We start from the raw sequence: 144,179 nt of genomic DNA, 5'->3' as shown, positions 1-144,179 counted from the left end.
TTTTTTTCATATTCATCTTCACTGATATTGAGATTTGTTTTCCCAAGAAAATTCCCTTGTGTCATTATCCAAGTAATTTAGTAAACTTTTAGTGGTTTCTCTGTGTCCCAGGGATAAAGCCCAAGCTCCTTTCTCAACCACCCCATACTTTTCCAGGTTCATTCCTTACACTGTCTTCTAATAATCTTCTTTTACTTTTTTTAAACCTTTTTTTTTACTTCAGATTTATACAGGTTTTGACTTTTTCTGAGGCCACATATATCCATTTGCTTAGTATCAATAAAAGGGATGACACATGCTAATGAACCAAGATATATTTGCAGAACAAAATCATAAACATGATTTGAAAAATAACATTAAAACAGGCTTTATGAGAGAAAGTAATATCAACAATGGAGTTACAATGCATGCTATTTTGCCATTTTCATAGATGTGTACCTAATTATTGATACGAAGTACTATATTACAGAGGAGGGGTGTTGCTTCAGAAAACAAATTAAAAGTTATTGCTGTATCATAAATGAGCAGACTAGATATGAGCAGACTTTATGTGAACCAGGAAATTTAAGATGAGTACAATTTTCTCCTATAAAAGAAATTTAAGACAAGTTCTATATTATAGAGAAAGCAAAAAAAAAAAAACAGATGAGGGAGATTCATAGCAGGATGGAGAAAGGGGGAAAGAAATAAGAGGAAAGGAAGGAAAGATGAGATGAAGAAAAAGAGCCAGCGATGAAGGAAAGAAAGTAGAAATGAAGGACGGAATTAAGAAAACCCAGTATTGATGGTATAATGCCAGTACTTCTGAGGCTGAGATAGGATGATAGAAGGTTGGAAGCTAGTCTTGGCAGTTTAGAAAGTCTTTCAGCAATTTAGTAAGACTCTTTCACAAATAAAAAAATAAATAAAAGGGCTAATGTGTAGTTCAGAGGTAAAATGCCCCTGAGTTCAGTCCCTAGTACCACAAAAACAATAATGGGTTAGGAGACCTGGTTATGGTGCTACACACTTTTAATCCAAGTACATGAAAGGCTAAGATAGGATGATTCAAGGTTCAAGACTAGTTTCAGCAACTAAACCAGACTGTTTCCAAATAAAAAGTAAAATAGAGCTAACTGTAGCTAAGTGGTAGAATGCCCCTGCATTCCAACCCCAGTACCACAAACCAAAAAGCAAAGAAAAAGATTAGGAGAGGAAGGGGAAAACAAGAGTGCTGTGATATAAAATAAATGCAGGCATATTTTAGAATTCACATGACATCCTGAAAAAATAATAACGATTTTACAGCAGAAACTAATCGATGTACTTTTTAAAATAATGGGCATTGAAAAAAATTCAACACTAGAACATCTCTCCCTATCTAAAAGACAGTGCAAGTGATTCATTGAACCACCTAATACTTTTAAGTACCTTCTCTACCATACAGGAAACACTAAGCAAGGATATAATCTCTCCCTTAATTGTATTTATAGTTCAGCCAGGGAGTGAGAGATATGAATTATTTATAATGTTCCAGGCATCGTGCTATGTTTTTTACATGCATTTTCTTCTCTAGATTCTTAAAATAACTCTACAGTGATGGTCTTATTATTTAAAGCCAGTGCCATTTTAAAGATAAAACAGAGGCTTAAAGACAGAAGTCCTCAACTGTTTCTTCATGTTAAAGCCACCAAAGGGAGCTCTGTGAGGTCAGGGTCTGAGACACATGATTTAGTTGATCTGGAACAAGGACAAGACTGAAACATTTTTTTTTTTTAACTCAGAGGTAATTCTGATATAAAGACAATTTTGAAAACCTCTGTCTGTACTGAGTTTATAATTTTCTCAAAGTTTCGGCACTAGTAAATGATAAGCCCAAACTCAAGACCCCAGTCTTCAAATGCCACAGACAGCTTGCTTAATCCCTGGCTGTGCTTTCATACTAATATCAAAAGAAATTAATAATGAACAGTATCAGTTGTTCATTGAATTTATGCCTACCATTGATGTAAAGTTTTGTAATGATGTGGTATATTTGTTTAAAAAATGTACGAGGAGCAGGGCGTGGTGGGCACACGCTTGTAATCCCCGCACTTGGGAGGCAGAGACAGGAGGATGGCGCAGGTTCGAAGCCAGCCGCGCGCGCTGGCTTAGGAGACCCTGTTTCCAAATAAAAATTTAAAAATAGGTCTGGGAGTGTAGCCCGGAGGTAGAAGGGCTTCCAGGAACCCCAGTACCACCAAAAATAAATAAATAAATAAATAAATAAATAATGTACGAGGAGATTAGCATTGGAAGAAGGATATGTTACACAAAAGAATAATGTATTTTTTATGATTTCTATGAAGAATTGGAAGCAAGTTACAGCTAGGGTTGTCAGCTAACAATTAGCTTTGTCCTGGTCAAAGGAAGCTGACACAGAGGACTCAACTCATGTATAGAATTGTATTATATTCACCCCAACCCCTTTTTATCTGACAAGATAGTATAATTTTATGCTTTGAATGACTGCTTCAATTCCTGAAATATTAAGCAAACAAGTTACAAGTGATTTTGAGCTATTCCTTGATTTAAATACATGACAACAATCGAAATGGAAACAGTAAAAATTCCAAGGCAGATATTTTTAAAAGAATAATTTCCTTCTTCATATGAATATATTTTAAAATTTCAGGACATAATGCTATTTCATGCTACATAAAAGAGAGAAGTTAAGTTTGGTGATATATTAACTACCAATAAAGAAGAGTGTCCATTATATTTTTCAAATTATTATTATTAGTTTTGCATGTGTGTTTGTGTGTGTGTGTGTGTGTGTGTGTGTGTGTGTGTGTGTGTGTGTTTTACTGTGCATTGAACCCAGAGGAGTTCTATCTCTGAGCTATATTCCCAGCCCTATTTTATTTCTTATCTTTGAAATACAGTCTCATTAAGTTCCTGAGGTTTGTCACAAAACCTATAATGCTTCTGTCTCAGTATTCCAAGTACTAGGATTACAACTGTGTGCCACCATGCACACTGATAGTGTTCATTTCAGATGCCATTTTTCCTGATTTTTATTCTCACCCATGCCCAAATTTGGTTACAATTTTGGTTACACTTCATTTGAGGATCACATCAGTTAGCTGGAGAACTTCTAAAGGGATAAATATTAAAGGCAAAATATTCATAGTATTCTTGGCTTAAAGGTTCCCAGAATGAAGATGTAAAATGCAAGGCCAAAATGGATGTGAGGGTTAAAAGCTGTATGCAGAGAGAATACAGGCCATGGTGCCAGCCCCTTGCCACTCCATAGAAAACACTTTCAAGTTATATAGTCTACATTCTGTGGGAAAAAAAATCACAGAGGAATTTCAGAAAGGAAGAAAAAAAGTACAACATTAGAAAGTAGTAGCCGGGCGTGGTGGTGCACGCTTGTAATCCCCGCACTTGGGAGGTGGAGACAGGAGGATCGCACTGGTTCGGAGCCAGCCTCGCTGGCTTAAGAGACCCTGTTTCCACATAAAAAAGTTAAAAAATAGGTCTGGGAGTGTAGCCCGTGGGAGTGTATCCCAGAGGTAGAAGGGCTTCCAGGAACCCCAGTACCACCAAAAAAAAAAAAAAAAAAAAAAGAAAAAAAAAAAGAAAAAAGAAAGTAGGCATAAAATTCAGGCTTGAAAAATGAGGAATTAATTGAAAATATAAAAAGGTAAAATATATTCACTATAGAGGAGAGCAATTCCTAGACATTGGTGTCAGGTAAATATCTAATACAGGTAAGTCTAGCTTCTCAGGTTTTTAATCTATGCAGCCTCATTGGTCACAGGTTCAGAAGGATCATATTCTTAATTAATGCTGTGCTTTTTCTGCTTTGAGAATCTTAGCAAAATCGCATTAATTTTTTAACACAGGGTCCTACATTTCCAATTTGCATAGAGTCTTTTATATTATATAACGCCAATAAGACACATATTTTCTAGATTTTAAAAAAATGACCTAAGGAGAAAAGATCTCCCAAATATTAGCAAGATTGACTTTGAACCTTGAGCATCTAATAAGCTTATTCTTATGCCTCATTCTTAGATATATTAAATATAAATATCATAGTCATTTAAGAAAGCTTAATTCATGAAAGAAGTAAGGGAGGGAATAAAACATAAAAATGAAGCCAACGAAAAAGCAATGTAGAAAAAAAGAGATGAGACCCTTATGCAAAATCTGTAAATAAATCCAGGGCATATTGCCACATGCTTATAAATTCAATAAATGGGAAACTGAAATAGGAGGATCACAGGTTTGCTGCCAGCCTCTGCCACTTAGTGTATCCCTCTGAAGTTTACACAGACCATGTTCAAAATAAAAATAAATAGGTCTGAGGTGTAGCTCAGAGGTAGAATGACCCTGAGGTCAATCCTCAGCACTACATAGACAAAAAAATCAATTAATAAGTAAAAGCTATGATATTGCACAAAGAATCAAGACCATGAGAGTATATAAAATATTCAGCAAAAAGTTCTTATTAACTACAATATTATAGGTGGCACTATAAATTCATTAAAGTATTGAATATAAAAGTGGAGAAATATTTAAGAAGTTAAAATAGAATAACAATAGAAAAATGGATAAAGATAAAAATTAGAATATTGTGGCAATAAATTAGATAATGATCACAGATGATAACTAATAGGAAAAGAATATATAAGCAAGAAGACAATTTTTAAAGTATAATACAAGAAAATATCCCAAAATTACATTTATGTGTCTATAAGCATAAAGACATTGACTTTAGAGTAAAAAGAAAAACATTATATAAAATAAAGTATAAAGAAAAAATTGTTAAATATCTCAGAGAGAAAAAAAACCCACACATATTAAGGCTGATAATAAAATTAGCATCTACTAAAAAATGACAGAACTGAATATTAGTAAATGCAGAAATTACTTCCCAATTCTTAGAACAAATAATTTTCCACCTGAAGTTTGCTTTATTTTTCATACTGTGGATAAAGACCAAAGTCATTCCACCTTTGGTTTATATCCCCAGAATTTTTTATTATTTTTATTTTAAAATGAGGTTTCTTCAAGTTCCTGAGTACCTGGATAAGTAGATGAGCATCCTGTTCTTCAACTTGTGATCTTTCCCTCTCAGCTTCCCAAATACTGTGATTACAGGCATGCACCACCATTCCTGACCCCGCATACAGATTTTAAAACAGATCGGACTAATAAGAAATTCATTTTAGGAAAATTTTAAAAAATTATGTGTTATATGCCATTAAAATAGAAACACTTGAAGAAAGGGACTTAGCAGAATAAAATTTTGTTTTGAAAAAGGAAAAATACTTGGGATACTGCATATGTTGCATACATATGAAGCTCGGGTTGATATTTACCTGACTTCAAATCCTTGAGAAGGACAAAAAAAGTGAATTTCCATCATGATAATTCTAATTTAGAGAGCAAGCTTTCATTCTGAGAGTAAGAGAAGTGAGACCCTACTTGAAAGGCTGAGACAGGAGGATCACAGGTTCAAGGCAAGTCCAGCAATTTAGCAAGACCCTCAGGAACTTAGATCCTGTTTCAAAATGAAAAAAGAAAATAAATAAAGGTTGGGGTATAGCTCAGAGGTAGAATGCCCTTGGGCTCAATTCCCAGCAACACACACACACACACACACACACACACACACACACACCCAAGACTCTGAGATGAGGCATTAAATTAATATACTATTTGACAGATTTCAGAATATTAAAATTAAACTGCTAATATTTTAAAAATACATTAGAGCATTTGGACATATAAAGCATAATTTTTATAAGATTAAGTAAATGAAGATGTCAACCATTAACCATTTAATACCATTTATTTTAGCAGTGAATAATGTCTATAAAATCCTACTAATTTCAATGGAGTAATAAGTCAATCAAAATTTGTGAGAATAATAATGGAAATAGGGAACTAGAATGCTATTAAAAGAAAGGTAATTATTCATGTATAATGGCATGGAAATCATTGATAGCACCTAAAACAATAATGACAAAAACCCAATAGTGTTAGAAAATATATATGAAGAATCAGAGGAGTATGCCTCTATCATCTTGTACCCCATTAAGATGTATGACTACAATAAAAACTTAAAAATACCAATAAAAACTTAAAAATAAATAAAATAAAATATATGAAGGAAAAATAATGAAAGATGAAAAATCATTAAATCTTTAATGAAAACAATTTATATATTGTTGAATGACAAAGTACATATAGAATTTTCATCTAAATATTTTATATTTTAACTTTTAAATTTTTGTGACTAGGTTCTAATGTATAAAAATTTATTGTAAATCATTAGTGATACACGTGTATTTATGATTATAGCAGCATAATTCATAAGATCCAAATTATGTATTATTAAATTGTGGTGCTTATACACAGAGGAATATTGGTAAGCCATAAGAAAGAACAAAATTATGTCATTTGCAGTAAAACTAACTGAAATTTTATTCAATTCATTAAGAAAATTAAAATAAATATAAGTGAGCAGAGGTAATGGTCGAATGGTGGGAGGGGATTTGGGGAGGGGCTGGGAAGGGGATAAAAGAAATGCCCGTTTTTGTAGCAGTACATGCTTGTAATCCCAGAATTTGGGAGGCAGAGACCAGAGAATCACAGTTTGTGGACAGCTTCAGCTCCTTAATGAGGCACTTTGCAACTCAGTGAGACCCTGTTTCAAAAATATAAATAAATAAATAAATAAATAAATAAATAAATAAATAAATAAATAAATAAAAATTAGGGTTGGGGATGTAGCTCGGAGGTACAATGCTACGGGGTTCCATCCCTGATACCGCAAAAGAAAAGAAAAGAAAAGAAAAGAAAAGAAAAGAAAAGAAAAGAAAAGAAAAGAAAAGAAACCTGACAAAGAAAACAATTCAAATAATGCTTTATACATACAAGAGATTATCAATACCAATCTGAAAAAATAGGCATAGGACGGGGGAGGAAGTAGGGTGAGATTTAGAAGAAAACACATCAAGGGCTCTGTGCTTGCATATTTCTATCACTCTGTACCTCATTGTGATGTGTAATTACAATGTATCAAAAAGTATATATTAAAATTAAAAAATAAAAATATAAATTATTTAAAATAAATACACTGCATCGCAGCCTTTAAAGTAAAAGTCAGCCAAATTTTAGATCAATTTATACACATCTTTGCATAAAATAATGGCCTTTATTTTTTTTTATTTATTTTTATTTTTTATTTATTTATTTATTTTTTGGTGGTACTGGGGTTCCTGGAAGCCCTTCTACCTCCGGGCTACACTCCCAGACCTACTTTTACATTTTTGTTTGGAAACAGGGTCTCCTAAGCCAGCGCGCGCGGCTGGCTTCGAACCTGCGCGATCCTCCTGTCTCTGCCTCCGAAGCGCGGGGATTACAAGCGTGCGCCACCACGCCCGGCAAAATAATGGCCTTTAGAAATAATATTTCAAAAATTACATTAGAGAGATTAAAAATATCACAAACAAATAAAAGGGAAATTCTAAGAAAAGTAGTAACTGAATTGAACAGTCAATAATGTTCATGACCAAAATCTATATTGTCACGAAAAAACCTGACTATATATATTGGTCACGAACATCAATATATATATAAAAACATGTTCATGAATGTTGAATTTACGTAAGGGTAGAATAGCAATTCCAAGGATAGCAACTCAAGCTGTACAAATTTCACAGTTTTCATAACACAGCCACATCTGTCACTTCACAGTTTAAAATTCAATGAAAGTCCAAAGTGAAAGGGGACTTGGTAGAATGTCAGTATTTAAATGAAGAAAGCCACAGTCTTTTTCTGTTACAATTTCCTAATTGTATTAAACCAAAGAGATTTTATAAGCTAAATTATTTGAATACGTTTTTTATGAACTGGGGAGGTACTGATGATTTAACCTAGAGGCATTTTAACTCCAAGTTATGGCCTCAGCCTTATTTTGTTTTTATTTTGAAACTGGATCTCACTAAGCTACAGAGGATAGCCTCAAATCTGTGATCCTCCTGTCTCATCCTACCAAGTACTGGTATCACAGTCACACAACACCAGTCTCAACCTTAAATAAGTTTCTTGTATGTACACAGTTATGTGTCAAGAAAACATAAAGTCATTAGCTCCTTTTTCCAACTTGGGATAAAACAAAAATGAATTTAGAAAAACTGAATGCCTTATTATATTTTGCTAAATTATTTGCTTTTCTCTCAAATTGAATCTCAACTTGCTGACCTCACCCAAATCTGCCAGAGTTTTTAATGAAATCTTCAACCACTTCTTAAACAGTAATCTGTGTCATCCTCTGCAAGCCTGGAACAAACCAGCTCTACTCTCAATGGCAGCATCTGGAAAAGTCTTTGCCTTCTGAATTCTGCCACATTCTATGGACTTCACTTGCCAACATTGAACTGAGTGAGGCATGTATTATTTCTCAAAGTGAACTTTAACCAAATAACTGGGGTAGAATGAGTTACTTCCTTCTTTTCAACTTACCATTTCAGTCTCTACTGTGAAAAATCAAGTGGCTTGTTGTGCACTGTACTGTATTTATTTGAGGACATCAAGCTGTTCTGCAACATGCAAATGAAACCTCCATCAAGTCAATGTCTTCTTAAACTTGGTTTAAGGAAAATGGCCGTCAAGATTTAGGGTTGTGGCCTTGCCACTGCAACTCCAGGGCCGTTTATATTTTTCTCACACATTTTTTTCTGTTTTGAAACCAATGTGAATTTAACTTACAAGAAAATTTGTAAATATTCCATCTATAATATGGAAAGAGTAAAAAAAAGCTTGAATTCACTTAAAAGTCTAAAGTGAATTTCACATATATTTTTCTAAAATTTATCTAAATTAGATTGTTCTGAGTTATTAAAACTCTTCCTCACTGGCCACTCACTACACGATTCAACAAAGAATTTAAAAATAAATTTAGCCGGGCGTGGTGGCGCACGCTTGTAATCCCCGCGCTTGGGAGGCAGAGACAGGAGGATCACGCAGGTTCGAAGCCAGCCGGACGCGCTGGCTTAGGAGACCCTGTTTCCAAATAAAAATGTAAAAATAGGTCTGGGAGTGTAGTCCGGAGATAGAAGGGCTTCCAGGAACCTCAGTACCACCAAAAATAAAAAATAAAAAAAAATAAATTTAAAGTTCCAGTGGAAGAACTCACTGTTTTCATAGAACCTAAAATGACTTTGCATTCGTGTCTTTTTTTTTTTTTAATTTCTGAAGGCTTGGTCAAATTGATTGCAGTGGTGCACATCTATAATCCCAGCATTTGGGAGGCTGATACTAGAGGGTTGCAGTTTACAGGCCAACCTCAGCAACTTGTTGATGCTGTCAGCAAGTTAGTAAAGCCTTTTTTCAAAGTAAAAAATAAAATAGGGGTAGAGCTCAGAGGTAGAATTCCCCTGGGTCCAACCCCCAGTAATGACAACAACAATAAAGATTTGGTCAAATTTCAAGATAAGAACAAATTTGAAGACAGACCAGCTTCTTTCCAATTCCCTTAATCATCCTACCAGCCTACTAAATTCCCAAAGATATGAAATTGTCACAACAGAAGCCATCTATAAACTAATCCAAATCTGAAGACTACGTAAATTTCACAAAGGTCTCTGAATAAACAAATTAGGAAGAGTGGCAAGTTGTATCTAAGGAGATATACTGTGTCTGATACCAGAGCATGCCCAGAGATTTTAGAGGAAAGACAGAGGTTTCAGGCCATGATGGGGGTGGGCTCATAAATATGATATGGGCCAACAACATGCACAGTAGCATACTCCATATATCAGCAGACATCAACAATATTGATGAGCTGTTGATACTTATCAACCTCTAGCAGCATTGCTTTAAGCTGATATGAAAAGCCATGGTCCAACACTCACACATTAGGCAAGTGTACAATCATACAGAAAGTATAACAAGAAGATATTTTTATATTTTAATTTTTCTGGAAACATTTAAGGCAGAGATATAAAATTGATAATACTCTGTATAATATTAAAAGATCAACAATATATAAAAATTATATGAAATTATTGTTTTATTTCTAATCTAAAATTTGGCAGGTAATTGAGAAAAGAATATGCCCCCAAACCTTTCTATCACACATTCAAAGACTAAATATAGTGCATTTTAATAACACATATAGCTATTTTTATTTAAACTACAATTGTTATTATCAAAGAAAATAAAGATAGAAATATACTAAAATAGAACAAATGATATAAATGTTCACAATTCCAGATCCCTCTGAAAGTTATAAACATTGAGAAACTAAATAAATATTAGATAAAGTTTTTATTCCTAAAAACTATTAAGTAGATTGCCTAGCTTCAGTTAGTCTGTTTTTGTTAAGTATTATTCCATCTAATAATGAGGAACATAGAGTTTTTAAGAAAAAACAGATAGCATAAAATCATTTAAGATAATGGAATCCTATAGCTGGATCCTGAATTAGGAGAAATCTAATGGATCTACCTCTGTAATATTTTACTATATATTAATATATTGCCATCTCATTCCAATATAGCATCTCAATAAATGAGGAAATTAATTCTAGTAAAATTATCCACATAATTTCAAACAGATCATTTAAACTTCCTTAATTCTTGATAAATGGGAATACCATAATTTATACTCTTATTGAGGACAGAATTAAATATAACTGATAAAAGCATTTTGCATAAATCCTAGCCTAATGTGTGGAATAAAAAATTCACTGAGCTTAATCCTGGAGTCTCTTTTTATGGAATCCAAAAATAAAATGAGAAGGTAGCATTGAAACATTGGCTAGGCATCAAAGGAGATAATATTATGAGGTATCCACATGTAGTCTTCACTATTATGTTTGCTAAATTTTGAAAGTTTTGATAACTATCTTCAATGAATGAAGAATAGTAAATATTCATAGTTGGAAAATTAATGAAAATTGATAGCTAACATGATAACATTTGAAACTACAAATGGTATAGAAATTCAAAGGATAAAACTATTCTAGACTTTACAATTGGACTGATTAAAGAATGATTAAAGCAGGCTTCAGAAGGATTTATCATTCAGGTGTAATAACTGTCAATTTCACAGTATTTCCTGTCTTCCAAATGTAGGTTTTGTTACTAAACATAAACATTCAGACTAAAATTCTGAACTTTAGAAGGACTCTTCCATAGAAATAATTTATATCTGAATTTCTATAAATTAGCAATTGTTAAGTGTTTTCTAGGCATCTTTACAAGTGATATTTCTCAGAAGTTTTAAATGCATTATTCATTTTATGTTACTTCATAAGTGACATAAAATCCAAAGCTGAGTACAGACAGATGGTCTAAGTGCAGAGAAGCAAGTAGACAGATAATGTTCTTGAATTAATCAATTTCTATCAGAAAATATATTTTTTTCATTTATTTCTAATTACTAGTGTATTATTTGAGGATACTGACCCTAAAGTGACTCTTAAATTTACCTCGTTCTAAACTTTAATATTAGTTGTTATTATTTCACATATGAGATGTGTTAAATTGGAAATGGCATCATATTAAAATTGTTGACTGCTATTCTATCAATACTTCCTTCACAAAATATGTATTACTTTTGATACCTGTCAAACTTCAATGTGTGACAATTCATGTTCTCTAATTAAAAAAAAATACAAAATATCTCAAACTTTTGAACTCACAGTGTCTATATAAAATTATTAGGCAAAAAGTGCTGGTTATATTTTATGTAAATGTTTTCAGGAGTTGATGTACTATTAAATCTTAATTTGAGGATATAATAAAAAATTTTAACTACTCTCAGGTATAAGAATCCCTGAACGTAAAAGAAAAATTGTGCCGGGCGTGGTGGCGCACGTTTGTAATCCCTGCTATTGGGAGGCGGAGACAGGAGGATCGCGCTGGTTCGGAGCCAGCCTCGCTGGCTTAAGAGACCCTGTTTCCACATAAAAAATTTAAAAAATAGGTCTGGGAGTGTAGCCCATGGGAGTGTATCCTGGAGGTAGAAGGGCTTCCAGGAACCTCAGTACCACAAAAAAAGAAAAGAAAAGAAAAGAAAAGAAAAGAAAAGAAAAGAAAAGAAAAGAAAAGAAAAGAAAAGAAAAGAAAAGAAAAAAGAAAAATTGTGGTCTAACTCTAGCAATCCATTCCTAGTACATAGACATTCATCGGCAATGGGAAGTTTCAACAGTCAGGGAGATTTAATGATGGAAACAGTTCAAATGGTCCTATGTTCATAAATGAAGCTATCAATACTAATTTTAATATTATGTATGGGAAGAATATGGGACACAGAAGAAAACACACAACAATGACAAAATGCATGAATGTTTCTATTGCTCTGAATCTCACTTTTTGATCCTCTTGTCTCAGCCTTCCAAGAAACCATTGCTCTTTGTAGCAAGAAAATATGTCCTGATATATAATCAAGTCCTTCTTGTGCTAGAGAGACACCTGGACTGCTAACCTGTGCAGTCTCTATCTTGAGAGAAAGTCTCTTTGGTCGAGATTGAGGGAAAGCTGAACTCTACAAAAGGCCTGCTTTTATACAGATACATGTTTCTACCTGCCCTCTTTATACTACAGCTATCCAGTGGTGGGAAGGTGTGTCCTGGGTCATGCACCAAAGAAAATAATTGTGGCCACTGAGTCCACTAAACTCCACAGTCCCATTATATCCCTAACCAGGGAAAGCTGATTTTCTAGAATCACCATAGGAGAGCTGTCAAATTTTAGGATAATATGATTTCAGTACCAGCAGGAGAGAGTCAACAAGGCTAATAAATCAAATGGCCCCCAACTGTTCTCTCTGGAAAAGCAGAGGCATGTGAGAAAGCTAACTCACACTCTCTCTCTCTCTCTCTCTCTCTCTCTCTCTCTCTCTCTCTCTCTCTCTCTCTCTCTCATCTAGTGTACAGAAAGGATGACACTTTCCAGCATTCCTATCTGTTCCACACTCTTGTATACTGGAAGAATTACAGAATGGAATGACATACAACTCATCACATCAATCAGAATAGCTATTATTGTAAAGACAAAAGATTACTGTTGTTGCCTAGAACATGTACACCACTGGAGAGAATGCAACATAATGGAACCACTGTAGAAAAGAATATGGCGGTTCCTCAAAAATCTGAAAGTAGGATTGCCCTAGGATCTTGTCATCCTACTCCTGAAGTGCATATCCCAGTATGTCAGAAACCTGCCTTCATGTTTTCATTGCAGTACTATCCACAATAGCCAATATATATAATAAAACCTAAGTGATTCTCTACATGAAAAAAAACACGTGCCACGGACATATACATACACACACAGGCACATGCACACACAATGTAGACTGCTTTGCATTTAGCCTCTAAAAGAAAGAAAATTCTGTATGAACCTGAACACATCATGTAGAGTAAAACACAAACCAGAAAAACAAATAAGGCATGTTCTCTTTTATTAAAAAAAAAAAAAAAGAGTTGAACTCAGAAACAGAGAGTAGAAAGGAAGTACATGATGATAATTATGGACTGTCAAGTAGGGAGGAGGATTTTAGAGATATTCATTAGAGAATACAAAATTTAAATTAAACAAGGATGAATTCAATAAACCTATTACATAACATGTTTCAGTGGTTTATACATAGAATGCTCCCTCCAGATCTCATGGAAACAAGGTAGCAATAATGAAAGCGGGGATCTGTTGTAGTCTCATTAGTGAGTAAATAAACTTATTGGATTTATTTGGGTGGTATCCAGGGCTGGTAGGGTGTGGCCAGAGAACCAGAGTCACTGGCAGCAGTAGGGATTTGGAGATTATACTTGGTCCCTTCTTCCCTTGAACTATCTTTGTTGCTTCTTCTATTGCCTCTATGATGTGAGGAACAGAGCTCCTGTGCTTCTCATCCCCTCCCTTTCTATCACCATGCACAGAGATTCTGCTCCATACCCTGGCATAACATAGACTAAACTCTGAGATTTAAAAACTAAAACAAGCACCGGGCATGGTGGCGCACGCTTGTAATCCCCGCGCTTGGGAGGCGGAGACAGGAGGATCACGCAGGTTCGAAGCCAGCTGTGCTGGCGTAGGAGACCCTGTTTCAAAAATATAAAATAGGTCTGGGAGTGTAGCCCGGAGGAAGAAGGGCTTCCAGGAACCCCAGTACCACCAAAAAAAAAAAAAATAATAATAAAAACTAAAACAATGTGATACAGGCCTCATAGAAGGAATTTAAGAGACTTTCATCTCTTTCAATTTCCCAGAACAATTTGTGAAGTTTTGAGATAAGCTCTTCACTGAAGATTTTGTAGAATTCAGCTGGAAACCCATCTGGGCCTGGGGTTTTCTTTGATGGCAGAATTTCTATTTTTTTGCTTGCTATTGGTTGGTTTATGTTTGCTATGTCCTCTTGGTTCAGTTTAAGTAGGTTATATGTGTTTAGAAATCTGTCAATTTCTTCCATGTTTTTCAGTCTATTGGAGTATAAATTTTCAAAATAGTTTCTGATAATAATTTGAATTTTCTCACTGTCTGTGGTGATGTCTCCTTTTTCATTTCTGTAATAATTTGAGTTGATTCTTTTTTTTTTTTGGTTAGGTTGGCCAGGGGTTTGTAAATTTATTAATCTTTTCAAAGAACCAGCTTTTTGTTTTGTCAGTTCTTTGAATTGTTTGTTCTCTATTTCATTTATTTCTGCTCTTATTTTAATAATTTTCTGCCTTCTTCTGGCTTTCTAGGTCCTGTTGTAGCCTTCTAGGTCCCTCAGATGTGTCATTAGGTTGTTTACCTAATGACACATCTGTTCTTCTTATGTGGGCAATCAATGCTATAAACTTTTCTCTAAAAACTGCCTTCAAAGTGTCCCATAAATTTTGGTAAGTTGTTTCTCTATTTTATTTAATTCCAGAATTTTTTTTATTTCTCCCCTAATTTCTGATGTTATCCACTTATCGTTCAATAATGTATCATTCCATTATCCATGCATTTAAATAGTTTATTTTGGGTTTAATGTTGTTGATTTCTACTTTCATTTCATTACAGTCTGAAAAGTTGTAGGGAATTATATTACATCTTTTGAATTATTTGGTGCTTGCTTTGTGGCCCAGGATGTGATATATCCTTATGAACATAGATGCAAAAATTCTAAACAAAGAAGGCAAGGAAAGATGCTGGAGGCCGATCTTGCAGTGGGGACCACAGCCACCAAAAAGGACATGCATTCCTTGGAGAAGCCCTCGACACCAGATTTTGATTTAATATCTGATTGGGACAACTTAAGGAGACATTTCTAGCTGTGACTTCCTATCTAGAATACAGGAGACAGAGTGGAGAGTGGCAGAATTAGAAGCAAGATGACAAGGAGGCACCTGCCATGCAAGAAAAATGATTTTTGCAAGAACATCCCAGAAGAGACTAGAGAAAAGACTGCTTCAGTTGTGCATGCTGGGGAACTCTTAACAACATACCTTATAAGAAAAATGATCAGGGCATGGTGGAGGGAACCCAGCAATGCCGGGCTGGAAACCCAGCCGAGCATCCCAGGGAACTCAGCTTGCCTGGCCGCTGCACTTCTCTGTGCTGTGCTGGGGGTCATGGTGCTCTCGGAACAGCAGATCCTGCTCTATGTGGTGAGGCTGTGGCCTCTGCTCTTGGAGAGGAGATAAAATTTATTGCTGCTGAGTGACCGATCTCACATCCTCTTCAAAACACACATACTGTTTTCTTTTATTAAAAAAATATTGGATAAGGGGTCAAGATGGCAGCAGCAGCAGCCCAGATTCAGGAGATGCAGACCAATTCTACCCTGTCCACCTTGAACTTTTGGAAAAAGATCTCCATGAAGGGGGTCTGCTCCTGCTGCAGATGCTTAAGAATTCTGGACATCATACCATGTAAAGAAGGTTCTCAGCAGAGAACCAGGAGGAAGGTGGTGGCAGCAGGGGCAGCCGCAGCCAGAATTTGGGACAGACAGAGATCCGATCCAATCCACCTTGAATTTTCAAAGAAATTGCCCCAAACATAGGCTGCTATGGATGTGCATGCTTGGGAGGCAGAGACAGGAGGATCGCACAGGTTTGAAGCCAGCCTCGCTGGCTTAAGAGATCCTGCAGGCATAGGCTTAGCATTCCAACATATAGGCACAGGCAGTAACTTTCTCAACAAAACCTCCAAAGTGCAGGAAATTAAAGCAAGAGTTAACAAGTTGGATGACATCAAGCTAAAAAGTTTCTTCTCATCAGAGGAAACCACACACCTATAGTCAAGAGGAAGCCTACAGAATGGGAGAAGATCTTTACCACCCACCACTCTGATAGAGGACTAACATCCAGAATATACAAAGAGCTCAAAAGACTACACATGCAAAACAAATAACCCAATCAAGAAATGGGGGAACTGAACTGAATAGATACTTCACCAATGAAGAGACACAAATGGCCAATAGATAGATATATTGAAAGATGTTCAACATCATTAGCCATCAGAGATGCAAATCAAAACTACACTGAGATTCGATCTAATCCCAAACAAGTGGTAAGCACAAATAAATCAAATAACAACAAATGCTGATGAGGATGTGGGGAAAGAGAAACTCTTTTACACTGTTGGTGGGAGTGGAAACTAATTCAGCCGTTATGGAGATCAGTGTGGAGATGCCTTAGAAAACTGGGAATGGATCCACCATATGATCCGGCTCTACCACTCCTGGGTATTTTTCCAAAGTGGTTGAAATCAGAGAACTACAGTAACATATGCATACCCATGTTAGTAGCAGCACAATTTGTGATAGCCAAAATATGGAACTGACCTAGGTCTCCATCAACAAATGAATGGATTGCAAAATTATGGGAAATACACACAATGGAATTCTACTCAGCTGCAAAAAAGAACAAAATCATGACATTTGCAAGAAGATGGAAAGACCTGAAGAACATTATGTTAATTGAGATCAGCCAAACACAGAAAAAGAAGGGACTTATGTTTTCTCTAATATGCTCAAACTAGGGAGTATTAGGGACACCAGATGGAGTCCAGACAATGGAGGTGAAACCTCATCAAAGCTAGAATGGAAGGATAGAAGAGCAAGAAGGCTGAGGTTGATTAATGAAGGAACTATATCGGAATCTGTAAAAATATAAATATAGCATGGTTAACCTGGACACTCATTGTTGGGGGGAAAGGTGAAGGGGGAAGGGTACCAAGCATATTCTGAATGTGTGCCATTTTCAATATGTTCCACATAAAAATAAAAGAAATAAAAATAAAAACTATAAGCAAATAAATCTCCTTTCTCAAAGTTTTATGGTCAGTTATAATGGATTATAGTAGTAAGAATGTAAGACACATGCTGACTATAGTTAATAACAACACATTGTTTAATTAAAAATTGCTAATATACTCGATTTTAAGTGTTTTACCATAAAATACTTAAAAGTTAATGTATATGATAATAAGATAGATTTAAATATTATGCAATATATTATACAATAAATATCTATAAATTTTAATTTCCAATTAAAAGATACTTACTACAAAGCTACCATATTAAAGGCACTCTCGTATGGCATAAAGATAGATACAGGTATTGATGAAGCATACTTGGGAATCAGAAATAAACCTTTTCATTAATAGTACATTTTTCACAAAGGTGCCAATTCAATTCAATGTGGCAAGAACCACTTTTAAACAAATGATTTTGAGGCAAATAGATACTTAAAATTTAAATGATAATGTGGATTTGGACTTATATTTTCCATTGAATAAATATTTTTTTAATTATTATTATTATTATTTTTTTGGTTGTACTCGGGTTCCTGGAAGCCCTTCTACCTCCGGGCTACATTCCAAGACCTATTTTTATATTTTTATTTGGAAACAGGTTCTCTTAAATCAGTGCAGCTGGCTTTGAAACAGTGCAATCCTCCTGCCTCCGCCTTCCAAGTGTGGGGATTACAAGTGTGTGCCACCACACCCGCTGAATAAAAAATTTAAGCAAAATAAAACGGTACAGATACATAACTGAAAATGATAGAAGTAAGAAATTCTCAGAAAAATAAAGCATACAGGTAAATCAGCACTATCTTGAACTAGACAATGGTTTCTTAGATATGATTTCAAAATCATAAGTGAGAAAAGAAAAATCAGATAAATTGGATTTTATCAACAGTGAATCATTTGACCTATACATTCCATCATATAGAAAGTGAAAAGAGGCTGACAGAATCGAGAAATTATTTGCAAATTTTTTTGTGACAGAAAACTTGTGTTTGCATTTCTGGTCTTGTCAATGTCAAGTTACCTGATGATTAGCAATTCCATTTCCAGGTATAGATCAAAGAGATAAGAAAGCATTTGTCAACACAAAGCCTCATACATAGATGTTAATAGCAGCTTTACTCATAATTGCTAAGAAATGAAAACAAGCCCAAATGCCCATCAACTGATGAATGAATAAAACAAATGTGGTTCATGTATATATACAATGTGACATTAATTAGTCATAAAGTACTTAGCTGTGCTACCATTTGGATAAACTTCCAAAGAACGGTGTTAAGTGAATAAATTCAGTGACAAACAGCTACATACCACATAATCCCATTTATATGAAATAAAATAAATATAATACAGTTTTGGCAACTTTACAGAGAAAAGAAATAGATTAGTGATTATGCTAAAGTGGTGAGGACAGAAAAGAATATAAGTGAATCTGTGTGTGTGTGTGTGTGTGTGTGTGTGTGTGTGTGTGTATTTTAACCAAGGGATATTTTAGTAAAGCTATAATCCCAGCCTTATTTATTTATTTATTTATTTATTTATTTATTATTTTTGAAACAGGATTTCAAAAGCTACTGTGCTCTCATCCAAAACTGGTCTTCCTGTCTCAGCCAGGCAAGTCCTGGGAATACAGGTGTGTGTCACAGAACTTGGCTTATTGTTTTTTTTTTAATATGGGGATAAAAACATCCTAAAGTTAAATTATGAAGATAGTCACACAGTGATGTAAATTTACTAAAAATATACTCATTTTATGATATGCAAAAATATGTCATGACATCTGTTTCTCTCTCTCCCTCTCTCTCTCTCTCTCTCTCTCTCTCTCTCTCTCTCTCTCTCACTCTCTCTCTCTTTCTCTCTCTCCTCTCTTTTTCTCCCAGATCAACACTACAGTTTAGAATAGTGCATATGTGTTCTCATTTTAAAATGATAAAAAATAGGATAAGTTAGATTGTCAGATTGTCAGTTTACTTTTAATGATTATTTCATGTAATCATTTAATTATTATGTTTCAGTTTTTTGATTCATAAAGTGAATACAATGATAAAATGTATCTCATATGCTTATTATGAAGATTAAAAGATAAAGATACATATATTTCTTAGTGCAGCATATGACACATAGTCAATACTCAATAACTCTACTTTTTATCAATATATTTATTAAATATTTTCATACCCACAGTTGTGCATATGACAATTCTGTTCAAAATCTTTGCACACACACAACACACACACACACACACACACACACACACACACACACACCACTCCTCTGTCTTTTAAAAAAGTTTTATTTTATTTGGTGTCATAATCTCTCCCCCACTAATTTATGTCACAGGAAATTTACTTAATAGAGTCCATACATGAAGAAATTTTTTTCAGCTATAAATTTAAGAAAATTTATTTTTTCAGGCTATTTTCCCTTGGCAGTCATGAAGTGCAAATTGGATTCTGGCATAAAAGATGTTATAGAAATAAGATCCAAAACAGTATGACTAGACAGATAGAAAAGGAAACAGGGTACCTAATATAAAAATTGTTTTAAATGATAAAAAAGGAAAGAAGTGAACGTGTTAGAATATGTCATTGTTCTCAATGTAATGATAGTTAATAAATATGATTTGAGATTTTAAAATATAGGCATGTGTACAATAAAATTAAACATCAGTCAAGAAAATATAACAAAATTAACATATGTATTTATTTGTTTTAACTTGATATTTTAAATTTTCAATAGGTTTTACTTTGTCTCTCTTTTGCTGTAATGGAAGGTTTACCAAAGATTCCATTTAACATGTAAGTTTCTCTAACAATAATATTGCTCATTTTTATTAATTCTATTATTACAACTGTAAATTGTTTAGAAAAAAGATAGTGCTCATAATTTAAAAATGTTTATTTCTAAAGAAACTTTTAAAAAGTATCTGAAATATAGCTAAAATATTGTCATGGAGGATGAACATGGACTTAGAAATATATGTATTTACAAATATTTATCACTAAAAATTTTGACAAGATATTGTTTTTATAAAGGTCAATGATAATAAAAATTATTTCAATCATATAAAAATGTACATATGTAAGTAAAAATTAATAAAGTAATCACATTTGATTTTACTATTTAAGGATGTAGAAATATATATGTACATATGTTAATGTTTATTTACTTATTTATTTTAGAAATTTTTTTGTGGGTCTGGAGATGGAACCCAATGGCATTTGACCTCCGATCTATAACCCCTGCCAAGATTTTTACACTTTATTTTAAAACAGGGTCTCACTGAGTTGCAAAGAGCCTCACTAATTAGCTGAGGTTGTCCGGGAACCCTCCGGTCTCAGCCTCCTGAATGCTGAGATTACAAGTGTGCACCACCACACCCAGCTCATATGTTAATATTTAGATATGTATATTTGAGGTCTTTTCAATTGTATCAATATTCCCATATTAGAAAAATAAAAACTGAGATTATCACTATATATATATACTATATATAAATTATATACTTAGTATATAATTTGTATATATATTTATATATTATATGCTTATATTGATCTTTCTGTATTATAGTTCTTATTAAGTGACCAAATACTAGTGAATAAGAGTAAAAATTCTGAGGACAATTTGTAAGTTGCTAATGGCATATTAAATGAATCTTTTAAATTCTCTTATTTTCAGTAATAACATTTTAAAAATACGCATTTTCTCTTTAAGTAATATATAGTTTGGCACACTACCTAAAACACAATGGGTGTTCAAAGATGCCATCATGCATAACTGTCCTCACAGTAAGTCCTTGAAAGAAAAGCATGGTGTCTCTTTAAGCACCATAATTAACTCAAAAAGCATTAGTTAGATAAAAATGAAGAAATCTCCAGTTTGTTTCTTATTAAAGATTAATGTTTCATTCTGTGTTAATTTCCATGAATTTTTTCATTTTGAGCTCTATATTGGTGCTATGGTAATTTGTCATGGAGCTTGATGTGCAGAGTTTGTAGCATACTAATGACATATTTTCATCAAAAATCTTGTTACGAAAGTAACTCATTTAGTTTGGGAGCTTTCTTCTAATACAACATAAGTAATTACAGGTTACTAATTGTATTTTAATTTCTTACCATGTTTATTTTCTAGGCTTCCAATTACAAAGCACCACAGAGTGGTGGCTTAAACAAGATTATTTTTATTTCTTTTAAAATAAAGAAAATTTATTTTATATGATTCTAGGATCTAGAAGCACAAGATCATAATGTCATTAGGGTTAGTTTCTTCTAAGGTCTCAGTGCTTCCCTTTCTATCTCTCTCTCTATATATATATCATTCAACTGCTTTTACTGGTCTAATTCTCTCTGTGTCTCACATGATATTTTTTTCTCTGTACTTGTTTGTGTCCCAATATCCTGATTTTGTAAAGATACCAGTTGTGGGGAGCCATTAAGTACTTCCCCATTTCCTTGACCATTGTGGGGAACCGTTAAGGTCTTCCCCTTATCTTTACTAAAAGAGTACTTCTGACTGTCCTTCACCCAGTGTCAACAAGGTTTGGAGTCATGGGGGTTTCAAAGTAATTAAGACTCTCTCAAAACAATTGATGCCATTACTCTGTCTGCTGGATAAGATTAGGTTTGTTTTGGACAAGAGTATTGTTTGACTTGCCTGTGATGTATGTACTTGGGACTTGTCTTTCTTGTATTCCTGTTTAACCCAAAGCTAGAAACTATATAAAAGAGCCATGAGAGAATAAACTTGGCACCAGTAGTGACTGGTAGCTCTCCCATGCTTGAATTCTTTAATCCTCACTTCTCTCTTTGGAACCCATACGTTTGACGACTGGCTCCAGTAATCAGTTATACTAAATTATGATCCACTCTAAGGACCTTAATTTCCTTTGTAAACACCCTATTTCTAAATAATGTCTTATCTGATGTACTAGAGATTGAGAATAAAAATTATCATCATCATCATCATCATCATCATCATCATCATCATCATCATTGCTAGTGATTGAACTCGGAGGCATTTTACTAACAAGCAACATCCCTATACCTTTTTATTTTTTTTAATTCTGAAATGGTCTCCCTAAGTTGCAGAGGCTGGCCTAGAATCTGCCTTCTTCCTTTTTCAGTCTCCTATTGATATTTTAAGCATGCACCACCATGTCCAGCTCAACATACCAATTTGAGGGGATGTAACTCATCTATTAACAAATATATAATTAGTGAAAATGATAGTTTAATTCCTTACAGTTATGATACATTCTATATTTTACATTTTTAAAACTTTCTATCATTTAATCTTGGCTTTAATTTTTCATCACAATCACATATCCACATGATCATAATCTCTCTTGGATCATAGCAAATTATTCTGAGACTAGTCATTTCTTTATAATTTAAAATTTTTATTCATTTTGTTTATGCTACTAGGTGAGGCGCTGAGCTCAAGAGCATTCTGTTTCTGAGCTACACACTTCAGTATCACTTTATTATTTTTTTTAATTTTTTAACAGGGTCTCACTAAGTTGCTGAGTCTGGCCATGAACATGGAATCTTCCTTTATCAGCTTCCCAAGTACTAGGATTACAGACATAAACCACCATGCCTGGCTAGCTTTATTTTTAAGTGACACATAAAAACAAACATTGCACAGATTTATGGAGCTATGTGATATTTTGATACATGAGCACATTGAATAATGTATAAGGAAGGATAAAATATCTATTTACTCAAACATTTACTACTTCTTAAATTAAATCCTTTCCTCTAGACTTTTGAAAGATATAGCATATTATTTTCTAAAATATATCTATCTGATAGAAATGGAATTTAATTTTTATTGTGCTCCTACTATTAGAAATAAACTAAAAATAAGCCCATTTTTCTATATAATAGAATCTAGTACCACCCTAAAAATAATAAACAAAACATTCCGCACCTTAGATAACTTAGAGTTTTAAAATAATTGGAAAAGTTTTAATCTTTTGTGCTACAATATGATGAATTTTAGTTTTGTTTCAGTAGAGTGGTTTTTACCCTAATCATTAGTGTGCTAATCAAAAGCATATAACCTAGCTGCATGTGGTGGTGCACGCTTGTAATCCCAGTACTTGGGAGGCTGAGACAGGAGCATATACAGGTTTAAAGCCAGCCTCAGCTACTTAGTGAGGCTCTCAGCAACTTAGTGAGACTCTGTTTCCAAATAAAATATAAAATAGGTCTGAGAGTATAGCCCAGAGGTAAAAGACCCCTGGATTTCATCCCCAGCACCACACACACAAGAAAAAAAAGCATGTAAGCAACCAGGCGCGGTGGCACACACTTGTAATCTCAGCATTTGGGAGGCTGAGACAAAAGGCTCCAGGCTTGCTACCAGACTCAGCTACTTAGTGAGGCCTTCTGCAACTTAGACCCTGTTTTAAAAATAAAGAATAAAAATAATGGACTGGGGCTGTAGTTCAGAGGTAAAATGCCCCTGGGTTCAATACCCAGTACCAAAAGAAAAAAAAAAAAAAGAACCTAACCCTTAGTTTTATTTGTGTATATGCTTAGTAAGAACAATTTCAAGAAAAAAATTGTTCTTGCTGTGAATCTGTTTTAGAAATTAAATGACCAACAGATATTGAAAATGCATTATAAGCATATTTATTATACTAAGTTGAGTCACTACAACATATGAGATAAGCTATTCTTTATTGTCAGGAAGAGACTTATCAAAATATATTAAGTGATAGGTAGGACTGATTAAGGAGAAAATGAACAGTAGTTGTATAAAGTCTAAATTTCCCTAAAGAAGTACAATTTAAATTCTTAATATTATGTATGAACAAGATTACAATACAATGTTGTCCTACTATTTTCTAAGCATTATTTATAATATGTAAACATCCATAATTTTATGACAATTCAATACATTTAATTTATCAAGCACTTCAAAAATTAAAAATGATACATTAGTTTTTCAATTTCTGTGAGGCACTATTGTCAAAAGTGTGTAGGCTGTAATGCTAAAAGGGCATCAACATCAAAAAGGTTCATAACATCACTCTGGGTTTCAAAACTTCCACGAATATAATGAGCAGCCAATCTCAAAAGAAATGCAGACAAATAATATAGGAATTTTGGTTTTGTGTGATTATTTTTCCTCAGGGAAATAATAGGCTTTGTGGTATTTAAAGATTTATGGTGAAAAAGTATTTTTTATTTAAGAGTCATTAGCCTGGCATGGTGGCACATTCTTGTAATCCCAGTACTTGAGAGGACAAGACAGGAGGATTGCAGTTTTGCAGCTAGCCTCAGCTACTTAGCGAGGCCCTCCAGAGTTTAGTGAGACCCTGTTTCAAAATAAAGAATAAAAAATAGAGCTTGGGGTGTATTTCAAATGTCGAATGGCCCTGGGTTTCATTCCAATACTGCACAAAAAAAAAGAAGAATAGAAGAATAAGGAAGAGGTAAAGGAAAAAAAAAGAGGAGAAGAAGGAGCATGAAGAGGAGGAGAAGGAAGAGAAAAATAAAGAGAAGAAAAAGAGCTGAAGATAGTTTCTCAGTGGTATAGTTCTTGCCTAAAATAGGCAAGGTCTTGTGTTCAACCCTCAGCACTGCAAAAAATTAAAAAGAAAAAAATAAAATAAAAAAGAGGAAGAAACCACTGAAGAATTTAGAATTTGAAATATTCATAAAAGAAAACTTCCCATCCATTTATTGTCTCAAAGAACATTTTCATTGCTGTAATCCAAAAAAAACTGACCACACTACTAAGAGGAAGGAAGATTATTTGTTCATAGTTTTTAGAGACTTCAGAGCTTCAATCCATGTTAAGGCAGATCTACAGAGCTCAAAGCATGGCAGCAGGAAGCAGAGAGCAGGAGATAGCATGGCCCTGCTCTCACATCATGGAGGCTGGTAGCAGACAAAGCAAGGCGATTGGGAAAGGTGAGATTTCATATAATCCTCAAGGCCAACCCCAGGAACTCCTCCTTAGCAACCAACATAGACATACTTCTGACATTGCTACTTTGTTTCTGTGAAGATTAGGGGCATATTATAAATCCAATCCATTAAATTTAGAGACTTTTTTGTGGTGTTGGGGAATGTAACCCAGGGGCATTCTACTTCCAAGCAACAACCCGAGACCTATATCTTTTGATTTTTTTTAAATTTTTATTTATTTTATTTATTATTTATTTATTTATTCATTTTTAATTTTTAATTTTTATTTTTTGGTGATACTGGGGTTCCTGGAAACTCTTCTACCTCCAGGCTACACTCCCAGACCTATTTTTATACTTCTCTTATTGGAAAACAGGGTCTCTTAAGCCAGGACGGCTGGCTTCAAACCTGTGCTATCCTCCTGTCTCAGCCTTCCAAGCGCAAGGATTACAAGCATGCCCCACCACGCCCGGCATTTTCTTTATTTTGAAACAGGGTCTCACTGAGTTGTAAAGGGTGTCACTAAGTATCTGAGGCTGTCAGTAAATTGCAAAACTGGTGTCACAGCCTCCCAAATGCTGGGATTTCAAGCGTGCTCCACCATGCCCATTTAGATTTTTTTTTTCTTTTTTTTTGCGGGTCTGGAGATGGAACCCAGGGGCATTCGACCTCTGAGCTACACCCCCTGCCCTATTTTTTATTCTTTATTTTGAAACCGGGTCTCACTGAGTTGCAGAGGACCTCACTAAGTAGCTCAGGCTGTCCACGAACCGCGATCCTCCAGTCTCAGCCTCCCAATGGCTGGGATTACAAGTGTGCGCAACCACGCCCAGCTCATTTAGATTTTTTTAATGACCCTTATTTTATAGGTGAAAGTTCTGTGACATAAGTAAGAAAAGAATGTGACCTATGAAGTTCTATCTTATCTCTGTGCATTTGAAGACTATTAATCACTTCTGCTGATGCTATGCACTCTTTTCCCATCCTCATTAGTTCCCACTCCATCTGTCAATTATTAGGCTACAAACTATTCTTTAAGACTCAGTTTTGCACAATCCTTAGAAAACCCACTTTCTAGTAGGAGGAAACCATAATTAATAATAATCATCATCATTATAAAAAATGTAGAAAATTAATCATGTAAGAGAAATTATATATCTCATAATTTAAAACAGAATATGCTTTTTAGCAAAATTTATCTTTAGTAAAATATTTAAATAGTATTGACTTACTTTCCCCTATAGTACTTTAGTTTTCTATCTAAATTCACTAAGCAAATAAGCCTTTCCTTTCCCATATACCCTCTTCACAGAAAAGAATAAACTATTTTAAATAACTTAAAGATCACAATTTCTAACCAAATTATCTCTGGTATGCACTTAGACATTAATCACCTAGGATACATAGAGGAAGTGACAAATTGATCAAATTATATATTTCATGGAAAGTATTGAACTTTTAGAATTTTGATATTGAATGACAAGAGCTAAAGGAAAAAAGGTCATCATTAAAAAAAATTTCTAGATTGACATTTCCAGTGCTAATAGCATAACTTGGAAAAAAGCAACACTATAACTTTATTCTGAAATTATGATTATAAAATATTAAATGCATAGTCTATGCAAAATGATTTATGGTGTAATTACTATTATTTAAGTTGTTTAATTATTTTATTACTAGGTAAACAAAAATACAAACTATTTAAAAAGAAGAACATGTAGCAAGTGTTTATGTGCTATGATTTTTCTCTGGAAAATTCTCAAATAATATCCACAGTTATTTTGTTTCATTAATATTAAATGCTCATGAATTAATACCAAAATATTAATGCTTACTTACTTATTCATTAAAAAATATTTATTGGACAACAACTGTCTGCCAATTGATAAAAGTTCTACATAATTTACTGACAAAATAGATCTTTCTCAATTCAAAAGTCTATTGATGGATGATAATTGACAGATATTATCTGATCTCCTAATAGGAGAGATTTTTCTAGTCAAGAAACAAAAAATAATTTATTCTATAAGGACAGGTACATAGAGATTATAAAATAAAAATTTAACTTGATACAGTAATTAGAAAACGCTTACCTCAGCAAGTAGTTTTTACTGCTACCATTGTGAAGGGCTACACCATCTTTGCCCATCTTCTTGAGCCTGAAATGTTGCCAGCACTGCGACCTCAAGAAATTCCCAACAAAGAAGGCAAAAACTTGAGGTGAAGCAAGCGGCTGCAGATCTTCAGCATTTTACTGCTCTGGGAAGAAAAACTTCAGTATTTTAGGATTATCAGCACCTCACTTTAGGTAGGACAAAGAACTGATTGTCTGTATGCTTGGACAGAAACTGTAACCAGTAGCTGTGTACTGCCCTCTTGCATCCCAGAACCAGAGACACTGACAGTCTGAGATTTGGTGTTTCACCCATGAGAAGGTCAGGTTAGAAACGCAGAAGCACAGGAGAGGACTATACTGCCCAGAACACAGTACCCACACAGGGACACTGGGGATTGCCCTGAGATTGCACTGGACACCCTCCATCAGTGTGTGTAGAGAAAAGTGCAGGTCAGGGCCAGAAAGCACTTAGCCCCTGGATTACACAGAACCCATTTACAGTGACACCTGCCTTCTGCAAAACAAAGTGGGTAATTTTGAGAGGCACCAGCAGGTTGCAAACACCTCGATTTCAGCTCTGACAGAGAGACAGCAGTTCAAGGTCACAATTATCACAGGAGACCCAAAAGTGGGGCTGCAAACTGACATCACTACTGTAGGTTACTGTGCAAATAGAAGCTTGATGGGGTGTGTCTATACAGCGCCTAAGAAGATTCGGCCTGAGCGGCCTACGGCCTAAGGCAAAACTTTAAGTAAAGTGATGCAGCAAAAAACAGTCAAGATGGCACCTGGAGGAAGCTAGGAAGGCGTGGTTTCCCCATTCACTATGGGTGGGGAGACTGAGCGGTTTTTCCCTTTCTACCTTTAAAGGAGCTTTCCGCACACATGAATGGCTCATGTACTGGCCTGGGATTGGCTGCAAACTACGTGCTAGTGATCTTTATCCCGGATAGGCTAGGCTATTCCTCATGGAAATTCCCCTCGTGGCTTGGTACTATATAAAGAACTGCTTGGAGAGAAATAAGGGAGATCCTGCTTGACTTGACTCCCGGCTCGTGGGTTTGTGTTCGAGTCGTCGGTACTCATCATCTCGCCAAGCCCTGTCAGCTGTTGGGCAGGATTCCCAACAGAAGCTCTTGGAACATGCTCAAGAACCTACTATAGCAAGTAGACATTAAATGTTTGAAAGTATCTATGAAGATCCAAAAGGACTGCAGAGGCCAAGTTGGCTTTATACTTTAATATTTGCAAAATAATTTTATTTGTTGCTGATATTGTTGTTTTTGTTTAGTTGGATTTTTTTTCTGAAATTTTGTTTGCTCTTTTCCCCATTGCTTTTTACAAGATTTCTCTCCCATTCCTAGCTGTTCTCTTCCCTCCAAACATTTTTCTTTGTCTTATATTCAATTCATTTCATATCACTATACCTAAATAATCTACAGTGACTACTAGAATGCTCTTATATTTTCACTATCTCTCATCTTTACCATATATTATCTTACTACACTTAAACTTATTCAACTTGATCATACACTCTATGCTATTTCTACACCAATCATTCCAGCTCCTCATCCCTCACCCAACCTTCACCATTGAATGCAACACAACTTTCCCTTTAAAAACCTGCTGACATCTCTAAATTCATACAGCTAAGAGACGTGCTAAAGGAAAGGACTGAGAGATACTAAAGATAACTAATCACAGCTGATAGATGAAACTGACTAATAGCCTACATATTGAGTATTTAAAAAGGCATAGGTCACAAATCATATTGCTCACACTTTTGAGTCACTCTGCAAAGTTTGTAACACATAGAATACCTGACCTTAACACCTGAAATTCATCAACACCAACATAACACCAGACAGAATCAATCCCAGAGCAACTCAGTATAGACTTCTATAAAAAGAACAACAGTGGGCAATAGTTGACACAATCTTCAAGGATAATTCAAAGTGTGAGTGGCAGCTGGAACCATTTTTTTCAGAAAAACTTATTTTCAGAGAATTCTAAAAATGTTAGAGTGAAGAACAGTGAGGAAACAATAAATTTCCAACCTCAACAACAAGTGAAATCACCAATAATGATCTATGAGAAATACAAGAATTCCAAATCCTCATCTACAATATGATGAAAGGCTCAGAGTAAGTATACAGAAAATGAAGGAGGAAATTGAGACTTTAAGAAGAAATCAGAAAGAAGCCTTGAATGAAAGGAGTCAATAAATAAATTGAAGACAGCAATAGAACACAATTAAGGCAGGCTAGATGAAATGGAAAATAGGATATCACTCTTAGATGACAGTTAATTTAAAACTAAAAGTACAATCAACAGTATACAGAAGACAGTAGAACAACAGAACCTAAATATCCAAAAATTATGGAACAATAAGAGAAGTCTTAATTTATGGATAAAAGGCATTGAAGAAGAGATAGAGGCACAGAGCAAGGGTATCAATACTTGCTTCAGAGAAAAATTTTCAGAGGATTTTCTTTAACATGAAAAAAGACTTGGACATCTACATATAAGAGACATACAAAACACCATTATAATAATATCAAAGAAGGAATTCCTTATGCCATATAATAATCAAAATGAGTAACATAAAGGCCAAGGAAAGAGTCATAAAAGCAATGAGTACAAAAGAATGGGTGATACTCAGGGACAAAACAATAATATCAGTTAGGACTTCACAACACAAGCCATGCATACCAGGAGAGACTGGTATAAAGTACTACAGATCCTGAAAGAAAGCAACTTCCAACCAAGACTGATATATCCAGCAAAGATGTTATTCCAAATTGATGGAAAAATAAAGTGTATCAAGATAAGCAGAATCTTAAAATAATTCTAACTACCAAGGCAGCAATAAAGAAAATATTAAAATAAATAAACAAATAAATAAATCATAAAGAAAGGTGAAGCAAATTCCAGAACCAAAGAAAAAGAAAATTCCATCATATGGGTAACCAAAGAAAAAGAAAATTCCATCATATGGGTAACTAAGTAAAGAAGAAATGACACTACATCAAAAAATAATATAGAACACAAAATGATGAGAAACAAAAATCATGTTTCAAAAATAACATTGAATATCAAAGGGCTTAACTCCCAATTTAAAACACCTAGACTGGCAATGTAGATTAAAAAACATAATCCAACTATGTGCCACTTACAAGAAAATCACCTCACACCCAAAGGTTGATATCTATAGGCTAAATGTAATAGGATGTAAAAAGATATACCATGTAAATGGAGACTCAAAATAAGCAAGGAAAGCAACACTGGTATCTAATAAAAGGAACTTTAAGCTAAAACACAATGGAAGAGACCAAGCAGGGCATTTATTAAGAAAAGAAACAATCTAGCAGGAAGATATATCTATAGTAAACATTTACTTCCCAAATGTAGGTGCACCCACATTTGTTGTTTTACTTCAGATTCCAAATTTACACAAATACAATAATACAAAATTTCCAGACAGAATTTATGCCACTATACCAATCCTAAAATAAAAAAATGAGGAAAGACTCTTCAGAATTAAGTAAAACTATAAATCAAATGACCTAATAGACATCTACAGAATATTTTAACCAGGAAGAGCTGAGTACACATTCTTCTAAGCTGCTCATGGATACTTTTCCAAAAATTGATCACATCCTGGTACACAAAGTAAACAGGAGCAAATTCAAAAGATGTAATATAATTACATGCATATTTTGAGATCACAAGGAAAAAATGTAGAATTCAACAATAGGAAGACCAAAAGAAACTATTTAAATATATGGAGATTGAATGATACACTATTGGATGAGGAGTAGATCAGAATAGAAATGAGGAGATGAATAAAATTTTTCTTGAATTAAATGAAAATAGAGATATGATATACCAAAATCTATGTGACACTTTGAAGGCAGTGATAAGAGGAAAATTTATGGCATTGAGTGGCCACATAAGAACAGAAATCATCAAATAAGCAACCTAAAGACACATTTCAAGTACCTAAGGAAAACCACTGTAATCCCAAAGCCAACAGAAGACAGAAAATAATTAAATTAGTGAAAAAATACATGAAACAGAAGATAAAATACCAAATATTAACAAAAAGTTGTTTCTTTGAAAAGATTAAAAAGATCAATAAACTTCTTGATAATCTAAACAAAAGAAAGAATCAACCCAAATTATTGTAATCAGAAAGAGAAAAGGAGACGTCATCACAGATGGTGGAGAAACTTGGAGAATCTGACTATTTTAAAAATATATACTCCAATAAACTGGAAAACATAAAACAAATCAGAAATTTCTAAGCACATATAACCTAGCTAAATTGAAACAAGAGGACATAGAAAAATTAAACCAGCCAATAGCAAGTAAAATATATATATATATATATATATATAAAATTTCTGCCATCAGAGTAAAGCCTAAGTTTAGACAAGTTTCCAGCTGAATTCTACAAAACTTTTAGAAAAGAAATAAACCCGATATTCTACAAGTTGCTCCATAAAATCTAAAAATATGGAATTCTTCCCAACTCTTTCTATGAGGTCAGTATCACATTAATACAAACACAAAAAACCCCACAAATATGTAAAATTACAGACCAGTATCACTGATGAATATAGATGCAAAATTTCTAAACAAAATACTAGCTGTACACCTTTAAAACCATAACAAGAAAATTGTACACCATAGCCAAGTTGGTTTCATTCCAGGAAAGCAAGGATCGTTCAGCATAACCAAATGAACACATGCTATTCACCATATAATTAGAACTAAAAACAAAAATCACATGATCATCTCAATATTTGCTGAAAAAGAATTTGACAAAATTCAATACAAATTTTTAATTAAAAAACACTACATAAAATCAGAATAGAAAAACATATCTCAAGATCATTAGTGTAATATACAATAAACTCAAATCCAACATCATATCAAATGGGGAAAAACTATAAGAATTCCCTCTAAAATCAGGAATGAAACAAGGATGCTCACTATTACTACTCTTTTTAAAAATAGTCCTAGAGACTTCTGCCCAACCAATAAGACAAGAGAATAGTAGCAAAATTATTCAAATAGTAAAAGAACAATTAAAATTAATTTTGTTTGCAGATGACATGTTTCTATATCTAGAAGGCCTAAAAGACTAAACAAAAAGAATACTGAAGCTGATTAATAAAGTCAGCAAAGTAGTAGGACACACAAAATTGACCTAAACAAATCAGTAACTTTTCCATTTGTCAACCAGGAATCCACAAAGAAAAAAAGAAAAAACAATTCATTCACAATAACCTCAAGACCAATAAAATGCCTACAATTAAACCTAACCAAAGAGGTAAAAGACATAAACAATTAAAATTACCAAATACTAAAATAAATTGAAAAAGACCTTGGAAGATGGAAAAATCTCCCTTTCTCTTGGATAGGCAGAAAAATATAAACAAAATGGCCATTCTACCAAAAATGTTCTACAGAATCAATGCAATTCCAATCAAAATACCAATGTCATTCTTCATAGACCTAGAAAAACTAATCACATATTTTATACAGAGAAAAAAGACTCAGAATAGGCAAGGCATTTCTCAGCAATAAGAATCACACAGGAGTCATCACAATTCCTAACTTCAAATTATACTACAGAGCTATAATAATTAAAACAGTAGAATATTGGCACAAAACCAGGCACACAGACCAATGAAATAAAATACATGATAGAAAAAAATCTACACACTTATTGTCAATTTATCTTCCACAGACGAGCCAAATACATATGCTGGAGAAAAGACAGCCTTTTCAACAATGGTGCTAAGAGAACTAACTATTCATTTGTGCAAAAATAGAAATAAATCTTTACTTCTCATCCTGTATAGGAATCAGCGCAAGCTGGAACAAAACCCAAAAAGTTAGACTTTGAAACTATTAGAGGGGAACATAGGTCAAACACTTTAATTTTGAGGTATAGGTAGTTTATTTCTAAACAAGACTGTCAAAGCTCAGGAAATTAAAACGAGAATCAACCAATATGATGACATCAAACTAAAAAGTTTCTGTTCATCAAAGGAAATAATCAAAAATCTAAAGAGAAAGCCTACAGAATAAGAGAAGATCTTTATCAGCCACCACACTGGTAAAGGGCTAATATCCAGAATATACAAAGAACTTAAATAATTTACACTAGAAAAACAAAACAATCAAAATGAGCAACTGAATTAAATAGACACTTCACAAAATAAGATACAAATGGCCAATAGATACGTGAAAAAAAAATTTAACATCATTAGCAATCAGGGAGATGTAAATCAAAACTACACTGAGATTCTATCTAATCCCATTCAGAATGGCTATCATAAAGAAATAAAATAACAACAAATGCTGGTAAGGATGTGGGGAAATAGGGACTCTTCTAAACTGTTGGTGGGAGTACAAACCAGTTCATCCACTATGGAGATAAGTGTGGAGATGTCCTAGAAAACTGGGAATGAATCCATAATTTTATCCAGCTATACCACCAGTTGGTATCTTTTCAAAGAGTTTGAAACCAGAAAACTACAGTAATATATACATATTCATGTTCATAGCAGCACAATTTATAATAGTCAAATTATGCAACCAACCTAGATTTCTACCAACAGATGAATGGATTACAATATTATGAGAAATTCACACAATGGAAAGCTACTCAGCAATAAAGAAAAAAATGTCATTTGCAAGATCAAAGGACCTGTAGAACATTATGTTAAGTGAGATAAGCCAACCACAGAAAGTGAAATGTTATATATTTTCTCTAATATGTTCAATCTAGGAAGTGTTTGAGATACCAGAGGGACCCCAGATAATGGAGGAGAACCTAATTGGAGCCAAGGAGGAAGGGTAGTGGAGGAGGAAGACTAGGGTTCATTAATAGTAATACTACCATTGACTATGTGTATAAAAGTGAATATACCATTATCAATCTGGTACTTACTATTGGGAAAGAGGAAAATGGGGAGGGGGGGGTCAGGCACCAAGTATTGTGTACATGTACACCATTGTCAACATGATTGACATTATGATATGAAACTATAATGCACCCATAAAAGCAAAAAGGTTTTCTAAAGCAAAATGAAATATTTAAGGAATAAAATGTCCTGTGACTACAGAACAAACAATGATTATAAGAAACATAAAGAACACTGTACCTTTTTTCTCTCTCTCTCTGTACTAGGAATTGAACTCAAGGATGTTCTTTCTACCTCCAAACTACACTGCAGTTCTATTTCTTTTTTTCTTTTTCTTTTTTTCTTTTTTTTTTCTTTTCTTTCTTTCTTTCTTTTCTTTTTTTTTTTTTTTTTTGGTGGTACTGGGGTTCCTGGAAGCCCTTCTACCTCTGGGCTACACTCCCAGACCTATTTTTACATTTTTATTTGGAAACAGGGTCTCCTAAGCCAGAGCGCACGGCTGGCTTAGAACCTGTGCAATCCTCCTGTCTCTACCTCCCAAGCACGGGGATTACAAGCATGTGCTACCACGCCCGGCCCTATTTCATTTTTTATTTTAAGACAGGGTCTCGCTAGATTTATGAGAGTCTTACTACTTGCTGAGGCTGTCCTTGAGCCTGTAATCCTTCTGACTCAGGCTCTCAAGTACTGGGATTATAGGCATGTGTCACCACACCCAGCTAATACTGTGTCTCAAGTGGAACAAACAAATGAGAAATAACTAGATACGTCATAAGAAAAGAGAAACAGAAATATATTCAAGACAATGTAGGTGCTATTAAAGATTTAGATTATTAAAAGCAATGGGAATCAATAAAATACTTTATAAACTGATATATATTTTTATTTAATTAAAAATTATTCTAAAGGAATCAAGTTTGATGAAACAGGCCTATTAGGAAGTAAAGAGCTTTATGATGGAAGATAGATAGAGAGAGCCAAAATAATTTATGAGTTAAACTGACATGGGGATGATTGCATATTCAGGCAGTGTGATTGAAATGTCAATGCTGACTTCTAGATTTTCTGGCCAACACACTCAAGATAGTCATAAATTAGGTTAGAGAAACATTTCCCAGTAATAAAATGGTAATTTACCAAGAAAAGCAATCCTAAAAGTCTTTACAACTAATAGCAGCTTCAAAATATATAAAGGCAAAATTTAAGTACAAGGAAAAACAGAGAAATTCACACTAATGCCTTAGGTGGAGAATCTAATACTGCCTTTACAGTAATTAATTAATTAAGTAGAAAAATGTAAATAAGAATCCATAATTTAACGATAGGAGATCAATCTTGAAAACAAAGATTCTTTAGCTATTAGGATAGTAGCAGGAACCAACATATGGTCTCTTTAACCCATTTCACATTTAGAAAAAAAAAAAGAAGTACAGCTCCCTGTCACATTCATTTATTTTTACATAAATAGGCTCTTTGAAGCTGAAGCAAATATGGCTATGATTCATAAACTACAATGTTTCTGTTTAGAGTATATGCCATTGAAAACTTATTTACAAAAAAGTCAAACACAGACTTGATCTTCTGCAATAAAACCTGAGCCTTTGATTCACCACCAGCAGATATGAAAGAATTATGGACATAATGCAGGCACTGAAGGAAAAGTAAAAATCTCTCACTAGTCATAATTTTCCTGAGGTATATCTAGGAAGCCTTATCAACCAACACATCTCAAGCTCAGTTTTCTGCACAATACCTTGCTATAACATTACTGCAAAAATATTTCCAGCTCATCATTGTCAATATCTTTCCATTTATCCTCTCTTGAAAATACTTTAGGACTGTAACCCATGAGTAAACACTAAGTGACAGGAATTCTTGGGGAAAATGGAAAATGTAGTAAATAATGGGCTATCACCAAATTATTTTTTAAAAATCTCCAATTGGTTTTATTTTCTATGTTCTAATCTTAGGCTATTTTGTTACATTTAAGGTAAAATACAAATTTGAAAATTCTGGAATTTATGAGATTACAATAGCAATTGTAGGAGACTAAGACACAAAGTTAGCTAGCGTATAAACTGTAAGACTAGATTCAAACAAATCAACTAAAAGGTTAAGAAGAAAGTATTATCATATAAAAACAATGTGTCTCTATGAAAATCTTATTAATAAGCTTATATTTTTTAAAGAATCTGAGAGAATTTTTAAGAAAGCAACTCCATTCTTAATACACATGTACATACACATACCAGTTAGACATAAATATTAAAAATAAAATTAAAGGTATATAAGTGTTAATTATAAAACATAGATTTAAGAAATAATAGAGAACACTAGAGTTGGAAGGAAATGCCATGCTTACAAATTGGAAGAATTAATAATGTTAAAATATGTATACTACCCCAAGTAACATGTAGATTAATTGCAATCCCGGTATAATATTAACATTCTTCATAGACTAGAAAAAATTTAGAAAATTCATGTGAAATCACTATAAACCCAGAATAGTCAAAGAAGCCTTGAAAAAAAGAGCAATATTGAGAGCATCACAATGTGTATCTTTAAAAATTCTCTAGTAATCAAATCAACAAGTGGTAACAAAGTGGATAAATGAACCAATGGAACATGATAGAAAAGTCCAGATATGAACCCACTCATTTATAGCCAATTACGTTTTTAATATATGGGATTGAATGCAGGGATATTCTCCCTCTTAACTATATCTACAATCCTTTTTTTTTTTTTTGACATGAACTCTCCCTGTGTTACTGAGGCTTTTGCTAAATTGCCAAGACTGGCCTAGGACTTGAGATTCTCCAGTCTCAGCCTCCCAAACCCTAAAATTACAGATGTGTGCCCTATACTGGCTGCCAATTCTTCCTGGCAAAGTGATAAGAATACTCATTGCAGAAAGGACAGTATTTTTAATAAATTATGCTGAGAAATAGGATATCTACATGCAGAAGTATAAAACTAGACCTTTATCTCCTACAAGTTAAAAAATTGGGCACAAAATGAATTAAAGACTTAAATGTAAGACTGAAAACTATTAAACTAGTCAGATGAAACATAAGGGGAAAGCTTCAGGACATTGAAATGGAAAAAGATATTTTAGACAAGAACCCAAAGCAAAGGAAAAATAAACAACGGGACTAAAAAAAAAAAAAAAAAAAAAAACAAACTAGCTTCTGTGCAGCAATTGAAGCAATCATCAAAGAGAAGATCTACACACTGGTAATTTGAGAAACCCTGTTTCAAAATATAAAATAAAAAGGCTAAGGGTGTTGCTCAGAAACAGAATGTTTCTGGGTTCAACTCCCAGTAAATATCAAAGAGAAGAAAGAGAGAGTGAGAGAGAGAGGGGGGGGGGAGCATAATAACTAAGGAATGAAATCAACTTAATTGTCAACCAGCTGATGAATGAATAAAAAAGGTACATATAAACAAATATTATTTAGTAGCAAATATGATGAAGCCCAATTATTTCATACAATAGTATGGAACTGGAGATCGTTACAATAAGTAAAATAAGCCAGGTAGAGAAATATAAGTATCACATGATTTTATTCACACATGGAATGTAAAACAAGCTAATATTATAGAAGTTCAATGTAGAATGGTGGCTACCAGAGGATGAGGAGAGTAGAAAGAAGGGAAGGATAGGAAAAGTTGGATCTATGGCTACTATCTTACATGTAGATAGGAGTAAAAAAGTTCTGTTATTTTGTCAAACAGTATTATGACTATGGATAAAAATGATACACTATATATTTGAAAATTAAAAAGTGCTTTTTAATGCCTTCATCATAAAAATGATAAATGTTTAAGACAGATTTAAACATTAAACATAAAAATGATAAATGTTTAAGACTGATTTAAACATCCTGCAATGTATATGTGTATTGCAACATTTGATTAAAACCTGTAATGCAAATGTGTAATTTTTATGTATAATGTAAGATATAAATTTAATTAAAAGCATCTAAATAAAATAAATAAACTAGAATGAGATATCTTAACCCAGTCAGAATGGCTTTTGTGTGTGTGTGTGTGTGTGTGTGTGTGTGTGTGTTTTACTGGGGGTTGAACCCAGGGTCTTTTCTACCTCCGGGGTATATTCCCAGACCTGTTTTATACTTTATTTGGAAACAGGGTCTCACTAAGTTGCAGAGAGCCTCACTAAGTATCTGAGGCTGGCTTCAAACTTGTGTGATCCTCCTTTCTCAGCCTCCCAAGCATGGGAATTGCAAGCTTGCTGGGCCACCAGGCCTGGAAGAATGGCTATTTTAAAAAAGTCAAAAAATAGCCAGCATGGTGGTGAATGCTTAAGAGATCTTGTTTCCAAATAAAAAATATAAAATAGGTCTGGGAGTGTAGCCAGAGGTAGAGGTGTTTCCAGAAACCCCAGTACCACCACCAAAAAAAAAAAAAAAGGTCAAAAAATAGCAAATGCTGGTGAGGATGCACAGAAAGAACATTTATAGAGTTTGCAAAAATATAAGTATACAGATGCTTATGGAATATAGTATGGAGATTATATTTCAAACACTGAAAATAAATAAATAATATGACCCAGAAACCTTGTTACTACATATATATCCAAATGAAATAAAACCAGTATACCAAAAAAAATGTCCTCACATGCATATAAATTAAGCACTATTCACATAGTTAATATATGGAATCGACTGTGATGTACATAAACAGGTAACAAAACAATGTGTTATATATGCAGAACAGAATATTATTAAGCTATAGAAAGAAAAAGAGTTCCATCATTTAAAGTAGTATGGATAGAACTGAAGGATTTATGCTAAGAAAAATAAGGCCAGACAGTAAGATCAATTCAATATGTGTTCATTCATTTGTAGAAGTTAAGGATGTTGATCACAAAGAAGTAGAAGGCAATATAGACATCACTGAAGGTTAAAGACAATATAGGAGAATGGGAATTAAGATCCAATGAATTAACCTACAAATTAAGAGGGTAAAAATACTTCTCATGTTCTATAGCACATGAATGTAACTATAGACTAAAACCATGATTAACACAAAGTAACTGGAAAATAGTGTAAAAGTTCCTAATATATAAAACTTGAGATGAAATGATAATTACTCAGATTTTATTATTACACATTGTATTTAAATCATAATACTGAGCCCTGTGAATAAGCACAAATACTATGTGCTAATTAAACATAAAGGTAAGTAAGGCACATTTACACACACAGGTAATAGCAATACTTGGGAGGCTGAGACAGAAGTATTGTAGGCTTGAGGTCAGCCTCAACAATTTAGCAATACCCTGAGGAACATAGCAAGACTTTGTCTCAAAATAAAATATTAAAAAGAGCTGAGAATATACCTCAGGGATAAAATGCTCCTGAGCTCAATACTCAGTACCAATAAAATAAAATAAAATGGTAAAAAAAATGAAGACAAGTAAATACATATGTACATAAAATGGGGGAATAAAATGAACCATGAAATTGATGTTTTTGTTTGATAATAATCTTTCAATTAAGCAATTAAAATATTTATGACAGAAAAAATGAATAAAGAGAAATTTTCTAGCCTGTCAATATATAAATTTAGTCATAATTATTAATATCAAACATGGAAAGGGAAAAAGATACTATGACAAAGAAAGATAATCATTGATAAGGAAAAGGCAGATTATATGAAAACATCATAGAGGAAAGAAACGCTGAATCTAGCAAACTCAGTGTTTGGCCACTCTTCAAGAAGCAGAAAAAATTAAATAGGTTTTATTTTGACTTAAAAAGTGTATCCTTCAATATTACAACTCATCTCTGTTCTTTAATCAAAATCAATGTGCACATCCTGCGTTTGCTTACTTATTCAGCTTCTCCAGTACCATAATACCAGGAAAGCAGATTCCATTCATGCCGAGCAATCTACTCACTGAAAAGAATTATATGCCTTGGACAGTTCACCATTTGTACTCTGTTTTAAGTACTGGGCTTACATAAATTATGCTCACTGTGAACTTTACTCATATGACTACAAGTGAGTATTAGTTTCTTTCTTTCTTTCTTTTTTATTTTTGGCTATAGGTATTGAAGTCAGAGTCTTTCTTCCTCTGATCCATTCTCCCAACCCTTTTAAATTTTTATTTTGAAACAAATTTTGCTAAATTGCCAAGGTTAGCCCCGAATCTGTGATCCTTCTATTTCAATATACCAAGTATTGGTGTTACAAGTGTGTGCTATTATGTGGTCTGGCTAATCCATTAAAAAAAAAAAAAAACTCAGCTTGAGATATTAAACCAAGAAACATTCCAGGAGCCAAGCCTTCTTGATGACATCCTGGTGATTGACCATGTATCTCTATTAAAATTTCAGTGGACAAGCCGGGCATGGTGGCACACGCTTGTAATTCCCGTGCTTGGGAGGTGGAGACAGGAGGATCGCTCAGATTTGAAGCCAGCCGCCCTGGCTTAAGAGACTCTGTTTCCAAATAAAAGGTATAAAATGGTCTGGTAGTATAGCCCAGAGGTAGAAGGTCTTCCAGGAACCCCAGTACCACCAAATAAATAAATAAATAAATAAATAAATAAATAAATAAATAAATAAATATTTCAGTGGACAGATATTTAAGCCCCAATGTAAATTAATAAATAGCACAAAAGAAATTCTCAAAAATACAAATGCAAAGTTACAAAAATAAACCTATATTTTCAAGTAGGTGAGGACAGAACTTTCATATGAAACATAAATAAAATAGTAGACCTAACAAAAACATTTAGTTTCTTTTTTTCTTTTTCCCAGAGAACAGTACTCTTTAGATGGAGATATTTAGAGAAATAGCTGATAAAAGCCAAATGAAAAAGAGTATCTGTTTTATAAATGACTTCAACTTTTATGGATTTAAGGAATTACATCTCAGAGTATGTTGCAATTCTCAGTATCTTTGGAAAGCTATTAGTTATGTTTGAAAATTCATGGAAAACACCAAAAGAGGCAAGTGAAATTTCATTTAAAATTATAGAAGATATAAATACTAAGAAATACTCCATGCTAAGCATGAGGAAATAAAATTACTAAAGAGGGAATTGTGAATATAAAATTAATATTAGTGAATGTAAAATACTGGAATGATATTACTAAATATGGTAAAACATCTATATAATGAGTTACTACTAGAATCTTTTTTTTTTTTTTTTTTGGAGGTACTGGGGTTCCTGGAAGCCCTTCTACCTCCGGGCTACACTCCCAGACCTATTTTTTACATTTTTATTTGGAAAAAGGGTCTCCTAAGCCAGCATGGGCGGCTTCGAACCTGAGCCATCCTCCTGTCTCTGCCTCCCAAGCGCAGGGATTAAAAGCGTGTGCTACCACGCCCAGCTACTAGATTCTAATATTAGAAAAATATGATTACCAACCAATTTTATTTTGACAACTCATTCCTTTGTTTAACCTTCCAAGCCCACTAAATAGTTGCCTGATAATAATTTAGTTTGATGATTGCTTGTTTTCCTGCTTCCAATTCTCTGACATTAAAGTAAAAAATTTATCACTCTGGGTTCACTTTTCTGTTAGGTAGATACAACTCTTTTTAAATGACACCATTACTTTACCACTTTTACATCTTAAGAACTTCAGAATTAGAACCAAATCTTGAGTCTACATCTACTTAGCATGACTGCAGACAAAAAGCAGCTGTTTAATGACTTCCAAGACTCACACATTTGGACATTTATAATAATTTTACAAATTTTATTCCATCAAATCTAAACCTAAATTCTTACTGATTCCTCTTCAAAAAGGCAGTTACTTCTTTGACAAGTTTTGCAGTGTGTTTGTGTGTGTGTGTGTGTGTGTGTGTGTGTGTGTGTGTTTGTATGTATGTGTGTGTGCACGCATGTGTATTAGACAGAGACACACAGAGTAGAAAAACCTTGAGATATAGATGAGGTTCGAAAGGGAATAGCTTTTCTTAATTTGTTTACTGCCTTCTACATACAAGATTACAAGATAGAAGCCTCAATATTTTATCTCATATAGTCTCCTTTAGTGTATAAATATAGGATATTTTAGTGTCTCTATCATACAGAATACTTTGAAATATTACTGCTCCAAAACCAAAACAAATGTTTACCATGTAAGATCATATTAGTGTTGCCAGATTCTAAATTCATATAAATTGATAAAACATTGAGCACAAACAATTTCACCATTTTCCCAAATTTTAATATTGACTAAGCACAAATAAATTCCATCAGGTCCCTATTTTTCTAATTTAAATTGATATTTGTACAATTAACAGATTAACCACTGACTTTTTTGTTCACTCTTGTGTTGTTGTGACCAAAATACCAAAAAGGTACAATTTGAAGGTAGAAAGCATTATTAAGACTCTTGGTTTCAGAGGTTTCAGTCCATAGTCAGCCAGCTCATGGCAACAGAATGGCTTAGAGACAGGACATGAGGCAGAGAAGCCAATCTCAATCATGGTGGTCAAGAGAGAGTGAGAGAGGAAGGAGGCAGGAGACATATATAGTTTTCAAATTCCCAGTGACTCACCTTTTCTAGTCATGTCCCAGCTCTTTAATCATGCTGCATCAGGGACCATGTTTTGAACACATGAAATTTAGGAAAGCATTCTAAATCTAATCCTTAATAGTCTGCCCCTGACTCCTAAAATTCCCATGCCCATCTCACAATGGAAAAATGCATTTAGCTAATCTTCAAGAGTTCTCACTTGCTTAACAGTTCCAATATTGCTCAAACATCTAAGTCTAGAGTCTCCTCTAAGACTCCAAGCAAACTGTGAGACCCTATAAAAATGTTTTAAAAAGTCACATATTTCCAATATAAAATGGCATATAGTAAACATCACATTCCAAAGGAAGGAATAGGATAATATACAAAATGGGGCCAATATAAAACTAAAAATCAGCAAGGGAAACACTGACCCCAATAACTTCAAATCCAGTGTCCTGGGCACAGAGTGATGGTATGTAAGCCCCCAGTGGCTTAAGCATTTTCACCTTTTTGGCCTTGCCAGTTGCAGCTAGTATGGCTTCTCTCTTAGCCTACCACATGTACTTGCACCTTGCAGCTTTCTTTGATATACATTCTATGTTCTTGGCACTAATTAGTTCTGGGGTTCTCTATTGTAGCCTCTGCTTCACTCTCTCCAGTTCACAAATAGCCCCCTAAGTGCATGCTTTTTGATATTCTGATCCTGATCCACCTTACCTGGACTTCCAGGCCTTCTATTAAAATGTGGGTCAAAACCTCCATATGCTTTAATTTTCTGGCTCCAAATAAAATGAGGTGTCTCTTCTTACTGGGTTCTTGTCCAGTGGATTTCAATAAATGAAGTTCAAGGACTAGTGAAGGTTAAAAAATATGTAAGTTTATTTTAAGTCAGGGAAAGACAGAGGACAAAAGAAGCTCCACCCTTACCACTGAAGTCTTGGGAAGTGGGCTTTTAAATCTTATTGAGGTTGCTGGGCGTGGTGGCATACCCTTGTAATCCCAGCATTCGGGAGGTGGAGACTGGAGGATGGCGGTTCAGGAAAAGCCTCAGCTACTTAGTGAGGCTCTTTGCAACTCAGTGAGACCATGTTTCAAAATAAAGAATAAAAACTAGGGCTGGGGGTGTAGCTCAGGGCTCCATCACCACTACCACAATAAATAAATAAATAAATAAATAAATAAATAAATAAATACTCTTATTTAGATTTTCCATCTAATTTATTTTTGTTTGGTGGCACTGGGGGTGGAACCCAGAGGCTCTTTGCCTCTAGTCTATACTCCCAGACCTATTTTATATTTTATTTGGAAACAAGGTCTCACTAAGTTGCTGATAGCCTAAGTAGCTGAGGCTGGCTTTGAACCTATGCGATCCTCCTGTCTCAGCCTCCCAAGTGCAGAGATTACAAGCATGCATCACCACACCCAGCCCATTTCATTTTTTATGATTGGTCAGAATTAAGTTTGGGGAAAAACAATGTATTTTGATCAATTTCAGTTTTTAATTTGTATTGTTATCTTATAGGTTGGTGGGCCTTAATCTCCTGGTGTCCACTAGCTTCTCAGCTTTTTACTCACCTCCCACCACCTCACAGAATACAATCCAGGTGACCTTTTTAAGTCCTTCCTCTTCCCAGGTGCTCTCTTTCTCAAAAAATATTCAGGTCTTTTTCTTCTTCTTCTTCTTCTTCTTCTTCTTCTTCTTCTTCTTCTTCTTCTTCTTCTTCTTCTTCTTCTTCTTCTTCTTCGCATTGGGGATTGAACCCAGGGACATTTTACCTTCAAATTTCACCCTATTGCAATTTTATTTTTTAATTTAGACTAATGGTATCTCTCAGTTACCATTCATTGACCTTGAATCTGTGATCTTTATGTCTCAGCCTAACAAGTACTGAGATTACAGGTGTGCACCACAACCACTGGCCTTGGGCCCATTTTATTTATGACTCTAGTAAAATCTGAGTATTTGGGTAGGTGAGTATGGTCTTCCCAGAACTTTCTTTGTATTTACTGAAGGAACTCTCATTATTATATTTCCATTGTTACATTACTGTCCTGTGATGTCACGCTTGCTAATTCTTGAACTGCCCACATTACATTCTTTTGTCTCTGTGTGAAAAACTTAACCTCTATTTAACAATCATAATCTCTTTCACAACTGCAACTTTCTTGGTCCCAAATTCACACTTCCTTTTCTGGTGATTTTTTAAAAATTTTCTGTGTTGTCTGATCTCTTTTATCACAGTGAGTCTGGATAAAAGCTACCAGAAACACCTATGCCACTGGATAAATACTGAACTGCTTTGAAATTTTCTCCATCTGTTTATGTGCTGTATTGGGAAGAGGCATGAAAAAGTATTAAGGTGCTGGTATTGGAAAATTGCTTTGATAATTTCCAAAGTGTAAAATACAGTCAGAGCTTAGGTGCTGTGCAAAGCACTCAGGCAGGGAGGGGGCTGCAGCTATTACAACGCAGAGTTACTTTCTGCCTTTGCCCTTCATTTTAATTATTAATCTATAGTAAAAGCCTTAGAGTCAACTGAAGCCTTTATCTCTAAAACTACAATAGAGGCAACTGGTACCTCTGTTCACCTCCTTTCCTCTGTGACCCGGCCTGGGCAGAGGAAAGGTAAACTTTGTGTGTGGCTTCAAAGCACCCTAGTTGATGAGCAACCGATACTGCCCAATACAATAGAGCCAAGGGCCAAGTAGATTCTTGACCCTTGCACTTAGTAAGTGCAGTGTCCGGAGACAAAGAGACACTGCCTGGCTAAGGAATAAGTAACTAGCCCATTGCCTTAGTAACACTGATGAGAAAGATACCAATACAAAGTCTATTTAAAGTTTGAAGTCCCCAAAAGGGGCCAGAGTTCCATTTTTGGGATCTCCAGCATGTGAGTCAGCATGATGCTTTTTCTTTCTCTTCTCTATTTCTTACTGCTCTATTTCCTAATTTTGTAATAAAGATTTGCTAAAGATGCACTGAGCTGCCTGCTAGTTTTAATTTTTCTATTCAACCAACCTTAAATAAGAATAAGAAAAAGAACCCCCACCATTTCAAACTGCAACAGTTTATTTAGTCCATCACCTTTAAATTCAGTTCTACATGACATCTCAGGCTATGAGAAAAATATATTCAAATACTTTGCCAAAATGTGACATGAATAGTTTCTCGTACAATGTCCAATTCTGTCCTTAATTTTATCAGAAACCTCATGAGCACATAATTTTTTATGCATATCTTCTAGGCATTTTGGCCTTCTGAGTTCCCAAAAGAATCATTTAATCTAATATTACAGCATTCTATAGCTTTTCCAACTTGCATCTTCAGACCTTTTAAACTTCTCCCACAAACCAGTTACAAAGGCTCTGAACCACATGGTCATGTTTAGACACCATTTAACAACTTATCTCTTGGTTTCCTTTTTTGTTTTAGTCTACTTTTCCATCATTCACTGTGACCAAAATACCTAACAGGTTAATTTGAACTCATTGTTTCAGTCCATAGTCAGTTGCTTTGTGGTGGCCTAAGGGCTTGTCAAGAGAACATGAGATAGAGATAAGCCACTCTTAGTCATGGTTGTCAGAAACAGAAACAAGAAGAGAAGGGGACCAGAGTACTTATATAGTCCCCAGCACCTCATCCCCAATGACTCACATCCTCCAATCACATCCTACCTCTGAACTTTGCTTTTTTGGAGACCATTTCAACCTATGAGCTTTCAAGGGATAGTTGAAACCAAATCATGACACTGACCATTCCTAAATGTTGGTATTGAATCTATGTTCATTTTTGATGAGAGAAAGCCGCAGAGCTTCATTTTATTCTATTTTATTAATAATATTGCACTGAAATATTCAAGGCAAGTTCAGAAAATATGTGATTTATATGAATTTTGGAGGCATTATTACAGAATCATGTTCCAAGATCTTGACAGGCTAAAATGATGGGCCAAATTTAACAAGACAGATTTAATCAAAATAATTATAAGGTTACTCCAGGGGTATCTTATGTCCAAAAATCTAATTGCACAAAATTGATTAGAAAGAAATGTGACTCAGTAGCAAGAGTGTGGTAGAAAATTATAAATCAGCTTAATAATTGTAGTTTAATTTCACTCAATATTTTCTTGTTTTGAGGTAAACATAAAACTAGAGTTTATAATTTTATCTATTTTTTATTAAAATAAGCATCTAAGCATTAACAATTTGATAATTTTTCAATAGTTTCATCAAACTATATCTAAATATTTCATTTTAGTTATAAATCTTGCCATTTTAATGATATTTTATTAAAAAATATTTTAGACTAGTATGATAAATTAATAATTTTATAAGACAAATATTTTATAAAAAACTTAAGGAATTCTGTATCTTTACATTAAATGCAAGCATTTGCATTGAAATTTACTAATATTAAGCAACCTTAGAAGAGATCACTGTAAAGTCTGAGTGCAGGCATGAAGTGTAAAACACTAGAGAAGTCAAGTATGCATGGTTTCAGCTTTAATGGTATGGTTCTCCCGGCAATGGGGATGAGCAGCCCTGTAGACCTGCGAGACCTGTGGGCCCATCCGAGGCTAGAAGGGGAGGGCCCTTCTTTTAAGGTATGCATCTCAGGGGGTGGGATTTACTTGTGGGAACAAGTGATTCTCGTGAGATACTACTTGCAAGGCAGATTCTTTCTGCCTTCAGGGTCTGCCCCTTTCCATCCAGAGGTCACATGGGGGAAGGGACCCCAACTTATCATCCTGGCCTTTTGGTGATAATGGGCAAAGATTCGAGTATCAAGCTACTTCGAGCTGTCAAGGGGTGTCGTAAGGGGGCCCCTTGGCCTGGAGAGGTTGGGTCCACCAGAAGTGGGCAGGTGGGAGTATGGCTACAGCAAGAGTTGGAGGTTACCCTAGACAGCTTGATGATGTGCATTTGAGGAGACTTTAACAGGTGTGGGGCTATTAAAAGAGAAAACAAATTGTGAGAGTGAATCCCAGGTTGGGCAGGAGCCCTTTTAGATATAAGGTAGATTGTCACTAGATTTATTAATATGATAGCAGCATTTTCTCTGAGGAAGACATACACAGCCCCTTTATCAGTTTTTCATTAGACCAGAGTCATTAATAGCAGCATTTTCCTGAGAGAAGCACACGCCACTCTTTTCAGCAGTGAGTGAGTATGGGTCCGTCTTGTCAAATGAAAACATGCTATTGGGTCAGGAGTATAGTAATGGATTTCAGAGGTTTAATACTTATAAAAGTTTGGCATCTGAAGAAGGAGAACACTGTAGTATGTAAACAAGTGGACCTGCTAAAATAAAAAACATCAAAGAGAATTATGCCAAGTAAAATGAAGCTTAGTGGGCCCCAAAACTATAGAAGAGAATTTGTCATGAGGCTGTGGTAGCAGAGTCCTTTATAGAATTGGAGTGAGCTTCAGGCAGAGCAATTCTGTCCTGTAAAAGAGGGCCTGTAATGTGTGCTATTAATCCCGTGTACTGAGATCAGAAAAGGAAACTAAGACCTGAAAAGATAGAAGGAGTGAGCAGGTAACCAAAATGGAGATTGGCTTACCCACTACCTGGAGAGTTACCCTGGGCTGGCAATGAGAATGGAGTTTGAGGGATCCAGGAGCTGTCAGCCTTCTGCCAGGCTGACTAGGGCCAGCAGTGGGGCATTGTCTGAAAGGTGGTCCTCAAAATCAAATTCATTGAGGATTTTATGAAACTGTCATAGCTAAGCGAGGCACTCTGTTAAACCAAAGTAGGTATCAATGTCTTACATTAGTATAGTTCACTAGTAACTGAAATTGTAGACAAAGATAACAGATAAATAAAGACCCCAAACCTCTGAGTCTTGACCAAAGATACTTTGCAGTCCATGTACAATATATCTCAATACATGTATGTCATATATGTACAAATATTTTGACCTTTTAAAATTATGATTGTAATAACCATAATGCTTATAGAATCTATTATATCCCCGTATCAGACTACTGACAACTAGCCTCTAGAATGGGTTTTATAGAGGAATTAACAGAGGTACAAAGACACTGAATTACTTACCAAGGTGATAGAAATAAATTTTCCAAATAATATTTAAATTGAGAAGTCTTACTGCTGACTCTAGGTTCTTATCTTCTAAGGCACCAAATTTCACATTTTCTACAACAATTCAAATATCTTTTAAATGTCTTAAGTTTTGAACTTTAGCTTTCTTTAAGACAGCATGTAAAAGGCCTAAAATAAATGTTTAAACATAAGTAATAGAATGTATGTCGGGTAAGTGCCAAGAATATTGTCATATCTTATTACCTTTAAGCTTATCTCCTAATGTTTTACTTATTTGGTCATAAAATATGGAACAAATTTTCAGAGAATAACTCTCATCTATAAAGAGTATAATTTCTGCTATCCAATCTTACTAAAATATAAGGGAATAATCTATGCTTTACAATATGTTATTCACCGTACTATATGTTGATGAATTATCAACAAACAGACTAAAATATGTTTATGTGAAAGGGCCATACATTGGATATAAAACTTGAAAAATATTTCAGATAAATATTATATCTGCAATAATTATATAAAAGTACATCAGCTAAACAAGGTGGCTTAATTGGGGAATGTCAGGCAACGCCCCTGGGAAATAGTCCAGTGAAATTTCAATTTTGTGTCAGATGAATAAGATTTTGAAAAATAGATATGGGTTTAACAACCAACAGGGACTTCATGTATGGTATGAAAAAAGGCATGCTTATAGAATACGAAAGAATGAAATAGCCGAGTGAGCAATGGAAACTTCATCTAGATTTAGAATTGGAGTACAGAATGAGGGTGAGAGGGGATAGCGAAGATGCCTACAGAGACTTGGAGTCTAGGAAGAATGTATTGGGATAGTTGTATTTTATTTTTCAGCCAGTGAGGACCCATACAATGTCTCAAACAGGAAAATGATATGTAGCTCTCTGTGATAAAAGGGAGTATGAGCTGGAGGTAGGAATGGAGAAAGGTTAACAGTACTAAGAATAGTTAGAGGGATATGTTGTCATAGTTTCAATGAGGGATGTTGTAGATCTGTAAATAGTTGCAGAAAAGATAGAGAATTGGAGTTGAAGAGATTAACATAGGCCTGCCACATCTAGCTTAGATAACTGAGGGCATGAACATACCATAAAATCAAATGTCTGGCTTATGTAATTGGGCATAAAGTGTTGTGACTTAACAGAATTTTAAATACAATTGAAATGATTATTTGAAGTTAGAAAATAAGCCAAGCTCAGTACTGGAGTTTGAGGTGACTTGTAGCATCTATTATATACTTTAATCTGTGAACTGTGAGTCTTTCACTCATAAAATCAGTATGGTTGAACTTATAGTTGATAAATTAAAACCATGTGAGTTAATGCAATCACCAAGAGCAAGAAGTAAAAGAGAAGAGTGCTGAGAGTCCTCCAACAAATATAAATTTACATGCCAGTACAAAGTTGGTATGATTATGAGACCTGTGCATGACAGGGTGATAACAGAAGAGATAACGTATTTTTAAAATCTTTGGCAGAGACAATGCCACTGTGATAATGGTAAAAAAGTACAAGTTTTAATTTAAGTCTAGATTGAAACACTATGATGATAAGACATTTTTTGTCAGATTCAGGTTTACTTGAATCTGATGCAGTGTCAGCATGGAAGAAAATGGTACTGCATTACTCTCAGGTTTAGGTTAAAAATGTTTTTGAACAGAAATGCACTGAAAGTTGTGGTGAGTATTTTTTTAAATCTTACAAATTAGGAGAATATACATATTTTTATGAGAATTAATATATCATATATTTTTTCTATAAACAATATTCAGAAACACTTTTTCAATAGATAATGAATTAGAATATGTTCAACTTTTGCAGAATTGGTTTGAGTTGATATAAAGAGACAATACAGTAGGAGCCTAGTCATTCATTTATCATTAAAAAATAAAACAATTTATTGTTTACTAAAAAGAATTAAGCTCTGAAGTGCTTAGAAAATCCTTCAATGGACTAATAAAACCACATTTCCATCAGGCTCACTTATTAATATAAAAGAACCATTTGGTCTTAACAAAAGTGCCTTGTGTCTCTTGCTGTAATTGTGAGGACAAGAGCTCCCAGTACTTAAGTTAAATAACATCATTTTAGTGGCACAAAGTTATTAGCTAATCGATCAGCAAAGTAGCTATGTTTTGTACTGTGTGCTTAGTACTGCTTTACCCTTTGATTTGATTATAGAACAAACAGTACATAATCCTTTTGTGGGGGGATGAATAAAGTTTAATTGAAAAAAAGACTGTATGTGAGTAAGAATCAGAGAGAATTAAAATAAATTCTGTGGTTGAAATAGATATTAGGGAAGATTTGTATAATGTAAATCAAGAAGACAAGAAAAATTCTAAGTGGCCCATTGGTATAAGTTTGTATCAGACTATTAGGTTATAGGCAGTTTAAAAACCCAATTTTAGTAATTTAATATTGATGCAGTAAACCATTCACATTTCTCAAGTCAATTTTCTAAAGACTGGAGTAGCATCATACAAATTCTAAGAACTTTATTTGATGCCCCTAAAGAGGACTTTACAAACATATCTCCATACTGTGAAAATTCTTCTAAATTCTAAATCTTATTTACCCCTTAACCCTCATCCATGTACATTCTAAAAACATAATAAATAATTTACTCACAACTTTCTGAAACAAAACATGCCCTTGAATATCTTTAAAGAATTGCTTAAAATATTCATTTTGTTATGAAGTATTTTTCTTGAAAATTTCACCTGAATAAATCATATTTTCTATAAAGGTTCAGTTCTAATGTCAGCTATATTATAAAATCTTATTTGCTCATATATTAGAACCATTTTCTTCTTCACTGGAATGCACATACATACACATATGCCAGCTTTTTGTCATGTATCACTGGCACAAACAACTTGGAGAATGGAAGATTTATTCTGGCTCTTAGTTTCAAAAGTTTCAGTCTATGGTTAGTCAAGTTCATTTGCTTTGGGCCTGAGGTGGGGCATGGCAAAATAGCAGAAGTTGTGTGGTGGAGAAAATCTATTCATCTTCTGTTCTGGCCTCTGGAAAGAAGTAGAGAGAGGGAGAGTGAGAAGAAATAGAGGGAGAGAAGGGAGAGAGAAAGAGGAGAGAGAGAGAGAGAGAGAGAGAGAGAGAGAGAGAGAGAGAGAGAGAGAGAGAAACACCCACAGTGATCTACTTCCTCTAACCATGCCCAGCTGCTATAATTACACCTTCTCCAAATATTACCTTTAAATTTTTAATCCCTTAAATTGATTGATACACATATAAGGTTACTCCCCTGATGATTCTATATGTTCCCAAAAGCCCCATGTCTGAACATTGCTGTAATGAGAACCAAGTGTTCAACATATAAGACTTTGGAGAACATTCCTCCTTCCACCCATAGCAACATATTTATTTACTTATATCTCTGTGTGCATGCACAAAATTTATATATTCTATACAATTTAGGACTTGATAATTCTTCTCAGTAATTAATCTGGGGACTTTATCGTAATTTACTTTTTTGGCATATAATTTAAGTCATTATCCACTAATTCCATGGTAAATTAAAAAATTAAGGGCCAGGCATGGTGGTGCAAGCTTGATTGAAGTACATGAACAACCTCGGCTACTTAGCAAGGTCCTTTCCAACTCAGTGAGACCTTGTTTCAAAAATAAGACTAGTGGGAACTGGGTAAGGGCTAATTGGGTGATGTGTGTTTGCATGTCTCTAACATCTTGTATCCCATTATGATGTATGACTACCATGCACCAATAAAATAAAATAAATAAATAAAAAATAAAAGACTAAAATATAGGGCTGGAGGTGTAGCTCAGAGGTAGAATGCCCCTAGGTTCCATCTCTACTAATGCAATAAATAAATAAATAAATAAATAAATAAATAAATAAACTTCTATGGGTTCTTCCAATGGAAGTGATCATGATGATAACTAATTTAGATAAATCTACGGTGATTGGAGTGGCTAAGAAGAATCCATAGTGCATTCTAGGAAATGGTTTCTCAAAGAATTACAATATTTTCATCAGTCCTGTAGACATCTAGGTCTGTCTTGGAGACTATTTTTTGCCAGTGAATTATGAGTTAAATTAATGTGTGTTGTAGAGTAGATGTTCCTTGTCTATGATCTTTTCATTCCACTGACTGGGAAATGAGCTTAATAAAGCCTTTTGGATTGCAAATGATGAGCCAAAAGAATCACTACATGGAGAATAACTGCCTGTTCAGCTGGAATAATCATATCAAACTTTTAAATGTGTAATAAATAGGCTTATATTGTGTTAACCCGTTGAAATTGTGGTGTTCATTAGTTATAGCAGCTGTCATTTTTAATAATATTCTTGAATGGTATACAGCAAAATAGAATCTTATAATAATTTGGTGTCATGGCATCAAGAAGAAACACTATGTCTACAGCTTTATTTCTTTTATTTTTTTTGTGTGTGTGGGTCTGGGGATGGAACCCAGGGGCATTTGACCTCTGAGCTACACACCCTGCCCTGTTTTTTATTCTTTATTTTTAAACAGGGTTTTACTAAGCTGCAAAGGGCCTAAGTAGCTGAGGCTGTCTATGAACCGTGATCCTCTGCTCTCAGGCTCCCGAATGCTGGCATTACATGCATGTGCCACCATGCCCGGCTTACATCTTTAGTTCTCAAAAGAGGATAGTATACATTTCCATAGAAAAATCAATCCAGGAAATTTGCATAAACTTGTACCAATGAAAAATTTACAGTGATTTACAAATGTGTAAAAGATAAATGAAATTTATAAAAGTATAAAAGGTGAAAGAGATTTAACCATTTTTTCTTTTTACATGAGAAATTAATCCAGAGTTATAAATTATCTTAAGCAACATACAAGTCTTTAACTTATATACTCATAATTAGGCCTTATAAAGTTGTGCTTATACACTTATCTTGAGTACATTCAGGGTGACATAAAATTCTGTGTCCTCTCCCTTTGCTCTTCTAAATATGTCACACAAAGAAAATGTGTTTTCCTGTTAAGCCAGTGTAAAAAAAAAAGCCACTAAAAGACACTATGCATTTTCAAAAAGAAACCTATAGTATTATCAGATTACAAGGTATTATAACTATGGCCTCAGAAAATGTATTTTAGGGGAGTAATTTATAAAGCCTCAAGCTACTTTTCAGTTATTTAGTAGCTAAAGGCAAATCTGTCTGGCCTTCATTTAAATTACTTAATAAATCAAAGCTATGTTATGAAGAATTCTAACAACCAACAAGAAAGCTGTAAAAATAGAATGCTTGTGAAATCTAGGATCTTAAATAATGGGCATAATATAAAATGTAGAAAAAAATACCACCATAAAACTTAGCTAATAAAATTATCTCAACTGGAAACCCAGAGGCAATCCTTGATATTTACATTTGTGGTATTTCTATGATAAGAGTTTCCTGAAGTAACAGTTCTTATCTACAAAATTTTATCCTCAGAATATTAAATCAAGTAGTTTTATTTTAAATGTCCTTAAGCTAATTTTGAATTTTTTATGTTTTAATAAATCTTTTTGTTTGCTTGAAGATGTTTGACAGTTGATATAAAAATATGAAGAGACATTAAAATGTCTGAATGGTGGTTACTGTGCCAATTAATCTTGGCTTTAGAACAGTTTTGGTGTTATTCAAATGTACTTTTAAGTTTTTTATTATTGAAATAATAACAGAAATATTATTTTAATAGCTCCATGTCAAGTTAGCTAGACAATAACACACACTTGGTTTGTCAAACTGTTCTAGATGTTTGACCTCTAAGCTACATCTTCTGCCCTATTTTTAATTAATTAATGAATTATTTTTGGTGGTAATGGGGTTCCTGGAAGCCCTTATATCTTAGGGCTACACTCCCAGACCTATTTTATATTTTTTAATTTGGAAACAGGGTCTCTCTTTTTTTTTTTTTTTTTTTTTTTGGTGGTACTGGGGTTCCTGGAAGCCCTTCTACCTCTGGGCTACACTCCCAGACCTATTTTTTATACTTTTTTATTTGGAAACAGGGTCTCCTAAGCCAGCGCGCGCGGCTGGCTTCGAACCTGCGCGATCCTCCTGTCTCTGCCTCCCAAGCGCGGGGATTACAAGCGTGCGCCACCATGCCCGGCCTTGAAACAGGGTCTCTTAAACCAGCACAGCTGGCTTTGAACCTGCACCATCCTCCTGTCTCTGCCTCCCAAGCATGGGGATTACAAGCGTGTGCCACCACGCCCGGTTTCTTAACTCTTGTGTTCTTTATTCATATATATTAACTTTCATTAAGGAAAAGCTAGAATTGTAATTTCAATGTCTTAAATTGATTTTTCATCTATAGTATTATACTAATAAGAATCATTTTAAATTTTTATTAAATAAATATAAATATAGTCATACATAAAATAACATTTATATATGTAAATATAAATATATATATATATACTTTTAAAATATATATTTACATAGCTACTAGTAATATTTTAAGAAGAGATGATAATGTTTGTAAGTAAAGCAACAAGCTTAATGTGTTCAAAGAAACTCTCATAGAAAGTGTTATTTATATAACTACTTTAAGATATTTTATCAATACAATTTTTAAGATTTAATTTTTCATGTGTATATTTTGAAATTCAAATTTTTCTCATTAAATTTTTTTTAATTTTTAAAATAAGTTTTACTTGTTTTATAATGCGTGGCTCTAGTTACATGTCATCATTGTTATATATCCGAATAAGTATTGTTTATTCATGGACTTTCTGTGATCTTATAATTTTATTTTTTCTAAGAAGCATATGAATTTTAATAATAATTGATGAAATTGACATAATTTACATAGACATCATAAACTAAGAAAATTTTTTTCAAAGCTTTAAATAAATACAGTGCCAAAGCATACTATCTTAATACACAATAACAGTTGCCACCATAGTATTATTGAATTTATTAATATAATGTATGTTATCAAATATAAAACTCATTTTAAAATAATATGTTATGCCGGGCGTGGTGGCGCACGCTTGTTATCCCTGCTCTTGGGAGGCAGAGATAAGAGGATCGCGCAGGTTGGAAGCCAGCCACACTGGCTTAGGAGACCCTGTTTCCAAATAAAACCGTATAAAAATAGGTCTGGGAGTGTAGCCCGTAGGTAATAAGGGTTTCCAGGAATCCCAGTACCACCCAAAAAATAAATAAATAAAAATAAAATAAAATAAAGTAAAATAATATGATATATAATAAAATACATAATACTAACATTATATATGCCTCTATAACTTTTCTGTAACTATATTATATAAAAAATAATAAATGATAAAATTTTTGTTGATGTCAATAATAGCAATATACACTCAGTAGATATTGGTTTCTCTTTTACATATCATGCATCTATTTTTGCTCATTTGGGATATAATCTATAATTTTATCAGTATGCTGATTTTTTCGAATTCCCTTTTAGTAGTAATAGAAGTGAATCATAAAATATTTATAGTCACAATCAATTCTGCAGTTGTCCTACAATAGCTGATCAAATTTTATCTACATCCCTACTTATTTATGCTCCTTCTTAAGCAAGGACATATGCTCCAGAGAATCTAAAATTAGGTCATGAGCAGTCATCTCAAAGAGCTTGCAACTAACTATTAAATTTCTACTTTAAATCACCTAGAAGAAAGTGAAATAAATGAATTAAAGATCAAAAGAAAATGCTATTACACAGCAGCGAGTGTGCTGCGAAAGCTCATTCCATGAAAATTGTTTCATAAGACATCTACCCTTAAAATTTTGAAGACGACAAGTTACATCGCAGTTCATCGATTCAAAGCATAATCGACGAAATTGAGCATGACATTGGTTTTGGGAGTCCTTACCTTATTTTATTTTATTTTATTTTATTTTATTTTTTTGAGCTAGCTGAGACATATCATTTCTTTTTCTAATATGAGTTTCTTCTACTGTTTTTCTTAATTTTATGTATTTAAGAATTAAAAAAAAACTTGAATTCTGAAGTAAAACACAATGCCAGTCTTTGGAAATCTTACAATATTGCACTTTTTCTCAAGAGTTCCCCACTGACTCTTTTCTCATTGTTATTGGTATTTTAGTGATGTTTGGAAACCATTTACAACCAATATTTTATTGGATATGTTGGATTCCCTAGAAAGTCTTAAAGAACTAATATTTTTTATTTCAAATAAAATATATGCTTTATTCTCACCTTCATACGCACATTTAACTCTTGACTCTGGAGCCAAATCTGAAATATGTCCTGGAGACAATGTTTTTTTTTTTTTCATGGAGTATTCTAACAATTTGTTAAACAGAGGATGGAAAGGCCATTACACAAATTAAGCAATGCTGTTTCTTACTTAAGGATGTAATATTTATTTATTTTCTGATATTTCTAATTGCCACACATTGGTATTTCACAATTGGGATGAACATAATTAGATGGTAGAGATTTTAATGAAGTTTGTACAATATAGAAGTTCAAAAATCTTTCTGAAGTTTTTCTGTCATAATCATATTTGAGTCATAATGTTATCAAACTTATGGACAATTAGACTTATTAAACATATGTGGACAATTAAACTTATACCAGTCAAATATTTGTTTTCTTAATTTATCTGAATGCAAAATATGATAAATTTCTAAATAAGTTAAATATTCTATCAAATAAAAATGCTTTAGTAAAGGAAAATTTTATAAAATCCAGACAACCTGACTGAATTTTCCTAAATTTGGAATACTTTCTTCTTTTCTATGGAGTTTATCTCAAATTAGAAACCTAAAATGAGAACGTAGAATGAAAAAAATCTATGATATGAATTACAGACATAAGTGATTGTGTGTTCTCCCTATTGAGTAGGAAACTATCTCTAGTATTTATCCTTAAATAAGGAATGGTATGCAAATAATACAGCAAAATAATGTGAAATGCAGTACACAAACTATTTTTATGGAATTATGGATAAATTCCTTTTTATTTCTAAGAATGATAATTTTTGGCTTACTTATACAGTAAGACATGTTAATAGTGTGTGTGTGTGTGTGTGTGTGTGTGTGTGTGTGTGTGTGTGTGCGTGCACGTACACAGATGTATTTAAGAGAGTATCTATAGATGGGTAAGTATATAGATAAACACATATATTTTCAATTCTCATTTTCCTGCTAGTATTTGTAAATGTAAACATAGATTATGATAAAAATTAAGTTTAGCAAAGATATCTGTCTGATTCTTCTTAAGATCTTATTTTATAGCACTTCAGAAAAAAATATTTTCCTTAAAAATACTTTGTTTTGGAAGTGATAGTCTCAAAACATTTTTTTTTATGTTTTGAATATATTTACTGGGGCCAGAATAGGATGGTGGCTTAGTAAAATTCCCTTGGGTAATCAACTCCCCAGATACATAAAACTATCTTCACAACATTTAAGAAAGCCAGGTAAGAGACCATATTGCCTGGTTTTACTATAATAATGAGAAAGATGAGCTGAAGATGACAGGAAACCAGAAGTTAATCATGGTACCCCTTCCACAACTCTAAGCAGCATGGAGAAAGACATCTGGAAAAAGAATTAAGTCCAGTACACACACACACACACACACACACACACACACACACACATATATATTTTTTTTGGGGGGGGGTTTGCTGGGGATGGAACCCAGAGGCTTTTTACCTCTGGGCTACACTCCCAGACTTATTTTGTATTTGTATTTTATTTGGAAACAGGGTCTCACTAAATTGCTGAGAGCCTCACTAAGTATCTGAGGCTGGCTTCAAACATGCATAATCCTTCCTGTCTCACCCTCTCAAGTACTGGGATTACAAGTGTGCGCCACCACGCCTGGCCAGTCCTTATATTTAAAGCTAGCACCAGGACAACCCAGTGAACCTAGTGCCAAACAGAGACATATAATTCATGCCAGTAGGTGAGAATCCATAGACTGAGCCACTGGAACTATATTTTAACTAAGCTGATAAGGAATTGACTTTATCATTTTTCCTTCAAACTCGAAGAAGAGGAAGGATAAAAATTCTACTCCCTGGAAAGAAGGATACCAAAGCTTACTTAGAACATTATTTTAGTGCCCAGTGTCTGGCCTGCCATATTGACCATCGGCACCAGGGAGAACCAAATGACTCTACCCAGAGGCAAAAAAAATCCAAACAACAAAAAACCATGCAGAGGGACCTTGTGGATCAGTTCTGGCATTAGAGGACAACCTTTCAGCTGGTGAAATATGACTCAAATGTTAACCAACCTCATTGTCAGCCTTGAAATGGGCCATCTGAGACAGCAGAGGCCCCTGTAGCTAAGCGACTCAGGTGATATCCAGCCTCACTTCAGACTTGGCAGACAAGGAATGTCTCCATTTCACATCCTCCATGCTTAAGCAGCACAATTGTCTTCAGGTTATTGCTCATAGTCACAGCCTCCAGATGTGCTCCAGCACCAGGTGAAAATCAAAGACGCAATGGAACAGATTTGTGAGGCAGCCCAAATCACTTTCAGATGTGATGTAGGCCTTGGGGCATCTCTAAGACTGTGCAGTTCCTTATGGCTGTGAGACTTAAGTGCAATCTCCTTAGTGTCAGCCATGGTGAAAAAAGGACTGCTTTTATCAACAATATCTTAATCTCAGACAACACAGCATGGTGCATGACTTCATTCTCTTGAGTTAGGACAGGATATTAAGTTTAGCCCTTTGCCTTGGAATTCAGTGCTAAACTATTTAAGCCTACTACTGAACCGATCATAACATTCTCAACTATAGGTAGAGCTCTGAAACAATCCTTATACCAGAAAGACATATACATGGTTCTCATAAGGGTGGACTTTTATTCCAGCCAGCATCACCTTTGTCTGGTGCAGTCAGCAGTCCATAGCAGCATGGGCCTTGGTCTTACCCCAGAACTGTGCTGCCTTGGGTAGAACCTGTGCTTATAATTTGCAACATTAGTGGCCATAGAAATGGCATAGGAGAAGGGGAATAGTCACTACATGATTATATGCAGTGGCAATCAGCATGAGTACAGGTTAGTAACTGAAGATGATACATCTGGGCCAACAATGGCCTGAGGTAGAGAGTGGAGGAATAAACTACTCTTTCTAGATTTTTCCCTAGTTTAGGCTAAAAATCACAACCATAGATTAGGAATAAAGGTAGGCTGAGCTCACCCTGTGGCCATGAAGCAGCAACAGCACAAAAGTAGTAAATTCCAGGTAAACGTGAACTCAAGGTGTCCATCTGGTGAAGTAGCATAAGTAAATACTAGCTCAGAGAAAATAAACAGCCTGTTCAAATTTTTTGGAAAGGCAGACACAAACAGATAAAGATTAGAAAGAACATATAAATACCTAATCCTTAATGCCCAGAAGGTGCCATACAATAACAACAGTCATGAAATTTAATGAAACCATAATTACCCCTAACTGTCACAATGAAGCAACAGAAAATAGATAGTAACCAGTGTAGACAAACTCTCAGCTGGAGAATTTAAACAGTAGCTTTAAGGAAACTTAATAAGCTTCCAGAAAATACAGAAAAATGACTCAGTATTCTAACAATGAAACTTAGCAGAAAGAGAAAAAACAGTAATATTTGAACTGACAATACACTGAGGTTTAAAATCCAATGAGAGGTATGTGTAGCAGAAGAGATCATACAAAAGAAATAATTACTGAGGCTGAAGATAGGCTATCTGTAAACAAAAAGTTGGAGGAGAAAAAACAAAGAGAAATAAAGAATACTTATAAAAACTTTGGGACAGTATTAAAAGAACAGATATTTGGTTTATTGTGGTTAAACAGGTACTTGAGAGTCTCAAAATAAAGTAAAGATTATTCAAAGAGACAGTAACAGAAAACTTTCCAACCTAGAGACGGATACAGATATTTAGGTACAGGAATACCAAAAGCACTAATGATTTTAACTCAACAAAATATACCCCATGGCATATTATGTTTTGAAGTAAGAATATCAATGTACTTAATAAATGCAAAGAGTAAAAATTATTATAACCATTGATTTATTATGTTTTACCTACTTAAAAATTCTATAAGAGAAGTAAAATATAAGAAATTACTTAGAAGACAGTGAGGTCAAGAGTAGGAATGTCACTGTTTTTCATGATAAGGATTTTTATTGCACACACTATAGGGGACTATTTGCTACAAGGACTAGTCATAAAAGTTTTGTGCCCATTTATTCATCCTAATAGTAAAAAATATTCAATTTTTTTACAGTACCATGGATGGAACCCAGAAGCATTCTATTCTGATTTATTGAGGGAATTTCAAGCTTAAATAGTAGAAATAGAGTTGTATTTTTAAATTCCAGAAAAGGTGCTCAGGTCTTTCAGACTGTGAAGAGGGAGAAGTAAAACACAGTAGAAGAGTGAGAGATCTCTGATACAATAGCCAGTGGCAAAGAATACAGTAGACATCATACTAAGTACAGGCAAATGTTCTGGACACAAGTGCAAGTGCAATTTTTTTAGTATATTTTTTACCTCTTTTGTTTCTTTTTTGTATTTATGATCATCTTAAGTTATATTACTTCATAACAGTTTGTTATAAACAAAGAATAGATTTGTCTCATGGTAATCATAAAGCCAGTACCTATGCTAGCATAGAGTTCTACTCAGCAAGAAACACACACACATACACACACACACACACACACACACACACACACATACACACACACTCACACATGTCATGTGCAAGATAATGGATGGAACTTAGGAATATTATTCTTTGTGAGGTTAGCCAGTCACAGAAAGTGAAAGAACGTATGTTTGCACTCATATGTAGAAGGTAGAGAGAAACTGGGAAATAAAGAGCTCACATAAATGAGGAGACACTAGTGGAATGCAGGCGAGCCAGAGGCAGGACAGGGAGGAAGAGAAAGGAAAGGCATGATGACATAAATTATTTAAATAACATTTTATACAAGAAATTACTTGTATCAATTTAAAGATTATCTCTGGGGAGGAGGAACATGGTGGTAACCAAAGGGAAACACACTAGATGCTGCCTCCATGTAAGTATTTATCACTCTGAACTTCACTATGATGTCCAATTTCAACAAAAATCTATCAAAAATTTGATATATAAAACAATAAAATGAAAATCATTTTATTAATATTGAATAAATAAAAATTTAGTTGATACATAGTAATGAGAGTGAGGCCAAAACAGGGAGAGTAATGCTGATGAAAATGTAAAAGAAATTATCTATTTAAAATAATCTAATTCCATTATGACCTGAAAATATGCAAGACATTATATTACGTTTTTTAAAATTTGGTGGTACTTGCTTTGTGGCCCAGAATATGGTCTATGTTGGAAAAGGTATCACAAACAGCTTAGAATAATGTGTACTAAACTGTTGTTGGTTGTAATATTTCATATATCTCTATTAGATCCGTTTGTTTTAAAGTGTTCTTTAAGTCAGAAGAATCTTTACGTATCTTTTCTCTGAATGAGCAATCTAGTGGTGTAAGAAATGTGCAAAGTCTCCTAATATTATTCTACTGATGTCTAAGACTCTAAGACTTATTGTCCAAAAGATTTGTATAATTGCATGTGTCCCCACATTTGTGTCATAAATGTGTAGTATCATTACACATTTTTTTGATTTTTTCTTTTTTTTTAATAAGAAGTGACCCATTTTGTGTCTTCTGATAAGTATTGGCTTAAAGTCTACTTTGTCAGATAAGAGAGTTACTGCTCCTGCTTAATTCCAGTCTCCAATTGCATGGAATATCTTTTCTCCATTCTTTTTTTTTTTTTTTTTTTTTTGGTGGTACTGTGGTTCCTGGCTGGCTTCGAACCTGCACGATCCTCCTGTCTTGCCACCCAAGCGCGGGGATTACAAGCGTGAGCCACCACGCTGGGATCTTTTCTCCATTCTTCACCAATAGCCTATGATTTTTTTTTTTTTTTTTTTTGCCTGTAAGGTAAATTTATTTCAAGTGACATAGAGTTTATAGATTTCACAAGTAGCCAAAAGTACATGAAACATTTCACCAACTTTAGCAATCCGGGAGATGCAAATTAAAGCTATACTGAGATTCTGTCTAACCCCAATTAGAATGACAATCATCAAAAAGTCATACAATAATAAATACAGGCAAGTATGTGCTAAAATAGTAACTCTTATATATTGTGGGTGGGATTGAATATTATTAGTGCCCCCGGGCAGTAGCTCACACTTGTAATCCCCTCGCTTGGGAGGCAGAGACAGGAGGATCGCGCTGGTTCGAAGCCAGCCTCGCTGGTTTAAGAGACCCTATTTCCAAATAAAAAATACAAAATAGGTCTGGGAGTGTAGCGCGAAGGTGGAAGGGTTTCCAGGAACCACAGTACCACCAAAAAAAAAAAAAAAGAAAAGAAAAGAAAATTATTAATGCAAATTTTTAGTGCAGCTACAATGGAGAGGAATATGGAGGTTCCTAGAATACACTGTGAATTATGAGCCATCTATACCACCCCTGTGTATCTTTCCAAAGGAACTGAAATCAGAATATTAGAATTATACATGCATGTCCATGTTTATAGCAACATAATTCATAATAGCCAAATTATGAAACCAACCCAAGTATCCATCAATTGATGAGTGGATGGCGAAATTATGGGATATGTACAAAATGAAATTCTATTCAGCAATAAAGAAGAACAAAGCTATGCTATTTGCAGAAAAATGTATGGACCTGAAGAACCTTATGTTAAGTGAGATTAGCCAATTGCAGAAAGTGAAGGGTCGTGTATTTTCTCTCAGATGTAGAAGCGAGGGAGTAATTAGGATGTAAGAAGGAATTTTAGATAAAGCAGGAGAAACTTCAGTGGAGCCAGGGAATTGGGCTTGCAGAAAGTGCTGGGAAGAGGGAGAATCAATGCAGGAAACACTTCCACTGACAGTATGCACATATGTGAGAATACCAAAGCCAACCGCAGTATTTTGTTTGGGGAAGAGTAGTGGGGAGGGATCCAAGGGGAAAACTCACCAAGTGCTATGTGCATGTATGTCACTATCAGCATGAATTACATTATGATCTGAGACTACAATGCACCAATAAAAGTAAAAAAATATATATGAAAGACAAACCAAGAATAATAAGTAAGGAATCATTATACAATGTATATGAGTATAAAATTATAATGTTCTATATTCCATAAATGTTTATAATAGAAATAAAACAATGAAAATATAATAAAATAAAGGATAAAAAATTAAATTTAAATCTCTCACATAAGTTTTATCACCTTTATTTAATATTGTAATAAGCATTCTAGTTATCACATATTTAAAATTAAATAAAAATAAGAGTCAGAATGGAAAATTAAAGTTACAATTATTGGCAAATGTTGCCATTATGTACTTTGAAAACCCCAAATAATCTATAGTTAGTTAATACAGTGAATAAAATTAACATTGTTTCTCTCTTTAAAATTAGAAATAAAGTTTATTATATGTCTATATTAGAAAAAGAAAAAGAAAATACAAGTTTTAAATCAAAATAAGAATATTAAAATTGAAATAGTATACATTATAATTTACAAGTAATAAAAATGAGCACATTTTAAAATAAATCTATTAAAATATAAAATATTGAAAAATATCAAAAAAGTAAAACATAGTAATATTTTTTAATGTTGTGCTAGTTTCATAATGATGCCAATTCTACCCAATTCACTATACTACCAATGAATATTCTACCAAATTTATTATTGACTTGACAACTAAAATTTTTATTAAATTTTATTAAATTTTTATTAAATTCAAAGGTTCAAGAATTTGACTAAAGTTTTTAGAAAATTTTAACATTAAAATAATATGTGATGTGATACTACTGTGTTGATGAAGAAAAATACAGAGAACAGAAAACTGAGACACACATAAACCTAATACTTCATAAAAAGGCTTAAAAGACTCAAAATAGGTATTGACAAAAAGATTATCTAACAAGTGATATGAAAAGTGATTATTGATATAAAAATACAGCTATGAACCTAGAATGGTGGCACACAACTGTAATTTCAGTATGTGACTGGCTGAGAGAGGGAGATTAGAGATTCAAGGCCAGCTTCAGCAACTGAGACCTCAGCAACTTATCAATATCATTTCAAAAAAATTATAATAAACTATAATAAATAAATGAATATATATATAGTGCTTGGGAATAACCTGGAGGTAGAATGTCCCTGGGTTCAATACTCAATACCAGAAGATTTTAAAAATTAAAAAATTAAATATAAAACACCATTTATAAAATTAAATTTCTGTACATAAATTTATTTTATATATTACAAGAAAATGTTAAAAATAAATAATGCTTTCTTCTATATTTTGGAGACAGGAAGTATATTTTAACAAGATGTAAAAAGTTTGATATACATGCAGACTGAACTTAACACTACAAAGAATGGGTATCGATTAATAGATACCATGGAGAAAATGAATACAGAAGACAATAAAAGTAAAAGTATATCTGTAACATTTACAATTAAAAATAAATGTACAGAAAGTCTATCCTTGGATAAAAATTATTCCTAAGTACCACCTTCTTAGAATAGAATATCACCTAGTATAGAACTATCATCTATAATAGCAAAAACATGCTTCTCCCCCTTTTTTGTGGTACTGGGGATTGAACCCAGGAGCATTCTACCTCTGAGCTATACCCCCAGCCCTATTTTTATTCTTTATTTTGAAACAAGTTCTCACTAATTTGTGGATGGCCCAAGTAGCTGAGACTGGCCATGAACCCAGATACTCCTGTCTCAGCCTCCCAAGAGCTGGGATTACAAGCTTGCACCACCATTCCTGGCTTATTATTTTTTTTCTTTTCAAAGTAAAAACATTGTAATTGATTTTGCCAAATCCAACAGAGGCAGAATAAGATACCAACATCCAAGAAATGTAATACAGTATAAATTGTCAGACAAAATATTACAATATAAATTATCAGACAAAATATCGGTGGCTTATTTAATATTTCTATCCAATGAACAAATCTGTATTCTTTCATGTTCTACATAGGAATTTTATCTAGTTTATGGATTGAATTGGAAAGCATCTCTTCCTTAGTAACGTAAAGAATCAGCTGTGTATATAATTTGATATTTTGCATAGCACTCCAATTTGAGTACTTCCTGACGTGAAATTTAACTTGAAAGTTACGCTTTTATGTTCCAGCTCTTGAACTTGACACTATTCTGACTATCACCATGGGCAAGTTATTCTTGGCATGATATGGAATTTTAGAAGTTAATTAGAAATGCTACATGATTTCAGCTACTCGTAAAATGTTCAAATGAATATCTGAAATGGTTTTTTTGACCAAGAGAAAGGATAGATATGAGGCTGATTTGCATTGTATTGTTTGGTATATGAAGGACTGATTCAAAGACAAGTGTGAAATTGTCTACAGTTTATCTTTAGCTCAGAGACTATAGAAAGTTACAAAAAAAGAGATGATGCTCTCAATGTTAAGTAAGACTAGAGACAACAGAATAGCTCTGAGGGATCAGGAACAAGATTCCTTTTAAATGAAAAAAGGCACTTAAAAATAATGGCATGCAAAACAATATTGTTCCTGACTTTTTTATCCTTATCCACCTCTATACCACAAACTCCATGAAAAAAATGACTATATTCAAATTAATTGTCTTTTACAGAGCATGTCCTCAATGAGTAGCTGAATGAGTAAATAAAATGATTCTTTGTCTATTTTGCACCAGTCATGAAGAATTAGTTTGCTTTTATAGATATGCTACGATCTAGCCAATTTACATACATAGAGTGGGATTCAAAACAAACCAATAATCATTTTGCTGGGGAAAAAAGGCCATTTAGTATTACAGTTAATTTTTAAACAAAGTAGTTTCAAAATGTTCTAAGCACAAAATCTATGAAAAAGGCAAATTATTATTAATTATGGTTCTTATAGACTTCTCTTTATATTGCAGTTTAAATGAAAACAGGTAAGTGCTTTCTAATTATACAAATGTTATTAAGTGCTCTTAAAAATTTGGTGTTTTCTTTTATAAATCAGATTGAAAAATGTGTTAATATAAAGCATATCTTTAGAAATTTTATAACATTTTTCTAAAGAAAAATAGCATAATTATGTTATTGAACAGAAAATTGTATAAAGTATAGAACTACTAAATAATGGGTAATTTAATAAAATCTTTTATAATAAGTATAATGACAAAATAGTCTCCAGATCTTGAAAAAATAGTAAATAAATGTGTTCTACGCCTGCCCCTCCATAAATAATAGATGCATTAATATACATACTCATCATATTAAACAACTGTTTTGAATTGTATGTTAAAATTTTAATTTAAATGGACATTAAATATTTAAGTTACAATTATTTTATTATGTTAATCTCTTATAATGTTTAGGAGAATATTCCAGTTTGCTGTAAAATGATGTTGAATTAAGTTTGCTTAGAATTTTTTTCCAAGGTATAAATTCTCTCTGCTTATCAAAGTATTCAGTGCTTCCATGGATTTCATGACCACTTCAAAGGAGTGCAATGATCAGTGTGTATTTTCTTATTCGTGATTGTAAGGATAGTCATTGAAAATTTTTAATCAAAGCTGTATTAAATTGTAAGAAATTTTCTCAAAGAGAGAGAGAGAGAGAGAGAGAGAGAGAGAGACATACAATATCAATACAAAAGTTCATATAGGGTTTTATATTATAACTGAATATATTTATCTATAATATATAAGGATAAAAATTACCATAGCTGAAGCATAAGTTAGCAATTATACTTTTGAAAAATATTGATATTTATATATTTTGTGAAAATACTAAATTATGTGTATTAGGCAAATTTCATTAATTTTTTCATATGCTGTTATTTTACATTATACTATCTCATTTTTACATTTTATAAGCTGAAAAACCATGCTTTCAAGAAACATGGTTTCAAGAATCATTTCAAGAAACATGCTTCAAGAAACACTTTGGGGGAGATGGGAAGCAATTCCTTTTTGTTTTGGCAGAGGTGACTTGTGCACCTGAATATCTACTGGGAAAACTGGGCCATCCTACTTTCTCCTCATCTCTCATCTTCTGATAGCCAGGCAGCAATGAAAGAAATTTGAGACAGCAATTAGAAGCTTCAAAGCCTCTTTGATCTTGTTTTCTTATTAGCCAAAATTGGTCAAATGACCACGTCCACATGGAAGACACTATAAATAATTCACATGGAAAAAGGCATGGCTACAAGCTAAGCATAGTATCACATGGCCACTCATGAGGCTAAGATAGGAGAATCATAAGTTTGAGGCCAGCCTCATCAACTTAGAACATGTCTCAAAATAAAACAAAAATAATAAATTATAAATAAATAAATAAATAAAAATAAATCAAAGTCTATCCATGCATCCCAATGCTAATGCACTTGAATAGAATGTGTGAGGCTAAAGTTTGATCCCAAAATCTCAAAAAAAAGGGGCATAGTTGCCAGGAGAAGTAAAAGATTTGCAAATAGGGTCAGTTTTGCCATCTTTCTTTTATGTATGCAAAACAAGTTTTTTTCTCTTTCTCTTTATACAAAAATTATTTATCTTAGTTTTTAATTTTTTTAAATTTTTATTGGTGCATTATAGTCATACATCTTAATTGGATAAAAGACTTGTGGAGACATACATGCACACATCACCCAATTAGCCCTTACCTAATCCCCACCCCATTCCCTCCCATCCCTCCTTCCCATGCTTGGCTTAGTGATTGCCTTTGAATGTTTGTTTAAGTTCATCATGTGCTTTAGAGAGTTTCCCTCTTCCCCCCTCCCATCCCCTCGGTTAGGTTGCCTTATTTGCTCCTCTTATAGTTTTTCTAAATGTAAACTTGGACACATATCTCACAGCTAGGTGATGATTAAAAATATGATGGGGGTAATAAACACTTTATTTAACTTGACATTCCAAATTTCAAAGCTATAAATTGATATACAAGATAATTTTTAAAAGAACCACCAGTCTTATAAAGAGGAAAATAAACCTCTCAGGGCTGTAAGACCTCAGATCAACTAATAAAGAAGTGTCAATGTGATTATTCTTCATACTTTGTGTGTGTGTGTGTGTGTGTGTGTGTGTGTGTGTGTGTGGTACTGGGGTTCCTGGAAGCCCTTCTTTCTCCGGGCTACACTCCCAGACCTATTTTGTACTTTTTATTTGGAAACAGGGTCTCTTAAGCCAGCGCACCTGGCTTCAAACCTGTGCAATCCTCCTGTCTCTGCCTCCCAAGCAAGGGGATTTCAAGCGTGCACCACCACACCTGGCTTATTCTTCATACTTTTAAAGTTTGCTATGTTTTCTATTCCTATTATATATGGTGCTTTTTACTAATTTTATATTAATATAGTGAATATGAGAGCTATAACAGAAAAAGTATTAAAATAATCTGAAGAGTAAAATGAATTAAAATATTTAACTTAAGCCTATTTCCTTAAGTAAAATTCTTAAAAGATCCTTCATTTTATCTTTTATGGCCTCAATTTTATTCATTTACATAGGATATTAGCAGTCCATAGATTAGAAATTTTGTGTCAAAATGGTGACTTTAACAAGATCTTGAAAATGTTTGTAGAAGCCACGTGTGGTGGCACATGCTAGTAAATTTAGTACTTGAGAGTTGAGACTGGAGGATCACGGGTTCCTGGTCAGTCTCAGCAACTTGTGAGGCCCTCGGAAACGTAGTGAGACCTTGTTTCAAAATAAAAAGTAAAAAATTGGGCTGGGGTGGAGCTCAGAGGTAAAATACCCTGAGTTCAATCCCCTGTACCACACCCCCCCACACACACACACACAATTTACAAGCAAATCCTAGGAGTAGCATAGAATTTTACATTGATTGTTAATATCACTTTTATTTCACTGTTTAGCAAAAAAATAAATAATTTATTATTTTTTATTTATAAATATGAAAATCTTTATTTGATTTTAATTAAGAAATATCAACAAAAAGGTTGAGAATGGTGTATTCTCATTGATTACTAAGTATACCAAATGATCAAACTAGAGTTAAATTGACATATGGTCACTGTAAATATTTGAGGCTACTTCAAAAGAATCATTGGCATAATTTTTAGTATTATATATTCCATAGAATATGCCTCTAAAATATAATACAGTGATGATCATGAAATTGACAACAGTCTATTTTTCCTCAAAAGGAACAATCTTTTATTTCCTTCAGGAAATATAAACCTTTATGGCTTCCATGTGCACCTTTAAGTTCTATTTATGTATCATTCTGTGAACACATTTATAGTGCCTACTATTTGAACAGAAAAAAAACAGATAATCAAAATTACAATGATGGAGATCAGAAGATAAGCAAGTACCTACCTTTTAAATTGCTTACAAAATAGCAAGATAAATAAGACATTGATGTAAGTATAAGTGGAGTACCATGTTAATTACTTACAAGAAAGGAATAGATTAAATGTATTCCATCTGAAACTTCAGAGGATGGAGCAATCATACCAAAGTACATCAAAGCCATTAAAAAATAAGGAAAATAATTAAGTCAAATAAATAACATATATTAAGCTATGGCTTTCAACTATGATGGTAAAGAAAATGAAAACGCAGACTGCCCTCTACAATCTTAGTTTCTAGTTATTAAAGAAAGATTTAATCACATGGTAAAGAATATAAAGGCATTGAAGCTAAAAAAAAATACTTCAGGATGAAAATTAAGCCAGGAAAAAAAATCTGTCATAAAAGACATGAGGCCCAAAGTGATTTCAGAAAGACAAGAAAACAGCTGTGCAGAGAGAAATGACCTTTAGTAAGCATTGTTCTTCAAGGAATAGTGAGAAGATATCTTAATTTAATATTTTAATTTTTCACCTAATACTATACTTTATTTGATTTCCTTTCAATTATTCTTTAAATGTCATGTAGCTATGTTCAAAACATGTAAAATTAGCAAAAAATAGTTTAGTTTTAGAAGACAAATACAAATTGTAAACTTCAAAAATATAGTCTTTTGATCACAATTATATGTCATAAAATAATGACATAATTAGTATTGTTTAAATATATTGTAATACCAAATCTTTAAAGGATAGTATTATTGACTATTCATATATTCTTTTTTGTTTGGTTTTATAAGAGAAAAGACAGACTTTTAAACAAATTGTACTTGTAACACTAGATATCCATCTATAGAGGAATGAACCTAGATTCTTATTTCTCACCTTGCCAAAAATCACCTCAAAATGGATCATAGATTTAAAGCTTAGACTACTAGACTTCTTCAAGCCATTGCTAGAAGACAGGGTTAGTACTACATCACATAGGAGCAAACATTTACTTCCTCAATTAGACTCCTAAAGTCCAAGAAATAAAACCAAGAGTCACTAAATGGAACAGCTTCAATTTTTTAATTTTTAAACTGATACATGAAGACATAAAAATTATACATATTTATGGAAACTGTGTGTTGCTTCAATCTATGCACAAATTGTGTAATGTTTAAACCAGGTTAAATATACCTATGTCCTTAAATATTTATCATTTCTGTAGGATGAATATATTCAATGTCCTTAATTTTCATAACAGTTTGTTTTGGAGGTAATAACAATGAAACAAAAATATAGTGTGATAACAGAAAGGACAGACAAAAATAATTAATTGGCTTTAGTAACTGTCAAAATACCATCAGGGAGACTCTGTAGGTTCCTAAGAGAATGTGTGTTGTTTTTTGTTGGCAGCTAAGTGTAAGATGGATTGGAAAAAAGAAGAAAAAAAGCAAATGACAGGGGAAATAATGAAATGCTTTTGCCAATATGAAAGTACACTGCAGTCTTGCTCTTCACTCAAGAATCATTAACCCATTTTATAGGAATAGAGAAATAAACAGCTCAATTATCAATCCCCTTCATCAATTCCTTTAGCTAAAAGGAATCATGTAAATATCAAACCCCCTCCCAGGATGGCTTGTATACTCTTCATGACCCAGTTGGGTAGATTACTGAAGGATCAACCCATCTTAAGACCTTCCTGTTCAACTGAGGCTTTCTTTGGACCACATTGGCACTTAACTTTCTCTCTTCCAATTCTGAGTGCCCCTCTCCTCCCCTTTGCACAGGTCATCTCTCGAATATTCTACAGTAGGCCTTCTACACATTAATCTGATTCTGGAGTAGACTTCACAGGAACTCATATGGTGAGAACTTTTGCCTATTATAGAATTATAAAACTCTCTTTTTTAAACTTTACAACACTGCCAGAATAGATATCATTGTAGTGTTTTGTCACCTATGTCATTTATTTCCTGTCCTGGTTCTTGCCATCAGAAGCTATGTATTGTCATAATGATAGTTGAAGTATTTCCATGGAACAGAAGTACTCGAGAAACAATGACTATAAAAATTGTTAAGAAAATAGATTTTCTATGTTTTGTTGTTGTTGATGATGATGATGATGATAATGATGATGATGATGATGATGATGATGATGGAGATTAAATTTAGAGCCTTCCATCTACTAAGCTAGCATTCTTTCACTAAGTTGTATGTCATCCCCATCTCACTTCTTAAGTGGTTTATACTTAATGTCTTAAAACTTTTGCCTCATTGCATTTAATTCAAATCCAGAGTTCCTTGCCAAGAAGATATTATTTAAGAAAAACAAAAAGAATATGCATTGATCCATTCTCTCCTCTTTTCAATGTGCCTCCTCACAGGTCCTTCACATTCAACTCTACTCAGTACTAATCCTGCAGGCTGAAGGGTTAACTCTGTTACCTGGCTCCTCCCTTTTCAGGATTATTCCTGCCAAAATGTAGGAAGAGAAGGGAAATGCTCTTTTCCTGGTAGATTGGTTTTCTCAGTAAAATGTATGCACTGAGATATACCTTTAACAAGTGAAATTGAACTTCCAATACCTTATTATTTGTCTACATACCTTTACTCTCTCTCTCTCTCTCTCTCTCTCTCTCTCTATATATATATATATATATATATATATATATATATATGTATGTATAAAGCATGCATTTATATTAAAATAATAAAACATACTTTGACCAGTAGTAAATATTCTTGATTCTAAATAAAGTACTGAGACATAAAGATCACTTGAGAGGTAAAACAATGGTACCTGGCACTACTTGTTTTCCACATGTGCAAAAAGTAGAACTTACAGAGGGCTGAAGTATCAACATTATTTGTTTCAAAAATTTGTTTTCTCATTTGGTCACAAAAGAAGAAATGTTTCAGTTTTGAATAAATGAAAATTTATAAGGAAAGCTAAAAGGTCACAACTTCTATCCTTTAATTCATTTGAAGAAGAGAGGTGGAGACTTTGTGGCCTATCCACTAGATTGAGTGGAGAGCATAATTAAACAATAAAGTACTAATTTCCAGGATAGCTTCCAGCTGAAGTCCCAAAGCAAAAAAGGGCCATTCAAGTGATTGGGCTTCTCTAGTAGACATTATAGGTTGATTTAATAGTTCTTAGTTTATGCCAAATCTTACATAAGAAATGCTTCTGCTGCACATAATTTTAAACTGCATTGTATTGTTAATTTCATCTCTAAATAAGTCTGAACCCAAATAAAATCTTTCTATTTGTGCAGATATTTGCCTAAATATTATGTATTGGTTGAGTAAAAGTTGTACTTTTTTTTATCATCTCAAATATTATAATTCTATGTGGTACACAGAATATCTAGCAAAATGTCAGTTTCAAAGTTCCAGGCTAATCGGTAAAATGTATTCAAAAATCATTTCTGATTAAATATCTAATAGAAAATATTATTTAACAGGAAAAAGAGGAAAACCTTCATGATTTGTTTAACACTTCAGTTGATATTAACAGAAACAGTCTAAACTCTCATAGTATGAAAATAAAATATAACTTTATAATAATATTGTAGAGAAGACATATTCACTGTACTTACTTCTAATTTCTTTGAATTTTTGAATGTGATAAAAATAATCATTAGTTAATATTTTTGCAACTGGTTACCAAACACTGCTTTCTATTAGACACTGACTTCTCTAAAATACCACATTAATTGCATTCTGAAACATTAAGACTAAAATGATGGATCAGTGGATTAGTGATAAATGCATTTCTGTCATCACATACAATTTCTTGAATTATCACAATTTTTAATGATAGGCTCTCTTTTACCAAAATATCTTATCTTGAAATATAAATTTTATTGGTTTCCTTATAATTATATTGATAATGCAAGTTTGACTAGTACTTTCTACTTTATAACAGCAGTATTAAGAGGAAAGTTTATTTTATTGAGTGCCCACATAAGAAGGATAGAGAATCACCAAGTAAAGTAAATTATGGCACAACTCAAGGACCTAGAAAAACTGCAACAGTTTAATCCCAAAGCCAGTAGAAGGCAGGAAATTATTTTAAAAAGAGCAGAAATAAATGAAATAGAGAACAAAATTAAAAAAACAAACAATCAACCAAACAAAAACTGGTTCTTTGAAAAGATTAATAGAATTGATAACCCCCTATCCAACCTAATGAAAAGAAAAAGAGAATCAACTCAAATTATTAAAATTAGAAATGAAAAAGGAGACATCACCACAGATAGTGGAAAAATTCAAATGACTATCAGACAATGCTTTAAAAACTTATATTCCAATAGACTAGAAAACATGGAAGAAATTGATAGATTTCTAAGTACAGTTAACCTACCTAAACTGAACCAAGAGGACATAGCAAGCCTAAACCAACCAATAGCAAATAAACAAACAACAAAAAAATAGAAATGGTGATAAAAATTCTTCCATCAATTAAAAGCCCAGGCCAGATGGGTTTCCAGATGAATTCTAAAAAACTTTCAGTGAAGAACTAATACCAATATTTCATAACTTGTTCCAGGAAATTGAAAGAGATGAAACTCTCCCAAACTTCTTCTACAAGGCCAGTATGAAATTAATCCCCAACTAAATAAAGATACTTCAAGAAAGGAAAACTACAGACCAATATCCTTACTGAACATAGATGCAAATATTCTAAACAAAATACTAGCCATACAAATTCAAAACCATATCAAGAGAATAATACACCACAACCAAGTTGGTTTCATCCCAGAAAAAAAAGCCTGATTCAACATATGCAAATCAATACATGTTATCCACCACATAAGTACAACCAAGAACAAAAACCTTATCATCATAGCAATAGATGCTGAAAAAGCATTCGACAAAATCCAACACCCATTCATGTTAAAAACACTAGAGAAAATTGGAATACAAGGAATGTACTTCAACATCATTAACGCAATATACTATAAACCCAAAGCCAACATTATATTTAATGGGGAAAAACTGCAAGAATTTTCTCTAAAATCAGGAACAAGACAAGGATGCCCGCTATCAGCCCTCCTTTTCATGTTTTGTTTTGTTTTGTTTTGTTTTGTTTGGTGGTACTGAGGTTCCTGGAAGCCCTTCTACCTCCAGGATACACTCGCATGGGCTACACTCCCAGACCTATTTTTTGACTTTTTTATGTGGAAACAGGGTCTCTTAAGCCAGCAAGGCTGGCTCCAAACCAGCGCGGTCCTCCTGTCTCCGCCTCCCAAGCACGGGGATTACAAGCATGCGCCACCACACCCGGCATCAGCCCTCCTTTTCAATATAGTCCTTGAGACTCTTGCTACAGCAATAAGACAAGAGAAGGAATCAAAGGAATTCAAATAGGAAGAGAAGAATTAAAATTATCCTTATTTGCAGATGACATACTACTTTACCTGGAAGACCATAGAACTCAACCAAAAGAATTCTGGAGCTGATTAACAAATTCAGCAAAATTGCTGGATACAAAATTAACCTAAAGATATCAATGGCTTTTCTTTACACCAAGAATGAATTCACAATGAAAGAAATAAGAAAACAATTCCATTTACTATAACCTCACAACCAATAAAATACCTAGGAATAAACCAAAACAAAGCTGTAAAAGTTTTCTACAACAAAAACTATAAAACATTAATGAAAGAAATTGAAGAAGACCTTGGAAGATGGGAAGACTTCCCGTGCTCATGGATAGGCAGAATAAATATCATCAAAATGACCATTCTGCCAAAAGTTATCTATAGTTTCAACACAATTTCCATTAAAATACCAACAGCATTTCTCATAGACCTAGAAAAATGAGTCAGAAAATTTATATGAAGAAAGAAAAGACCCAGAATAGCCAAAGCAATTCTCAGCAATAAGAATCACGCAGGAGGCATCACAATCCCAGACTTCAAATTATACTATAGAGAAATAGTAGTAAAAACAGCATGGTACTGGCACAATAACAGGTATACTGACCAGTGGAACAGAATAGAAGATACAAAAACAAATCCACACACCTATAGACAATCTTTGACAAAGGGGCCAAACTCATACGCTGGAGAAAAGACAGCCCTTTCAACAAATGTTGCTGGGAGAACTGAATATCCATTTGTAGAAAGATGGAACTAAATTCTTATCTCTCACCATGCACAGGAATCAACTCGAGATGGATCAAAGACTTAGATATTTGACCAGAGAATGTGAAGTTATTAGAGGAGAACATAGGCTCAAAACTACAACATATTGGCACAGGCAGTAACTTTCTCAATGAAACCTTCAAAGCTCAGGAAATTAAAGCAAGAATTAACAAGTGGGATGGCATCAAACTGAAAAGTTTCTGCTCATCAAAGGATACCATCAATAACCTAAAGAGGAAGCCTACAGAATGGGAGATCTTTACCAGCCACCACTTTGATAGGGGGCTAATATCCAGAATATACAAAGAGCTCAAAAGACTCTACACTAGCAAAGCAAACAACCCAATCAAGAAATGGGTAGCCAGAAGTGGTGGCACACGCTTGTAATCCCAGCATTTGGCAGGCTGAGACCAGAAGATCGTGGTTCGTGGACAGCCTCAGCTACTTAATGAGGCCCTCTGAAACTCAGTGAGACCCAGTTTCAAAATAAAGAAAAAAAAATAGGGCAGAGGGTGTAGCTCAGAAGTAGAAAGCCCCTGGGTTCCATCGCCAGACCCACAAAAAAAAAAAAAAAAAAAGAAAAGAAAAGAAAAGAAAAGAAAAGAAAAGAAAAGAAAAGAAATGGGCAGTTGAACTGAATAGACACTTTACAAAAGAAGAGATACAAAGGGCCAATAGATACATGAAAAGACGTTCTACATCATTAGCCTTCAGGGAGATGCAAATCAAAACTACACTGAGATTCCGTCTAACCCCAGTCAGAGTGGCAAACACAAAGAAATCAAATAACAATAAATGCTGGTGAGGATGTGGGGAAAGAGGACCTCTTTTACACTTTTGGTGGGAGTGCAAACGAGTTCAACCACTATGGAGATCTGTGTGGAGATTCCTAAGAAATGTGGGAATAGATACCCCATATGATCCACCTCTACCACTCCTGGGTATCTTTCCAAAGGTGTTGAAATCAGAGAACTACAGCAACATATGCATACCTATGTTTATAGCAGCACAATTTGTAATAGCCAAAATATGGAACCAACCTAGGTCCCCATCAACAGATGAATGGATTGCAAAATTATGGGAAATACACACAATGGAATTCTATTCAGCTATAAAGAAAAACAAAATCATGTCATTCTCAAGAAGATGGAAAGTCCTGGAGAGCATTATGTTAAGTGAGATCAGCCAAGCACAGAAAGAGTAGGGACATATCTTTCCTCTAATATGCCCAAACTAGGGAGCATTGGGGATACCAGAGGGATTCCAGATAATGGAAAGGAAATCTCAGCAAATTTAAATGGAAAGATAGGAGAGGAAGAAGTCTGAACTTCATTAATGAGGGTCTACATCTGAGTATGTATAAATGTATGAATATAGCATGGTTACCCTGAACAATCATTGTTGGGAGGGGGAGAAGGGAAAGCAGGGATGGGGGGAGAGGACACCAAGTACAGTTTGAATGTATACCATTTATTTTCAATAAAAAAATGTATAAAAATGTATCTATATTTATATGTACCTTCCCTGCTCTTCTTAGAATGTTTGTAACTTGAATATAGACTTTGAATAAATCTGTCCTTGAAAAGCACATTGGTGATTTCTTAGAAGAGAACAAATATGTATTGACAAGGCTAAATTTACTCAGTTTTTTTTTTTTTACACATCTGTAATGAGTTTTGCTAACAATTTCTCTGAATTCAAATGACTCAGGAATGCCTTATGCTCCCAAAGCCTTGAAGCAGGAAAGGCCTAACAGCAGAAATAGTAAGGCAAAAGAGAGTCACCTGGGGAGCAATGCAGTTTTGAGGTCTATGTAGTTACAGCCTGAGTAATTGCAGGGTCCTTGCTGGGGGAGCAATTTAGTTTTCTAGGTCTCTAGAGTCCTGCAACAAGCAATAGATCAGACCAGCCACCAAGGAAAGAACTAATGTTACACAACCCACATACGGCAAGGAAAGCAAAAATGACCAAGGATGGGAATCAATCTTTTTTATGGGATCCATTGGCAACCTCAAGTAACATCATATGGTAAGAGACTAAGTGACCCACCTTGGGAGAATTGCCATTGTACCACTTCTGTGAAGCATGAAATCAGCTCCATGGACCTTTGGTTGAATGATACATGGCTCCTAACTAGACTACTGGGAGAAAGGTGTCTCTTCCAGAAGTGAAATGTTTTGCACCATTATTTTCTTGATTGCATTGTGGAAACAAGGCTGTTCTGTTTTACTCTTCCCTGTGGTAGGATTAAAAAATAATACATGCTTGCTTACAAATATTTAGCATTCGGTTACTAATGTGTCAGTATTCCTTCTAAAAAGATATTTTCTCCCTTTAGAAAATTCCTGTTTTGATCAAGGGACTGAGCCCATCCAATAATTAGAATTAAGTGAGGCTTAACTGAAAAATCATGCATTTAAAGTGCATCTTCTTATAGAGAATGCCTTGTTGCAAGTCTTCAGTGCTCAGCAGTCTGGTACTCAGTTGAAAAACCAAACAAGTGAAAAACTGAGAAGGTGAAAATGGATTTTACCTAAAATTGCTCTTGATGATCACATATGGATTTTATAACATGCATTGTATAAAAGAGTCATCTCCCCTAAAAATCACTGCATTATGCTGATTGCAACATACAGATATGTAAGGGAAGTGGAAAGACCAAGAAAGTAGACAAAAAAGTGCTTTTACATATCTCCTCTACTCAGGGCCATGCCCAAGAACAAAAAGAATGATAACTTTTCTGTCTAAGGAGGTAATTAGGGAACTTTAGCCAGAATTTGATGGAATAGAAGGGACGGACCCTCCTAGATAGGAAAAGTGGTCCTTTATGACTTCAAAAAGCCTAGCACAGTAAACAGATGTGTCAAAACATCACATAGTATCCCGTATATGTATATATGAATACATATTTTATATTTTATATTAATATCTATATAACTTTTATATTTTTATGTAGTAGTTCAAAATTAAAGCCAGATGTAGTGATGCAAGCTTGTAATCCCAGCATTTGGGAGGCTGAAACCAGAGGAACTTGGTTCATGGACAGCCTCAGGTACTTAGCAAGGCCATTCACAACTCAGTGAGACCCTGTTTTCAAAATAAAGAGTAAAAAATAGGTCTGGGGGTGTAGCTCAGAGGTAGAAAGCCGCTGTATTCTATCTCCAGTATTGCAAAATAAATAAATAAATAAATAAATAAATAAATAAATAAATAAAGCCAGGCATGGTATCATATGCCTGTAATCCCAGGTACTGAGGACATTTAGTTAAGAGAATCTCAAATTTTAAGTGGGCCTGGAAAGTTTAATAAGAACCTGTCTCTAAATTAAGTAATTAATTATCAATTAGTAGACAAGGGTTATGGATGTATTTCCGTGGAAAAGTGCAGTGGGTTCAATCCCCAGTGCTGAAGAAAAATTTAAAAATGAATTTTTAAAGAAGCCCAGGACAGCAAATGGAAACTATAAAGAAAAACATGATAACAAAAGTAGTTTTCATAGAAATAGAAATGTTTTTCATACAAACAAATTTTATATTTAGTAACAGTGTTATTTTCCCAATAATAATACTAAGGTCATATTAAAATGAGAAAGTGGAAAATCCATTAGAGAATAATGAATTACAGAAGTCAAGTAGCCTGGTTCTATATATGTCATACTTTATTTGGTTAACAGATAAATCTAGTAAAGGATTGACGGTCCATATATTATTCAGTTATTCTTGGAGCAACTTATTAATTGAGAATATTCATTATCACCTAGATTTTCTGCAATTTATAACAGTTCAACTCAAGGAAGCTACCCTAGTAACCTCTATCGTATGATCTGCTCAGTTAAGATATTTGAGAAAAGAACTCAAGGCTAAATATTATTCTTGGCTTTTGTGAGCCTCACATTAGACTTTCATATTATGCTAATTTAAATAGTTATAAAATAACAATAAAATTAAACTTAGGGAGTTAGTAGGTAGTATATAGTTTTGTTAAAGTGTATAAATGTAGATATTATACCAATCTAATATTTTCAGGAAAATAATTTGCCTGTTTCTGTAATAATTTAACTAAAAATAACCTTATTATGATAAAATTAAGAAAGTTAATACATATTTCCAATTTTAGTCATGAGAACTATATACACATATATTTGTATATGCACATATAATGTACATGAGTATGGATGAGATTTGTTGAAAAATATTTCAGAATTTGGAGCCATCAGAATCAGGAAAATATGTAAACTTATCTGTATAGAAAACAGTCTTATTATATCTAGCATATTGGTAACTATTTATTTATTTGTTTATTTATTTTGGTACTGGGGTTTCTGGAAACCCTTCTAGTTCCGGGCTACACTCCCAGACACCTATTTTTTATATTTTTATTAAGAAACAGGGTCTCTTAAGCCAGTGAGGCTGGCTTCAAACCTGCATGATCTTCCTGTCTCCGCCTCCCGAGCACGGGGATTACAAGCATGCTCCACCACGCATGGCTTTTGGTAACTACTTAAAATTGAGTAGTGACAAAAAAGATCAGAAATATCAATTACAACAGACATATAATTATACTAAACATTAAGCTTTCAGTACTACACAAAGATTAAACCCATTAACAACATATCTTTATGTAGTTATAAAAAAATGAGTCATAAAAGAGGTAGTAAAATACAGTAACAACAATAACATTTATTTATCACTTACACTGGTCTAGGAGCTAGTTTACCATATATCATATAGTAACATATTCATTTCCTAGCTTATATGTGAGGATTAGAATTATTTAAATTTTCCAAATTAGAAAATTTTGTAGAGGAAATAAATAATTTGCTCAACATGAGGCAATTATGTAATACCTCGGTTTGTAAGAATTCTGGTAAATTCTGACCTATTGCCTTTATGAAAATGAACCATTTAAACCAGATAAATCTGGACATTAAATAAGGCCCTAAAATGAATACAGATGGATCTCAAGACATTTTATAAATGTCTCATAACTTAAATTTATTAATAGCAGAGGTGATAGACTATATTATATTAGAGGTGATAGACTATATAATAACAGTTGATAGATTATATTTTTTGATGGTTCTAACTTAATATATATTTATTTTTTCTGGTACTGGGGATAAAACACAAGGGACTTCTACCTCCAAGCTATACCTACAGGCCTATGTTATATTTTATTTGGAAACAGGGTCTCACTAAGTTGCTGAGAGCCTCACTAAACTGTTGAGGCTAGCTTTGAACCTGCAATCCTCCTGTCTTGGCCTCCCATGTACTGTGATTACAAGCATACACCACCACCCCTGGCTCTAAGTTATTTTTTATTATCACAAATGTGGTACTTCCAAACCTTGTAAACAATATGTAATTCATCCTATGCTTAATTGAATTATTTCATTCTTATAATATTCAAAATAAAAAGTTTATTTAACAACAGTTAGTGAGTTATCCCATTTTTTGGTTTAGGCCATTTCTTTTAATTTCCATATGGATCCCCGAAGTTAGAGGTCATATAAGATAGATCTGTGCAGAATGGTTTTTACTAGGACTTGTGATTGGTATAAATTTTTATCGACCTACAGTTACTATTTATTGCCTACTATCCAATGTCACTATACTCTAGGTTTTTGAGCTAAAATTTTTTTTAAAAAATACCAGAACTGATGTGACCTTATTTTGTAAATAAAAAGTATAAAAAATTGGCAAGTTTATTTTTCTTATGGCTTGGTGAATCATCTTAAAATACACTCTGTGTAAAATATACATGTACATGATATTCTAAAATTTCAGCAATTCACTTTTGTTGATGTTAACGGGAACTGCACTAGTAAAAGACCACATGATGTTTTCATAATGTACCCTATAGTACTTCTCAGTGACCAATATGGCCTATAACATATTGATTCCACCATTACTGCAGAAAGCTGTGTAATAAGAGACAACCAGTGAACTGAGCTCCCTAGTTATATTACTGCTCTTTTTAAATATATAATAAAACAAGTGCCCCTTACAAATATTAAATTACAACCTAGAAACTAGGAATAATAAATAAAAGCCGGTACATCACAATTCAGGACTTTAATATTATATTTTGGATCATTAAGCAAAAGTGTTACTTCATCAGGGTTGAAGAAAATGTAAATTGCCTATGATCTATGGGCAGAGAGTAAGTAGTCTCCTATTGAAAAATAACATTTTAGTATAAAGTATGAAGTATAAAGCTACTGACCTGAAGTCTTTTGAGGTTAATAATCTCATTACCATTCTTTAAGCAATGCTTCTCACTTAAGAGTTGATCAGTTTTTTGTACACATTGTTTTCTTTTCTTAGTATTTGAACATTTGTATTCATTTTAACATAAAAGACTAATAATACATTAGTGGTGAAACAAGAAATCTACTTAACTGTCCCATTTCAAAATAAGATGTAATTAGTTTTCTTAGAGGGATGCTAACACATGTTTAAACACATATAGACCCATACAGGGTATCCATGATTTTATATACGTGGTACTGTTTTCAGATGTGTAAGCAATATTAGAGGGGAAAAAAAAAAAAACAATGTTAAGCACTGTTACAGAAAAAGACCATTGGCTTTATCCTATGTCACATCTATGACTTCTTAAAGTTTTATTATACATTTCAATAAATAAACTTAATCCATTTCTAAAAACATAAATAAGTAAAATAAACTGATTTTTAAGCAGCCTTCACATAATGATTATTTATTCTGATAAAATTGAAATAGACTCAAGGTACAAACTAAAATGCAAAATGATGAAAACATAAAAAGACATAATATTTAATGATAAATCTACTTTCTTGATAGATGTTCATTGCATTTGTTCCCAAAGTCCATGTGTATTTGTATTAGCCAAAATAGTCTTAGGTGTTTCCTAGGAACACAGAGACACTTTGAAGGTTGAATGACTGTTGCTTTGAAAATACATGTATAGTTTTATTTGATAAGGAATTTCAACTGTAAGACAGCTTTGCTGTTTATCTGGTTACATTTGTATTTATTAAGAATATATTTATCCATAACTAAATTATTGAAATTGTACAATATTGAGATGTTATTTTAAACTTGAATTTTCTAACAGATATCTATATTATAGGTATAATGGTATAATTTCTAGATTCTGGAATTGCTAAAAACAGTTTACCTTTTAAAATTATTATGTAGAAGCCAGGCATGATGACACATGCTTGTAATCCCACTACTTGGAAAGCTGAGACAGGAGGATTACACAGATTCAAAGCCAGCCTCAGCTACTTAGTGAAGCTCTCAGCATTTAGTAAGACCTGTTTCCAAATAAAAAAAAAAAATAGGTCTGGGAGTATATCCCATAGGTAGAAAGTACCTGGGTTTCATTCCTAGTTCACCAAATAATAATAATAATACCTAGAATAGTCTCTACTGATGAGAATCATATCTCTACATTTTTAAAAATGATGTTACCTTCTCCCTATTTTAGAACTATCACCATTGTTTTGTTTGTTTTTATTTTTGTTTTTGGTAATGAAGATGGAACATTCTACCTCTGAGCCACACCTCATGTTTTTCTTAATTTTATTTTAAAAAAGAGTTTCACTAAGTTGCTGAGGATAGCCTAAAACCTGTGATCTTCCTGTTTCAGCCTCCCAAATACTGGGATTTGAGTTGTGTACCACCACACTCAGCTACCATTGCCATTACCTAGAAATAAAGAAGTGCCTCTCTCTTGAAAATAAATAATTATGTACAAATCTAATTTACATCCAACTAAAAGAATGATGCATACATGTTAGATCATTAGGTAACTGTGTGTTTAAAAACATTGATTTTCTTAATCATTCTTCTTCTTTACTATAGCCAACAATAATTGTTTTTATAATTACTGGCTCTGTTATGGTAATTAGTGTTCTATTAGGTATACTGGAATAAACTAAAGCAAACTTTATGGACTTAAATGCACTCCAAACAATTGTTTTCTTATTTTGTAGATTCTAAATTATATTGTTTCAGAGCAACATCTCACTGATTAATGGATTTCTAAAGTTACTTTTGGCTTCCAGAGCCAATCAATTGAATCAATTTACAACTACTTGAAAGCCTTTACTGTGTAATAAGCAATTTGGTAAGGTTAAAAACAATGGCATGGTGTTCAGAACTAAGTGGTATGATTGTGAAAAATCAGAGGGAAGATATATAGGGGTTAGAGAATGGGCATAACCTTAACAGAGACTTGGTTGTCTTAAGTCTACTATTTTTACATTATACATAGACATTCCCCCAGTTATATGTGAATAACCATCTACCTTATAGTGACTTTGGAAGTACTTGAATGGAGGGAGAAGATGAAAATTTAGGTAAGATCAAGTAAAATCAATGCAGTAAACAAATAGTGACTTTGTATATTATGTTAGAATTTATCCTTTCATTTTACTTATTTTTCATTGATACACTATAATTTCACATCATAATATGGATCATATTGACAATGGCATACATTCACACAGTATTTGGTGCCCTCTCATCCCCACCTCCCCTTTCCTCCTCCTAACAATGAGTGTCCAGGTTGACCATTCTACATCCACACTTATAAACATATTCAAATGTAGCTCCCCCATTAATTAGCCTCAGCCTTCTTCCTCCCCTACCCTTTCTTTCTAGCTTTGCTGAGGTTTCCCCTCCATTATCTGAGGTCCCTCTGGTATTCCTAATACTCCTTAGTTTGGACATATTAGAAAAAAAAATATGACCTTTCTCTTTCTGTGCCTGGATGAGCTCACTTAACATAATGTTTTCCAGGTCTTTCCATCATCTTGAAAATAACATGATTTTGTTTTTTATTGCTGAGTAGAATTCCATTGTGTGTATTTCCCATAATTTTGCAATCCATTCATCTGTTAATGGAGACCTAGGTTGGTTCCATATTTTGGCTATTACAAATTGTGCTGCTATGAACATTGGTATGCATATGTTACTGTAGTTTTCAGATTTCAATCCCTTTGGAAAGATACCCAGAAGTGTATAGTGAGATCATATGGTGAATCCATTCCCAGTTTTCTAAGGAATCTTCACTCTGATCTCCATAGTGGCTTAACTACTTTGCACTCCCACCAACAATGTAAAAGAGTTCTTATTCCCCCACACCCTCACCAGCATTTGTTGCTATTTGATTTCTTTATGCTTGCCACTCTGATTTGAATTGATTAATTAGCTAGAGTAATATTTTAGTGAGTTCTTTTGGTCTTCTAGATAAAGGATCATGTCATCTGCAAACAAGGATAATTTTAATTCCACTTTTTCTATTTGAATTCCTTTGATATTCTTCTCTTATTGCTATAGCAAGAGTCTCGAGGACTACATTGAAAAGGAGTGGTTATATTGAGCATCCTTTTCTTATTCCTGATTTTAGATAAAATTCTTACAGGCTTTTTTCCCATTCAGTATGATGTTGGCTCTGGGTTGATTGGATATTGCCTTAATGATGTTAAGATGCATTTTTTTTTTTTTTTGGTGCTACTGGTGTTTCTGGAAAACCTTCTATCTCTGGATTACACTCCCAAACCTATTTTATATTTTATTTGGAAACAGGGTCTCTTTTTTATTGCATAATAAAATAGAAATTTTATTATATTTTTCACATCTTTTAAAAAATGAGAAGGGGCAAAAAGATTAAAAAACCAGTTTTACAGGTGTACATGCTAACACAATATTCTATTACATTTTTATTTTTATAAAATACTCTATACAAAAGATATATAGATTCTGCATACATAAAATGAATTAAATAAAACATTTAGATATTTCTATATTCTTTTCTTAATATATTTTTTATTGGTGCATTTTAGTCAATCATAATGGAATACAAGACTTGTTAGCATATCCAAGTACACATTGTCCAATCAACCTTTATCCAATCCCCATCCCATTCCCTCCCCCTCCCTCGAGTTTAACATCAGTGTTTAACATTGATATATTTATTTACATATATCATGTGCTTTAAAGAGATTCCATCTTCCCTCATCCCATCCCCTCTGATTGGTCATCTTAATTGCTCCTCCTTAGGGCCCCTTCTTCCATTAGATTCCCTCCTATTACCCATTTCTTCCTAGTTTTTCATATTAGGGAGAGCATTCGATTTTTTTTTTTCCTGTGATATTTCTTTGTGTATGCTGCTTTGCAAGTTCCAATCCCACTCTTGAAGGCCCCAGCACTGGCCTGGCCACCCGGTAGACTTTGCTCCCAGCCTCACTGGCTCCAGTACCGACCTTGTCTCCTGGCAGGCTCCAATCCCAGCCTTGGGGGTCCCAGCACCAGCCTTGTCTTTAGGCTAGCTCCTATCTCAGCCTCGATGGCTCCAGCTTCATCCTCACCAAATGGCAGGCACCGATCCCGTCCTTGCGGACCCCAGCACTGGACTCCCCCTTTGGCAAGCTCCAATCCCAGCCTCTGAGGCCCCAGCACTGGCCTTGCCTCAAGGCAGACTCCAATCCCAGCCTCACTGGCCCCGGCACCAACCTCACCCCTTGGCAGGCTTCGATCTCTGCCTCCGAGGCCCTGGCAATGGTCTTGCCTCATGGCAGGCCCTGTTACTGGGCTCCCTAGTCCCGACATTTGCCCCACCCCTTGGCAGGCTCCAATCCCGGCTTCAAAGGCCACAGCATCAGCCTCACCTCAGGGTAGGACCTGATTCCGGACTCCCTGGCCTGGGCACCAGCCTCACCCCTCAGCAGGCTCTGATGCCAGCCTTGGAGGCCCCAGCACTGGCCTTGCCTCATGGCAGGCACTGGTCCCAGCCTCAGTGGCTCCAGCACCAGCCTTGACTCACAGTAGGCTCTGATCCCGATCTCACTGGCCCTAACACTAGCCTCACACCTCAGCAGGCTCCGATCCGGGCCTCGAAGGCCCCAGCACTGGCCTGAACTCATGGCAGGCTCCGATCCTAGCCTTGCTGTTTCCAACACCAGCCTCACCCCATGGCAGGTTCAGATCCTGGCCATGGAGGCCCTAGCACTGGCCTTGCCTCACGGCAAGATCCTAACCCAGGTTCCCTGACCTCAGCACTGTCCTAACTGCTTGGCAGGCTCTGAACCCTGCCTTGGAGGCCCCAGAACAGGCCTTGCCTCAAGGCAGACCCTAATCCTCATCTCGCTGGCCCCAGCACCATCCTCACCCTTTGGCAGGCTCTGATCCCAGACTTGGAGGCCCTGGCACAGGCTTCACCCCTCACCAGGCTCTGATTCCAGCCTTGGAGGCCCCAGCACTGGCCTTGCCTCATGGCAGGCTCAGATCTCAGCCTTGCTGGTCCCTACACCTGCCTCACCCCTTGGAAGGCTCCTATCCAGGCCTCAGAGGCCCCAGAACTGGCGTAGCCTCAAAGCAGGCTCTGATCCCAGCCTTGCTGGTCCCAACACCAGCCTCACTCCTCTTCAGGCTCTGATCCCAGCCACGGAGGCCCCAGCACTGGCCTTGCCTCATGGCAGGCCCTGATCCTAGTCTTACTGGCCCCAGCACTGGCCTCACTCCTTGGCAGGCTCTGATCCCAGCCTTAGAGCCCCAGCACTGGCCTTGTCTCACAGCAGGCTCTGATCCTGGCATCACTGACCCTGGGACCAGCCTCACCCCTTGATTCTTTCTGGTCCTGGTCTTGGAAGCCCCAGCACTGGCCTTGCCCTAGGCCATGCCCTGATCCCAGCCTCTCTGACCCGGGCACCAGCCTCACCCCTCGGCAGGTTCTGATCCCGGCCTCAGATGCCCCAGGCACTGGCCGTGACTCACAGCAGGCTTCAATCCCAGTCTCACTGGCCTCAGCACTGGCCTAGCCACCTGGCAGGCTCCTATCCTGACCTCTGAGGCCCCAACTCTGGCCTTGCTGTCTTTCTGTGCATCAGGCTCTGTTCTCTGCCACTATGAGCTCTTCTTCTACAGATGTTCCCTTCCCCAACCCCATTTTTTTTTTTTTTTGGTGGTAATGGGGTTCCTGAAAACCCTTCCACCACCGGGCTTTACTCCTGGAAACCCATATATATAAATATATATGTATATACTGGAAACAGGGTGTCTCAAGCCAGCAAGGCTGGCCTCGAGCCTCAGTTATCCTCTTGTCTCTGCCTCCCAAGTACGGGGATTAAGAGCATGTGCCACCACAACCGGAGTTCTTTGATTTTTTTTTTTTTTTTTAATTTGAGGGAGCAGTGCATGTCTTTCGTGGAATCTAGGACCCCAGATACAGAGTGACAATAAAATTTTGTCCTCCCTCATAAGGCAGAGGTCCACAGCTTCACTCTGAAGAGCAGGCTCTGCTTCTCCATACATGCCCTGGCCTCCCACTCTGTACAGAGGAGCGTGGTGGCCATGAGGGCTGATGACTCCTAGAACCCGCAGTGTGGCGGCCAACCCCAACCATTTGTGGCTCCCTCTGAAACCCACCAAACCCTTTTACCACTTATGTTGTCCAACATTCCCAATCATGTGTGGGAGGAGCAGTCTACTTTTGGAGAGATTTCTGCAGAAGTTCACAGTGGACTGAACTGGATCTGACTGCCCCTCCAAACTCTGGTCACCACCACCACCGCTGCTACCACTACCATCTCGATTCTCTCCTGAACACCCTTCCCACACAGTTTTTTTTTTCCAGAATTCCTGAGCATGTGCAGCATTAGCAGTATTCCTTTGAGAATATTTCATTAAAATTATGATGTGGATTGGACTGAATCCCTGCCTCTACCAAATGCTAACCACCACTGCCACTGTCACAGCCTTTTGGTTCTCTTCTGAGCACCCTCTTCACACTGCATGTTGTCCGGTATTCCTGAGCATGTGCAATAGTAGCATTCTACCTTTGAGGCAATTTCTTCAGAAGATCAGGGTGGGTTGAATCAGATCTCTGCCTCTCCAAAATACTAGCCTCCACCTCCACTGCAGCCGCTGCTGCCACCACCGCCATCCTCCTAGTTCTCTGCTGAGCTCCCTCCTTACAGATGATGATTAGCATTCTTTCTTTCTTTTTTCTTTCTTTTTTTTTTTTTTTTGCGGGACTGGGGATGGAACCCAGGGGCATTTGACCTCCGAGCTACACCCCCTGCCCTGATTATTATTCTTTATTTTGAAACAAGGTCTCACTAAGTTGCAGAGAGCCTCATTAAGTAGCTGAGGCTGTCTGCAAACTATGATTCTTCGGTCTCAGCCTCCCAAATCCTGGGATTACAAGTGTGCACCTCCACGCCCAGCTTATGACCAGAATTCTTAAGCATGTAAGAAAGAAGCAGTCCCCCTTCACGGGAATTTTTCCAAAAATATAACAGTCCTGAAAATTTACATATATATGGCTTGGACCCATGTAATATATTTTTGTCTGTTCACTGTGATAGATTCTGAAATATATTCCAATGTTTCTCCTTTGCTCTGTAGCCTATTGTCAGCTTTTTTACCCTGTGGGGAACTATTATGGTCTTCCCCTTATCTACTAAAAGAGTACTTCTGACTGTCCTTGGCCCAGAGTCAACAAGGTGTGTTGTCATGCAATTAAGATTCTCTCAGAATGATTGATGCTATTGTTCTGTCTGTGAGATAAGGTTAGGGTGTGTTAGGCCAGGTTATTGTTTGGCTGGCCCACAAGATTATGTACTTTATACCTGCCTTTCTTGCATTCTTGAGTAACCTGAAGCTAGAGACTGTATAAATACCACAAGAGAATAAACTCAGGGGCGCTATTAGTAACTAGTAGCCCTCCTATGCTTGAAACCTTTAATCCTCAATCCTCTCTTTGGAACCGTACTTTTGCCAGCTGGCTCCGGCAGTACCCACTTTATAAGTGTTTGTGCCCCTCTCTCCCTTCTGAAAGCTTTGTGTTTATGTGTCAGGGGGTAGATGTCACTGTTAATGAGTTCTGTGCAAGCCCTTCAGCCCTGGGCTCCATGCTCTCTGGCCCTTGCTCAGTGATCTCAAGCCTTGTTCTCTGTGCCTTCCCACCCTAGGCCTGCACTTTCCTACCCACACTGGCAGAGGGTATTCAGTGTAGTTTTGGAGTGACCTTTTGTGACCTCATGCAGGCATTGTGTCTTGAACCCTATGAGCCCTTCCTGTATGTCTGGAGGTTTCAACTGCACTACTACAGGGATGGGCCTCCAGGTGCCAGCCTGCCACAGTGCCACAGCTGCTCTGGGTGGTGCTCTTGGTTGAGTAAGGAGAATCAGTTACCTTGCTGTCCTATGGGTCAAGTTTCTGTAGGGCACAGTGCACCACTCTAGGTGCCACCTCTGGTGAGCACATAAGCTTTGGATCTTTTTCTGCATCCCTAAAGTGTGGAGATGTTGGAGGTCTGAGGCCGCTTTCTGCCCTTCAAGTTCTTGTAATAATTGTTGGGAATTTTCAGGGCTTCAGCACCAGAGCTGGTAAACGCAGTTCAGGCCAGCAGCCTGAGATGGCAATGGCTACCACACCATGACAGTCACATTCTCAAGCTTTTTGCAGTGGATCTCACATTCAAAGCACTGGATTTCCCTCCAATGTAATTCACATTTGTTTTTGTTCATGAGTATCTTCTGCTGCTTTGTTTATTTTTTTCTGTCAAGACTCTGCATTCTCAGTAGTTGAACTCTATTTGTTCCAGCTACTGAGATGTGCTGAGTCCTGTAGTCGCCATTTTGAAGTTTATGCTGCAAATGTGGGTGTACCCACATTTGTCAATCAAACAATTCAAAACATCAGACCTCAAATAAATTCAAATACAATAATATTGGGAAACTTCAACACACTACTCTCACCACTAGATCGATCTTCAAGGCAAAAGACAAGTAAAGACTCTTCAGAACTAAAGAAAACTATAAACCAAATGGACCTAATAGACATATACAGAATACAACCAGGAACAGCAGAAGCCACATTCTTTTCAGCAACCCATGGAATCTTCTTCAAAAAAGATCACATCCTTGGCCACATATCAAGCACCAGCAAATTCAAAATATGTAATACAATTCTCTGCATTTTATCCTCTCATTTTAATTTTAGGTCTCATAAACAAATAACTACTCACATTTGAAAATTTGGTTTCCAGGAACTTTCATTCTGGCAGTCCCATACCTCTTTGTCAATCTCTCTCACATAGAGCTCAGAATCTCATTCCTGTGTCCATCTTAAAAAAAAATAAAAATAAAAGATCACTTCTAGGTTTTCTGAAATCTTTTTAGCAAGTGAATACGTTAATTTTAACATAAAAGGATTTAGATGGAAGACACATTTTAATTAGGCTGAGGTTAAGGTAGAACTGAATGAAACTGATTTTTCTTTGTGTCATGAAATTGCTTTATACTTTCATTGGTGCATTCTAATAATTTTACATCACATTGGGATTCAAAGTAATATAAACATGCATGCACACAGCACTTGGTGTGTTTTTCTCTAATACCACTCCTCTCCCACTTCCTTCCTCTATTATGTATTAATGAGATTGGTAGTGATACCTTTATACATAGATATAGCATTATTTGAACTGTTTTTTTTTAATAAATTTTCTTTTCTTCATTCCTCATATCCTTCATCCAATCACCTTAAACTCTTTTGCTGCTCTTCTTCTCTTTATCTTAGGTCTTTTTTGTTTCTTATTTTCTTTCTTCTACTTATGAGATAAAACAAACCCTTGATTTTCTGTAACTGGTTGATCTCATTTAGCATAACCTTCTCTAGTTCCATAAATTGACATGCAAATTATATAATTTTGTTTTTCTTTATAGCCAAGTAAAATATCAGTGTGTCTCCACCACATTTCTTAATTATGAATCTTGTTAATAGCTATGTTTGATAGTCTTAACATTTATTAATTTTTTTCTCCCTCAACTAAAAATTTATCCATTTTATAATGTTTGTTTGCTGAATCTTTTTAAATTTAAAAAATATATTGCCTTCTCTGTAATAATTGTGATTGCACAAATACTTTAAACCTCAGGGCTGTCATTATTGTTAAGCAGGATGAAAGAAAGGGATATTTTCCCAGTTTTCAAAGCACATGCTTGCATTCTTTCCTCAGCAGCCTAAAGCACAAATCACCTATTGAGTACCAGCTCCACAAGCAAGGGCTTACATGAGATAGGATCAGAAAAAAAACATGTTGTTGTGCACTGATATTACTTGCATTATAATAGGAGTTTGATGAAAACCTCAAGGTTTCTTGGCAGAGATCTCCAGAGAAGTGTGATACTAGATGATAATCATAAATACTGCAAAGCAAGGTAAGAGAAAAGAATATGTCTTATTGTTGTCATAGTTCTCTTTTCTAAATCTTGGACAAATGGAAGTCAATGAAATGCAATGTAACAAACAGTACATTTTTTTCTGAAGTAAATTCTTTTGACTGTGGTACTTGATTTTTTACTGTACAAAATCTTTAAGAGCTCACTTCTCCCAACATAGAATTCCTAAGCAGGTTCTTGGTTCACACAAAATCCAATCTTTATGACCTTTTTGGGAATCTTGCTGCAGAGAAAACCATACTTTATATCTATTTATTAATTGTGTCAGTTATATATTTAATATCAGAATATATGTGAATAGGAAAATGTATAGAATAAGAATGTATGAATGCATTTTTTATGGGGATGGAATCTAGGGGCATTTGACCTTTGAACAGTATCCTCTGCTCTATTTTTATTCTTTATTTTGGAACAGGGTCTTACTAAGTTGTGGAGGGCTTCACTAAGTAGCTGAGGCTGTCTGCAAACCATGATCCTCTGGTCTCAGCCTCCCTAATGCTGGGATTACAAGTATATGTCACCACATGGGGCTCAGTATGAATGCATTTTAAATGCACCTAATTTCATTGTTACATTCAAAATGTTTTTATTCTGAGTAGTCAGGATTCATATCTGAGGAATACAATGTACCTTAAACTTTAAACTCTTTTAGGATAGAAAGATCCATCATATATTTTACTCTATTTAATATTAATAAACAAATGATTGTCAGATTATTGGATCACTCTAATAGAAAGAAAATACTGTGGAAATAATAACTAAAATAAAAGTTGATTTTGCAATAATAAAAATTCATTGAAGTAGAAGTTCATTTACCTATGGTCACAAAGAAGACACCAACATCCAGACGAGCAGCTGTGTATGTGATGTTTCAGTGCATATGGTGGCTAATGGCATTGTCAGAGGTCAAGTGAGTCAAAAATACATCTTAATGATTACAGCTATTGATTTTGCAAGTAAATTTAAATAAAAATGAACAGAAAACTTGTCATTTTTTTCTTCACAGAAAGAAAATCCGGGTAGCTCAGAACTATAAAATATATATACTAAGTTGCATCTTAGAACAAGTTTAAGACTTTAAGTCTTTATATTTACCAATTCTTAGAAGTAAGCCCTGCCTTTGTTGCAGCATGAACAGACATGGGGGTGGTTGTATACAAAATGAAATAAACCAGAAATTAAAAAAACATACTGCATGATTTCTGTGTTGAATCAGAAAATAAAGAAAGCTTAAGTATTCAGAGACAGAGGACGAAACTGATTTCTATGAGGAAATGTTATTAGTGAAAGGCTACAAAAATTGTACATATGTAAGAAAATCAAGCTTAGAGCTGGGCATGGCGGTGCATGCTTGTAATCTCAGTGCTTGAGAGGCTGAGACAGAAAGATCCCACAGATGTGAAGCCAGCTTCAGCTACTTTGTGAGGCTCTCAGCAACTTAGTGAGACCCTGTTTTCAAATAAAGTATAAAATAGGTTTGGAAGTATAGCTCGGAGGTAGAAAGCCCCAGGGTTCCACCTCCAGTACCACAAAAAAAAAAAAAAAAAAGAAAGAAAGAAAGAAAGAAAGAAAGAAAGAAAGAAAGAAAGACAAGTTTAGAGATCTAACATTTAACACAAGAGCCAAAGTTAATAAAATTCTATGTATTTAAAATTTTCATGAATAACTAGATGTAACTACTCTTGTCATAAAAGAATAGCTATGAGGTATGATAGATGTATTAATCTGTTTCACAAAGAGTGACTTTTTATTATTTATATGTATCCAATAATGTCCTGTTGTGAACATAAAGTACACAGAGACATATGTATTTTAAAAAGGCAACTAATAACAAATAGACATCAGCTCCTCTAGAAATAATAGTGAACCCCAAATTAAGCAATAATCAATAAAAATATTGTTGACAGAGATATGATAATTTCTTGTGGGATATTTTTATAAAGAAGGCTAAAAAAACCTAAAAATCATTTTAGTGGAAAAGATCAGAGTAAAAAATAAGTTGCCTAAGAAATATGACCCATAAGTAATCAATTGCTATATTTTATATCCTTTTATTTGACCATATATGATTTATTATTAACAATTATAAAGTGTATTTCTGTATATTTCTGTAGTAATTTCCATTGTATCAGCATTATATAGATTATGATCAAAGCAGCATATCATATTGCCCTTTTACTTTACTATATATTAAAGAATAAAACAACATTATGATAAAACATTAGTGGTTATAAATGCATCACAATATTTATTTATTTTTAATTTTTATTGGTGCATTGTAGTCATAAATCTTAATGGGATAAAAGACTTGTGTAGACATACATGCACACATCCCCCATTTAGCCCTTACCCAATCCCCACCCCATTCCCTCCCCATCCCTCCTTCCCATGCACAATATTTAAATAGCCATTTATAGATTTTTTACTTTATTTTGTGGAAAATTAAAAATTTCTAATAATGTGCATTTTGAAGATCAATCCCAACTTTAAATTTGAAATGTTAAAATAATTGATTTATTTTTACATTGAGTATGAAATATTGCTCAGCAACATAATTAAAAATTTAAATATATATATATGTGTGTGTGTGTGTGTGTGTGTGTGTGTGTGTGTGTGTGTGTGTTGTAGAGAGATGTCTTAGTCATATATGTGCATTCAAATATATGGATTAAAGTTTTATAGTAAGAAAATACTTGTTTGAGAAACCTAAGGCAATAATCATTGGATTACCATCATTATCACAGGTTGGAGCTGCAGGTAAGTTATAATTACTATAAAAAACACACTTTTGTATTTCTATACTCTAAACTTTTTCCAAATTTTACCTCACACATTGTTGAAAATTTCACATCCTGTTGCTTCTACAGTAAATGATAGTTTTTTTTTTTTACTACCAAGCAATACTATTTTATCTCTAGACCAAAACATTTACTAATGATCAGTGTTCTAAATAGGAACAGTCAATACCTACAATTTCTGCATTAAAATTATTTTTCTGCAGGTAATTATGTCCCATTTTAAAAAGCACGTACAATCTGATCTTTAGTTTTTGTCTCTATAAATTAATTTGTGTACCTAAAATTCAGATATAGTTCATTTATTTTTAAAGAGACATATAGTAAAAAACCATGGAGTAAATGAAATCCATATGTAAATTCTAATAATAAAAGATCAAAGGTGGAGTTATACATGCACACATCATCCAATCAGCCTTACCCATTCAGTCAATTTAAAGTGTTCTCAGCAATAGAGAAGAACAAAATCATGTCATTTGCAAGAAAAGATCTGGAGAGCATTATGTTAAGTGAGATTAGCCAAGCACAGAAAGAGAAAGGACATATTTTTCCTTTAATACGCCCAAGCTAGGGAGTATTTGTGATACCAGAGGGACTCCAGATAATGGAGGGGAAATTTCAGTGAAACCAGAAAAGAATAGAAGAGGAACAAGGCTAAGGTTTATTAATGGAAAAGCTACATTTGAATATTTGTATGCATGTGAATATAACATAGTTAATATGAACACTCAGTATTGGGAGGAAGGAAAAGGAAAAGTAGAGTGGAGAAAAGGACATCAAGTACTGTGTGTATATATGCCATTGTCAACATAATCTACATTATGATGTGAGATTATAATGCACCAATAAAAATTAAAATGAAAAAATATGGTGTTTTTGAAGTCACTTCCTATTTCCCTTTATAATTTATATAGTACTAATATTGTTTTTGTGGTACTGAGAACTAAACTCAGAGGTGTTCTATCTCTGAGCTATAACCTGACTTTGTTGTATGTTTTACTTTTTGAAACAGAAGCTCATCAATTACTACTGTACACTCCTGGCCTCACACCTGTGAGGCTCCTGTCTCTGCCTCTGAAGTAATAAAATTATAGGTGTGTGCCTCCATTCTCAGACAATTTATATACTATTTTCTTCAATAAAATTTCAGATGTCTTGATACACATAACATGTAATAAAAGACCTATCAACCACCTGAAAGATTCTGAGTTATATCCATTTGAAGACTCTGTTCTTTTTATGAGTCTATTCAATTAATACATAGCTGCTGTCACTAAAATGGTTTCAAGCCTGTCAAATGCCTGTTGATCCTGAAAAGATCAAAGTAGTTATCTGCTTCTTTCTTGTTCCCCCATTTGGCCAATGCCGACAGTAAATGCACTGTTGACAGGAGAACTGTCATCATAGAGAAAATGTACTAATCAGTCCATTGTTAATGGACAACATTAGATAAATCACTGACATGTCTAAAATATGAAAAGTTTATTCCAATAATATCTCCCAGAAATTTACTTAATTCAACTCTATTTTATCTACTTGTTATATTGAAAATTACCATACAAGGGGTAACTTACTCATGCCAGTTTTATTTTATCAATAAGAAACATGGAAAGGAAATAGGGTGGGGATCGGGTATGGGCTAATTGGATGATGTGTTCCTGTATGTCTCCACAAGTCTTTTATCCCATTAAGATGTATGACTATAATGTACCAATAAAAATTTTAAAAAAAAGAAATTTCAGAGGCATGGGGAGACAAGTAGCCAATGTTGCGTGCAAAATATTCTGTAAAATATCACTTAAAAGTAAACAAACACAAATAAATATGTATAATTTTATGTTTTATCTATTAGGTAAAATACATGTAACTCTAAATATAAAAACAAAAATATGTTTTTATTTTTTCAGAATTTTAGAGCAGAGACATAAAACTATTAAAATTTTTCTCCTAACACTCCCAGGATCCTTAAGTTATATTAAAACTACAATTTCAGTGAGACCTTGTTTCAAAATAAAGAATAAAAGACAGGGCTAGAAGTATAGCTCAGAGGTAGAATGGCCCTGGGTTAATTCCTCAGTATCACAAATAAATAAATAAATAAATAAATAAATAAATAAGCCAGGTGTCGTGGTGCATGTTTGTAATACCTGCACTTGGGAGGCTGAGACAGGTTTGAAGCCAGCTTCAGCTACATAGTGAGGTGCTCAGCAACTTAGTGAGACCCTGTTTCCAAATAAAGTATAAAATAGGTCTGAGAGTATAGCCCAGAGGTAGAAAGCCTCTAGGTTCCACCCCCAGTTTCATAAATAAATAAATAAATAAATAAATAAATAAATAAATAAATAAAATTATACTTCTGTCATTTGATAAAGTAATGTCCTAGGTTTGGTGTCATACACCTGTAATCCCAGTACTTGTGAGGCCGAGATATGAGAATCACAAGTTGAGGGTCAGCCTGCAGTATCTTAGTGAGATGCTTTTCAAAATAAAAAACAAAAATGACTTTGAGCATGACTCAGTGGTAGATGCTCTGGGGTTCAATCCCCAGTATCAACCAAAAAAAAAAAAAAGGAAAAAATTCAGTATACCTACATCTATAACAAAAATGGTATATAAACAAAATTATATACCATGAGTTTTTCTCTATCTATTCCAATCAGAATTCTTTTGGTTAGATTCCATTTCATTGCATTAATATCATACATTAAAATAACTTACTTGCATCTTTAGTGGAAAGCCCAAGTTAATTTTAAGAATTCCTGAGAACAAAATTAGAAGGCTTTGTGTGTGTGTGTGTGTGTATGTGTGTGGTAGTAGTGATTAAATCCAGGGGCATTCTACCTCTGAGCAACACACAGCACTTGGTGGACTTTCCCTGGATCCCTCCATATTCCTTGGGCCCCTTCCCCTATACCAGCATAATTCACAATAGCTAAATTATGGAAACTAGCTAGGTGACACATTATTTCATTTTTATTGGTGCATTTCTTATTTTTATTACTGACTCTAACTATCTTGCTTTTAAATAATATAAGGCTAAATATTTTAGCTTTGATAAGTCTTATCATTTTAGTTATTATAACCACCTTTCATAGTTCATAAGTGTTTAGATTTGCTCATATACTTACCATTGAAATTATAAAACATTGGCTCTAGCATCCCATTCTTCCATCTGGATTCATTCTCACTTTTCATAGATTAGTGGCAATATCTGTTTCCTGAAAAAATGTTTTTATACTTCTTAACATGTTTGTTTGATTGGATGTTAATTGGACTGACATTTATTTTTGCGGATCACATTGTCTTTGGCCAATATTTGGTTATAATGACTACCAATTTGAAATGTCTTCTGGAGTTTCATTTCTTGCTTAAATGTTGGTTCCAACATAAATTATTTTAAGCTATGCTTGTATGTGTTATCACCCTAGCCTTTCCATAGCATAGACTATGATTATTTTACCACCTCTCCCAAGACAGTCTGATGTAGCAATTTTTTTTTTTTTTTTTTTTTTTTTGGTGGTACTGGGGTTCCTGGAAGCCCTTCTACCTCCGGGCTACACTCCCAGACCTATTTTTACATTTTTATTTGGAAACAGGGTCTCCTAAACCAGCGCGCATGGCTGGCTTCGAACCTGCGCGATCCTCCTGTCTCTGCCTCCCAAGCGCGGGGATTACAAGCGTGCGCCACCACGCCCGGCCTGATGTGGCAATTTCAACACCAACTTCTGAGTTCAATATTCAGATTTTCATTTTTTCATTATATATATAATTTTATTAGTGCATCGTAGTCATACATCACAATGGTATACAAGAATTCTGAGGATATACAAGCACACATCATCCAATTAGCCTTTATCCAATCCCCATCCCATTCCCTCCCCCTCCCTCGATCCCATGCTTGATTTGGTGATTAATTTTGATATATTTGTTTACATACTTCATGAGTTTTAAAGAGACTCCATCCTCCCCCGTCTCATCCCCTCTTATTGGTCACCTTAATTGCTCCTCTATGGGGCCCTTTCTTCAACTAGATCTCCTCCTATTACCTATTTCCTCCTAGTTTTTGCATATTAGGGAAAACATCTGGTTTTTTATTTTCTGTGATATTTCTCTGTGTATGCCACATTGCAAGTTCCTATCCAACTTTTGAAGGCCCCAGCACTGGCCACCCGGCAGACTCCGATCCTAGCCTTGCTGGCCCCAGCTCCAGCCTTGCCTCACAGTAGGCCTCGCTGATCCAGGCACTGGCCTAACCACTTGGCAGGCTCCAATTCTGGCCACCAAAGCCCCAGCACCATCCCTGCCTCACGGCAGGCTCCAATCCTGGCCTTACTGGTCCCAGCACTGGCCTAACCCCTTGGAAGTCTCCAATCCCATCCTCGGAGGCCCCAGATATAGCCTTGCCTCATGGCAGGCTCCAATCCCAGCCTCACTGGTCCCAGCATCGGCCTCACCCCTCGGCAGGCTTGCATCCTGGTCTTGGAGGCCCTGGTAATAAATTTTGTCTTCCCTCTAAAGGCAGAGGTCCACAGCATCACTTCTGAAAGCAGGCTTTGCTGTTCCACATGCACCCTGCCCTCTCACTCTGCACCGAGGAGCGTGGTGGCCATGAGGTCTGATAACTCCCAGAACATGCAGCGTGTAGGGCTCCCTTTGATACCCCCCAAACCCTTTTGCCACTTAGCATGTTGTTCATACTTCTCAAGCATGTGTGACAGAGTCAGCCATTCTACCTTGGGGAGATTTCCTCAAAAGCTCAAGGTGGACTGGGCTGAATCTGACTGCCCCATCAAATTCTACTTTTGGGGCAATTTCTTCAGGAGATCAAGTTGGGTTGAATCAGGTCTCTGCCTCTCCAAAATAATAGCCTCCACCTCTGCCACTGGCACCAACGTCGGGGATGCTGTGCTACCACTCCTCCACTCCACCGCTCCACTGGCGCTGTTGCACCACTGTGCAGCTATCTTCCTCCTGGTTCTCTGCTGAGCTCCTTCCTTACATGATATGATGTCCAGAATTCTTACACCTGTGTAGCAGGGGCAGTCCCCCTTTGCAGGGATTTTTTTTTTTTTTTTTTCAAAAGTTCCAGGTGGATTGGACAGAGTTTGTCTGCATCTCCTGCGTCCTGGCTGCCGCCACCACCATCTTGGACCCTCTCCAATACTTTTTTTTTTTTTAAGAGATTGTGAGATCGAACACTCAGCAGCAATGAATTTTATCTCCCTTCCAAGAGCAGAATCCACAGCCTCATCATATAGAGCAGAATCTGCTGTTCCGAGCGCACTGAGGCCCCCGGTGCAGCATAGCGGGGCTCGGCGACAGGGAGCGCTGAGTCCCCTGGGATGCGCAGTTGGGCTTCCCACCCCGCACTGATCGGCTCCCTCCAGCATGCCTGGGTCATTTTTCTTACAAGGTATGGTGTTACGAGTCCCCAACATGCACAGCTGAACTGGTCTTTTCTCTAATCCCTTCTGAGATGTTCTTCCAAAAAAATCACTTTTCTTGTATGGCTGATGCCTCCTTATCATCTTGCTTCTAGTTCTGCCATTATCCACTCTCTCTCCAGTATTCTAGTTAGGAAGTCCCTGCTGGAAGTGTCTCCTTAAGTTGTCCCAGTCCAATATTAATCCAAAATCTGGTGTCCAGGGCTTCCCCAAGGAATGCTTATCCTTTTCAGTGGCTGCGATCTCCAGTGCAACTGCGGTCACTGCCATCTTTTTGTGTTATCAATTTTTTTCATTTTTGTCAATATAACATGTTCTAATCGTTCTTGCTATTTGTGTGGCCAGTTGGCCAGTTCTGTTTTGTTTTTTGTTTTTTTTTTTTTTTGTATTTTATTCAGCACGTATTGGTCTTGTGGCTGAAAGATGTAGAGATAGTCTTAATCAGACATTTCACAGTGCCAGGAATTACTATTTAGGTGATTAAACTATTTATGAATAACGTAATAAAGGTCAGTTAGTTTCACCTTATGCTTTACTTGTTTTTATTATGACTCAAAATACTATTTTTAACAAAAGAAAATCCATGAATATATATTAAGTCATTGATTTTAAAAATTGTGTATAAGTATTCAAGAAATTTACATTTATAAAGCATAGAAATATATAGTATGAGAAAATCATTATAAGGTTAATTAATAAATTTTAATATTAATAAAATAGCATTTTTCACTAGAGCTCATACTCTTTCAGCTGTCATAGATCTTTTTCCCAGAATTAAATTATACTCTTGCTGGTTTTGACAGGAGCAATAAAATTCTGGATGCTTTACTCTATCTGATGGCTCGATTCAGTTAATTAACTAATTCCAAACTCATTAGTTGTATAATTCCTACATTTCTGCATCACACTGACTTTTCAATTAAATCTACATTCTCATTGTATCTTAGTAGTTAATTATAGTGTTACTAGTAAAAGTTATCATTTTACATTTTAGTACTTAAAAAGAATAAGGTTTTAAAACAGCATATACAATTATTTGGCAATTTATAAGCATGAAACTGTTATTAACTTATTAATATTTCATAAGAAACTTAGAGGTGTTTTTCTTTATAACTCTTTAGATAAGAAAATAGATACAAGTGATTATAAGCATCTTTCTCCAAAGACACACAGGTAACAAATGATAAGATGAATTTGCAGCTTCAGACATATTGGATTCCAGAGAAAGTATCCTAAGAACTATGTAATAGTTCTCCATGCCACTTGGGGGGCTATGCTAGTAAAAGAAATGTGTAAAATTGTCTTGCAAGTCAAGTTATCACCAAGTTAGAGAAAGCATAGAGAAATAACAAAACTAACATCCTTTTTCTTTTAAAGAGAGAATAAAAATACTTAATAAGAAAATATACAGAACTATAATACAAATAAGAAATATGCAGAATTATAATAAAAAGGTATAAATCTTAACTTATAGACAAAGGAAAAATTTAAGTAGATCACATTGGATACCTGTAGAGAAGGATTCAGAAAAAAATCCTATCATTTTACCTTCAATTATTTTATTCATTAATTACAAATATGTGATCGCTTCAGCAAATAAATTAGAAAATAAGATTTATAGGAGGATGCGCAGTTGCACAGGTATATGGCATCAGTTAAATTGATATAACAGATTAAATGTGTTAAAACAGATTATGTGTGTGTTTGTGTGTCACTGTATATATTCAAAATTATATTTCTGAAGCATAGTGAAAAAATAATAAAAATGGAAAAACTATTCAAACTATTTCATAAATGAAAAAGTTTAGAAAAATTTAAATCCTATATTATTACTCTAGCATATATAAGTACAACTACTATGTACTGTTTACATAGCATAAAAATAAAAATTGAATTTTTGAATAATGTATAAAAATGTAATGAATATTTGCTATAAGAGTGCAGTTTTCAATCATAAAGTAGAAATTAATTCATATTTTAAAGTACATACAATTAAAAAATTTAAGATTTGCAAAATATTAAAGAGTAAGGCAAAGGACAAATTTGAAAATAAGGTCATATACATGACAATAAATTATTGATATTTTGCTTACTAAATATTACAAACCAATGCAAAAACAATTAGTGTCTCAATAAAGATATATTAGTACATATAGGGATCTATAATCATGTATACAATGACCAAGTAGAACTACTCAAATATGCCTACATTTCTATCATATAATTTCAAGACCAAAATTTGACCAGATCTTCTTTTCTTTAATAATTTTTCATTTTAGTTATGGTTGTGGTGATACTGGCACTTCCAGACATAACAGGAGGGAAAGATAATTTGATCAAACATTCCTGAATGAAACTTTAATACATGTGTAATACATCTTCAAAATGGTTTTGAAGTAGACACACATACATTGTATAATGATTAAACTGAGCTAAGGGACAAATGCATTGCTTCGCATATTTCAAGAAAAGAGTATATTAACATTAATTATAGTAAACTTGCAGTACTTTTTAAATATAAAAATTTAAAAAGCTTTTACAATGCCTTATGTTGGAGTGTTGAGTCTATGCTCTCTTCTAATAGCTTCACAGTCTCTGGTCTAATTTTCAAGTATTTGATCCATCTCCAGTTGATTCCAGTGCAGTGAGAGGTAAAGTTTTAGTTCTATCTTTCTACAAATGGATAGCCAGTTCTCCTAGCACCATTTGTTGAAAAGGCTGTCTTTTCTCCAGCTTATGGGTTTTGCCCTTTTGTCAAAGATAAACTGACTATAAGTGTGTGGATTTGTTTTTGTATCTTCTATTCTGTTCCATTGGTTTGTAGGCCTCTTGTGCTGATACCATGCAGTTTTAACTAATCTTGCTCTGTAGTATAAAATAAAGTTAGGGATTGTGATGCCTCCTGTCTAGTTCTTATTACTGAGAATTGCTTTGGCTATTCTGGGTCTTTTCTTTCCCCATATAAAATTCATGACTGATTTTTCTAGGTCCATGAAGAATGTCATTGGTATATTGGTATTGATAGGAATTGCATTGAATCTGTAGATCACTTTTGGCAGAATGACCATTTTGATGATATTTGTTCTGTCTATCCATTAAAAAGGAAAATCTTTTCATTTTTCCAAGATCTTCAATTTCCCTCTTTAATGTTTCATAGTTTTCATTATAGAGGTCTTTTTCATCTTTGGTTAGGTTTATTCCTAGGTATTTTATTGCTTTTTGAGGTTATTGTGAATGGAATTGTTTTTATTTCTTTCTTCATGGATTCATTGTTGGCACATAGAAAAGAAACTGGTTCTTTTAGGTTGATTTTATATCCTTCCACTTTGCTGAAATTGGTTAATTAATTGAGTTCTTTGGGTCTTCTAGATAAAAGATTATGTCATCTGCAAACAAGGATAATTTTAATTCCTCTTTTCCTATGTGAATTTCTTTGATATCCTTCTCTTGTCTTATTGCTGTGGCAAGAGTATCAAGGACTATCTTGAAAAGGAGTGGTGATAGTGGGCATCTTTGTCTTATTCCTGATTTTAGAGGAAATTCTTGCAGTTTTTTTTTTCTCCTATTCAAGAGTAACTTCCTCAACAAGGCATCCAAAGCCCAGGAAATTAAAATAAGAATTAACAAATGGGATGGCATCAAACTAAAAAGTTTCTGCGCATCAAAGGAAACCATTAAGAACCTAAAGAGAAGGCCTATAAAATGGGATAATATCTATACCAGACACCACTCTAATAGAGAGTTAACATTCATAATATACAAAGAGCTTAAAAGACTCTAAACTAATAAAACAAGTAACCCAGTCAAGAAATGGGAAACTAAATTGAATAGACACAAGCCCGGGAAGGATTCTCTTGGTGATACAGAGAAAGCCATCCTACAGTATAGGTTGGGAATTCTTATGGGGTGAGGATAGGGGAAGGGTCAATTCATAGAGGACCTAATTGAGGACTAGTATGGATAGATGCTGGTTGGATCAAACTGATGCAATTTTTCAATTCTTCATTAGTCTATCAGGTCACCAGGTTCCAGTTTGTGTTTGGGATGGTACAAAGCAAGTGTCATGCCCCTTCCTTGTAAGGATCTGTTGGAAAACACTGTTACAAATATAAAAGGGTTTGTTCTTTGTGGTTTTCCTGTTGTACTATTTCAGTGAAAGAAAAATTCTAGCAGGCTGTTGTTGGCTGCTTCTAACATAAAAAATTCTTAAAGGTGATAAAAATTTATTTGTGCTCCTCACAGTGTCATAAAGAGAGGGACAGAACTGGACAGAGCCTGGTTTTGAGGTGGTAGGGACTCCTGGAGACTTCCTTCCAGTTGTATGAAGGACAAAAACAGGGTAAGGATGAGGGCTTAGGATGTGGTAGTGGAAGTTCTGTTGGCTGGAGTGACCCTCAGATGATACACATTAGTTAGTAGAGACCTCAGGTGGTGGTGAGCTGGGAGTGCATTTTGCAGTCAGATCAAGTCCAAAGAAAGGGCAGAGAACAGCTTAGGGATGCAGTTGGGAGTGGAAGAACTCAGCAAAGCTAAAACCAAAGAGCATGGGGTCTTTACCATTGCCAATGCCACAAACAGCTCACTATAGATGTGGTACAGCAAGTCAGATGGGCTCCACTTCCAAATCATCATTCATGACAACTTTGGTCCTACTAAAATTGTACATGCCTGTTATCCCAGTACTTCAGAGGTTGAGATAGCATAGAACAAAGTTTCAAGGTTAGCCTCAACAACTCAGCAAGACCCTGAGCCACTTTGTGATACTCTGTTTCAAAATAAAAAATAAAAATGGCTGAGTATATAGCTCGAAGGTAGAATGCCCTTGAAAGAATTTGGCCTTCAGTACCAAATAGGAAAAAAAATTGTCCAGTGATAGAGTTTACAACAGAAAGTTTGGAAAATCAGGAAGAACTTTCTTCATGTCTAATGCAAACAACTCCTAACAAATTACCACATACAGAAGACTGTCCCATTAATAATCTATACCCTATCCCTAACCTGTATTTTTCCTGGTTGGTGAGTCCTGATTGCTGCTTGCAGTGCCACTCCATCTGGTCAAACAACATCTGGTCATAGATACTCAAACTTTCTATAAAGCTTATCAATATGCATGTACATATATTCATATAATCATAAATATATGTATATATACATGCATGCAAATACAAACACACAAAACACACACACACTATATATATATATATATGTATGTATGTATGTATATATAATCATTTGTGTGTGAATAATAATAACAAAACAGTTAATAAGTTGTATTAGTAAGAGTTCTCTACAGAAAAAACACCAAAAGACCCAAAAATATATGTTCAATATGTATAATTATAAATGTATGATCATAAAAAAGGGGTTATTAAATTGGCTTACATGAACTGAGGCTGGATAGCCCCTCACATTGGTCCTCTGCAAGCCTGAAAGCCAGGGGAATGAATAGATGCTTGGTCCAAGAATTTGTGGCCCCAGAACAAGGAGAAACAGTGACACAGCTATTTGAAGCTGAAGTCTTGGAAACTCCCTGAAGAATTGCTGGTGCACATCCACATTTGAAGAGTAAAGGACCCACAATCCCTTGTTCTAAGCCAATGGCACCAGTAATCCACACACCCACTGAAGAAGAGTCCAGTTTGCTTGAGTCTGCACAGGTTCTACTTCTGCCTTTTGTCCCATCTGGGCTCCCAACCTACTGGACAATGCTGCCCGCCCACATTCAAGGAGTCCGTCTCCTCAGTTTGCTGTCCCACATGCCAATAATCTCTTGGAACACCCACAGGGCTGTATGCAGAAGTCTTTTAATCCTAGGCATGCATCTCTTGATCCAATCAAGTTGAAAATCCAGATTCGCCATTACATAAATACTTAATAAATATTTTCTTAGTCACATGATATTATATGAAAACTGATTATAAAGTAAAATGACTGCCTGTTGTGACAAACTATTTATAAAAAGTAGTAGAATTATAACATTTACTGACCAAGTATCATAGTGACATTGCTGTAATACTATTTTATTTCAAAGTTATCATTTTAAGTTTGGTCACATGTAGTATGAATTGAGGGTGACAGTGGGTCATGGAAGACTATTTGAATTGTGCTTCTGAGACTTATAAGCTGGGTCACCCTGAGAGAGTTACTTAACCTTTTGAAACTTTCATCCACCTTTAAAAAATGAGCAATTTCTATCTAACTCATAAGATTGTCAAAAAGATATGACAAGTCATGGAAATTTTTATATCTAACACATAAGATTGTTATAAGGAAATGACAGGATAATGAATATATTGTGGCAAAAATTTGCCTAGTATATAGTAACTACATTTTTTGATAAATTCATTATTATGCTATTATTTATGCTATAAAATTTAGTAGAAATAGTACCAGAAATAATAGCACTGTCATATTTTAATAATATACTCTTTACCTTTGGCTGATGATTTCTTTTTCCTCTGTTACAGAATTTTTATATATATTTTTAAATTATTTTAGTGTTAATGATCCATCTGCAAGAAAAAAGGATGCAAGTTCTTATAGTAAAGTATGGTAAGATTTTATTTTTTTCTATGGATTTTAATATAATTAAATGAAGTTATTATCAATCACATCAATCTGTGTTTATGAATATGATAATAAAGATTTTCTTTTGTTTTGCTTAGATTAACACCTTAAATAAATTAAAAAACCTGTCAGGAGGGCTGGTACTTGGAAGACTGAGACAGGAGGAACATAGGTTCACAGCCAGTCTTAGCTACTTAGTGAGGCCCTCGGCAACTCAGTGAGACCCTGTTTCAAAATAAAGAATACAAAATAGAACTGGGAGTATAGCTCAGAGAAGAATGCCCCTGGGTACAATCCTCAGGACTGCACAAATATAAATAAATAAATAAATAGATAAATAAATAAATAAATATTAAATTTAACATCAGATTATCTTATATTATGTCATATGAGTTAATGGAAATCATTATGACAATCTATTTTTTTTCCAATTGATTTTAAGGTCAATACAAGTTAAGAGAAAAAGTATTTTGATAATCAAAAAAAAAAGACCTACGAATTTGTCCCCTGATGAATTTATGAATTTGATGGCTTATGTTTAATTTGTGCATTATAGTCATGCATCTTAATTGAGTACAAGATGGTAGAGCTTATTTTTGATTGTTTGAAAATATGTTACTTTTTTTTATTTAAAGGATTTTTTTTAATTGGTGCATTATATTCATACAACTTATTGGGGTAAAAAACTTGTGTGTACAAACATGTACTCATCGCTGATTTAACCCCTACCCAAATACCACCCCATTCCCTCCCCGTCCCTCCCTTCCTTGCTTGGCTTAGTGATTGACTTCGATATGTTTAAGTACATTGTGAGCTTTAGAGATTTTTCTCTTCCACCTCCTTTCTCTTCCTTTAGGTTATCTTGTTTGCTCCTCTTTTCTCCCTAACTCTCACATATTAGGGAAAGCATCTGATTTCTTATTTTTTGTGACTGACTAATCTCACTTAGCATAATGTCCTCCAGTTCCATCCATTTCCCTGAAAATGACGTAATTGAGTTTTTTTTTTTGATGGCTGAGTAAAATTCCATTGTGTACATATCCCACAGTTTTGTAATCCATTCATCTGTTGATGGACATCTTGGCTGGTTCCATAGTTTGGCTATGGTGAATTGTGCAGCTATGAACATAGATACACATGCATTAGTTTGGTAGTTTGGTTTCTTTTCTTTTGGGTAGATACCCAACAGTGGTATTGCTGGATCAAATGGTAGGTGTGTTCCCATTCTTCTGAGGATTCTCGATACTGTTTTCCAAAGTGGTTGCACTAATTTGCAATCCCACCAACAATGTCTTAGAGTTCCCACTTCTCCACATCCTCGCCAGCATCTGTTGTTGTTTGTGTTTTGAATGATTGCCATTCTAGTTGGAGTTAGGTGAAATCTCAGGGTAGTTTTGATTTGCAACTCTCTGATTTCCAGTGATGTTGAGCATTTTTTCATGAATTTATTGGCCATTTGAATTTCTTCTTTTGTGAAGTGTCTATTTAGTTCATTTGCCCATTTTGTTATTGGATGCTTTGTTTTCTTAGTGTTGAGTTTCTTGAGTTCTCTGTATATTCTAGATATTAGTCCTCTATCGGAGGGGTAGGTGGCAAAAATCTTCTCCCATTCTGTTGGCTCTCGATTGAGGTTCTTGATAGTTTCCTTTGCTGAACAGAAGCTCTTCAGTTTCATGCAATCCCATGTATTGATTCTCCTTTTAATTTGTTGTGCCTTTGGGGTCTTGTTGAGGAAATGTTTGTCTGTGCCTATGTGTTGTAATGTTGGACCTATACCCTCTTCAAGGAGCTTCAAAGTCTCTGGTTTAATTTCCAAGTCTTTGATCCATCGTGAGTTGACTTTTGTACAGGGTGAAAAAGTGGGATTAACATCCAATTTTCTGCATATGGTTAACCAGTTTTGCCAACACCATTTGTTGAAGAGGCTATCTTTTTTCCAGTGTATGTTTTTGGCCCCTTTGTCAAAAATCAATTGGCTGAAAGTGTGTGGGCTTGTTTCTGGGTCTTCTATTCTGCTCCATTGGTCTATATATCTGTTCTTTTGCCAGTACCATGCTGTTTTTATTACAATGGCTTTGTAGTATAGTTTAAAGTCAGGTATTATGATTCCTCCTGCGTGGTTTTTGTTACTGAGAACTACCTTGGCTATTCTGGGCTTTTTGTTATTCCAGATAAATTTAAGGACTGATTTTTCTATGTCTGTGAGGAATGATCTTGGTAGTTTAATGGGAATTGCATTAAATCTGTAGATCACTTTTGGGAGGATGGCCATTTTAATGATATTTATTCTGCCAATCCATGAACATGGAAGATCTTTCCATCTTCTAAGATCTTCTTCGATTTCTTTTTTCAGTGTTTTATAATTTTCTTTGTAGAGATCTTTTACCTCCTTGGTCAAATTTATTCCTAGGTATTTTATTTTTTTGTGGGAGATCCTGAGTGGAAGTGTTTTCTGAATTTCTTTTTCAGTGGATTTATGGTTGGTGTACAGGAAAGCTTCTGATTTTTTAAGATTGATTTTGTATCCAGATACTTTGCTGAATTTGTTGATCAGTTCTATAAGCCTTTTGGTTGAGTTTGTTGGGTTTTCTAAATATAGTATCATGTCATCAGCAAATAGTGAAAGCTTAAGTTCTTCTTTTCCTATTTGTACTCCTTTGATTTCCTTTTCTTGCCTTATTGCTCTGGCTAGAGTCTCTAGTACTATATTGAAGAGAAGTGGTGATAGTGGACATCCTTGTCTCATTCCAGTTTTTAGGGGGAATTCTTGAAGTTTTTCCCCATTTAATATGATGCTGACAGTGGGCTTGTTGTAGATTGCCTTAATAATGTTGAGATATGTTCCTTCTATTCCAATTCTCTGCAGTGTTTTTATCATAAATGGATGTTGAATTTTATCAAATGCTTTTTCAGCATCTATTGAGATGATCATGTGTTTTTTGTCTTTGATTCTGTTTATATGATGAATTACATGGATTGATTTTCGTATATTGAACTAGCCTTGCATCCCTGGGATGAACCCTACCTGGTCATGATGAATGATTTTCTTGATGTGGTTTTGGATACGTGTTGCTAGTATTTTGTTTAATAGTTTTGCATCCAAGTTCATCAGAGATATAGGCCTGTAGTTTTCCTTCCTTGAACTGTCTTTATTCGGTTTGGGTATTAGTGTGATGTTGGCTTCATAGAATGTATTTGGGAGAGTCCCGGTTTTTTCTATTTCCCGAAATAGTTTGAGTAGTATTGGGATTAGCTCTTCTGTAAAGGTTTTATAGAATTCACTTGAAAAACCATCTGGTCCTGGGCTTTTCTTTGATGGTAAGCTCTTTATTGCTGTTTCAATCTCTTTGATTGTTATTGGTTGGTTTAAGTGTTCTATATCTTCTTGACTCAGTTTAGGAAGGTTGTATTTATTTAGGAAGTTGTCGATTTCCTCCAGATTTTCCATTTTGTTGGAGTATAGTTTTTCAAAGTAGTTTCTGATAATCCTCTGGATTTCTACACTGTCAGTAGTAATGTCTCCTTTTTCATCCCTTATCCTCATAATTTGGGTTGATTCTCTCTTTTTTTTAGTTAGGTTGGCCAGTGGTTTATCAATCTTGTTAATCTTTTCAAGAAACCAGCTTTTGGTTTTGTTGATTTTCTGTATTGTTTTTTTATTCTCTATTTCATTAATTTCTGCTCTAATTTTAATAATTTCCCGTCTTCTGCTGGCTTTGGGGTTCAATTGTTCCTGCTTTTCAAGGGCTTTGAGGTGTGTCGTAAGGCTATTTATTTGAAAATTTTCTGTTTTCCTTATGTGAGCACTCAGTGCTATAAATTTTTCTCTTAATACTGCCTTCAAAGTGTCCCAGAGGTTTTGATATGTTGTTTCTTTATTTTCATTTGTTTCTAGAAATTTCTTGATTTCACCTCTTACATCTTCTATGACCCATTCTTCATTCAGAAGTGTGGTGTTCAGCCTCCACATGTTTATGTTGTTTCTTTGGGTCTTCTTAGAGTTGATTTCTAGTTTCATTCCATTATGGTCTGAAATGACACAGGGAAGTATGTAACATTTTTTAAATTTGCTAGTGCTCATTTTGTGTCCCAGGATGTGATCTATTTTGGAGAAGGTTCCGTGAGCAGCTGAGAAAAATGTGAACTCTGCTGTAGTTGGGTGAAATATTCTATATGTGTCCAACAGGTCCATTTGGTTAATGGTGTTCTTTAGTTCTGAGACATCTTTACTGACCCTTTGTCTGGAAGATTGGTCTAGTATTGTGAGAGGTGTGTTGAAGTCTCCCAGTATTATTGTGTTGGGATTTATGTGTGACTTCATGTCACAAAGAGTTTGATTTATGAAAGTAGCTGCCCCTATGTTTGGGGCATAGATGTTGATTATTGTTATTTCCTCTTGCTGGACTATTCCTTTTACCAGTAAAATGTGACCTTCTTTGTCTCTTCTAATAAGTTTGGGTTTGAAGTCTAACTTGTCTGATATAATAGTTGCTACCCTGCTTGTCTTCGAGTACCATTAGCATGGATAACCTTGCTCCAGCCCTTTACCTTGAGTTTGTTCCTATCTTTACTTGTAAGGTGTGTTTCTTGTAAGCAGCAGATGGATGGATTCTGGCTTTTAATCCATTTTGCCACTTTATGTCTTTTTATTGGGGAGTTGAGGCCGTTTACATTCAGCGTGATTATAGAGAGATAATTTTTAATTCCCAACATGTTAAGATCTTATTTCTGTTTGAGATACTGTTTATTCTTCTTTGCTTAGTTGTCTGCTGGATGGGAATTCTTGTTTCTTTGGTTCTGGCGTGTATTACCCATTTCCTCTTTGCAGTTAATCTCCTTGAGTACTTTCTCTAGTGCTGGTTTTGAAGACATAAATTCCTTCAGTTGCTGTTTGTCATGGAAGCTTCTTATTTCCCCATCTAATTTGATGGATAGTTTTGCTGGGTAGGAAATTTTTGGCTGGAAGTTGTTTTCTTTCAGAGTTTGGAATATGTTACTCCATGCCCTTCTGGCTTTCATAACTTGGTTTGGGATGTCTGGAGTGATTCTAATTGGTTTACCTCTGTATGTCACGTGGCCTTTTGTTTTTGTTGCCTTTAAGATTCTCTCCTTGGCTTCCACATTAGTCATTTTGACAATTATGTGGCGTGGGGATCCTCTTCTTTGATCCTGTCTAAAGGGAGTTCTATAAGTTTCCTGGACCTGTGTATCAACCTCTTGCTCTATGTTTGGAAAATTTTCTGCTATTACTTCCTTGAAGAGATTGTTGATCCCTTTGGTTTCACTTTCTTTTCCCTCCTCTATTCCAATTATTCTTAGGTTAGCTCTCTTGAAATGGGCCCATATTTCTTCAATGTCAGATTCCTGCTGTCAGGTTTTTTTTTCTAAATTAGAAACTATGTGTTCATTTTTGGAATGGTCATCTTCAAGAAGCGAGATTCTATTCTCCATGTGGTCTAATCTGTTGTTTTTACTTTGAATTGAAGCCTTCACTTCATTAATTGCATCCTTTATCTTTTTTTGACTCTCTCTAAATTCTTTTCGAAAGTCCTCTATTATTTCTAGAGTTATTTTCCTAATTTGATCTTCTAGAGATCTTTGGATTTCTGTGTTATCAGAATCTGATGTTGTGGGGTTGTTGGCATTCACTGCTCCATTGTTATTTCTCTTTCCCATGATTTTGGAAGTTTGTGCCTTCTCTGGATTCTTCCCTGAGACACTACGAGTTCACTTAAGATGATCTGGATCTCGAGTCTGTGGTATCTCAGTCACCACTACTCCTTTACTGAGTTGTATCACAAAGTCTCAGACCCAGGGAGTCAATTGAGGCTGCTTAGACCGTGGGGGGTGCCAAGTTGGGTGTTCTCTAGCGGGGAGTTGTGACTATGGTATGATATCTCTGCCACTGCCACTCCCCCACTGGGCTGCACTGCTAAAATCTCCGACCCAGGGAGACTATCTGCGCAAGTCCCTGGGAGTGCAGTACTGGGATTTCTCCCCTTGGGGCCGCAATTTGACTCACGTTTGTTGAGTGCGCTGATGGAGCTGTAGTGAACTCAGTGGATTCGCTGCTGCCGCCACTGGCAATATGGCACCACTGCCACGCCCTTTGCCATGATGTGGCCTATTTCTTCTCTGGTTTTGAGCTCTGCTGAGTCCCTGCCAGGTGTGCTGTGCCCGGCCCTTGGGAGCTTTAGACGCTCCTTGCACCGGAGAAACTGCTGACTGCCGCCCGGCTGTTCAGCAGCGGCTTACCTTGGCTTGCTGTCCACCCCTCCTCTCAGGCGTCTGGTGGCTGGTTGTGTGGGTTGGTCTAGGGCTGTCTGGTGAATTCGCCGCTGCCGCCAGCAGTAAGATGCTGCTTCTGCATCCTAGGCCGCGAGACCAGAGTACCTCCTCTCTGAATTTGAGCTCTGTTTTGAGTCTCCCTCCTCTCTGGAGCCTGGTGCTGCTAGGGGAGATGTAAGCTGCGCCGCTCCGGCCGCTCTGCGCTGTGGCTCAGGCTGCTCCGCACCACGGGTCTGGCCGCTCTGGCCTCTCTGGCTGCTCTGCACCGCGGGTCTGGCCACTCCGGCCGCTCCGGCGGTTCCGCGAAGCGGCTCTGGCTGCTCCGGCTGTTCTGGCCGCTCCTCTCCGGCTGGTCTGGCCGCTCCTCTCTGGCTGGTCTGGCCGCCCCGCTCGGCTGCTCCGGCCGCCCCGCTTTGCGCCACGGCTCTGACTTCTCTGCGCTGCGGCTCTGGCCGCTCCGGCTCCTCCGGCCGCTCAGCGCTGCGGCAGGCGCGGCCCTTCAGGCTGGTTTTTTTCTGGTGTCTTGTTTTTCCAGCCCTTTTTCTCTGTCCCTTGTATTTACCGTTTTTATTTCTTTGCTGGTGGTGTTTTCTGGCTCTGAAAGGCGCTGGTTTTGTGGTAATAGAGTTCGATTGTTAGCGGGACTTGTAAGTGCCGCTTTCCTCGGTCGCCATCTTACTGGAAGTCAATATGTTACTTTTTTATCTAGCCAACAAATATTTATTTTCTACTGTGTTTCATGCATACATTTATATGTCTTTTATTACTATGTCTAATTTAGTAACTTGCCTTCTCTTAAAAATGTAATTAACCCTCCAAAGGATAAAAATATGTTTAATTTAACAAAGTAAGTAATTTTGCTTTGTTTGTTTTTTTCTTAATTTTTAAGTAAGCAACCTTAAACTCTTGGTCTCTTTCAGACATTTTTTATGATAGTGGTATTTTGTATCCAGATTTCAAACTGAAGTTTATTCCATCTGAAGCATTCTCTAAAAGAATTTCCAAACCTGAATATCAATTTATGTTCTTCATACTCATGCAGTATATAGTTATTATTAGCAGTTTAATATTTAGAAATGAACAAAACAGCTATATGAGCTGAATGCTTAATATTTGTTGACTAAGGTTATGTTCAATTCAGCCTAACACTAGGATCTAATCAATATACACATAGTGTTAGATCTAATCAAAAGCAGTCTCTGCAATGCCGAGGAAGTTTGGCTAACACTTTTACTGAATTTGTCAGTTTTATATCCCAAAGATAAACCTCTTTCTTACTGGTACAGAAAATTTTAAGACATTTGTAACCTTTCTTTTAAGTAGGCTTAATCTTCTGAAGAGATAATAATAACAACCAAGTAGAGACCTCTATTTTTTAAGAAAAATGTAATAATCTCAATCTTATATAACATTTCATGAAAAGCAATATCTTCACATCTATGATTTTAGCAGATTGCAGCCTTGTGTGATAATTATTCAATTATTTAACTGCCATAGAGCATAAGAAAAAACTTTTAAAAAATTGGGATTGGAGCATTCTACCACTTCTGCATTGGATCCAGCTCTATTGTTTGTTTGTTTGTTTGTTTGTTTGTTTTGGAACAGGATCTCATTTGGTTACTAACAGTCCTACTACATGACTGAGGCTGGTCTTGAACCTGTAATTATCCTGTCTCAGTTTCCCAAATACTGGGATTATATATGTGTGCTACCACACCAGGCTTGAAAAGAATTTTAAGGAGGTAATTCCTAGATGGATTTTATGAGTTTTTAAAGACTGATGAAAAGACATCTGATGTAAATGTGCCTACTTAACATTACTACCCAGGATAATATATATCAATGAAAATAAGATTATCACTCATGTTAATAATTGAATAAATGTATCACTACCAAATAAAGAAGACATAATCTTATAATGTTAGGGAAATTATAATGTTAGGGATAATAGAAATATAAATACCTATTCTCTAAAATAAGCCAGCTCTCTCAAAGAGAATAAAACTTTCCATCCAAACTAGGAAAGAGAAAAACAGGGCTATGTCAACTCTCTCAATAGTGAATCTGGGATTTCTACCTTTAATAAAGTGATACATCTTATTTTTGAAAACAAAAGTTCCAGCTGTAATTTAGTACCAAATGCATTTATAAGATATCCCTAAATAATTTAAGCCAAGTGAATTAGACCACACTTACAACTAAAATCAATTTATATTTGCTTGATGAAGTAGCTACTGCTCTCATATACTTGAATCCTGGCTTGAAACCCAAAATACTAAACCATGAGTTTTAGAGTTTTATAAATTATTTCTGGGGTATCATAAAAGGGTCATCAGAACAAGGTTTAGTAGTTGCAGTGGAAAGAAAGAAGTCTTGAATTGCATTCTCCACTATGTTAATTTTTTTTAATTCTGAGAAAATCAATCCAATAGCTAAGATCCAATTATTTTTTAATATAGCCTGATGATATTATATTGAGGCATTTTTTGTAGCACTGGGGATGGAACCCAGAGGCATTCTACCTCCAAGCTACACCCGCAGTCCTATTTTTTAGTCTTTTTATTTTGATTTTTATTTTGAAACAGGGTCTCACTGAGTGGCCCAGAGCCTCGCTAAGTAGCTGAGGCTGACTTCAAACCATGATCCTCCAGTCTCTGCCTCCTGAATACTGGGATTACAAGTGTGTGCCACCACACCCAGCTATATCAAAGCTTTTAAATGAGGGCATCTGTTTCACCCTATCTTTTAGCTTCTTCATTCTGTGGAGCCACACATTGGGGAATATAGAAAAAGATATTTGGGTGAAATTGAAGAAAATATGCAGATAGAAAATAATTTCTCCTATCAAAATGGGTAGCAGGATCAGGTCTACTATACAAAGAGATGCATGTAAGATCAATTACTATGAAATATTTCCCTGTTGCTTTTTACTGTCTCCACCTCAAGGTGTTCAGTACCAATATATTTATGCTCTTTGGAAAATAATTGCTATTCATTAGGCCCTTTCTTTTCTGGCTTAATTTTTAGATTCTTAAAAAATGGATTTTCTCTTATCAAAACTTAAGTGTTATTAGTCTTATATACTATAAATTGCCCTGAGTATAGAAATACATCTCACACCTTCCTTCACATGTTCTTTATATTTATAAATGCTTCATTTGTGAACTTTTCACCACTGTCTACTCTCTATTTGTCTTCAGATTTCACATTAAACCAGTGTCTCTATCCTATAGATCTAAACTTCAATAATTTATTTAGTATAGAACTTCCTTATATTTATATACTTAGTTCATACCTCCAATTACCCACTAGAATTCCCAGTCTATGGTTACTCCTTTCATATAACTTATCTTTACAAAGATAGTCAAAATTCCACATTAGTTAATTCTAAAAAACCTTTGAAATTTCGGAAATTTTTAATTTACCACATTTAGTACACCTAGTATTTTTCTTATGCTTACTTATCGTTTGTTGTTAAATTAGAAGAAACATTGATAATAGCAAAATGATTAACTATGAGAACTGCAACACTAGCAGACAGGAGTCAAGGCCAAGAAAGAATTGTGTAGCGGGCTAAAGAAGAATTAAGTTGATTATTTTATTGTCCAAATGTTTCTTTTAGAAGCAATAATTAAAAACAGAATTTACAAAAATATAGCAAATAAAAATGTTACATAATAAATTATTATTGGTATAAATATGTCATTCTTGATTCAAAAGAAAAAACAGAATAAATTGACCATTTCAATAAAATAAAAAGCAATAATATCATCAAAATATTTTTATAGTGAGGATTGAGTTTAGAGGCATTTTAATTCTGAGATACAACCCTAGTTCTATTTTATGTTTTATTTTGAAACAGGATCTTCCTAAGTTGCTGAGGATCTCACTAAGTTGATGAACCTGGCTTGAAACATGTGATCCTCCTGTCTCAGTTTCCAAAGTACTGGGATCATAGGCTTGTGCCACCATAGCTGGCAAAATATTTTATTAATTACTAGTGATTTGTTCTGTTTCTTTGCATCAAAGTCTTATATTAATCCCAATTTGGCCACATTGTAAAGCTAAGAAAATTTAGAATTGTAAGGAATTAAATAAAAAGTGACTTGGTTGTTTTTTTTTTCCCATTTGGAAAATTTTAACATTATTTTTAAACACCCGCTCCTGCAATCTTATGTTCAAGATAGTGATAGAGCCCCTATAATAATTATCTTTAGAGGTAAAATAACTCAAGACTATATCTTTGGCATTTGGATTTGTTGAATTTCCTAGAAGATTAGATGTATATAATTAAACAGAGCAATTAATTCTCAGAAAAGTTATAATAAACAAGAGTGAATGTCTTTTTATAATAAAATAAAATTGCATGCATACTGAATATAATTTTTTGAAGAGGCTTTTTTTAATGTATGTTTTTGGCTCTTTTGACAGAAATCAATTGGCTGTAATTGTGTGGATTTGCTGTTGAATCTTCTATTCTGTTTCATTGGTCTACGTGTCTGCTTTTGTGCCAATACCATGCTGTTTTTATTACTATGTTTCTGTAGTATAGCTTGAAGTCAGATATTCTGATGATTCCTGCAAAGTTCTTGTTGCTGAGAACTACTTTGGCTATTATGTTGTTACTCCAAATAAATTTTAGGAATGATTTTTTTCTGGATCAGTACATTCTTCATGGATCTAGGTTTATTCCTAAGTATTTTATTGTTTTGTGGTAATTGGTAGTGAAAATGTTTTCTGGACTTCCTTTTCAGAAGATTTATGGTTGGCATTTAGAAAAATTTCTTATTTTTAATATTTATTTTGTATCCAAACATTTAGATAAAATTATTATTCAGTTCTCAATGTCTTTTGATTATGTTTTTGTGTCATCCCAGTATGTCATATGAAAATAGAGATAGTTTCAATTCTTCTTTCCTATTTGTATTTCATGATTTTTTTCTCTTGCCTTATTGCTCTGGCTAGAGTCTCAAGTATTATACTGAATAGAATTGGTGATAGTGGATATCCGAATGAACTAAATAGACACTTCACAAAATAAGAAATAGAAATGGCAAGTAAACTTATGAAAAAAAATGGTCAATATTATTAGCCATCAGAGAGATGCAAATCAAAATTACCTTAAAATTTCACATTATTCCAATTAGAATAACAATCATTAAAAAACACAAAAAACAGTAAATGGTGATAAGGATGTGGAGAAGTAGGAACTATGATACATTGTTGATGGGATTGCAAATCAGTGTGACAACTTTGGAAAAGACTGTGGAGGATACTCAGAAGAATGGGAATGAACCTACCATATGATCCAATTATACTGCTCCTGAGATTCTACCCAAAAGACTTCTACCCAAACTACCATAGTAATGCATGAACATCTATGTTTATAGCTGCTCAATTCACAATTGACAAACTATGGAACCAGCAGAGATGTTCATCAAGAGATTAATGGACTATGAAATTATGGGATATATACACACTGAAAAGCTAGAAGTTCTCCCTAATATGCATAAGACAGGGAGAAAACAGTACACAGGATGAACTCCATAAAAGGAGGAGAAACATTAGATGAGTAAAGAAGGTGACCTAACTTCAGGAGATGGGAGGGGGAAGAGGGAAACACCTCAATGGGCATGATATACATAGAAAAACTAAAGTCAAGGAAAAGAGAGAAGAGAGAAGTAATAGGGCAAGGACTGGGGAGAGCTAAGTGAGTGATGAGGTGGAGATTAGCAACAGTTCAAATATTCACTCTACAGTATATAGCTGGAAGCAGTAGATAAAGCCTAAAATAGACTTATTTCTGATATAATCTGATGTCCAATACAACTCTAAAATAGAGAATATTTGTGCTTAATAAAAAATTAAAATTTTTTATTAAAATGATTTTATGCACTGTATGAGTCATTCTTGAATTAAGGGAAGTAAAGAAATAGTGCTATTATGTCATAGAACTAGAATTTAGAATAATTCAATTTCAGTTTCCAAGAATCTTGCCAAAAGGAATTAAAATATGAATGTTTAGTTTTTAAGGATTTTTTTGACTGTATAAACAAAAATAATTTTTGGTTCAAAAAATCAGATATAAATAAAAACTATTTCCATCAATGATTTAAAATTGTATTTTTTGTACTATGAAAAATTATATTACAAAATTAATGCATAATATAACTCTAGTTTTTGTGTATTAATTTTTAGCCAGAAATAAAACAAAAAATAGCAGGATACTAATAGGGTGTAAACATAAAAATATTGAGGAAAATCCTATCATGTTTTTAAATATAAAATGGTGATAGAGAGGCAAGATGGCAGCGGCAGTCACAATGGCGATCGTGGCCACCAATCAGAACATGCATTCCTCGGAGGATACCTGGACACCAGAGTTTTTATTAAAATCTGATTGGAACAATTAAGGAGATATTTCCAGCCATGACTTTTGATCTAGAATTCAGGAGAGAGAGTGAATAGTGGTGGAATTAATTACAAGCAAGACAACAAGGAAGTGCCTGCCATGCAAGAAAAGTGATTTTGGGTAAGAACATCCCAGAAGAGAATAGAGAAAAGACCGCTTCCGCTGCGCATGCAGGGAACTCTTAACAACATACCTTGTAAGAAAAATGACCTGGGCCTGGTGGAGGGAGCTGAGCAGTCCTGGGAGGGAAGCCGAGGCCATAAACCGAGAGGCCTGGCACTGGGCTGGAGGCTGAGCCCACATCCCAGGAGGAGGCCCGGTGCCAGGCAGGAGGCCGAGCCTGCGAACCAAGAGGCTCGGCACCAGACAGGAGGCTGAGCCCAAATCCCGGAAGGTCTGGAGCTGGGCAGGAGGCCCAGCTATAAGTCCCAAGGAACTCAGAGCTGCTGTGCTATGCCGGGGCCTGTGGTGTGCTTGGGACAGCAGATCCTGCTCTGCGCAGTGAGGCAGGGGGCCTCTGCTCCTAGAAGGGAGATAAAATTTATTGCTGCCGAGTGCTTGATCCCACAACCTCTTCAAACCACATATACTATCTTCTGTTATTAGAAAGAAAGAAAAAGAAAGAAAGAAAGAAAGAAAGAGAAAAAAGAAAGAAAGAAAGAAAGAAAGAAAGAGAAAAAAGAAAGAAAGAAAGAAAGAAAGAAAGAAAGAAAGAAAGAAAAAGAGAGAGAAAAAAGAAAGAAAGAAAGAAAGAAAGAAAGAAAGAAAGAAAGAAAGAAAGAAAGAAAGAAAGAAAATAGGGTCAAGATGGTCACAGGAGCTTGGGACAACATGCTGTGTGAAGAGGTTGCTCTGAAGAGAACTGAAATGGCTGTGGCAGTGGCAACGGTGGTCAGCATTTGGTAGAGGCAGAGATTCAAGTCATTCCACGTCATAATTTTAAAGAAATATCCTCAAAGTTATACTGCTACTGGAAAACAAACTGTGTGGGAAAGGTGTTCGAGAGAGAACTGAGATGGCAGTGGCAACAGCGGCGGTGGTGGTGACCAGAATTTGGAGGGGCAGACAGATCCAGTCCAGTCCACTGTGAACTTTTGAGGAAATCTCTCCAAAAGTAGACTGCTCCTTCCACACATGATCAGGAATTCTGGACAACATGCTAAGTGGTAAAAGGGTTTTGGGGGGTTTCAGAGGGAGCCCCACATGGCTAGGATGGGCTGCCACACTGCGGGTTCTGGGAGCCATCAGCACTCATGTCCACTGTGCGCCTCTGCTCAGAGTGGGAGGCCAGGGTACATGTGGAGCAGAAGAGCCTGCCCTCTGGAGTGAAACTATAGACCTCGGCCTTTGGAGGGAAGACAGAATTCATTGCCACTGGGTATTTGGGGTCTCAATTTTCAGAAAAGACATGTATTGCTCTCTCATATTAAAAAAAAAAAAAAAGCCAGTTGTTGTGGTGCACACTAGTAATCCCAGCATTTGGGAGGATGAGACAGGGGGATCTGATTCACGGACAGCCTCAGCTACTTAGTGAGGCCCTTCACAACAGAGTGAGACCCTGTTTTAAAATTAAGAATAAAAAATAGGGCTGGGGGTGTAGCATGGAGGTCAAATGCCTCTGGGTTCCATCCCCAGACGAACCCCCCCCCCACACACACACACACAAAATTTGAAGAACACCGGGTGTGGTGGCACATACTTGTAATCCCTGCACTTGAGACGTGGGGACAGGAGGATCACACAGGTTCGAGGCCAGCCTTGCTGGCTTGAGAAACCCTGTTTCCAAACAAACAAACAAACAAACAAACAATAACAACAATATATATATACATAGTCTCCAGGAGTAGACCCCGGAGGTGGAAGGGTTTTCAGTAACCCCAGAACCCCAGTACCACCAAAAATAAAGGGAAGAAAAGAGGGAACATCTGTAGACGACCTGCTCATAGTGGCAGAGAACAGAGCCGGATTATGCACAGCAAGACAGCAAGGCCAGTGCCGGGGCCAGTGAGGCCGGGATTGGAGCCTGCCATGAGGCAAGGCCGGTGCCAGGGCCTCCGAGGCCGAGATTAGAGCCTGCCGAGGGCTGAGGCCAGTGCTGGAGGCAGTGAGGCCAGGATTGGAGCCTGCTCTGAGGCAAGGCTGGTGCTGGGGCCTCCGAGGCCGGAACTGGAGCCTGACAAGGGGAAAGGCCTGTGTCGGGGCCAGTGAGGCTGGGATTGGAGCCTGACCTGAGGCAAGGTGAGTGCCAGGGCCAAGGAGGCCGGGAAGGAGCCTGCTATGCGAGGAGGCTGGTGCTGGGGTCAGCAAGGCTGAGATCGGTGCTTGCCATTTGGTGAGGCTGTAGCTGGAGCCAGAGAGGCCAGATAGGAGCTAGCCTAAAGGCAAAGCAGGTGCTGGGGCCTACGAGGCTGGGATTGGAGCCTGCCATAAGGCAAGGCTGGTACTGGAGCCAATGAGGCCGGAATCAAAGACTACGGGGTGGCCAGGCCGGTGCTGGGGCCTTCAGGAGTGGAATTGGAACTTGCAAAGTAGGGTACACAGAGAAATATCACAGAAAATAAAAAATTAAATGCTCTCCCTAATATGCAAAACTAGGAAGAAATGGGTAATAGGATGGAATCTACTGGAAGAAGGGGCCTTATGGAGGAGCAATTAAGGTAACCAGTCAGAGAGGATGGGATGGGGGAAGATGGAATCTCTTTAAAGCATATGATGCACATAAATAAATATATCAATGTTTAACACTAAATCAAGCATGGGATTGAGGGAGGGAGAGGGATTGGATAAAGCTTGATTGGACAATGTGTACTTGGATATCCTAACAAGTCTTGTAATTCATTGTGATATTTGACTACAATGCACACACACACACACACACACACACACACACACACATAAACAATATGATGGAAAGAACATAAATAGTAGAAATGTGAAGAAATGTATATTGCTAAATTAGCAATTAACAATTGCAATTTTTATCAATTTTTGAATTGAGAAATTATGAAGTAATATGTGAAAATTAAAAAGGAATAGAGAGAATGCTGGATATGAGACTTGAATAAATACTCTTCAGTGAGTTCAGGATAGAAACTTTCTTTCCTTACAGGAGAACAGAAAAGTTATTAAGCACTCAAATTTTCTGTTCTATTCAGACTTACATACATATCTCCAGTCATCGGTGATTATGCTGCCATCAATATCAAATATAAAATTGTACATGCTAAAATGCAAATAACATGTTAGGCCACTCATTTTTTACTCTCAGAATTTATCACCATATTCTGACACCAAACTCAGAATCACATAGTCATTTATGATAATTTATCTCTGTTTTTCACACATTATATCTATTGTTCTTACTAACATGCATCTAATGTCTCACATTAGAATTTAATATTATACTTTTATTTATTCCTATTAAATTAACTCTAATCCTAGGAACCATTAGTTCTCTATGATGCCTATTGCATTGATTTGTCATAAGCAAACATTCAGTGTTCAAAGATCACCTATTTATTCATGTACATCAGGTAAGAAATTAAATACACAAAATTCTAGTAACTATATGTTAAAAAAATCAGTTTATAAAGTAGTTTATTGCTACTTTTTTCATGTTATTTCAAACTTCTCTGTTTGCTTTCTTTTACTCTAATCAGATCCAGAAAAGCCTTTTCACATTTTTCATGATTGATTCCACACTGGATATCCCTTGATTCATCCTGTATACATCTACTCTTACAAAATATATAGATAGTAAATATACACTACTTGTATAACAAAAACATTATACCAAATATTCTAGGAGATGCAGAGTTTTACAGGACAGAGTGTCTAATCTCAAATATAATTTTAATTTCTACACATAACACAAGAATATGTGGAGCATAAAGACTGGGAAAGATTGTTTTGAGCAGATGTGGTAAAGTATCATGTGAATTCAAAACAGTACCATACCATTTTATGCCTTTATGATAAAAATAATTTTCAGATGTTTTTAAACTTACCTTAGGAAGCAACATTATATAAACTCTTTTTTATGTCTCATATTCAGTTGGCCCTTGATTAGTCTTTATTCAATTTCCACACAGCTGTAGTCCTATGTCTTAACAATATAGTTTCTTAGGTAAATATATGTGTTTCCTCTCATTTAACTACAATTCCAGATATGAGGATTTGGGATGTCTTTGAGTCATTTATTTCTGTTTCCTCAGTGGAGAGTACCAGACCTAGGACATATTCATTGCTGGGCAAATGGTTGCAGAATTGAATGAGTTGGATTAAAGCATCAGAATTGGTAAATATTTTTTAAATGAAATAAAGACCTTGAGGATTAGAAATTCTTTTTGAATATTTTCTAAACAACTCAAAAGTACATTCAAATAAAAGTTAGTTTACAAACACATTCAATTAAATACTTTTATCTTAATTAAGTATTATAACATCTGACTCTTAATACATAGACTTTATTTTCTTAGTGAGTTAGAAACATAATATGTACACTCTCTAATTTTTTTTTTTACTTTTTTGGACCTCTGGATATCTCATACACCACAGGAGTCATTAAAAGTACCATATGTTCATCTATGTTTATGGGTACCCTTGATGTTTCTTTATGTACGAGCAAATAATAATTATATCAACAGCAAAAAGCTTAATAAAAATCTACAAAGATCTGTTGAATTCTAGTGGAGGTTTGTGTGGACAGCAATAATATAGAGAATTTATGGATTTATGAATGCATTACATATAATTATAATATTAAAGAATCTTTTATGCATGCAGAAAATATGTCATTTTGGGAGAAATGCCAGTTTTTGTGGTTTTTATTTTCATTTATAGGGACAGGTAGACAATTGTTTGCTATAAACTTTACTAACCTAGATAGAAAAAAAAGTCTTTGCTTGTAATATGAGTAGGCAACAATTGAAATTTTTTGTTTGTTTTGGCAGTCTTTGAATAGCAGGTAATATGTTAGGGAGAGATTAGCACTTGGGTTAGTTAATACTCAGGTACATAGTAGATGTTAAGCCTTATAGATGCTCTCATATCTGACAAAGTAAACTTCCAGCCAAACCTATTAGAAGAGACAAAAGTATACTTCTTGTTGATAATTGAAACAATCCAACAAGAAGATATGATGATACCAAACATTTATGCATCAAAAACCAGCATACCCACTTATATTAAACAAACACTACTTGACATTTAGACTCAAAAACTTCAATCAAAAATATTGGGAGACTTCAACACACTTCTCTCATCATTAGAGAGGTCATCTAGATTTAAAAACTCAGTAGTCTCAGACCTAAAAAATACTATAAATCAAATGGACCTAATAGAAATCTGTAGAACATTTAATCTAACAATAGCTGAATTTACATTCTTCTCAGCTGCTCCTAGTCTTTTCCAAAAGATATCATGTTCTAGGCTACAAAGAAATTATTATCAAACTCAAATTCTAATTTTTTTGCATCTTTCCAAATCATATCAGATTGAAATTTAAAAAATTAAAAACAGTAAGGAGAACCATAGAATTATAAAATACATGATAATCCAATAATATACTTTTGAATGTGGACTATATAATGAAAGAAGAAGAAAAATTTTTAAAAACTTCTAGAATAAAAAAAAATGAGGGACAACTTACCAAAATCTCAGGGACCATATGAAGGTATTTTTTTGTTTTGTTTTGTTTTTTGTTTTGTTTCTGTACTGGGGATTGAACTTGGGGGCATTCTATCTTAGAACTATACCTCTAGCCCAATTTTATATATTTGGAAATAGTGTCTCCGTAGGATGATGAGAGTCTCAGTGAACTTGTGATCCTTCTGTCTCAGCCTCCCAAATACTGGGATTACAGGTATGCATCACCATGCCCTGCTAGGAAGGTAGTTTTAAGAGGAAAGTTCATAGCATTGAGTGTCCACAATAGAAAGAAAGAAAGAAAGAAAGAAAGAAAGAAAGAAAGAAAGAAAGAAAGATCTCCAAATAAGTAACTTAAAACCAACTTTCGAATAGAACAAAAATTAAAATTTCAAACAAATAATCAAAAATGAAATGTTTAATCCAGTAGAAAAGAAAAAGAAAAGCCAATTATATATTAGGCTATAAAAAAGCAAAACATATGTAAAAATTTTACACCTAACAAAGAAGGATATTAAAAACTAAATAAGTTCATTTGTTTAAAAAATATTATAACTCTAAAACCTTATAAACAATCTTATTTATGCCATAGACAACAAGTGTTGTTTTTCATTAGCATAATGCTTGTCAAAATCAAAATAGTTATCATACAATAATCTTTCAGATATGATCTCTTTTTCTTCTAAATAAACATTGAAAAATAAGCAGAATATTTTAGAACCAAATACTTAAAATTTACAGCATCTATGCTAATTAAAACACACACACACACACACACACACACACACATACACACATACACACAACTATAACTTGAGATAACAGGAGCACCTTACTTGCTCTTGTGATTTCAGCAGTCTTTTTTTTTTTTTTTTTTTTTTTTTTTTTTTGGTGGTGGTGGTGGTAAATGGGGTTGAACCCAAGGACATTCTCCCTCGGAGATACAACTCTACCCTACCTATTTTGTATTTGTGTGTGTATGTAAAACTTCTTAAAAATACTAGCAATTTCTTGATTTCACCCTTATTTTTTTCTATGACCCATTCTTCATTCAGTAGTTTGGTGTTCAGTCTCCACATGTTTATGTGTATTTTCTGGGTCTTCTTATAGTTGATTTAATGTTTCATTCCATTATGGTCTGGGAAGTATGTCTTTTTTTTTTTTTTAATTTGCTAGTGCTCACTTTGTCATCCTGGATGTGATCTATTTTGGAGAAGGTTCTGTGAGCAGCTGAGAAAAATGTGAACTCTGCTGTAGTTCGGTGGAATCTACTATATGTGTGCAAAAGGTCTATTTGGTTGATGGTGCTTTTTAGATCTGAGGCATCTTTACTGACCTTTTGTTTAGAAGATCAGTCTAATCATCTGAGACGGGTGTTGCAAGAAAAGAAAATCAAAGAAGTACAAATGTGAAAAGAAGAACTCAAACTTCCACTATGTGCAGATGATCTGATACTGTATTTAGAAAACCCAACAAACTCAACCAAAAGGCTTATAGAACTGATAAACAAATTCAGCATGGTGTCTGGATACAAAAATCAATCTTAAAACATTGGAAGCTTTTTTGTATATCAATCATAAATACACTGAGAAAGAAATTTAGAAAACACTTCCACTAAGAATATTTCCCAAAAACCTTAAGAGTAAACTTAAACAAGGAGGTAAAAGATCTCTACAAAGCCGGGCATAGTGGTGCACGCTTGTAATCCCTGCGCTTGGGAGGCTGAGACAGGAGGATTGCGCAGGTTTGAAGCCAGCCATGCTGGCTTAGGAAACCCTGTTTCCAAAAAAATAAAATAGCTCTGGGAGTGTAGCCTGGAGCTAGAAGGGCTTCCAGGAACCCCAGTACCACAAAAAAAAAAAAAGATCTCTACAAAATATTATAAACATTGAAAAAAGAAATCAAAGAAGATCTTAGAAGATAAAAAGATCTTCCATGTTCATTGATAGGCAGAATAAATATTATAAAAATGGAGATACTGTAAAAAATGATTTACAGATTTAATTCAATGCCCATTAAATTACCAAGGTCATTCCTTACAGACAGAAAAATCAGTACTTAAAATCATTTGAAACAACAACAACAAAAACCTCAGAATAGTCAAAGTAGTTATTAGAAAAAAAGAAAACATGCAGAAGGAATCCCAACACCTGAATTTTTTTTAATTTATTTTTATTGGTGCATTGTAATTATTCATCACAATGGACTACAAGACTTGAGAGGATATACAAGCACACATCATCCAATTAGCCCTCATCCAGTCCCCATCCCATTCTCTCCCCCTCCCTCGATCCCATGCTTGTTCGGTGATTAACTTTGATACATACGTTTATGTACCTCCTGCATTTTAAAGAGGCTCCATCCTCCCCTATTCCATACCCTCTAATTGGTCACCTTAATTGATTCACTATAGGGCCCTTTCTATAGCTTGACCACTTCCTCTTGCCCCTTTCCTCCTAGTTATTGCTGATTAGGGGAAGCATCTGGTTTTAATTTTCTGCAATATTTTTCTGTGCACACCACGTTGAAAATACCAATCCCGCTCTTGACAGCCCCAGTTGTAGCCTGGCTACCCAGTGGACTGATCCAGAACTCGCTGGCTCAAGCAGTGGCCTTGCCTCATGGGAGGCCCCAATTCTGGTCTCGCTGGCCCCGGCATTGGCCTAACCCCTCAGCAGGCTCCAATCCAGGACTCAGAGGCCTCAGTAGCGGCCTTGCTTCACGGAAGGCTCTGATGCCAGCCGCTGGCCCTGGCACTGGCCTAACCCCTCGGCAGGCTCCGATCCTGGCCTCTGAGACCCCGGCACCAGCCTTGCCTCGCGGCAGGCTCAGATCCCAGCCTCGTTGGCCCCCAGCACTGGCCTAACCCCTCGGAGGCCTCAGTAATGGCCTTGCCTCACGGAAGGCTCCGATGCCGGCCGCTGGTCCCAGCACAGGACTAACCCCTCAGCAAACTCCAATCCCGGCCTCAGAGGCCCTGGCACCGGCCTTGCCTCGCAACAGGCTCCAATGCAGGCTGCTGGTCCCGGCACCAGCCTAACCCCTCGGCAGGCTCTGATCCCGGCCTTGGAGGCCCCAGCACCGGCCTTGTCTCATGGCAGGCTCCGATGCTGGCCTCGCTAGCTCCAGCACTGACCTAACCCCTCGGCAGGCTCTGATCCCAGCCTCAGAGGCCTCAATAGCGGCGTTGCCTCACAGAAGGCTTTGATGCAGGTCTCTGGCCCCGGCACCGGCCTAATCCCTCAGCAGGCTCAGATCCTGGCTTCTGAGGCCCCAAGACCGGCCTTGCCTCACGGCAGGCTCCGATCCCAGCCGCGGAGGCTCGAGCACCGGCCTTGCCTCATGGCAAGCTCCGATCCCAACCTCGCTGGCCCCAGCACTGACCTAACCCCTTGGCAGGCTCCGATTCCGGCCTCAGAGGCCTCAATAGCGGCCTTGCCTCACGGAAGGCTTTGATGCTGGTCACTGGCCCTGGCACTGGCCTAACCCCTCAGTAGGCTCTGATACCAGCCTCAGAGCCCCAGCACCAGCCTGGCCTCATGGCAGGCTCAGATCCCGGCCACGCTGGTCCCAGCACCGGCCTAACCCCTCAGCAGGCTCCTATCCCAGCCTTGGAGGCCTCAATAGTGGCCTTGCCTCACAGAAGGCTCCGATGCCGGCTGTTGGCCCTAGCACTGGCCATAACCCCTCGGCAGGCTCCGATCCCAGCCTTGGAGGCCCCAGCACCGGCCTTGCCTCATGGTAAGCTCAGATCCCGGCCTTGCTGGCCCCAGCACCAGCCTAAACCCTTGGCAGGCTCTGATCCCAGCCTCTAAAGCCCCAGCACCGGCCTTGCCTCACGGGAGGCTCCGATTCTGGCCTCACTGGCCCCAGCACCGGCCTAACCCCTTGGCAGGCTCCGATCCCAGCCTCGGAGGCCCAGTACCAGCCTTGCCTCACGGCAGGCTCCAATCCCAACCTTGTTGGCCCTGGCACCAGCCTAACCCCTCAGCTGGCTCCTATCCCTGATTTGAAGGCCCCAGGACCGGCCTTGCCTCATGGCATGATCCAACCCCGGCTTCACTGGCCCAAGCACCGACCTAACCACTCGGCAGGCTCTGATCCGGCCTCGGAGGCTCCAGCACTGGCCTTGCCTCACGACAGGCTCCAATCCCAGCTTTGCTCTGTCCGTCGCCAGCCTCATCCCTTGGCTGGCTCTAATCTGAGCACCCTCTTTGCCCAACCATTTGTCCCACGTTCTCGAGGGTGCGTGGTGGTAGCATTCTGCCTCTGGTGTCATTACTTCAAAGGTTCCAGGTGTAATGCATCAGATCTCTGCCTCCCCTGAGTACTGGCCACTGCCACTGTCACTGTCTCCACCATTTCAAATCTTTCCCAAGCTCTTTTTCCACTCTGAATGTTGTTCAGTGTTCCTAAGCATGCACGACGGTAGCATTCGACCTTTCATGTAATTTCTCAAAAAAAAAAAAATAATAATAATAAGGTTGGTAGGCTCCGATTTCTGCTTCTCTTGGATATAGGTCTCCACCGCCAACGCGGAGACTGCTTTCAGCACCGCCTTTCTCCTTGGTCTCCACTAAAGTCTCTCTCCTTACAGGTGATGTCCAAGATTCTTAACAATGTAAAGAAGAAGCGGTCCTCTTTAGCGGGGAAATTTTCCAATAATTCCAGTTCATTTGGATAAGTTTTGTCTGCATCTCCTGTATCCTGGCATACTCCATGGCCTCCTTGACCCCTCTCCGTTATTTTCCTTTTTTCTTTTTCTTTTTTACAGGGTCCTTCCAGGTGGAAAGGGGGTCAGCGCCTGCCCACCCGCCCAGGGTCGGGGCCAGAGGCCCGGACCACAGGGTCCTTCCGGGTGGAAGGGGGATCACCGAAGGGTGTCCCACCAGTGCCTGCCCACCTGCCCAGGGTCGGGGCCAGAGGCCCAGACCACAGGGTCCTCACAATACCTGAATTTAAACTATACTATAAAGTCATAGTAATAAACAAAGCATGGTACTGGCACAGAAACAGATACATAGACCAATGGAGCAGAATAGAAGACTCAGAAACAAATCTGCACACTTACAGTTAACTGATTTTTTATAAAGGGGAAAAAAACTTAAGCTAGAAAAATGTTGGCAAAACTGGTTAATGATATGCAGAAAAATAAAATTAAACCCATTTTCTCACCCGGCACAAGAGTCAATTCAAGAAGAATCAAAGGCTTGGAAATTAGACCAATCTTGGACCTTGAAGAGGGCATGGGTCCAAAATTGCAACACATGGACATAGACAAAACTTTCTCAACAAGATCCCAAAGGCACAAGAAACTAAAAGGTGAATAAATTTGTGGGATTGCTTTAAACTGAAGAGCTCCTATACAGCAAAGGAAACTATCAAGAACCTCAACTGAGAGCCAACCTAATAGGAGAAGATTTTTGCCACCTACTTTTTTGATAGAGGACTAATATCTAGAATATACAGATGAATGGATTACAAAATTATGGGTATGTACACAATAGAATTTTATTCAGCCATAAAGAAAAACACAATTTCATCTTTTACAGGGGAATGGATAAAACTGGAGGACATTTTCCTAAGTGAGATTAGTCAGTCACAAAAATAAGAAATCGGATGCTCTCCCTAATATGTGAAAGCTAGGGAGAAAATGGGCATATGAGGAACTCTAGACAAAGAAGTAGATACTATATGAGCAGATAAGGTGATCTGAGGGGATGAAAGAGTAGAAGATGGAAATTCTCTAATGTTCATGATGTACATTAACAAACATAGCAAAGTTAATCATTAAGCCAAACATGAGAAGGAAGAAGGGAGAGGGAATGAGGTGGGAATTGGGTAAGGGCTAATTGGGTGATACATTCATGTATGCCTCCACCATCTTGTACCCCATTAAGATGTATGACTACAATGCACCAATAAAAGGGGGAAAAAAAGCTTAGCATTGTGGTGCACAGTTGTAATCCCACATTTGGGAGGTGGAGATCAGAAAATCATGGGTCGCTGATAGTCTCAGTACTTAGGGAGGCCCCTTTTAACTCAGTGAGACCCTGTTTCAAAAACAAAGAATAAAAAAAATAAGGCTGGGGGTGTCACTCAGAGGTAGAATGCCCCTGGGTTCCATTCCAGTACAGCAAAAATTTTAAAAAAGTAAAAACAAATACTAGCAACATAAATGCAGCATCATAATAATGTATTATACACACTGACCAAGTATAATTTATGCTAGGATTGTTATGTACATGATGAGTACAAATGAGAAAATTAGTCAATACAATCTACCACATTACTAAAATGATTGCCAGAAAAAATGAACATTTAATTATCTCAATTGACACCAAGAAGATGATTGATAAATGCTAATAAGCTTTGATGATAATGATACCAGGAGAATAGGATCAATGGTAATCTTTTTAGCATGTCAAAGGCCATTTGTAAAAAATATATGGATTAAATCACATTCATTACTAAAGAATGAAAGTTTTTTCACTGATAACAAAAATGAGATAAGCGTGCCTATTTTCACCATTGCAATTAAATATTATGCTGGAATTTCAAGTAAGTGAAATTAGACAAGTTATAGAAATAAAAGACTTAAATTGGAAAGGAAGAAGCAAACTATCTCTATTCACCAATGGCATAATCGCATATGTATATATCTTAAACAATTCCCAATAAAGTTACTGGATATAGCCAATAAATTTAGCCAAGTTTTTGAGTACAAAATAAATATACACAATAAAATGTATTTCTAAATATTAATAACATATTATTAAAATAATAAGAACCCAAATACATAGAAAGGTATCTCATGTTCATAGTTTGGAAGTATTAATATTGTTACTGCATTACTTACCCAAAATAATCTACAGATTCCATATGACCTCTACCAATATTCAAATACAAATTTCTTTTTAAGTCAAACTTAAAATTAGTGTTAATTATTAAGGGACTTCTAATAATTAAAATAATCTTGAAAAAGAGGGAAAATGATAATCACACCTGTCAATCCTAAAATTATATAGCTATAATAAATATATTCTAGTATAGACATAAAAACATAGAGACTAATAGAACAGAAAAAAAATTTCAGAAATAACATAAAAGGTCTATGGCCAATTGTTTTGATACAAGACTGCATGGTCAAATAAGTGGGCAAAGAATAGGCTTTTTTTTTCTGTACTGGGGATGGAACCCAGGGGCATTCTACCTCTGAGCTACACTTTTGAAACAGGGTCTCACTGAGTTGCAAAGGGCCCCACTAAATATCCAAGGCTGTCTGCGAACCCCAATCCTCCTGTCTCAGCCTCCCAAATGTTTGGATTACAAGAGTGCAACACCATTGCCAGCTAAAATAATAATAATAGAATGCCTAGGTTTTCATATCCAAATTAAATAAAATTGGACCTCTATCTCACACTATAAATAAGAATTATTCACAATGAATCAACCACTTAAATAGAAGAACTAAACAATTAAGCTTTCAGGAGAAAACATATGGGTAAATATTCTTGTTTTTGGTTGTGCAGTTGGTTCTTAGCTATATCATTAAAAGAACATGCAACAGTGAAAAATTTTATAAGAATTAATATTAATTGAAATTATTCACCAAAGCATGATAGCAAGGATGTGAAAAGAAAACCCACAAAATAAGAGAATATTTGCAGTTTTATATCTGAGGAAGTACTGGTGTCCAAAATATGTAAATTACTCTTTTAATTCAACATGTAAAAAGACAAACCAATTTTAAAATAGGCAATGTACTTGAGTAGACATTTATGTAATAAAATACATAAATATGTCCAAAAAGCATTCAACTCCATAATTCATTAGAGATGGCAAAGCAAACCACAATAAAACGCCATCATTGGCCACATAACATCATTTCAGTCAATGATTAACCACATATATGGAGTTGCTCCTGTAATATTTTATTGCCTAATGATGCTGTAGCTAACTTAGTTTATATAAATACATGCAATAATGTTAAAACAAGTACAAAATCACCTAATAAAGAATTTCTTAGAACTTATCCTTGTTGTTAAGTGTGCCTGACTGTACTTCACACCAATTCAAAAGATAATATATTTTTCTTAATTACAAACGTAGGGAAACTGGATCTTTAACATTTGCACATATTATTTGAGGGAATGTAAAATGATGTTTCTATGGTGGGAATATGTCTAGCAATTTCTTAAACACCATATAAAATGAAGAAAATTAATATATGACCTAACAATTGCACAATTAATTGTAGACCTAAGGAACTGAGAAAAAAAAACCTCAAATACCTGTGCAGTAATGTTCATTGCAACATTATTTACAATTGTTGAAAAACAGAAACCACACACTTGTTCAGCAAAAAATAAATGGTTAAAATTCACAAACACATATGAATTTGTGTATGTATATATGTAACTAAATATTATTTAGGTATAAAATGAAAGTTCTGATGTTTGTTTCAACATAACCTCATAAGTTTTATAAGTGAAATAAAATAGATAAAGAGGAACAAATACGATATATAATCTCATTTATCTGAAATATTTAAAATGAACAAATTCATAGAGAACAAAAGTAGATCAGTCTTTACCAGGAGTTGGAAGAAAAGAAAATTTCTATTATTGCTCAATGAGTAGAGATTATGTTTGAGTGATAAAAATTTTTAATATTTTTAAAGTATGTTTGTGGTGTGTGTTTGTGTGTGTGTGTGTGTGTGTGTGTGTGTGTGTGTGTGTTTTCGGCAGTACTGAGGATTAAACCTAGGGGAATTTTACCTTCAAACTACACACCCAGCTCTATATTTTATTCTTTATTTTTGAAACAGGGTCTCACTAAATTGCAGAGGGCCTTCCTAAGTATCTGAGGTGGGCTGTGAACATGTGATCCTCCTGTCTCAGTAACCAAGTGCTGAGATTATAGGTGTGTGCTACCATGGTTGGCTCAAGTGTTTTTAATAATTGATAATTACACAATAGAACAAATGTAATTATGCCATTACTTGTATACACGAAATGGCTAAAATTTCATATTTTATGTTGCACATACATTTTTTACAATAAAAATACTTGGAGATAACTTCACTACTTATTATACTCATAGAGAAAATAAAATAGTTATGTGCTAGATTTACTTTTATCATACATAATATAATTGCATCACTTGCTTATTTAAATAACTGCATATGCCAGGCGTGGTGGCGCACGCTTGTAATCCCCGCACTTGGGAGGCGGAGATAGGAGGATCACGCAGGTTCAAAGCCAGCCGCACTGATTTAAGAGACCCCGTTTTCAAATAAAAAAAATATATAAAATAGGTCTGGGAGTGTAGCCCGAGGTAGAAGGGTTTCCAGGAACACCAGTACCACCAAAATAAATAAATAAATAAATAAATAAATAAATAAATAAATAAATGCATATAACTCAATGTACACAAATACATATAAACAATATTTAATCAGTAGAATATATATAAAATGTCAGTAGAAATATATAATGGAAAAAATATAAATAAATATCTAATGCTTGGATCAGCCAGTCCCAGGAAGTTGAGGGTCAAATATTTTCTCTCATATTGGAAGCTATAGACAAAACAGAAAAAGAGGGATGTTCATAATTAAAGAGAGAGACCAGTAGAAGAGTGGAAGGGGGCAGTAGGGAGGGATGCAGGAAGAAGAAAAGGAAGAACTGATAAAAGAAACAGTTTAAATTATGTTCTGCTCATATATGGAAGTCCCATCTTTATTATTCACTATCATGTATGGGGAGTAGTCAGTAGCTGGGTGGGAGACAAAGGAAACATACCAACACCATGTGCATTGAACTTCACAATGAAGAATAATTTCAATATATAAATGAAAGTATTAAAAATAAAGAAATAGTTGGATAAATTATTGGGATAAGTAAAAATTGATTTTTAAATATATTTTATAAAAAAAATACCAAAACATGTCATCAACATCCCATATACATATAATGGGACATTTCATAATATTACCGATAAACAAAATTTGTAAAAATATAATCTGAGAGTTACTCATAAATTAAATGAATAATTAAAATTATTTGACTTTTATTTTATGTGTAAGTTATTCCTTTCAATTAAGATCACTTTATTAGTAATATTCAGTTGTACAAATTAGTATGGATATAAAAATAATAATTGTAGATTTTCAAAATGTCAATTTTAGTTTTTACTCTGCCTCATACCTTACAATATACATGTATACTTCAAAAAACTTTAATTTGAATTTCTTTTTATGTGCTTGATATGTTTTATTATATAGTTTATGTAAGGTATTATGTAAGTTAAAATATAAGTATACAAGCATATAATATATATTTTCTTCATCTAGATTACTTCCAAAATTCCTCAGGAAATTAGACTAACAAAAACACAGATACAATTTCAAAATATATCCAATTATCTTATGGTTGAGACTTGAGAGGCAATTTGGTAGATTATTCCTAGATATTATCATACGCTTAGCTAAAACAATTCTTCCCACTAATCTGTAGAACTTTCATTTGTCAATTAGTCTGAGTTATAGGTATGCACCTATATTCTCTTAAATCTCCTTAAGATAAGGCATAAGTATCATTTCATAAAGACAAAACTTTTGTGAAATGACATATGAGTGATATGAAATACAAATGATATATTTAAGTGATACACAATATAAACTGATGTGTTGGTGATATGTATACCAATATATTAATGATATTTCCCATACATTATGGAATAATATGTGCCAAAATTTATCATTGTATACCTTGAGAATCATAGACTGTGCCCTACTTTTTATAATAAGGAATATTTTGTAAAAATAAAACGTGTACATTATGAATATCTGATTATTGTTTCATTGAACAAATACATAAATTAAAGTTTTGGATTTAGCTGCAGGTGATGTGAAGGCCTTCTGGTTAAATCTTCATTTTAACTCTAACACACTAAAATATTTTCTATAGAAAGATAATAGCATGAACATTCTAAAGAAGTGAAGATCTAGAGGACAGGTCAGGCTACAAACTCTGAGTAGCTATCACCACCACCAAAGTCATGAAGCAGTTCGCAAGGGTTGGGGTAAATTTAAGAAGAAACAGGATAATACCCTTGAAGAAAAGGTATCAAGTTTTCACAATAGATACCAAAATGTAACTTTGCATTGAGATCGAGAAAAGTCTTTCCTTTTCCTGACATTTCTTATATATGAAGGAAAAAAAAGTTGTTTACAAGAAGAGATTTGCAAAGGCAACACTTTCTGTTCAGTTTTTCTCCCTTTTAATCAGCATAAATATTTAAGCATGTATATACCTCCATATACATAATGAGTATAGTTTCAAACATGAGAGTTGTCAAGAAAAAAAGAGTCAGGTGAACTGCCAGTGTCAAAAAATAACAAAAAAAATTGTAATTCAAACATATGACTTCCAATCAGTCATGGATTTTGTGAGTTTGGGAGCACCTTTGTTCTGTTAGTTTAATAGTCTCTTTAGCAGAACTTACAAGTACCCTCTAAAAAATTACTTTCTTTACCTTCTCCTTGGATACTTAGATATTTTTAATAGTTTGTGAGATGTGAAACATTTCCTAAATTAATTTTAAAAATTTTAGAGGCAATCAACCAAACTCTAGCTTTTCAGCTTGAACCATCTTTAAAAATTAAGCCTACTTAATTGCTTTTAATAACTACCAGAATTATCAACATATAGACATAAAATATTTAAAGTTTTAGAGAATCAGAATTCAACAGGTATAAATAATGTGCCTAACCATATTTTATTATCTTATGCCAACTACTACGATAGCTTATGTGAATTTTCAAATGTTATGCTAAAACTTACCACAATTTGGAAGATTGGAGAAGGTAACTACCCAAACTAACACAGGTCAGTACAGTTTGAAATCAATACAAACTCTAAAACGCTGTGGATACTGCTTAAATGTGACATAATCAACATTTATTAGCCATAAGAGATATCTCAACTCCACATATGCTGGTGATAAATAAGTATTCTTTACTATCCAGAAATTGTGCAAAATTGAAGACACCTATATTGACACAAAAACCTTGTAATTATTGAAGACCATTTTTTTTTTTTGCCCTGTGTAGTAAAGCAATGAATCAATTTGAGTGAATTCTAATGTATCCACCATATTCTATTCTGAAGTTCCACTAAGAAAAGAGAAACCCATCATTTTTTGGCTTTCATGAGACATAAAACTATTATAAGATTGCTTAAGTAGCTGTACTGCTGTCCCATAGAAGTAGGTACTCCTCAGTCATGGAAGAACTTGTTCTAATACTGTATTACAATTTGTGATTCTTAAGGGTTTTGCACTTCTAAATATAAAACAGTATTATTAGTTCTTTCAATGATCATTTTGCCATTCATACTTGAAGGCAATAGGCATTTCAAAAAATAAGGCAATGTGCAAATTCTGTCATAGTAAAACATTTATTTGTTAAAGTGATATAGATTATTCAAGATTCTACAGTCTGTTAAATCATGAATGGCAATGTAAGATGGGCTGATACAGAACTTGATGCCAATGTATGTTTTTTTCTTTTCTTCTTAAAAAAAATATTGTGGGCCAAAAGAAAAAAAAATAGTTTTTAAAAGGAATGAACCATGGTCTGATGGAGCTCGTTCCACTGGCGTCAGAATCTTCTGCCTTGGCTCCTGTGGACAATTTCATCTAGAATACCAGTTCAACAATTAGTCTTTGTGAACTGAAACACTTTTGAATCTTATCCAGTAAAAATATCAGTGGCAAATTTTTTCAGGAGAGAGAGAAGTGGTTCTCTTCAGATTAACTCGAGCCTCTGAAACAAAAGAAAAAGAAGAAAAGAAAGGAAACACAAGGCTAATAAGATTATTGTGCTAGCAATCTTGAGGCTAATAGCATCTGTAGCAACTGTAAGCATCCAGGTAGAATTTTTTTCACCATAAAATATAGAACATATTTCTGTATCATATCTAGACATGCACATTTTACTTAAAATTTTTCTTGGTCATCTGAGAGTAGTAAACATATAAAATAATCTCCTTTCCAAAGAAATTTAAGTATATGATCCCTAAATAGTTTTGTAGGTCAAAGTCAAATTGTAGAGTAACATTTTCTCTTGATTTGGTATTTACATTTACACCCTCAAGGTAAGATACAAGAAATAATATTCTTCACTAACGTATAACATTTGATTTAACGCACGTCTGTATAGTTTTAAAAATATGAACATATTGGATCAAATTTACTTACCATTTAAAAATCATAAGTGATTTCTATATTTTTAATATTCTGAGAATTGTATATTATGTTAAAATTTCATAAAACTATTACAAATTTACTAATAGTGAAATATTATTTATCTGTACTAATTAGTGCTTACCTAGAAAATAAATAAAATAAAACATTATAAGCAAAATTATAATTTAAAAGAAAAGATATGGTATGGTTATATTAAATATAATTTTGAAACAAAATGATATAAAACCACTTCATAAAAGTGTTTAAATATCAAACCATAAAAATATTTTTTCATTATGGTTCTCATTCTTTATAAATTTCAGTTATGTTTATAAATTTTATCTTTGAGAAAGAAGAAAAATAATGTATGAGAAATATCCTTTCAAATAGTGAGATAGAAATAAATTTTCTTCTTCTGATTAAAAATAACTTCATGTTTAAAAGGCTTTATTTAGGATTTATTAAGTGTATGATACAATAAATCAAATATAGAGATGTTTGTGTTTATCAAATGTTTTATGTTAAAATAATATGTAGAATATATTTGGATAACATGTCCTATAATTGTTAAATCATTTTAAATTGATTTTGATAACTTTATGTGCTAAAACAGGTAAATAATATAAAAATATTTTATCTAAGAAAATATTTGAAAAATTTGATAATCTGAGTAAAACACACCATTTCTTGCACAATCAATACATTTGAATATTAACAAAAATTTTCACCAAAGTTTGAAGGTACACAAGGGACCAATATATTTCCAGTTTGTAAAAAAGTAAGTAGTTACCTTGGAAACTATTGAAATACAAATGTCATTATCATATTTTACCTGGAATATATTGAGGAAAACATTGCAAATTTTCCTTCAAAAGAAAATGGTGTACATAAATAAATTCTTCTTTAGAGGATACATATCATAGATCATATTGAAAAGGTTAGAAAATAGCACATTTTTGTCCTTTTTATATTTTCAGCAATATGTCATCATTGATAGAAAAATATATTGTACCAAATTTCATTTACAGAAAATAGACTCAGTGTATTTGAAAGGTATATTGAGACTTCTACACTGAATATAACTAAAGGAAAACAGTGATAGTGGTCAATATATCTGCTAATATTTTGCAATTAATAAATACTTCTAGGATAACAAATATTAGTATTAAGTTTAGAATTTTAAGGACACACATATACTGAAGAGTTTTGTTCAGTTTCACATTATATACTGTTATGAACAAACTGTTAAAGTTTGGTTTATTTAAATACTAGTGATTTTGAAGATTAAAAAACAGCTTTAAAAAATAAAATGGGGAATATAATGGAACTTTTTTCATCTTAAAGCTACTAACATTATTGAAATGATGATATGAATCCTAATCAAAGCCTATATTAGACTGAATGCCCAAAATAACTCTTTTTTTATGGTACTGGGGGTTGAAGCCAGGGACACTCTCCTTATGAGCTACACCCAGTCCTAATTTTCTTTTTTTAAGAAGGATCTCACTGAGTTGCTAAGGCTGGCCTCAAATCTGTACTCTGCCTGTTTCAGCCTTCCAAGTACTAGGATTATATTTGTGTGCCATCATGACTGGCTCCAAAATAATGTTTTGTTTTGTTTTTTAAATGTAGTTACTAACAGGCAACTCTTCAATAATTTTACAAATATCTAACTATTAAATACAATTATAAAATTATAACAAAGCTAAAAAACAAATTATAAGCCTGGCGTGGTGGCGCACACTTGTAATCCTAACATTCGGGAGGCTAAGACCAGAGGATCTTGGTTTGCAGACGGCCTCAGCTACTTAGTGAGGCCCTCTGCAAATCAGTGATACCCAGTTTCAAAATAAAAAATAAAAAGTAGGCTGGGGCTGTAGCTCGGCGATCAAATGCCCCTGGGGTCCATCCTAAGACCCGCAAAAAAAAAAAAAAAGAAAAAAGAAAAAATAATAATAATTAAGGTAAAATGTTACAAGAACCAAATAATTCAAGTATGTTTAAGATGTTTTGTTAATGATCCTATTTAACACTAAAAGAATGTTATGCAAGACACTTATGAACAGGCATTCTTCTTGACCATATTAAAAAGAAAAATGGAAATAAAAACTACTTCAATATGTAGAAAAGCAAAATTATTCTGTCATTCAAAAAATCCTTATCATTGCCTTGATACTGAATGTAACTAAAAACTATTAAAGATTTTCGTCTTAAATAGCTAAGATATCTAAACATTAATGAGATGATTTTTAAAGATTATTGCTGATATTATGGTTCCATTTAATGTTGACTTGATGTAATACTCAAATAAGTATGTAAAAAGTTATGCATTAATTGATATAAAATAGTTAAACCACTTTAAATGCTAAATGCAAGGTTAACATACCCTAACCCCAACCCTAATCCTTCATGTTAAATGTAGAAAACATTTAACTTGCCGGGCGTGGCGGCGCACGCTTGTAATCCCCGCGCTTGGGAGGCTGAGGCAGGAGGATCCTGCAGGTTCGAAGCCAGCCTCAGCTGGCTTAAGAGACCCTGTTTCCAAATAAAAATATAAAATAGGTCTGTGAATGTAGCCTGGAAGTAGAAGGCCCCTGGGTTCTACCCCCAGTCCCACTTAAATAAATAAATAAATAAATAAATAAATAAATAAATGAAAGAAAAAAGAAAACATTTAACTTTTTATAGTAGATAATATGCCTATTCTATTATGCTAAAAAAATTCCTCTCAAAAATTCCTTCAGAGAAATTTCCATGCAAAAAAATATTTTTACAGGACCAGATATTTCATATTGTTCATTTCATTTGGAAAGCATCTGACATACAGATCAGGTAGTATATCAGATCTGAAATGCTTGGGATTAGACTTTCTTCAGAATCTGGATTTTTTTTAGAGGTTGAAATATTTGTGTATATTTCATGGGGCATATAGGCACTCTAGTCTAAACATAAACTTTATTTCTGTTTAATATACACCCTAGACACAGGCTGAAGGTAATTTTACACAATATTTTCAGTGCATCAGCTTTTTGCCTTTCACAGTGACCCATTGTGTGAGGTCAAGTGGAGAATTCTTTGCATGTGACAGCATGTCAGTGCTCAAATGTTTCATAGTTTCGATATTTGGAGTTTGCAACTTTTATTTTTATTTTTATTTATTTTTATTTATTGATTGATTGGTTGATTGATTTTTGCGGTACTGGAGATGGAACTCAGGGGCATTCTACCTCCGAGATGCTACCCCAACCCTATTTTTTATTCTTTATTTTGAAACAGGGTCTCACTGCTTTGCAAAGAGCCTCACTAAGTAGCTGAGGCTGTCAGCGAACAGTGATCCTCCTGTCGCAGCCTCCCGAATGTTGAGATTACAAGCATGCGCCACCACACCCGGAGGAGTTTGCAATTTTTAGATTAGGAATGGTCAACTCATACATTAACATCACATGTAAATATGCTTTGCTCTTTAGATTTTATTTCATACATTTTCCTGACCCTCTATTGTTCCCCAAGTTTTAAAATGTTGTTGTTTACTTATAATCAACATTATTAATTTTGTATTAATTTGGAAATTAATAATGTCTGTAAAAAATACTGTGCTCTTTTCCTGGTTGGCACATCTGTAGAGGAGATTTTATGGCAGTTCACATTTTTTATAAATATCTTGGTTGATACCATTAAAATAATTACAGATCAATTTCATTAAAATCAGGAAGCAATTGTTTTTCACATGCTTACACACTCATACTCACACTCACAGACACATATTTATTCAATGTATGTTTTATTGGTTTGAATACAGTAGATAATTCTTAAAAATTTTTCTGAAAGCCATGTTCACGTAAATGCGAACTAGTCAACATTTCTATCTTAGCTGCCAAACATTTTCTATTTTTCCACTGGCTTCATTTTAAAAATTTTTGCCAAATATAAGGCTTGTTTAGTGTACATGTAGACTAATTGTCACTAGTCTTATCAGTGGTTCGTGTCAAGTCCATTTTAGTGTGATTAGAATCTTAGGCTTTTATCACAGAAAAATTATATGTACTAAATTGAAATATTTCAAGCTCAGTCTATTTCTAAACATACTTAGGAAAATTCCCAAAGAAGAAAAAAAATTAAAGTTCATAAAATTCTGTAAAATTGAATTAAAATGATTTTTAAAACTCTATAGAGTAAGGAAAGGGTTCACCTTAATAGGTACTTTAATATTCAAGCTAGCGAATATTGAGAGCTGAGAAGCTGTGATCACAAAGTGTCTCTGCTCGCTCTCTGCTGCTCTTCATTCACAAAGAGTAAAAGTGCTGCTGATAATGCAAAAGGTGATGAGAAGAAACAGGGCACATGGATCAGGGCATAGCTGGTCTTTTGGATTGTTGTAGAAAGCATAGTTCTGGACAGCAGGAACCACCAAGTGCCAGGGATACTTACACTGATGTCACATGATAACTTAAATCTCATAGAGAAACAGAGCAAGAGCTAAATAATGAATACATCATGCACTGACTCTAAATTGTGTTAAAACTATATTTGTCTATGAATTTTTTCTTTCTGATGTTTATAAAAATAAAAAACAGAAAATGGAACAAAGGATTCTATGACACACTAATAATTAGTTCAATAAAAATGGCTAATAAAAGGCTCAGCATAAAGTTTTAAAAAGATATATTACACCACACACACACACACACACACACACATTCATATATTCATTACCCATATCTAACACAAAGAATACACACACACACACACACACACACACACACACACACACACACATATATATATATACATATATATGGTAAATATATATATAGTAAATATATATATGTATATATATATATATATATATTTACTACATAGTGAAGGAGCTAATCACAAAATAATTATACTCCAGATTATTATTATTAGAACTTTAGTGGCAAATTATGATTGGTTTCTACTGAATTTTTACTTTTAATGTATTTTTCTAATTTTCTGTAACTACTATTAATTACCATTGGATAAAGAAATCCATAATTAAAATGTAGGTATTTATCACATTAGTAAATCCTGTGCAAATTCTAGTAGTACAAAGACTCTCAAAAGCAACTACAAAGGTTTACTTTACTCTAAGTTCTACTTTTCTATAAGATGATTAAAAAATTAAAAACAATTTATATGATATATATGTTCCATATACTAGGAATATTTGGAAAAATTTTTGTAATTTTTATTGTTGTAAAA

The sequence above is a fragment of the Muscardinus avellanarius genome, assembly GCF_963383645.1.
Source record: "Muscardinus avellanarius genome assembly, chromosome: 12".
NCBI lineage: Eukaryota > Metazoa > Chordata > Mammalia > Rodentia > Gliridae > Muscardinus > Muscardinus avellanarius.
This window is presented reverse-complemented; position numbering follows the sequence as displayed.